Source organism: Megalobrama amblycephala, linkage group LG6 (genome assembly GCF_018812025.1).
Source record: "Megalobrama amblycephala isolate DHTTF-2021 linkage group LG6, ASM1881202v1, whole genome shotgun sequence".
In the NCBI taxonomy this organism is placed as follows: Eukaryota; Metazoa; Chordata; class Actinopteri; order Cypriniformes; family Xenocyprididae; genus Megalobrama; species Megalobrama amblycephala.
The window spans coordinates 5,940,053-6,084,231 of NC_063049.1; the positions used below are offsets into that span (position 1 = coordinate 5,940,053).

Here is a 144,179-nt window from a genome sequence, read left to right on the forward strand (position 1 = left end):
GCAGATATGATGTATAAAGTAGCACCCTTTTCCTTTTGTTTGTTAGGCTATATATATATATCATTTTTTTTTTCGTCCTCTGGCATTGTTTTTTTCACTTTATTTTAGTTGCTGGTTTGTTTTTGTTTTGTTTGTTTTTTTACTTCAATGATATATCTCATTGTATTGTTGTTGGTTTGTGGCATTAATTAAAAAAAAAAAAAAAATCAACGCTAAATTATGGTAAGGCAAAAGGTCTAAGCCAAATCGGAGGCCGATTTAAGTAATGTAAATAAATATAAAGGAAGAGGGGAAAACATGCAAAAGATAAAAAAGCGTGGGCAAAAATGGGCAAAAATAAGCATGGGCAAAAAATACAGAGTTTCATACAATTTAAATTTAAGCTTTGTCAGTATCTTAAATCATTGGACGGTGTAAGGAACACCAAGGCAAAAAAGACTAGACTGCTGTAAAGCCTTGAAATGTTATCCTTTTTAAGGATCTTTGTATTTATTTCGTAATTAGAGGTATGGACTTGAAAAGCCCTGTGTATACAGTTATTCATCCTTGTGTTATATTTTATCTTTAATTTTATTTATTCTGTATTATTATTAATTTTTTGTATATATATATATATATATATATATATATATATATATATATATATATATATATATATATATATATATATATATATGTATGAGCAATATCACAGCGTGCTGATATACAGCCATATCGCATGGCTACTCGTGTGTTATTGCTTTTATTCAACAGTTCGACGGCACGAGTGTGTAAATAAATAAGAAATAACAACGGAGTGTCTTTAAAACCCTCTTATGTGAAGCACTACTTCCTTCCGCCACGGATTCAAATCTCAAGTTGACAGTTGGACCAAGCCTCCGTTACTAACTCTAAAACGTCACTTTAGAACTAGTAACGAAGGAACGTTGAGTCGCTTCATTGAAAAACATTGAATTTTGTACAGTATGAGAGAGAGAGAGAGAGAGAGAGAGAGAGAGAGAGAGATCGCCTGAGAGAGTACCTGTCTGATATATATTGCATTACATTCATTCAGTCTATGTTCATAATATTATATCCATTGTAAAAGTCTGTTTGAATGTCCGCTGAGGAAAGTGATCTTGTATTTATCCCATAACACCACAGCGCTAAAACAACTTCCTTTGCAAAAGTTCCTTTCAATTTAAAAGTCTTTTGTGACTGACTGACTCATTCACCTGTAAAGTTTTGCCACCATCTAATGGCGTATTATGTAACTTTCACTCAATCCATATTACGCAATAATGGACTTATATATAAAAAATAACATTTATTTAACAACAAATAAACACAATTGTCAGTCAAACGTAAAGCACTAGTGTGCCCGTGACGGTTGTCAAGTGTGCCGTGGATAATTACCAAATGCCAACAAAATAAATATAAATAAATGCTACACCTTGTATCTTTATATTTCCTAATTTTTGTTTTATTATTTAAAAAAACAAAACAAAAAACAATGATATATGTCACCCTTTACGCGTGTATATGTGGGTTTTTACAAATATTTAACGAATGAAAAGGATTTTAAACAGCTTGTGGGAAAACCTCATAACTCCATTGGATCCTCAAACTGTCAGTCAGACCTCATAAATCCGCCTCACCTCGAGAAGGAAGTGCGCACGCAGTTTGGTCACCTGGTCTATGCAATACAAAGGTAAATAAAGATCTGATGTTTGAAAAAAATTTTTAAAGCGTTTTCTTTACTCAAAAAACACTATGTCTATAAAGGGTATGTATAAAGGGAGCAAGAAGAGGAAGCGGAGAAGAATCTTCGTCTGATATGTCCCGTCTAGTTGTAGCCAATATGCTATGCTATATAAATAAGGTAATTATTATCAAATTAAACATAGCACAATTCGACTTGCTGTGGAACAAATAATAGATTAATAAGATCAAAGATTGCCCTTTTTATGTACTCAAATTGAATTATGTCTCATGTTTAACCACTATAAGAGCCAGCGGCAAATCCCCGAGGCACTGGCCGAGATTAAGCTGTTGTCGGCGGTTACAGAAGCACTGAACGGCCACTAAAGACCTGGAGCTCGCATCTCCGAAAACGTCAAAACAAATTGTAAAATAGGCGCTATAATTAAATATAAGTCACATAATTCAGGTCTAAACAACTACAATCTCACCTAAAAAAACTATTAAAACTACAGTTCGTGGTACAACAAATAGTATTTGTAAAAAATTACGGTTGATTTGATCGGCCGCCATGACGGTCACTTCAAGCGGAGTGATACAAATGGTGAAAAGGTAGTAGGAGTGCTGTTATCACTGAAATATTGCATGGCTATCAGATTCGAGAACCACACAGAACTGATATATATATATATATATATATATATATATATATATATATATATCAGAGGTTGCGTTAGACTTTAACATTGTCCATCATTTTGACGGACAGGGTCGTAAAAAATCCGTCATAATCTATTATTACCCGTCATTTTAATTTTCCTATTTTAATTATAATAACACATTTAATTGCTTTTATTTTTGTTCACATTTGAACAAAAATAAAAGCAATTAAATGTGTTATTATAATTAAAATGTGAAAATAAAAATGACTGGTATAATTCACACATGAAATTTCTCTGTACTGTTGTATAGGCTACGTGTTGGTAGCCATTAAAGAAAACGTAGTTTCATATTTATGTTTAAATAGTTCTATGTTATGTTTGATATTCATTTGATGAAAAGTGAAAAGCATGAGTAAGATGCATCATAAGATGCGCAATATATCAGGATACATGGAGTGTGTCAGACATGATTTTGACCACTTCATTAAGTTTTGTTTTGTAGAAAGCCTCTCTTTAAAGTGAATTTCGTTTTGTAAAAATTGTATTTTAATTTTAATCAAATTTTCATCAACCAATTGCCTGGATTTAATAAATAAGAAGCAAATATAATCATGTATGGAGGCGCCGGCGCGATCACTGGCGCGTGAACTGGAGCGTGTCTTACAGGCTAAATGAACCGAAACTCAGCGGCTGCTTGCCTCACAGACATGAGAAATATATCTATAGAAAGCTTTAAATATCTACTTTAACGAAAATGAAATAATTCAAAACAAAAAGAAATAGGCTAGGCTACTCTGATTATGTAGACTAAACTGAATGAAGTACATTCTCTTTCTAGGCTCGTCCATGAGGAGATGATGGGAGTCATATGTCAATTTCATCTTTGCAGCCGATACTGATTCAGAAAACATTACTTTATTAATAAACAATTAAAATGTCTCCTTGCTGTTTTGGTCACATAAGACCAATATCGATTCGTAAATCCCAGTCGATCTTTTGGTAGGATCTATGCTGTTTTCAGTTGATGAATAAACAGTACATAGTGCGCCTCCCATCCAATAAATCGCAATAGGCTTCAAGATTTGTGTTGCTTTTGATATGGAACAAAGTCTCAGATTTCAAATTCTGTCCATTTCATTAAGAAATTCAAGCAATAAATACTGTTTTGGCGCTCTTTAATGTGGCACTCGCCTGTGCGTTATCAAACGCATAGCAAAAGATTCGTGCCAGTTTAATTTTTGCTCTGGATCCAGAGCTCTGCTGCTACATTGGAGCGCACTCGCCACCAACTGGACAGGGGTGGGAATTACAGTTACAATTTACAATAGATCACCCTCAGTGTAATCTGTCAACGTGACGGACGGCCTTTAGATTTTTCCGTCATTGATAAAAAAAATTCAGTCAATGACGGATAATTTTCGGTTAACGCGACCTCTGATATATATATATATATATATATATATGATTTTCTTGTTGTTATTATTATTATTATTTTGTATTATTGTTATTTTTATTTAATTATTGTGTGTTTTGTTACTGAATAAAGCCTTCAGAAAAAGAAAGGGCCATTTGCAAAATATGCTTTATTTTTGTAATTCCACTAGGTGGCACTACTGTCGCAAAAACTATATGCTTTACCTAAAATCTGGGACAACAAATAAACACCAACCCTGCGTTCAAAACCCTGCCTTCAAAGGGTTTACCCTCCAGAGTGAGAGCTTCGAAGGGATGAAGAGTGTAGGGGACAAAAAAACTTTTCTTTTGGAACGCACTTCAGCGTCATCTTAACGAGACAATCAAGGAGGAGTAGACAGTGCAAGCTGCGCCCTTTGTTTAACGTTAGTTTATTTATTTTAGGTTTTATCACACCATATTGTATATTGTATCTATGTATTTTAAACATTTGAATGGACTGATAAAAGGAGCTGTAAAGTATTTTTATTGAAGTACAATGTCGTTTTGCCCATAATAATGTACCAAATCTAACTCTAAATTTAAATATTACAGTAGTATAGAAAAATATGATACATACTAAATAGGTAAAATCGAACTCCTAACCTCCTGTACCCATTCTGTGACGGCAAACAACTTCCCTGTGCAAAGGATCATGGGGGCCCGAAGTGTCCATCAGTTGTACCCTTCGAAATCCTTCATTCCGAAGGGCCCTTTGAAGTGGCCAGTTTTGAGCACTTCGGTTTGGAACGACCCTTCATATGGCGGCCGTGATTATTTTCACTCTGAAGTGCCCTTCGGAGGGCGATATATCCCGTTTGGAACGCACCGTATGGCAGGTGTCAATTAAAAAAAAAGAAAAAAAAGAAGGTGCAGGTGATGGCTGACTGAGTGCAGATGACAACCAGGTGGGATCCGGACAGAGTGTGAGTTGAGGGTAGGAGGACCGGTGCACTTGTGACAAGAGCAACCTCAATATTATTATTAACAAACAATTTATTGAATTGGTTGAAAGACTGTTTTTATAAGGCATACACTGAATCTATTTTAACATTTTCAATGATCTGTTGGTTTGCCTCTCTAAAGGTTAAACAATAAAATGCACTAGTGAAAAGTTGTATATAATTGTAGAAAAGTGGTCAGAGTAAAATTCCAGGGATGTCACATTTATTTAATATGCAGGTGCTTAGAAAAGCAAACTATATTATATCTGATACTTCCCATCCTTCCCATGATGTGTTCCAGACTTTGCCTTCAGGGTCTTTGTACTGTACAGAGTCTCCTTAGTTACATGTTCTTTTGTACCATGTGCTATTACCCGCTTCATCTAAAAATAGTCTCTTTTTTTTTTTTTTTTTAGGTTTATCATTATTATTTTTATTATTATTAATTTATTATTGATGTTCTATATTTGTTTGTCATGAATGTGATAATTTTAATGCTGCAGAACAAATTGCCGCTAAAGGGGAAAATAAAAGGGTAAGGTCTTATATTCTTAATTAGGGTGTAGACTGTTTTAAAACATTACATTTGCACTCCATGCATGATCTTTTGCAGTACAACATTCTTGCTTAGCTATAGAAAAGCTGTCTGAGGCCGAAATGTCCTTTTATTTGTATTTTAATCAATGTCATATTTGATTGAATATTCAACCTGTACAGCACCGAAGTATTAATATGGCGAAGGAGGGGAGATGACACCTACATGAACTACATTAAAGAAAAAAGGGGAAAAAATGTATAAAGAACAAGCCTACTATAATATACCAAGGCTGCTACAGTTACACTTAGGCTACTACCATAAAACAGTCATTTAAAAAAGAAAAAAGAAAGAGATGAATGACTACGAAAGCTTTTTTTAAACATTTGAAAGAGATCCAGTGATACAGTGGCATAAATAACTAATAAATATCAAATTTTGCTGGAATCTGTATTTACCCTGTCATGATGAAGAGTATTTGATAGTGTATTTCTAGACTAATCACTAGGTGTCAGTAGTGGCACAATTACTGGCAAGCTGTGTAGAACACATGAGAGAGAAGTGTTGCTGTCAACTGTTGCATGTGCAGACATAAGATGTAATAGAAATATATATCTGTTTCAAACAGTTTCTTCATTGCAATGAGAAACAATACAACCTACTTATTAGGGGAGTTATAATTGCTTAAGTGCATATTATTATAAAGAGTGTTCTTGCCATTAGGCTACTTTTATTTTGATAGCATGGCAGTGACCAGTCTGTGTAGTGATAGGCCCTGTCCCAAAAGATCTTACACTCTCATGACAGAGGATGGTCAAATCCTGAGGAGAAATCAGAGGATTATGTTGGAAAAAAGGGACAGTACTAGTAGATACAAACAAACTTTGTTAATAAAACAATTTAAACCACTGTGTCAATTCGACTCTACACCTATAAAACAACCTATATTATTAACAATATTTTATTGTTATTAATATTTTGTTATTCTTCTGATGCACATCTTTACAAGTATAAAAATATAATTTAGGAATGATATATCACTAGTAATTATATATAGATGTGATATTAAAAGAAACAAACATTTTCTTAATTTGTTTATCAAGATATTGAAATTCTTTACCAACACATAGGTTATGTCTAATAAACTGCAGATATATATTTTGTAACTGATGTTAAAAATACAATTTAGTGGAAAACCAAATCCTGGTGGGTAGAGGTCATTTTTATTTACAGGTTGTAAACTTAAAGCAGAACATAAAGTTAATATGGTCCCTTGTGTTAAAGCTGCAGTCCGTAACATTTTTGGTTAAAAATGATCCAAAATCAATATTTGAGCAAGTACATATCCAGCCAGTGTTCAAAACTATCTCATTATCTTAGCTCGATTCACAACGGTAAGCTTGTAATAATGTTTTATAATAAGAGCGACATGGTGGATTTCCGCGGGTAATTCGAGCATGCAGCAGTTCATCTGTGCGTCATTACGTCACATCCGTAAACAGAAAGGAAGGAGTCCCGTCCAGGCTAGTCAGTTTTATCACGTGAGGACGCTGCTGGTAGCGGATCATTTATAGCCTTTTCTCCCACCACGCATGTAAATGTCCTACTGTTTCTTACCTATTGTTTTTGACAAACACTAAGGGCATGTGGTAATTTAATTGCCATCTGAATCCATGTCACAGTTTATAAAAGGTGATTGATCTAAAAGTCATTCTGTAAACCCGTTTGACATCTGATACATAAAATGCCCAGTGTCTCTACATAAGAGACTGGCCCTTACCCTCTACAGACTTGCCAGCAGTGTCGAATTTCATGATTTGGCCAACCTCTTTGGCATTGGCATGAGCACAGCACACAACATGGCTTTGTGCCATCTCAAAATGAAAATGGTAAAAAGACCAAGATCTTTACAAGACCTGCAATCCATCATTGATGGGTTTGAAAGAAAATCTGGGATTCCTATGTGTGGTGGGGCTCTGGATGGTATTCAAATCCCCATTATCGCTCCTTCAGGGTACTGCACTGATTATTACAACAGAAAGGGATGATACAGTGTGCAGCTTCAGGGCTTTGTAGACCATAAGTACAGGTTCATGGACTTTGATGTTGGGTGGCCAGGGAAGTGCCATGAGTCGTTTGTCTTTGGAAATTCAAAGCTTTGTCACAAGTTTGAAAATGGCACTTTCTTTCCACTACTTACAAGGTCTATTAAAGGAGTGGAAATCCAGCCTCTTTCCCTGATGGCACATTGAGGAGACCACAGAAGGAGTTTAACGAATGCTTGAGCAGGGCTCGCATTCATGTTGAGCATGCTTTTGGCTGCCTGAAGGGTAGATGGCGCTGCATCGTGAAGAGAAATGACAGTGCAACAAACAACATCAAGTATGTTGTGGTGGCCTGCATTGTGTTACATGACTTATGTGAAGAATGGAACCTGAAGTATGTTGACACACCCCACCAGCCTCCAGAAAACACAGATTTACCACAGGACATTCCATCCTTTCCTGGTGAGCCTGAGTTGAACCTGTCCTGAACAGCCTGACTCATCAACCTGTACTGCAGAAAAAATTTGACAGGCAATAATGCTTCATGTATCAACACAATAGGAGTGCAAGCACCTTTTTGAAAATGTACAATGGTGTAGTAAAATTAACCAGTATACTTGCATGTTTTGTACAAAAAAACATTTTATTTAAAATATCAATAGTATAATTTTACTCTGTTCTTAACTTTGAATAAAGATGAAATGAATGCACTGTAGAAGTACAGAACTGGAATTTTTCTTTAAGAGGTAGTCTATTTCAATTTAAGTACAAAAAGTTGTGCAAACTGGACATCGTGAACAGTATTTACTTTTGAAATAATTAACAGAAATGCAAAGGCCGCTTGTACAGAACATGTAGTGTGCCAAAAGTTCTAAAATGTTTCAAAATAATAAAAAAATATATAAAGTAACAATTTTTACTCTGAGCTTTGTTTCAGTGGGAGTAATTACTGCAGGTTTTGCGGGTTAAACCAGTCAGCCTGGCTGTGTTGGTGCACAACCGATGGATCTGGGCATGTGGGTGCTCCAGGTGGAAATAGCAGGTCACCTGGATGACCTGGGGCAACTGCACCTTGGTAAGAAAGATAGGGTGGTACTGAGCCATGATGTGAAAGAGGAGGTTTTAGGATATGCAAAAATGGCATCATTATTTGCTGGTTCTACTGTGCACGTCTCTCTTCTGCTTCCATGTGTTTCATCTCAAACTCTAGACGTGCTTTATCTAGCTCCAACCGAGCCTGGAGCTGCCTCTCCCATGAGAATCGCTTCCCCTTGTGACGCATCTCTGCCTCAACCCTGTTGTGTTGTATCAGCTGAACTCTCTCTCCATTGCCTCCATAAATTTAGTTTAACTTCCTCTGCGTTTCTGCACGTGATATGACACACAAAAATCAGGTTGACATCCATTGCAACTATTTTATTTTTAATGGCAATTTATTTTCCATTACAATAAACATAACATACCTAGAGTAGATTTACATGGTTGTGGTGTCTCACTGGAGCTGAAGACTGTTGAAGCTGTTGAAGTCTCTGGAATCCGTAGGATTACAAAATCACACATCCACTGCAAATTTATCTTTACCCAAATGCACAAGTTTTATCACCGAGGTGCCATGCAAATTAATTTTTTACAGACATCCACATGAGAAACAATTACCATCCAAATAGGGCTCATGTCTGTTTTGATAGCATTTTGGGTGCTGGGTCATATCACTGTATACACTATACAACTATACAATTTGCAGAAAGAAAACTATCAGATATATCACACAGCTAGAAGACATTTCCAAGCAATAGCTCATCCAAAATAGTGCACAATCAAGCGAGGGGGTTCATATCATAATTCAAGGTTAATGTGTTACAAATAAATCAACCCTTAATGTTTGTTTATTTTTTATTGCTGTCCGTATCTAATACATGGTACAGTTTAATGATAATTTACAATAATTATTTTTTTTAAAATAATCTCAGTCTTACTAGCTCATGTGTAAGCTGTAAAGATACAGTGAAGAATACAGACTACAGTAAAGATATGCAGTAAAAATGTGCTACACAAATGCAAGCAGTATTGGCAGGTGTGTTTTCTCATGGACTTCTTTTAAAATTATGCAGTGCAGTCAGTCAGGGCTGTTTTTAGTTTTTAACTTTAGATAACCTTCAAATCAAAATGTCATCCTTAAATTTCTTAAAACTGTTGACACCACTGTTCTCATGCAACAGTATGAGAACAGTTTTCTGTAGATTAGGTACTTAAATTCGTAATAAAATGTAGGCCCTCCCCTGATTTTAATTAATTTAACTTCTGTGTTGAACATAAACACTCAGGGCTTGTGTGCTGCCAAATGCACTGAAAAGCATTCATGGTAAACTAAAATAATTTTAAATTCTTCTAAAGTCATTTCTGTTGAAACTTGTGTTTAAAGGGGTCATGACATGAGAAAATCAAATTTTCATTGGTCTTTTGACATATAAGAGGTCTTTGTATCATTATTACATCTGCAAGTTCCCTAAATTAAAACGTCCTTGTCATCAATAAAAAAAAATTATGTAATCAAGCTACATTTGGTGTCAGCGACGAATCAAAAACACTTTCCGCATGCCAAGAATGCTGTTGATCAAGCTTCACTTACCTGGAAGCATTCTTTAAGACTTCCTTAAGATTGTATCTTCAGTATGAATATCTTTCTCTCTTGTATTTATTTTTCTGACAGCCATTTTTTCTTGCAGTGTAGATATGTGGCTTTTACCCCGCTAGAAATTTTACATTCCCAGAACATTCTCAGAATGTCCGCACTGGTGTTAAGGATGTTGTCTAGTAACGTTCCCGGTACATTCAGAGACGGTCACGATGTCTAGTTCTTTTAAGGGTTGGGGGACCTTATTTGGCGGACCTTCACAGCATTCAGGACGTTCTCTGAACGTTTAGGGAACCATATTTTATTTGGAAATGTTCTCAGAACGTCCCTGCTGCCCTTGTCAAAAAATGTAATTGAAAATTAGAGCTGAACTAACTAATAAAGAGTTAGGAGACAATGGGCCTACATATCCAGTTCTGGCTGCATCTATAATTTAGATTTTTAATCCCCGTATCCGCTTACATATATTTATATATAATCTATTTTTAATCTCTATAATAAAAATGTATAATTCAGATTTTGATCTCCATATCCATTTACATATATTATATTATATTTCCCTCCTAGGACTTTTTTCCCACGCTGGGTTTTCTCCTAGGGGGTTTTTTCCACCCCTGGGAGTCAGCCGACATTGGCTTAATGTAGCACCATCTTGTATATGTTACATATTACCACGCTTGTTTGTACAGCTTATTTTTAACCACTTCCCTTTTTTCTGTGCTTCTAATATGTAAAGCTGCTTTGAAACAATTACCAATTGTAAAAGCGCTATATAAATAAATTTGACTTGACTTGACTTGACTTGAAGCACAGAATCTACTCTCCAGCACAATGGTAACCTCACAAAACTCAGATAACACAAACGACATTAAACACTAACAGATCTCTCTAGATTTCTGCATCTTCACTTATTACAAACCAGTATTGATTATTCCTTTCATTCAAATCTTCTTAATGAGGTGTTGATGTTTTATCAAAATTTATAGATGTCACCGTTACGGAGGTAAGCTAAACTCATATCAGGAACGTTATTAAATGACCAACGGAGGACCGGGTGGGAACGTTCTGTTAATGTCCCAAATGTCCTCTTTGTAACGTTCTTTTTTTGACCATAAAATAACCAAAATGGAACATCCTCCTAAAGTCATATAAGAAACCTTGAACTGCAGCACTTTCATTACCAAAAGAGGACGTTTTAGGAACGTCCTGAATGTTCTGTAAAGGTTCTGAATTTTCGTCACCTTTAGAGAACTTTTAGGGAACGTTGCGCAAGGTCCTGAGAACATCGCCTTCTATGTGGGTACTACATGAAAACACCTCCATCTTCTCACTCTCTCCTTAGTGCTGTTTTCACATGGACTAATCTACTGGTGGTGGTCGTGGAGCTTGAGGGGTCAGAACAGGAAGCGCTGGATCTTGTTGCCCTGGTGACCAACGTGGTTCTGGAAGATCACTATCTCATAGTAGGGGTTGTTGTTGTAGTGGACCCTGGAGTCATTCCTATCAACTCCAGAGGGGAGAAGCAGCGGATGCACTCATGCTTTCTCTCCAACTAGCTGTTTTATTCAATCACACTTGTTCTGCACATACGACACGTGTGTTGAATGTTCCCTATGTGTGAGGAGGACCGGCCCAAATGGGCAGATGAGTGCCTGATGTCAAAAACAGGATCCAGATTCCAGGACAATTGTATTTTCAAGGGCATGTGGAAATGTGTAATACATTTAATTTCACAGCATTACCTTAAATATTTTCATATGCCTATGGATTGTATGTTATTTGTATTTAATCCCCCCAACCCCATTCTTTATTAAATGGATTCATTCATGTGTGAGCTTTTAGACTGTGCAGGATAGAAATGAGGGTAATAACAGTGAATAGATGAAGAGTCTTAAGCCCTATTCGGACGGGATTAGTTTTACATGGGGAGGTGGGGTAAAGTAATCATTACCAGAGCTTCTCAGTGATTTTAGTCCCGTCCGAATGTGCCATCTCAGTAATCATTACGGACAATGTCAGTAAAGATGACGGCGACTTTTACCTTCTGTAAAAAGGTCCGGAAAAATTACCTCAGGTAATACTAATCCCGTTCGAATAGACCTGCTGTAAATATGTACGGTAAAATTCCATCATTTCCTGTTTAAAAGTAGTTTTCTGCGCATTTTTCAAGCATGGAAGCACTTGAAGAAACATTAATTTGTGTTGTAGGTGGTGGGAAACCTCAAGTATTTTCCATACCATTCAGAGCAAAAAGAAGATCGAAGCAATTGTCAGAGGCACAAAACTAATGTGCATATTACCATCATAATACAATCAGAATTTAATTAATAAATCGTTTGACCAGACCTAACTGTTATATATAGTTTATATATTTAGATTATATGTGTTTGCGCACATGGTATCAGGAAGCAACGTATACCCACATGACGACAGGGAGGTGACGGCGATGCGTAAATCGGGCTTTATTCAGGTAACCAAGTCCCAATCTGAAAAATATTTCTGCTCAAATTTACCTTTACAGCATTCATCATTTCAGGGTTTTTTTTGTTTTTTTTTGATGTATGACCATCACCACTAGTTTATCTTGTATTCCTGCACAAGGTGACATTTTTAGTCTCCTACATATTACTGACTGAAAAGAAAGTATTTATTCATTAAAACTTACCAAACAGAACCAGTATTTCAGGAAAAACTGACCACTGCAGGTGAGGGCTTTTATTTCATTACTGTGTTAAAGAGTGATAATTGCTTGTAATTTCATACACACCGCCAGCACTGTATAGACCACTTCTAACAATGCTTGCTTTCTTTTATTGTGTTCATTACATAAAGGACAGGCACTGTGCCTGCTGTAATTATGTACAGAATTTGTGTAATAAGATATTACTGGGACACCAGAAACATATGATTACTTTTGGCATGGTTTTTGCAGTGGCATGGAGGAAACCAGATGCTGCTCAAATCGAAGTTTCAATTGTAAAGCACATACAGCATCAGTATCGCAGAATGATTGTGGGTCTGTTAATGTTCAAATTTATTTTTATTTTTTTGCGGTTTTGTCATTTAGTGAGTATTTGGTTGACACAGCTTTTGAGTTCTGTTAATATTTCGTAATAAAAACCATACTTTTAAATTACTGACAATAAAATTTTGATTCTAATGTCATTTTAATGCACATTTTACAGACACGCTAATCCAAAGCAACTTACATTGCATTCAAGACATATTTATTTAATTTCCCTGGGAATCGAACACATGACATTGACATTGCTCTACTGTTTGCTACAGAATTGTCCAATATACAATAATATAAATGTTGCAAATAATTGTAAGCAAGAGGAGAACCAGACTCAGAACCAGAATTAACAAAACATGATTACAAAGAATTAAGAATTTCCAGTATGTATAGTAGCAGTACTAAATGGATAATAAAAAGATCAGCATTGTTACTTGAAAAGATCCTCATGATCATCTCAATAGAACATATTAAGTAGTTTTAAGCTATTTCAAGAAATGTATACTTCTATTTTTTCTAAAAGCTTTGTTGCAATATCCACTGCCTGTCTGGCATTATTAAGGCTGAACTGCTTGTTTGGAATGTGAGGAAATTGGTGATGGTTTGGATACTGGGTTTTTTTGCCATCAACACCAAGTTCAGTCAGTTGTCTCACAGTGTTGGGTAAAGAAGTCAGCTGTGAGCTGTAATGGGACACCTGCTGAGCAAGGCTAGTTATTGAGCAGTTGTTGGGATGCTGTCCACTTTTGTTGTACATTGCTGCTATCAGGGCCTTTTCCACAGCCTGATGCACCTTGAACAGACACCACTCTGAGCAATCTCCTCCAGTGTCGTTGTGAGCTGCTCTGATGTCACATTGAGCCTGTTCAAACCAGCGTTTTGCCTCTCCTCTGTTTGGCCTTGGTGTTTCTCTGTGGTATGACCAAAAGTTATAATGCCTTCTAGAGTAGTTTTTATAGAACCTCTCGCGTCCCTTCCGGTGGCTTCGTGCCTCTGTGTTCCACGTGTCATAGAAATCTCGAAAGTCTCTCCAGGTTGAGGATGTGTTATGTGCAGTTTTCCCTTGTTGTAGTTCCTCAATTCTGTTTTGCAGGTATTTAAATGCCTCATTGGCAAGTTCTTCGTTGCCTGGGTTTTTGTCTGGATGCCACCGGAGGTAAAGACGTTTAAGGGCTTTTTGTTTGTCCTCACTTGACATATTCCAGATTTCATTTAAGCTTTGGTCAATTTCTCTTTTGATCTCTTCAAATGTCTCTGGAAAGACTGTTTTGGGTGGAGGTCTGGATGTCAAAAGACGTTCTATATCTGTGCAGGTGGACCCTGTTGACACAGTTGCCTTTTTTTCTCGTTTAAATTGGTAAAGGTCAAGTGAACTTACTTCAGTGAAGTCATCACTGCCAACTTGTATTTTATATCTGACTGGAAATTGTCTAATTTGTCCAAGTGGATCATCCAGTCGGTTTATAACAATGGCATAGAAATATTCACCAGATTCGTCCTTGCTGAAGCCAACATACTCTCCACTTTCAAAGTTGTTGAGGAAGTTCATATCAAGGCAGTCATGCCATTCTTCAGGAATGCGACATCCAGGTTTCGGTAAGGCACTGTGTCCTTCCTCCTTGTGACCACTGTTATGAATGCCATGATTTTCCAATGTTTTCTCAACATCCTCCATGTTATCACACACCAGAAGTTGCCCAAGGACTAGAAGGCTTGAGATGGTCAGGCAGTTCTTTAGAAGAGCATTGATTTCTCTAGTAAGACACATATTAACTTCATTTACTACTTTGTGGGCCATGTCATCATTGTGTTTCAAGTAGAAACTGCATTCGTCTTTCTGTTTTTTCACATAAACACCTGTTTCAGCCTTACTATCTTCAAGTGGCTCATGGTTTAACAGAAGTTCAGTTTGAAGTGTTTTGCAACAGATAATTTGAATCTTAGAAAAGATTTCTTCACACTTTCCTGCAGCTTCAGACTGTGAAACATCACCTTTGCTGTCTTCTCTGATGAGACAGACTAGTCCATGAAGAAAAGCAGCAGAAGACAAGTGTTTGTCAAACCAGCCACTGAATTCACATTCCCCTTCATCACAATATTGGACACTTGCTCCCTCCAGGTTTTCAGAAATTACATCTGAGAGAAATTTGGGGCGAACTTGCTGGGGAAAGAGTTGCAACAATGTTTGATGTTCATAGTGATCATCTCCAAGATAACAGCAGTTTAATTTTTCCAGCAGTTTCAGCTTGGTTTCCAAAGGACCCTCAAGTCTTGCAGGCTGGAAGACTGTGTCATTGAAAAACAAAGTGCTGGATTCATAGAGTCTTCCATCTGTTGATGGAAGATAAAGTGGGTCATTTTGGAAAGAGGTTTTGTCCTGTTCCTCTTTCAGCAGGCAAAACAGCTGTTGTACAACACGCTTCACAGCTTTCTGCTGATTTGCCTGAAGGCTGTCTTTGTCAAAACTATCAGAATGGATTTCTTGAAGAACAGTGATATATTGATCGATGGTGGGGCTCTCCTTTACACCAATCTTTTTGAAGAATTCTTCAAATTTCATGTAATTTGGGGGAATGCGGTACAAATAAGGCCTAAACTCAAGATCATGATGTAGCACAAGTGCTGTCTGTTTGGCCTTCACAAGTTCTGTCCCATTTTCCACTAAGATAATGGGGAGGTCTGAGAACAGAGAGGCATCAAAATTTATTGACTGTAGGTGTGCGTATGATTTGCTAAATACTGTGTTTCTTGTTTCCAGCAATGTGTCAGTGAGACACTGAGACCTACAGATGTTTTTCAGATTAGCAGATATTTGTTCAGGAGGTGGAGTCTCCAAGGCTCCGGCATCCTTCATTTTCTTTATGAGATGTGGAGAGCAGCGTTCTGAAGGTAGAATTGGCATAGAAGTCCATATCAGATAATGGTGATCACTGTCAATAAGTGATCCACTGATTGCAACAACCTCCCTCTCTTGAGCAAAGGCCTTATGATAATCACAAAGTGTTTGCTGAATTTGCATTGGGAAAATGAATTTAATGTTAGCAACACTGTTCAGTAAATTTGATTTATCATTACTTTTTGACAAAACCGTCTTGAACAAAAGTTTTGATCTTTCCTTAAGAACATCTAGAGGAGTATTGCCTTTTGTTTCAGGTTCAATTTGTTTTGCAAACTGAATGATTTCCTCATGAGACACTTCATGTTTCAATCCAAGGCCCTTTAGAAGCCAATTAGCTTCAGTACATTTATCTCTGAAAATCTCCCAAAATGTTTTTGGCACAAATCTTTCTTTTGGAAGCATTACCTTGTAAAGGGGTACATTGACATCATAGAAGTATGAAGCCACCTGAAGAGAGCCATGGATGTCTCGAATAAATCTGACATCTCTCAATGCAGAGACAACCCTGGGGTCCACTGGTCCAAGTTCCACTAAAAACCGCATTAAATCAAGAAGCTTGGCCTCTTTCATCATGTGCACAGAAGGAAGAATAAACTTTACACAGAACTCTAAATCATTTAGAGTCTGTATTTTTAGATGTTCTGCCAATTCTAGGTTCACCCAGGTGTTCTTGAGGAAAATACTGTCACATCCTTCAACCTGGTACAAGTTTGGAAAGTCATCCTGATGCTTAGAATTCAGAATGTATATCGTGTGTAAATCAATCCTTTCTCGTTTTCCGGTTATTGACTCAAACAGGGGCAATGACTTGAGCATCCACACATCTTGACTCTTGTTATTGGAATCTCTGATCCCACGTTGTAAAAAGCATTGAAGATCTACATATTCATCTTTAGACAGCTCCTCAAACTGTGAATGAGGTACATGATAAACCTGCTTCAAAACAGCACTGCTGTTTCCTGTTTGCAGAAGTTCTGGATACATATACTTGAGACGGAACTCAATTCTGACATCAAAGAAAAAGCTGAGGTCTAATTTCATGAACCCCAGTTTTATGAGAATGGATGCTATTTTTTCATCTTGATGCTGAATCACTTTTGATATGTTCCCCATTGTTTGTAAGAAATGTGCGTTATTTTGACTGGGGCAGATTACTGGTAAGATAGGGCTGTTGTCAAAGTGCTTCTTTATCTCACTGAAGACATTCAGATTTTCATTTTGGTTGCTTTTCTCTTGATCATCAAAGAAACTCCATAATGTTTTCAGCCATTTGATCATCTCTGCCTCCGCTTTGTAAAGCTGGCACCTTTGATCAGGTAATGACTGACTAAGCAGTTGAGCAAGTTCTGGTTTCAGATATGTTGCTGCTATGTCAATTGTTAAGTCCTTAATAAAATTTCCCTCACACAGAATTTGGACATGTTTTTTATTGACATCATTGTCTGCAAACATTTCTTGATGTCCCTGGAAAAGACTGCTAAATCTTGATATCAGCTTTGGGGATTTAGAGTCAAAGACTCTTAACATCTGATCTTCTGTGAGGAGAAGAGGGAGCTCATTGAGGTCATGGACATTTTTCTCATTGGCATTTGTCAAGCAGAAGCTCAGAAGTTTTGAACATCTTGTTTTGTCTTTGATCCATGTCTGGTTGATGGGCAAAGGCAAATCACTAGTTGTCTGGGAAGGGTCATTCAGTGATCTTTGCTTTAAGAAATGCATCACTGTTGAAGCACTGACTTCTGTCACATTCACACCAGCTCCTATGAAATTCTTTTTTATTTCATTAATTTTCCAAGAGTTTGGTACTAATTTCATCCCGATGTCATCAAAAATTTGGAAAATTCCTTCATAGTCATCAGTTGTAAAATATGGACAATTTTCTGAATGTGGTTTAGACAGACTGCACCAGGTAACTGTGTATTTTAGTGAAAGATGTGATGACTCAGAAACAGCGTGTACAGTGGGTATCACAGGAAGGTCACGTTGGCTGATTGATTTATAGACCTCTTGGATCATCTCATGCCAGACTTTGTCAACTCCTGGAGAAATGCATGGAAAGTAATTAAGGCAAGAAGACTCTAGCTCTGACTTGAGGAATACAAGAGCTGTAGGTGTATCTTTCTTCGTGACTGAACACAGACGTAACAGGAGGTCAGCATAGAGTGGTGAAATGATGTTTACTTTCAGTGACTGGTTCCACTCTGTTTTCAGACTATCACCATCTTCTTTCCACAAGTCACGTCTAGAAGAATCTACTTCAAAATTTGCATTCACGTGGACTGGTAAACCAGTTTGTCCAGGTAAGGGCAAAGAACAAAATGCCCTGCCAGTAAATGTTTGGTTAAATGAGCTTTTCCAACATGCAGCCAGAGCAGCTTGAGGAATTTTAAAATGATCTTGCTTGTTTTTTTGCTCATGGTTTTGTTTTGAGAAGCCAAAGCTCTCTGCAATGACCCACTGACTTTGTTTATTTCCAGATGAGATTTGCATTCCATAGATGGTTTTGCAGGGTTCTGCTGTTCCTGACATGAGGGATTCTCGAACATGTCTGTGAAAGTTTTCCTTGCTTACCATGCTCTTCTCTGTGTATTTCTTTTCAATAAGGAAATAACTTTTTTTCCCCTTTCCATCTTCACTGATCTCCAAGAACTGTATTTTTGTGATGTGCTTCAAGAAGACTATTAGTCCTTCAGGGTCTTCAGTCAAGGCACAGTAAAGTTCCTTGATGTCATGATCTGTGACTGTATGTCTAGATATTTCAGATTTTTCTGCCATTTCCTCTGTCCTGAGAGGGAGCCTGAACATTGTTCCAGAATTGAGTGCAAACATTTCTGGAAGAAAGGTATGATAAACATCCTCAAAAGATTTTTTTAATTCATCATCAATTGAAAACTTGCAGCCTGGGGACTGTTTTGTTATACCTTCCACATATTTTAGATTTGGATCAGAAATGCAGAGCCATTTGTCACCGGTCAGGATAGATGGACAATCTGTCAGATGATACACAGAATTGAAGCCAAGTCCATATTTTCCAGTTCTCCCTAAAGTGCCATGTTTTCCTCCTTCCCCCAGCTGCTGAATACCTTGCAGATCAGCATCAGAAAATGTTCTGTTGTTGTACACACAAAGAGCCGGGCCTTGAACCAGTTCCCATTTCTTGCCGAATATCTTTTTTGTCTTATGTTTTCTTTTGTCCCACACAAAGTGAATTTCTGTTGCCTGTGCATCATCAGCATTTTGAATAAGCTCTTTCAGAATATCCTTTTTAGATGGATATGCATCAATTATATTTTTTATTCGGACAGTTAGTTTCTCAGTTTGTCCAAATTCTTCGGCATGAAAGGGAAACCCACTGACTAAATGACTCTTCAGAGTGTGGTGTCTTGTTGTCATTACACCAAAATGACAGGCCACAGACCGAGGTATCAGATCATGGGCGAGCTTGACACCAGCTGCAACAGGCATCCATGGGCTGTCATTAAATCTCAGATCTTTAGAAAATGTCAACACACCTCTCTTATCAGGTATGAGACAGTTTGTAAGCTTTTCATCTTTGATTTTGTATAGACCTTTCATGAGTATTGTGACACACTTATGGAGGTCTGACATGGATAGAGGTTGAGATCCATATAAAGCCTTAATTTCATTAAGTGCAGCAACAAATTGCTCTTTTGTGAAATGTTTGTTGACACAAAGGCAGTCCCAGAGCCTCTCAAATTTGGAGAAGATGACTGGAAGCACATAGAGATATGGTTTCTCTTCAAATTCTTCACTTCTGGCCACTGACCTCACATTTACAAAGTGATCCTCAATGAAAATGAATGGAAATGATTTTGCATGGCTAATAATGGGATTTGGATCTTTCTGTTCCAACAAGTAATTGTTTAGATATTCATAGCAAGACTGAACAATGCTGAAAAGAGCTGTCTTTTCGAATGCATTGCAGTATTGGTGTGCTTTTAACAGCTGCTGAAGCACAGTCTCAACTGTTGGATTTGTCAGTACTCTTAATTTTTGCAGAACTGGGTCATAATTGTGTATTTGAAGGTTTGAATGATCAACTGTGAATCCAGTCAAGCTTACTAAATTGTGACAAATGTCACTGTAAACTTCAGAGGGTTTTTTGAGAACAGTGGCCTTCTTGTTTTGCTGAACTAAAGGAACTACGGCAGGAAGGAATGGTATTTGAGACAGTGTTTTCCAGTGCAGAGAATTCACATCTTCTGTGGAGTCTTTCATTGACTCCAACAGGCACTGAAGACGTTTATGGCATTTAGATTTATCCTGTTGCCAAACACTGGATATCTTCCCTGCCCTTTCTATGATGTCCTCTAAAGGGAGGCGGTCACTCAGCATTCCCAAATCTGAAAGTCGTTGAATTCTTTTTGGTGAGAGAAAGTCATTTGCTGTTCCTTCAAGAAAGCGTCCTTCCTTAAGTTCATACAAACAAGCCACTTTGCCAGAAGGATTCACAAGTCGCTTGATAAATTGAAGCTTCTTACAACTCTGTGTTGGAATGCAAGGGTAACTTTTCAGTAAGTCATCAACAGCAGGATCATTCAAGTCAATGGCATTTAGCACAAGAGTATTTCTGCTGTGTGTGTTCACAACACTCAAGTTCTTAAAAACAATGTTGTAAAACTCAGGCCAGTTGATTGTTCTCTGTTTGATCTCTGTCTTGAAGCCGCAGTCGATGAAACTCTGTCTTACCCATGATGGAAGAGAAACAACACTGGAATATGAAGCTCCCAAGCTCAATAACACTTTCAATGCAATGTCTCGAATTACTCGGTTCCCCTCGATTTTTTGATTCAGAAATCTCACATTGTCCATTGAACACCAATTTTGTCCATTGCTGAAAAGCTCCAGAGATTTGCCATTGGCATTTTGCACAACTGCTGAGTAGAATGACTCAACCATGGGTAAAAATGCTTTGCTTACTGTCTGTGTGTTAGGCCAGAATGTATGGAAGGAATAGTTATGGATATGTCCATTTTGGGTCATTTTTTTCAGCTCAAGCAGTGTAGTAATGTAGGCAGAGGTTACGGCATCTTTCAGTAAAGCTTTGTTCCACTCAGACTTCACTCCTTTTTCCCATAGACTTTTCCTATTAGATGTAACAGCAAAAGTTCCATTGATATGGACTGGAAGACCTGTCCCAATTGAAAGAGGAAGAAAGCAAAAAGCCTGGCCAAAGAGGTTTTCATCAGGGGACCATGCGTTAGTTTTTGCCTCTCTATGCAAAGGTACAGCTATGCCTCCAATTGGAAAAGAAAAGGCATGTTCTTGTTCATTTCTTCTCTGAAACATTTGCATAGAATCCTGCGACCCAAAACATGAGTACAAAAGCCAGTACTGGGTGAGGGATTTCTCTGAGTCATCTTGAACTATTTTAACAATGTGTGCATTGTTGACATCACCACTTCTGAAGGTGTTCTCGATCTCTTGGAAACGTGTGTCATTCGAGACAGGAAATGAATTCATGACTTCTCTGGATATTTTGAGAGGAGTCTGAATCTGATCATTCCACAGAGGAGTCGAAGCATTTTCAGGGACAATTTGAAGGGACAGTGATGTAATGCTTTTCAGAAATAGTAGGTGTGTGTGTGAGTTGTCAGTCAAATGATTTTTAAAACTCCTAATTCGCTCTTCATCATATACCTTTGAACTGATCTCTGACTTGTTGGCTTCCTCCAGAGTGCGAAATGGTAATTTAATCAAGGTGCCATTGTAAGCTTTCTTGCTGTTTTGCACCGACAGATCACAATCAAAAATTCCTTCATAAGATTTAAACTGTCCAGGAAACCTTTTGTACAGTCGTTCCTGGAATGGGTCAAGTTTAATTCCTGGGTTTCCTTTGCTGACTATGTGCTTTTCCAAATGGGTGACATTTGGATCAAGTATGAGAAGGGTTTTTCCACTTAAAATCGAGGGAATATCACTCACATGGTAAACAGCATTAAATCCAAGCCCAAACTTTCCAATCATCTCAACTTTGTTTTCCTTTGATGCTGACCCCACTTTGACAATGTTTCTCCAATCTTCTTCTGAAAAAAGCTCATTGTTGAAGATCCAAAGGCATGGTCCATTGCAGAGGGCCATTCCATCATCAAAGAGTGTTTCAGGGGGATCTCTATGTTTTCTGAAGTCAAGGAGGAATTTACATGTGGTTGCCCTAGCATCCTCAGCATTTTGAAGGAGTTCTTTGAAAATGTCACTTTCTTCATCATACTCTTTAAGAATGTTTTTAATTCGTTGAGTAATTGGTTCAGATTGTCCACACTGTTCTATACCAAAGGACTCTTGCTCTGCTTGTATGAACTGTGGTTTTAAGATGCGAGTACTTAAGAATGGGACTTTCAACCATCTTGCAGTGATGGGTAGAACTTCTTCATGAATGACATAGAACTCCTCATTGTCTTGTTTCAGGTCATCAAGTCCTTCAGCACTGATGTCACAGAAGACTGTTTTGGACAAAGACTGCAGAGTAAAGTTTTGATTTTGTGCCATAACAGGCACAGGGGTACTGTCTTTTAAAAGCTTCTCATTCTTTCTCATCCAGTCAAGAATGGCAATTGATACTTTAAGTTCTGTCTTTTTTCCATAAGGAGGACACCTGCAGTCAATTCTTTGTTTTATGTCACAGAGTATGTCTTCAATCTCCTCATTGGACAGTGTTTTCTTCACACCAAACTTTGTTAGCAGGTTTTCATATTGCAAAAATTCTTCAGGCACTTTCTTGATGTAGGGGCTTAGATCCAATTCAGGTGGATAGGCTAAAACTATATCTCCTGGACAAACAAACTCACTTTTATTCCAAATCCAGGGGATGCTTTTTGTGTCCAATAAATTTGTGAAATTTCTCATGTTGTCTTGCATGAATGTGTAAATATTGTGCAGCTTGGTTTTGAACTGAAAATCTGAATTTGGGTTGACTATTGATCTCAGTGCAGATAGGTTCTCCAAGACTTTTTCAGCAGGAGGGGGATCATAAAGTCCGAGATTTTTGCAGACATGTCCTGTTAGCTCAGATGTAAGTGGCATTGCATATCCAACAACTGAAGAGTACTTTGAATCCCTTACTTCAGCTGGCTTAAAGAGACCTCTCTTAGGATTTTTACAAATGATTCCATTCAAGAACTTTGGATTTTCACAGGGAACCCACTGCCTTTGCTTCAGCTCTTCTATCTGCGCCTTGGTGAATTTTGAAAGGAAATCATTCTCATTCAGGACTCGAACAAGAGTATGTGCTTTTTTGAATGCCTTATCTGGTGAGTGGTCACAAAGATTTTCAATATGATTTATAACTTGGAGTATGTTTTCTGTTGATATTTCTTTTTGCTCTGTCTTCAGGCCAAGACGTTGCAAACTCTGAAGCATTTCATTGGTCTTTGTGTAAATAGGTGGGGGAAAGAAATCTGCCTCAAAAAGATCCTGAAATGTCCTGTTTCTTGGATCAAAAACGTTTGAGGTTCGTTTGTGTTCTCCATGAGTTGTCTCAATAAATTTGAGACTTTTAGTTTTCATGAGCAGCTGCTCACTTTGTGAGAGTAGAATGCTACCATTATTCAATATCCAGGTCATTACTGTCTGTTCCTCATTTTTTTTGATAGAGGCTGTCTCAATGCAGTCAACCAAGCGAACAGCCACCTTAGCTGCATCTAAGAGTTCAATATTCAGAAGAGTCAAAAGTCTGCGATCAGCTTCATTTGCACACTGTACAATGGTCTCAGGCATTGGCAGATCATTTGGAATGGCTGGATTGGTGGTTGAAACAACTGCTTGCTTTGATTGAACTGCAACATATTTCCCAGACATCATTCTAAAGATTGGCAACATGGAAAGCAAGTTCTTTTCAGCATTTGAGAGAGAATCCAAAGAAGAGAGGTACATTTTCAACTCCTCTATTTCCTGTGATGAAGCAGAGGCAATGCCTTTGATGACCTGATCTCTGTGTGAGTTCACAAAGACTTGTAGGACACTTCTTGGTGAAGCTGGAAGAACATACCTCTCAATGTCATGATGTCTAAGACACCCATCTCTTTTTATGACTGTACACCCCACCATCCTTAACACTTTCTGAACATGATCTGACAAGCTAGACGCTGTGCTACTCTGAAAAATCAAAGTTGTGCTACTCTGCAACCTTGCTAACAATACAGAATTGCCTGAACTCTGTAGTGGCTCCAGTGGTATTAAAGGTATGTCAATAAAGCTGTTTAATTCTACCAATTCAGTGCTAAGAAACTTCCAGAATTCAGCTAGCCAGCTCTTTGGTGGATGATGATCTTCTGATGTTTTCCATGTCACATGACCATGGGATATCTTCCAGTCGATGGGTAAATGCTTCTTGGTGAGTGCAACAACATGATTAGCATCCAAATTGATTATGTTGTATGTGCCTGAAAAAAAGTGAAATGAATGAGACCAAATTTCACAAACGTGTAATATTAATGTCATATTATTATAAGCATTCACTATTAAGTATATTAAACAATTTTCTTACTCTTTGTTGCTAGTTTTTTTAGTTGCATAGTGCAAAATTGGCTCAGATCATTGGGTAAAAATCTTTCTTTACAAAATGGCAGCAATGTTCTAAACAAAGAAAAAAAGATTATTGATTAGTACTTTGACAACACAATATAAACACACTCAAGAATTCAAGAAGAAAAGAGACAATTATATCACACCTTACCTTGGAAACTTCTCATTGTCGATCAAAACAGTGTCCTGCACTCCATTGCTAAATGAAGTGAAGGTTCCATCACTGAGAGGCAGAAGCTTAAGGCCTTGTAGTTCTGTGTACTTCTCATCACTGAGAACAAATTCAAGAAGAGAGTATTTGTCATCTTTACTGTGGTTTTCAGCCTTACTTCTGTGAAGGACATCTCTAACATAAGACGGAGTCACCCATGTCAAGGTATCACTTTCAAGGAAGATTTCTTGAACATCTTTCAAAACATGTTCTGGGAGTGTGACCAGGTTCTCTTCTTCAGCAATCAGTAATCTTGATATTGCAGACATTGTGTCACTACATATATTGTTGACTGGAAAAACTGCATCTGAGGGAGACACCCAGATTTTTTCATCTTCGGCAAGGTGAAAGATCTTGTATTCAATTAGACCCTTCAGAGTGTCTGTTGCAACTTCATGCCATCTGTCTTTATGTACAGTCTTGGATAGGTCAGGCCAAAGATTGTACACAGTGGCAGCAGGCAGGGTTGATTTTCTGGATAACTGAATGGCATCCAGGATCATCAAAAGATACACATGAGGAAGAATATCTTTTATAAGTAGTTCATTCCACTTTGCAGACTCATCATTCTTCTGATCCTCCTCTTGCCACTTAATGAACCTCCGATTATCTGTCAGGCCAAAGCAAGCATTGATGTGAATGGGTAGCCCAGTTTTGTTTGATTCATTGTTTGGAAGTGGCAGAAAGCAACTTAGTCGCCCATTGCAAAGTGATCTGTCTTCATCTATTCGAAAAGCTGCATCAACTTGAGGGTAGAAGCTCAGCTTACTGGCTAGAGAGTCAATCTCTGGTTTATATCCTTGTTTCAGAAGGCAAGTTGTCACAAGCCACTGGGACCTTGTTTCTTCCATTTGATGGGAAATATGTGATGCCGTTTTGAAACAAATTTTTCTGTCAAATGATTCCTGCTTGACATGAGAAAGGTCAGTGTCAAATTGATTCGACACTGAAACTTTTAGCCTATTGTTGCAGAAGCCATTGGTGTCAATATGCTGCAAAGTAATGGATGACACATTTCTCAGGAAAAGAAGACTGATGTCTGCATCAGCTATGAAACTGTCAAAAAGCTGTGTAACTTTTTTGGAGTCATACAAGTTATCGGAGATCTCAGAAGGCTCATTACGCAGAGGGAAACGGAAAAGCGTTCCTTTGAAGTATTGCTCCTCACTGATGACCTTCTCCCAGGAACAACTGTTGACTTGACTGACAACATTTTGAAAGGGCTGAAACTGATCTCTCAAGTTCAAAAGGCTCTCTCTGTCCTCATCGTCATTCAAAGACCATCGGTAGCCTTCTTCATCATCTCCAAACATCTTCTTTTGTGGGTCAAAAATGGCAAGGTGTTCAGAACTGAATACACATGGCAAGTCTGTAAATAAATAATAATAATATTAATTTTATATAGTGTTAACGTTGCCAGTGTTGTGCCAATTCCCATGTCAAAATCTGACTCTGTACCCTGAGGGTCAGTTATTAGGGCCCAAGCCACTCAGGCACAGAGTCCTTTTGTTTTTCTAAGGAGAATTTTTTTTTTCCGTTATCCAGGGCTTTTTGGGGGCCTTAATGTGCTCAAAAACTCTTGAAAATTGGCACACACATTAGAATCTTGAAGAAATCTTGACTCATTTGTCAGGATTGTAATCCAGTAATGGGCAGGAAGGAGGGCCTCTATAGCGCCACCTTCTGAAAAAAGTGGGGGGTTAATTTAACCTACAGACACCAAACTTTCTAATTTACAGTCATAAGCTCTGACCAACAGTCCGATATTTTGGTCCCCTATTCTCTTAATTAGTAATGGGTGTGTTTTGGGCGGCATGGCGCATTTGCACGCGGCAGAATTTGCAAGTGGAAAAACTCAATGGAAAAACTTCTCTAGTGAGGAAACGGATCTGTGCGAGGTTAAAACGCGTGAACAGACCACCTACGGGATTACACCAAAACATTTTTATCTTTATGCACACAATAATAATCTTTTACATTGTAATCCTTTTCTTTTTAATAATTGGCATGTTTGTGTACTGCTGCGCATCGTTGTGTGTGTAACAATCAGAGTGTATGCATGTTGTGCACCCGCATATAGGCGCATATTACTAACGCGGTCTTTAATTAACAAAACAAATATTGCACCATTGACTTTAGACCAGGTTTCAGTTGGTCAATGGCACAGTCTATTTAAGTTGCCTCAAAATAGTAACGTGCCAACAATGTACCTGAACACACCTCATTTTCAGACCAGCACACCCATGGCAAACAAATGGGCGTTAATGCATTGCTATTTAAACAACGTGGCACAGGACGTGAAAATGATAACTGTGTCAGGCTAAAACTAGCAAAAAACACTTGCGTTGCACCTGGTGTCGCATTGTGCCAGGTGTATGATAGGGCCCACTGAAACCTGGTCTAAAGTCAATGGCGCAATATTTGTTTTGTTAATTAAAGTTTGGTTAGTAATATGCACTTATATGCGGGTGCACAACGCACGTATACTCTGCTTGTTACTAGGGCTGAAACGACATTATCGACAACGTCAACAATAAAAAATTGTGAACAAATATTTTTGCTGTCGAATAGTCTTTTGATCTCATATGACCTATTTGAAGGGCCTGCAATAACGCGGTTTGACCAGTGGAATACTGTAATGCAGCCCTCCTGGATCAAATCCAGTAGAAGAAGACACAGCGCTTCGGAGTGCATAGTGCAAACGAAGTTGAACCCATACAATGTGGGAGTTTAACAGCTTACAACATAACAAACATAGAGTTTAGCATAACAAAAAAAAATGTTGTCATGCAGGGTCACCATCTCTCATTCAAACTCAGTGTTCACCACAGGTCCATTTTCTCACACAGTAAAAGATGCATCGCAGAGCATAGAGGGACACAGACTGCGCGCCGTCAGATAAGATAAATCAGGTTACCTTTGATATGAAAGAAAGTCTTAACTTTTAAATTCTGTCAATTTTACTACAGGATTCAAACAATACATGTGGTTTTGACGCTCTTTAATGTGGCGTGACAGATCGCTGTAGCGCCTCAGGTCAAGCAGCACGTGAACCTATTATCTCTTCCTCTTTTTTGCTATTACAGCACAAAATAAACATGAATGAACATCAAAAGTATGCTGAAAGATACAGAACAATTAACTGAAATGAATCCACCTCTGATGTACTCACTTAATCAGAGTTTCAAACGCAGAAAGACTGCAATAAAACAGCTTGCAAACAAATGTTACATTTACCTCAGAAAAGCCATTCAATGTCCATAAACTTGATAGTTAGTAAAAAGAAAAAAATGAAAAAATCTAGAGAGGAGCATTTTTCCAAACTTTTTGCACAATATTACATATTCATATTTTTACTCTTATTAAAAAGTTATTATCACAATTCACAGACTTGTACAGTCTCAGTACCAGTCATTTTAACAGTATGTTTTAACAAATTCAATAAAAATACACTTTCAAAAGATGAAGTGATTTTCTTGTTTTAATTATTAAAGTATAATTCAGTACTTCTCAGTAACTAATTGCTAGTGGAATAATCGAACAGAGAATACTGATTAATCAGTGCAATAATCGATGATTAGTCGATTAATCGTTCCAATAATTGGTAGATTAATCAATTATCAAAATAATCGTTTGTTGCAGCCCTACTTTTTACACACAAAGGGATGTGCAGCAGCACACAAACATGCCAAATATTAAAAATAAAAGGATTACAGTGTAAAAGATTATTATTTTGTGCATAAAGATAAAAATGCTTTGGTGGAATCCTGCTTTTCCCGGAGATGGTCTGTTCACACGCTTTAACCTCGTGCACGAGCAGTGTCTTTCCTCACTACAGAAGCTTTCAGTTCCCTTTCAAGGGAACTCGCGCTGCGTAAAAACGCTATGGGAACGCCTCTGCGTGATGTCGTCTGAAGCACGAATGCAATCTGTCCAATCAGGAGACGGAACGTCATATGCGGGTGACGTCACTGACCAGGAACCATAAAGCCAGCCCGAAAACACTGTCATTCAGCTTCTGTGTCTTCAGCAAGCGCTAACGTGTGATTTGTCCTGTCTATTTATTGTTGTCTGTTCTATCTATTGTGATTATGGCGAGCAAACAAAATTTCAGGAAGTTTGTTCACCCCTGCCCGCATTTATCCCAGGAAATGATACACATGGAATGCCCAGGCAGCTCTCGAGGGGGCTGCCTGTGTGCACTGCCTGTGTGCACAGCGTCGTGCTCCCGCCGAGCTCTCTTTGAGGAGGGTGGCTCGGCTCGCGTTTCTCAGGGCTTGGGTCCCGTTTCTGCCGAGGCAGTTCGGCGCCTTAGGTCTTGAGATTCGCATATGGATATAGCAGAGAGGTTTGAGACGGGCCATGCCCTATCTTTGCCTTCACCTGCTGCATCTAAAAAAAAAAAAAGTATTTATTTCGGGGCAGGAAGCACGCATTGCGGTTTCTTCCTCTCCGGTGGATACAGTCATGTTAATGGCGTCTAGTTCTGAGGAGCTGAATGTTGTTAGCGTGGCTATGGGAGTTTCTGAAGACTCGCCACTTCAATCTCCCGCGAGAGGTTTACAGTTTTTTCCGACCTCCACACTGAGGTGTTGGGGTTGTGGAATAAACTTTTTCTCATACTATATATTTTACATCAAAATGTGTGGGTATGAGAAAGCACGGTTATATGGCTGCTGGCGGGAGCAGCCGAGGCCAGGTATGAACTTCTCGCGCAGACAACACCAGACAGAGCGTTGCTATCCATATTTCCCCTACCGAGGAGTTGGAAAGAGGGCCTAGCATTGTCACTCCGAACCTTTACCAAGCGTGTAGATGCGGTACTGACGCCCTTGCGTATGCAGGGCATCCGCATTCTCAACTACATAGACGATTGGTTGATTCTCGCTCAATCAGAGCAGATGGCGGTTCAACATCGAGGTGTTGTTCTCGCTCATATGGAAAAGTTGGGGTTGAGACTAAACGCAAAGAAAAGTGTGCTTTCTCCTGCATCAGAGAACCACTTATCTGGGCGTGGTATGGGATTCGGTGATTATGAAAGCCCGTTTATCTCCGGCTCGAATAACATCAATCCTCAATACTGTCTTGGACATAAGGCAAGGCCAGTCACTCACTGTAAAACAGTTTCAGAGACTGTTAGGTCTGATGGCAGCAGCGTCCAACGTTATACCTTGCGGCCTGCTGTACATGAGACCGCTGCAGTGGTGGCTCAAAACCAAGGGGTTCTCGCCGAGGGGGAATCCATTTCGTATGATCAGAGTCACGTGGCGATGCTTACGTGCTCTAGACATATGGAAGCAACCTTGGTTTCTATCCCAGGGACCTGTGCTGGGGGCTTTCAGTCGTCGCGTCACGATAACGACAGATGCATCCCTCACGGGCTGGGGGGCGATCATGAGTGGTCGCTCGACACGGGGTCTGTGGCAGGACCATCATCTCACATGGCACATAAATTGTCTAGAAATGATGGCGGTATTTCTAGCTTTGAGATACTTCCTCCCAGACCTCAGAGATAAACATGTGTTAGTCAGAACAGACAACACATCAGTAGTCTCGTATATAAATCACCAGGGGGGTCTGAGATCACGCCCGCTTTACAAACTGGCGAATCAGATTCTTCTGTGGTCCCAAGGGAAACTGCTATCCCTTAGAGCAGTTTTCATCCCGGGATACCTGAATGTGGGAGCAGACATCCTGTCGAGGCAGGGGCCGAGGCCCGGGGAATGGAGACTTCATCCAGATGTGGTGAAGCTCCTTTGGGAGAATTACGGCGAAGCCCAAGTGGATCTGTTTGCGTCTCGAGGGACGACTCACTGTCCACTGTGGTTCTCCATGTCAAACCCAGCACCTCTTGGGCTGGATGCTATGGTACAGCCGTTGCCGAGGCTATCGCTGTACGCATTTCCCCCGATCGCTCTGCTCCCGGGAGTTCTGGAGAGAGTTCGCCGGGACGGGGTCCGTCTATTATTGGTAGCCCCGTACTGGCCGGCCCGAGTATGGTTCTCGGACCTGGTTTCTCTCCTGGACAGGTCTCCGATGGAGATTCCGGTCAGGGAGGACCTTCTCTCTCAGGCGGGCGGTCTAATACTGCATCCCCGCCCGGAGTTATGGAAGTTGTGGGTGTGGCCTCTGAGGGGGCACGTCTCATAGATTCCGGTCTCTAAACTGAGGTTGTTGAGACCATACTCCAATCCAGAGCTCCCTCCACGAGGAAACTTTACGCTCTGAAGTGGAGATTTTTCACTTCTTGGTGTGAAAATCATCAGTGGGATCCAGTTAACTGCCCGGTTAGCGCGGTGCTGGACTTCCTGCAGGATAGATTTTCTACAGGGCTATCCCCCTCCACACTAAAGGTTTACGTGGCGGCCTTAGCTGCTTACCACGCTCCTTTCAGTGGAGTCTCTTTGGGGAGACACCCGGATGTGACTCGTTTCCTTCGTGGCACTATGAGGATGAGACCTGCAGTACGCACGAGAGTTCCGACATGGGATTTGGCCATTGTATTTAGGGATGGGTACCGAAACCTGGTATTAAATTGACCCCGGGGCTAAATTTTGAAAGACCGGTGTATCGATAAGCTCTGACGTTAACGGTTCTGCTATCGGTACTGAAGAAATTATGAAGAAAATACACGTACATTTATTATTGCTATATAGACATTATCTTGCAGATTCTATCTCGCCAGAGTCGCCAGCTGTTTCTATATGCAATAATATTAGGACATTTGTCTATGATGCATTTTTGCTTTCGCAAGAAGAGAGATCGCGCTCACGCAGAGGAGCTACAGCGCGCGCAGCCGCTCACATGAAAGCCCTGTTTAATGGTGACGATTGAGGAGAGAACTGAAAAACTAAACGTCTGCATACACTTTAGGCCTATGCTTTGATATTAAGCTAATTTCATTTTTGATTTTGATGTTGGCTTTCAAGGATCATCAGAAAGAAGATATCTAAGGTAAAACTATTAAAAACTAGACGCGTTTCGTCTAGCACACATTCATTCTCTTCACCGCTGCGTGTGTTCGTTCCTCCCTAAACTCAAACTTAACGTAAGAATCAGCACAGTCGGTGATTGTTGTAAAATGCAGTCTTTACTGTTGCTAAATTGCAGTAAATGTTTGAAAATTATCATTAACGTTTAAAACGTTGAAAGCACAATAATCCGCGCAAGAGACGTTGTTCCTCAGGCTGAATTCGCAAAGGCTACACGTTGGGCTTCAGGTGCACGTCCAAAAGATCAAATACACACAATAGTATGTTAAAATGACCGGACTGGAGTGTGTTTAGCTACTTAAATGCAGTTTATATCGGAAGTGTACATGAAAATCCGATGTGTGTTAATATCTATTGTCTTAAAGTGACAGCAGTCATCTTCTGACAATTATGCCATCAGTGTTAATCAAACAACAAAATGCAAAGAGAAAATCACTCACAGCACTTCTTCTGAATATAGTTAGCTTTAATAAGAGTTAAATCTATTAATTTATACTGTGAAAACCATGCAGTGTTATTTTACATTTGGTTACTTAGATTTCTTTTATAGGCTAGGTCTATATTACTTACATGAACACAAGAACAAATAAAAGCACTTTATTTCATTTGTGTCTTTGTTTTATTGTATTTGGCAGTTTGTTTCTTTGTTCATGTTCTTACTGTATCTTATATGAAACACCAAAAATGCCAGACACTATATAATATAAAGCAAAGTTAATTCTGATTATAATAAATATATATATATATATATATCAATCAAAAAGTACCGATAAGAATACCGTTAAAGTACCGGATCGATAAGCAGTATCGGTAAGAGTAGTAATACCGTTAAATCCTTAATGATACCCATCCCTAATTGTATTACAGGGCCTGTCTATGGCCCCCTTCGAGCCCAACGAAGAGGTGGCAGAAAAGTTTCTAACACTTAAAACAGTGTTTCTCATCACTATTTCGTCTCTCAAGAGAATTGGAGACATTCAAGCCCTGTCGGTTGCTCCATCGTGTCTAGAATTTGCGCCTGGCAATGTGAAGGCATTTCTACATCCCAGACCGGGATACATTCCAAAGGTTCTCACTAATACTGCGAGACCTATCATGCTGCAGGCCTTCTGTCCTCCTCCGTTTACGTCATCGGACCAGGAAAAGTTCAATCTGCTATGTCCAGTACGGGCATTGGATGCATACGTTCATAGAGCTGCCAACTGGAGAAAAGATGACCAGCTGTTCATATGTTTTGGTGCACCAAGAAAAGGTCTACCAGCATCTAAGCAGAGAATGAGCAAGTGGGTGGTCGAGGCTATCTCACTTGCTTATGAGGCGGTCGGGCAGCCTTCACCATTGGCTGTCCGAGCGCACTCTACGAGGAGTATGGCTGCCTCCAAGGCTTTTATTTCGGGGGTTTCCCTATCTGACATTTGTGATGCGGCAGGCTGGTCCTCACCGCACACATTTGTAAAATTGTACGAGCTAGATCTCGGCTCCGCTCCAGGGGCACAGGTGTTACTGTGAGTTGTGCGCTTCAGCTTCAAACGATCGGTCGTGGCGACGTTGGTATGGCGTTCCCATAGCGTTTTTACACAGCGCGAGTTCCCTTGAAAGGGAACGTCTCGGTTATGTATATAACCTTAGTTCCCTGATAGGGAACGAGACGCTGCGTAACTTTGCCATACTCCCTGCATGCCCGAGAGCGACTTGCTTCAGACTTTGAGAAGCTGAATGACAGTGTTTTCGGGCTGGCTTTATGGTTCCTGGTCAGTGACGTCACCCGCATATGACGTTCCGTCTCCTGATTGGACAGATTGCATACGTGCTTCAGACGACATCACGCAGAGGCGTTCCCATAGCGTTTTTACGCAGCGTCTCATTCCCTATCCGGGAACTAAGGTTATATACATAACCGAGACGTTTTTCTGCTTGCAAATTCCGCTTTGTAAATAGTGATTACGCCATGGTGCGAGCGCAACTGGCTTTTAAAGGGAATGGAAAATGAGACTCTGGTTGGTTTTTTGCGTGTTACGCCCAAAACACACCCATTACCCATTAAGACAATAGGGACAACCTTTTTAGACCATGCACCTAGTGCACTGACCATTTTCCCTGACCTTAAACTAGAAAAAGTGGATTCAGACACACTGTCTAAGTGAATCTGCGGCATGCGCTTTAGACCATGCGCTTAGATCATTAAAATAGGGCCCATTATCTTTCCTTTGTGATGCCTACAATAATAATACTTTAAACATATAACCTACCCTCTGGCAATTTAACATCATAATAAAATTCTAAAAGAATTATTATGATATTACTGTGAGCACATCATTCTATGGAGGTTTGCTTTGGTAGTAACTTGTGTAAGCTGGGCTAATTTAGCAAGCAAATCTGTTAGCATGCTAACCATTAGGAATCTAAGAATTCAAATACAACACAAAGATCACATGTGATCATTAGTACCTTTGGTTACATATGTGGAATATAGGACTGAGCGATAAAACGCTACTGATATTTATCAACGGTACATCTTAATTGATAACGATAGAAAAAATGTTCGATATAACTCTCGATATAGTTTCACTTAAATGCATAAAAATGTAAACAGACATGAAGTTCGGTTGCATGAACAACTCTCAAGCACACACAGTATCTTTATTTCTGTGCTACAAATATTCAAATCATCACAGAAGTACTGAGATACAAGTTTATAGTTTAGATAAAACACTAATGTCTATGTTATCGATCAAAATAGAGCAAATCAGCTTTAGAAAGAAACTTGAACGTGCTGAAAATGACGCATTTTTCGATTACATTGTTGCACCACCAGGTGGCGACAAGTGACTGTTAAAAAAATGTATTTGAGGTTGAATCTTCATTCAACAGATTCTTTCAAATACACTGATTCATCCAGTAATGAAACAAGAGTATTTATGGGCATGTCATTGAATCATACATCCAAACAGAATTTTTAAAAATATAACTAATTTTAATATATTTAAAATTTTAAAATATACTGCAGCAATTATTATTTTGTAAGAACTTCTAGTAAATTACATGTTATTTTGTTTGGTTGACATTTAGAATTGTGATCTCGGTTTGAAACAAACAAAAAAAAGTTTCTCAATTTATCCAGAACTGTGCAGCTCTAAGTTTCTTTAACACTTATTTATTTAATCCTGATATAAAATATAAGAAAGATTAGTTTACATTTTATTTTGCTTTGTTTTAAAAATTATTTGTTGTTTGCCTTAATTAAAAATGCATTGGTTAAATTCTAACATTTTTTTTCTACTCAATTTTATTTTAATAATTATCAATACCGATCAATATGAAACATTATATTGTGATAATTTTTTTAGCTGTATCACCCAGCCCTAGTGGAATATAATTTAAAAAGAAATTAACTGACCAATTGTGATGTTAACGCATTGCTACATAAATCAACAAGCGATACTGTAGGATTTCTAATCAGCAGGCACTTAGAAGAATACCCAAAAAGGTAAATTATTATAATGTACTTCACCTGTAATGTGATAAACAGAGTTGAAACCGATCCCAAATCGCCCAACTTTTGTTGGGTCATCCTGCTTGATGCTTCTGCCAACTCTCTGAATTCCCTCCCAGTCTTCCTCTGTGAAGGCTGCATCATTGAAGGCATAGAGAGCAGGTCCTGCCAGATCAAAGATACAAACAGCTGATCAAACAAAAATGAAAATGAAAACAACACACTTTGCCTTTAGCACATTAAAGACTTTCAGTATCTGGTCAAAGACTGGTCATGACAGAAATAATGAGTTATGTCTCCCATACTGTATGCTCTTATTTTCAGCTCATTCTATTTTATTTTGGAATCAAACTGGTACTAACGTACCAGTGATTTTGACCTAGTTTTGAGAAACAAAGTTTTGAGATGCAGTAGTGGTGACTGGGTCTTTTTTGTTTAAAAAAGAGGAGAAGCATAGAGGGCAAAGTTAGTCTAATTTATTATTTTGGTTGCTTCAAGCTGCCAGCTATCATTAATGTCCAATCAACAATCACATCATTTTTTCCCATGCAAAATCATACTCACAACATTTACAGAGCTTCAGTTGAGCCTTAACCCACTTCTACTGATATGTTCACATACACTGTAAAGCTGAATAAGTTGGGAAAACTTAAAATATTTGAGGTCAGCTACATCAATTTTTTTAAGTTAAGAAATTCAAAGTTTATGTAAGCAAAACTGGCAGATTTCAATTATGTACTCATACATTTTACTTGCTTTTAAAATTATCATGTAATCTTAACTTATTTAAGCTTGTTTCAAACTTAGCTCAGAAAATGCTAATTGGTAAATAATAAACACTACTAAATCCTCCACTTAACATTAATCTTACACACACACACACACACACAAAATGTATATAATGCTTAATTTTAGTATTTATTCTCCCTTTTTTTAGTGTCATGGCAAAGCTTGCTGGGAAATTTAACTTAAATTTAAGTTTGTCTAAATTAAAAGAAACAAGTTCATAAAACTCAAAACAATGAAACAATTCAGATTACATAAAATGTGTCAGTTCCATGATCTCAAAAGAAAAATCTCAGAACTCAAAAAAAAAGAAAAAAGGCAGAAGGTATAGTTGCAAAACTCTTCATGGTTGTGAATGAGGACAAATGCAAAGTCCTATAGTATAGTATCTTTGTTGCAGGCTGTAAAGTAATATTGAAAGCTTACATTACATGACCACCTCTTAAATCTGCTCCCAGTGTTTACAACACAAATACCTTGATACTTTCCGAGCTCTTCAGTCCACAGGCTCTGAGTCCCATAATGCCTCTCATCATGAATAAACACCACACGTGAAGCTCCTGCATCATCTGCATTCTGTATCAGCTCCTGATATGATACAGCATAAATATTATCAACAGATACGATGAGATATAAGATGCATACCGTTTGACAATGATGCGATATTTAATGCTTTTTTTGCTTACCTTCAATATTTGTCCTCCATCTGGGTACCTTCTCAAAATTTCTTTCAAGTAATCAATGAACGGTGGAGATGTTGCACCAAATTTATTTCTGCATTGAACAATGGAAAGTTTATCACAACACATACAGAGCAACTTAAAAGTTCACTGTGTAATAGACTAAATACAAAATCATCTTAATTTAATTGTTAGTATGCTTGAGATAATTTGTAAAACACATAAATTGTAAAACATAATAGCCTACTCTTTTTTTCATAAACATGCTTTATCTGATGACTCAGTGTACTTTAACTCTCCACTCCACCATATTAGTTCTGGGCACAAGCATAAAACTGTCACAATGTGGCTGTAATGAGCGCATTATCTCTGAGGAGATAATAAACAATAAACAGTCTGTAATAAATCCAAACAAGGAACACTTAGGAGTATCTATAAGAAATATAACACAACCACAATATAACAATGATGATAACAGACAATTGAACTAGGGGGAAAAAAGGGCTTAAATACATACAGGTATAATTAACGTAACCAGGAACATGTGAACTCAATCAAAAACCACAGAGACAAACTAACAAAGGGAACACAGTCAAACAGGAACATAAACTGAACATAATCGTTACAAAAACATGCAGTGAATAAAACCACATACTTCTTTTTCTTCTTTTGCCTCGATGCTGAACTCATCGTGCTTCTTTACATTCTCCTGTGTGGTTAAAAATGAAAACTGTTTAAAAACAATTAACTTCCAAATTCTCAAAAGAAGCCTTTTTTGAACAGTTATTCCGTGGTAATTGTTGTAATAATATTGTAAATGTAATCATCTTTTTTTTTTCATACATGTTCATGAGTCCTTTGATTGTCCTGGGCTGTGTTTCCCAAAAGCATTGTAAGGCTAAGTTTATCTTAGAACCATTGCCACCAATGGTCTCTACGTCAACTTATGCATATGCTTTTGAGAAATGCAGCCCTGAGCAGTTAAACTGCACACTGTTCTGTAGAAAAATCCTACAGCTCCTGCACATTTTTTGATTATCCGCAGCATTTTGTGATTATTTGCCAATTACAGAGCCAATGGGTGGAGCTTGACGTCCAGCTCCCTCTCTCTGGACATAATCAGTGGAGCTAGATTGTCTTTGTCAGGGGTGGGGAACGTTGATCCTGGAGGGCCATTGTCCTGCAGAGTTTAGCTCCAACCCTAATTAAACACACCTGAAGTTGATCAAAATCTTCACGATTACTAAAGTTACAGGCAGGTGAGTGTTTTTTCAGGGCTGGAGTGAAACTCTGTAGGACAATGGCCCTCCGGGATCAACGTTCCCCACCCCTGGTCTATGTACACCCTAAGCTCCACCCCTTAGATCCACAGAGGTCAAGCTCCACCCATTTGGTTCTGTGCCACTTGCAGACACACATTATTCAAATCATATTTTAGTATTTTAGATCTCCTCGTTCTGAACAACTTTGCCTCAAGAACCAGTGTAGTCATTCAAAGTTTTAAATATTTTAAATTATTAAAAAAAAAGTGGGTGGGGGGTGGGGGGGGGATGCAAACTAGTTTTTCTCAGCAAAACCAGTAGTACAAAGTAGTTATATTTCAATGGTAAATTAGCCTACCTGAAATTGCTGAAAAATAGTCATTTTAATCTCTGATTAAGGTGCTTACATGCTTGCAAATGCATAATATTTCTATTAAAATATTAAAATAATGTAACATAAGAACAATTATGGACTACATTTTAAAAAATCGTATGTAAAAAAGCTTATTCATGTGTGCTAAATAATAAAAAAATGCCATTTTTATGATCCCTCTTTTTAAAATAAAAATACATTTATGCTATATTAATATTATATTATATTAATAATCTTCAAAAACTTAGTAGGCCTAGTCTTTTTTTTCTGCAGGCGGTTATCTCCTACCTTCAGTGGTCCTGATGTGGTCCTGGTGCTCCTCTTCTCGAACCCAGAGCAGAGTGAAATCAGCGACCAGAAAGAGACTGATAAATGCTCACTGATTCTCTAGGTTTCTGTTCACTAGAACGATCCTGTTTAGCGAAAACGAAACTTACACTCCGCATTCACTCATAGTTCAATGAATGAGTTGTCAAATAAACCAGTTTTCACACAAAAAAACGTAACTGTTAACTTTAACGTAAACTGTTGCAAACCAAAAACAGGAATAATTGAAACCCGAGGTTAATCTGTGGTTACCATGGTTTAACTACTTTTTTTTTTTTTTTTTGGCTGAATAGTAAAGAGCAGGGGGAAAAAAAACTATGAACAGGCCTATAGTTATTACTCTTTAAAAATGGTTGAAGGAGATCCCTTTTTATGATTTAAATGAATTACTGTAATAAATGTAACATGCTGTAATCCGTATTTACCCTAAGGGATTTATAACTACATAAGTAAACATAATTATAATAGGCTACTTTTATTTTGATAGCATGGAGCCAGGCTTCTTTCTGTATGGCTTCCACCTCGAAAGCGAGAAACTGATTTCCCTTTGTTTACAGGATAATATCGCTGTCGAGTCGTGTGATTTTCGCCCAAAACCTGAAAATGCATCACATAGCGCCATTCTACATCACTGTCCGTTCATCTGTGGTGAATTACATTATCTAACCACACGGACAATCTGATGCGACTCTCATGCTCTGAATAATGTAACGAGCTTGGAGAGATCCCTGAAAGCTTCAGCCTGGGTTGTGTGATGTTCTGGGCGGAACCGCTGCTGAAAGCGCGAGTCTGCATGTTTGCATTCGTTGCTCTGGATGTTGCATATTGACGAACAGGGTGAACGCAAGAAATGAGGAAATCTGTAAGTAGATCAGTCCTAAAGAAAGCTTTTCCCCTTGCGTAAGTCATGTTTGCTTGTCTGAATACACTTCACTTGTGTACAATGTCACTTCACTTATACAACATTGAGTTGCACACAGCTACAGCTCGCCCAGTCAGATAGCGGACATACTCAGCTTGTTTGCTTTTGTTTCATTTTGGATGATGACAGTCGCGGTCCTCGAGGCAGTTTCCTGGAAGGGAATGTGTAAAATGTTGCTCAAACCTGCTGTCCTCAACCATAAACTGTAGGCTAAATATGTTTTTTAGACCTTTAACATGGTCTGGTTTTGCTATAGATGATATATTAAAATATGTATAACGCCTTATAATCTTTCCATTCAGACATATTTCCAAACATTTAAATGGAGATGCTCATCTAGGCTACTATGTGTAGAGGAAATTAATTATCCCCTCTTTTATTAAGTAATTTATTAAAGTATTTTGGATACATATTAAATAAGAAAGTCTATATAGTATAATACATTCTGCTGCCATTGGCAACACACAGACCTTGAGTTGTGACGTCAAAGGAAGCAGAAAAGGAAATATAAGTCACACTTTTAAGAGCCCTTCATAAAATTCAGCCACTGGTTAAAAAAGAAAGAAAGAAAGAAATCTGCTATATGATGAAATATTTGCAGTTTAAATAGGAAAAACCATAATGCAGAGGTACCAAAACTTAACACAAGCTGATTGGTTGGAAAGATTTTGTCATTAATATCCACCAGCTAACAAAAATATGTCCTAAGAAAGTTATTTACTAACATTCCCATTAAGTTATGAAAACGTTATTTCTTAATGTTCTCTGAATGTTCAAAACATCCAGTTTTTTAAATGTTTTATAAACAGTTTTTCTTGGTTATGCGAACATTAAGAGAACATTCTATTTCAGAATTTTGCAAGCAATGTTACTTTTGAATGTTCTCTGAACATTCCGAAACAAATAGTAGCTAACGTTTAAATTTTTTTAACCAAAACCTTTTAGAAGAAACGTTCCATGAATGAAAATGTTTTTGTGCTTACATTTTGAGAACATTATTAAACACCAGATAACTTTGAACAAACATTTTAATAACTTTATTGGAAGAACGTTTGCTCATAACTTTGAGGGAACATTGCCACAACATTAACCAGAGTTCTGAGAACGTTTCCTGTTAAGCCCAAAGTATAGTTCACTTTTTACGCGTACGCGAGGGTCAGCGTACAGTGCGTGTGACGCGAATTTCGTCATCAGAAGAGTACGCACGTACTGTATGCGCACCTCTGGATTTTTGGAGCCGCGCCTACTTGAAGGCGCAGGTTGCAAAGGTGCATTTAATTTTTATTGCAGTAAATAGTTTATCCACAAGGTGGCAACCATGCCCTGGGGGTGTCGATTCACAAGGTAGTCAAAGAAAACCTGCACAAACAGAACAGACAGGAATGCATGCAAGCTACAGCGACAATGGAGACCTACATAGAGGAGAGATTGTGTGAATAAGTTAGAAAGTACCTCAACTCTAGCATGAAAGAATACAAAGATGTTTACATGGGTTGTAACACGTGGAGAGAGATTGCTTAAAACTGCGTATGCGTACGAGTCAAGTAAACTTTGCAAGGCTGTGTGTTGAACTCTAGCGTACGTGTTAAAAACGTATTATACCCAGGGCTTAAGCTGGAATATTCCACTGTGATTGCTTATGCAGGAAAAGGCTGTTTTTCTTTTCAATTACACCTGAAATCATTTTTGAACTCACTGCATAATCAGCCAAATAATATGATTTGATAACTCAGGCAATGTTTTTGTCATTAGGTGTGATGGACATTTGGTCAGCTCTGGGTTTTGAATCATCCAACATGTCCCACTCGTCCAAGCCTCGATCTCACCCTTGCGGCCTGTGTGACAAATCTTTTACCCAGATATCCATGCTCACCAAACACCAGAGAATGCATAAACGCAGCCACGCCGGGGAGAAGCCTCACACCTGCCGGATTTGCTCCAAGACCTTCATCTCTTCGGCCCATCTGGCACTGCACATGCGATCGCACACTGGAGAGAGGAAGTACAAATGCAGCGTATGCTCCAAAATGTTCATGCAGTCGTCCCAACTCATGCGCCACAAGACCATCCACACCGGCGAGAAACCCTTCAAATGCCCAGACTGCAACAAGTGCTTTGGCCGTGCCTCACACCTGAAAACCCATCGCAGGCTCCACACCGGCGAGAAGCCCTTCAAATGCACACTGTGCGATAGGGCTTTTACTCAAAAGGCCGGACTTATCATCCACCTGCGCTTGCACACAGGGGAGCGCCCTTTTAAGTGTGACAAGTGTGGGAAGGCCTTCCGCACATCAGCCCACCTGCTTAACCATCAGGCTTTGGAGTTGGGTGAGGGCAGGTACGTCTGTGCCACATGTCAGAAGGGCTTCAGGTCGGTGTCCATGCTGAAACAGCACGAGAAAAGCCACCAGGGCAGCGGGACGCTCTGTTGCAGCGTGTGCTCGGGGGCCTTCGCTCAGTCCTCTTATCTGCAGCTCAAACTGCACTTACACAACGGAGAGCAGCTCTTCCACTGCAAGGTGTGCAACAAAATATTCGTCAAGATGTCCACCTTTGAGAAACACTGCAAAAAACATCTGATGGAGATGGACGAAGGTGAGGACGACACCGTAAAAGAGGAAGATCCCCCATTTGAGCTGCACACGGCTGCATCCCCGACACCGTCGACATCAGAAGTCAACACACGATCCAAAACAAGAGCCAAAATTAAGAGTACAATGGACAACTCGTAATAATGGACTGACTTGGAAAACTAGTCTTGATGTTGTTTTGGGCTCCACTAGAACAGGTTTTCATGTCATGATTATTTTCCTCATATTCTCCATTGTTGCAGCTCCTCTCTTCCCAGTCTGTCAGTAACGCTCTGTTTAGTTCCTGTCTCTATGAAGCCCCTCCTTCTGAAAAGCACAAAGTGCTCTGATTGGTCGGCTGGAGCAGTGTGTTGTGATTGGTCAAGCACATTGAGCGTGTTTGGGAAATGTCCCACCCCTTACCATAACCGCCAGTTTCAAAACACTACTAACTAACTCAACCAGAGTTTATTTCAGGACGGGAATTATTTAAATGAGAAATATTGTGACGTGTTTGTTCCCGGAAGAAACCTCAAGACTACAGTGGAGGAGTTTCAGGGAGTTCAGAAACACTGACACTGATATAGAGAAGAACTCCTGCTGGAGGGACTTTGCAGAGCTTCTTCATGCTCAAACAGCAGCATTACACACTAAAGAAAGATGAACATGGACATAAAACATAATAGAACCCCTTTAACAATGTCCTACTGTATTTATGATTTATGATATAAATGATGCCTTCATTTGCTTGTATTTATGAACATCTCTGCACACATATAGACCTATGGATCATGTGCAACTGTACCAACACTTGTCTTTGCAGAGCTTTTTACACTTAATCTAATTAGTTTTTTATCTCTTCATACTTATCAGAAAACACTATATCTTCTCAGCTTTGAAGATATTAATATGTGTGCCATGCAGAATCGAACTGAGCTTGTCTTTTAAATTCCTATTCTATTCCCTCATATTTAATTCTTTGAATTTGAAATGGGGTGGCAAACAGATGTACCTAAATATTTGTATTTATTTTAAATATCGTAAGTTTTGTGAACCTTTTTATGTTGAATTTTACTGCATTACAAATCTGTCATCTTGTCACCGTTTTAAATTAATTAAAGGATTAGTTCACTTTCAAATGAAAATTAGCCCAAGTTTTACTCGCCATCAAGCCATCCTAGGTGTATATGACTCTCTTCTTTCTGATGAACACAATATGAGTTATATTAATAAATATCCTGACGCATCCGAGCTTTATAATGGCAGTGAACGGGATTAAAGAGTATGAGCTGAAGAAAGTGCTTCAGTCCACATCCATCCATCATAAACATACTCCACACAGCTCCAGGTGGTTCATAAAGACCTTCTGAAGCAACGCGATACATTTGTGTAAAAAATATCCATATTTAACAAGTTATAATGTAAAATATCTAGCTTCCGCCAGACCGCCTTTTGTAGTCAACTTATAAAGAAAGTGTAATGCCTCTCGCAGTTCAAAACGCTTACGCTACCTATTCAACTTACGGAAAAAGCTAACTGACACAATGCAAGTTAACGCTTTCTTCATAACTTGAATATGGATTTTTTTTTACACAAACGCATCACTTCACTTCAGAAGGCCTTTATTATCCCCCCCGAACCATGAGGAGTACATTTATGATGGATGGAGGCACTTTATTGAGCTTCATTATAAAGCTTGAATGTGTCAGGATATTTATTAATATAACTCTGATTGTGTTCATCAGAAAGAAGAAAGTCATAAACACCTAGGATGACTTGATAGGTGAGTAAAGTTTGGGCTAATTTTCATTTGAAAGTGAACTAATCCTTTAAATGGCCATTTTGATTCAAATTCCAACTCAAACTAAACTGGAACCAATTCTTCAGTTCTGAATTTTGCACAATCCTGATTAATACTAAAACTTACTACTATACATACTACATCTAAAAATGCAGACAAATGTAAAAGAATTGAGACCTGTTTAAAACCTGCACCCACAGAAAGATCTGTAGGCCTTTCAATTCGGTGGAAACCTTTCTTTTGTTACATTTTACATATTGACACTCCTGGAGTGGCTATTTATTTATTTTATTTTCCTTTTTTAATACTAAGATTGTGATAGTCTTGTAAAAGCCTGACTTCATTAAATGCTTAAAACCATTCCTTAGATTTCTGTAGAGAAATCAAAATCAGCACAGAAAATTTGGATAAACATCCCATCTGGGCCTAGTCATATTGCACAATGCACATCTCAGATTTCATAATGCACAAGGTTAAATCTGAAGAGAATATAGCAAAACGGCAATATGATTTGTGTGTAATTTCAAAGAGCCCAAGGTAGGTATTATTGACAATGGGCTGTTGAATTAATATATAATATGCAGTCAGCTGGTTTCATTCCACAGACAAATACAGAGAAACTCGCAATACTTAAATGCTTTGTCAATTTATGCAGTTATCATGTCCTCAAGTCTGACAGTGAACAATGCTGTTGATTGGATCACTTGTGTTAATACTGTACATTTTTATTTATTTATTTTGTTTTAAATGTAAAATATTGCTAAAAAATGAATTTGATTTGCTGTTAAATTTATATTAGATGATCGTGTTGTTATAGAGCAACACAAGACAACATCTGTGATGGACATCAGTCTGGGCTCAGCAGAACCTGAGCTGGGAATGTGTTTGTGCAAACATTTGGCTCCTGTGACCAAATCACAACCAGTGTTCTATTGCTTTAAACAGAGAATTAAAAATGTATGTAAAAGTGTTTACTGTCATTTTTTTATCACAACACATGGAATTTTCGGAAGCTACTTTTTGGAGTAAGTTTAATGACGAGTATTTTTTACTCTCACTCTAATGAGAAAAATGTTAACATGCGCAGTGTATTCTAAGGGCATCATTTAAACATTTGCAAAAATGACATTGCTTATCATTGGGTACAAAAAAAAAAAAGAGTGTTAGTGCACTAATAATGTTATTGCTTTATAGCATCACTAGAGGGCGCTGTTTGGCTAGTAATGAGGAGAGAGGTTATTGGCCCTTGTTTATTTGGGACATGCTCTCTCTGCTGCGCTCAGGTTAAATTGGGTTGTGGTGTTCTTGTGGTTTCTCCAGTGCTCTAGGGTATTGTTTTTGCTTATTAAAGCTGTTGCAAGACTGACCTTTATTTCACCTTGATTGAACCAACCCATGACAAAAGTGTTACCAATTACACTTGTGTTATCTGTTCACTCCAATGTTGTTCCAAATCCAGTTGCTTCTGTCTTTCATTAAAAACAACAGGGTTTTTTGAATAAAATGCAAATAAAGTCATATGGCTTTATATATCAGGGAGGGTCACAGCCCTGCAGAGTTCAGCTTCAACCTTAATTAAACAAACCTGATCCAGCTTATCAAGTCCTTCAGGCTTATATGAAAACTACAGGTACTGTATGTGTGTTGGAGCAGGAGCTGTGACCCTCCAGGAGCTGAGTTTGACACCCCTGGTTTAGAACAACATGGGGATGAGGGAATGATGACAGAATTTGTATTTTGGGGCAAGCTGTTCCCTATATGTTTCATTTAAATTACAGTACATTTTTAACCAAACAAAGAAAGGTTCATGGGAGTATTTTAATTCTGAGAGAGGAACAGTCCATGGCAATGGACTAAAATACTGTAAATATTCCTCTGCACTCACACACAAGTAAACATGCTCTTTTGAATAAACTTACATTTTGAACATGAAGGTAGGTTAGATGTTGAGGGTCTCTTTTTCATGTGCACCTCTAAAAACTTAAATCTCCTCAGAAATCATTCCTGCCTTGGAGTCAGATGTCCTCCATACCAGAGGAAGAGGATTTCAGGTATTTGTTGTACTGTGTCCTTGTATTGTCCATTTTTGTCTTTACCTCAGCCTCTGTGAAAGACAAACAATATATTTTAAATAGTAAATAACTAATTATCTAAATAGCTGGCTAATCGTTAACTTGTCAACATCAGCAGGATGTTCATATAAAATCTGATGACAGGGATGGCATGTGTGGAGCAAGTTCAGAGCAAGCAAGAAACAAAGTTGTAAAGACAGTTTGCGGTTTTATATTCAGATTTCCTTTGGCTATAAATTTGCAGTGTGCTGTCGATTTGTAAATTCAGGTGACATGGTCCTCCGGTCTGAAATTGGCGTTTTTTCATAGTGGCTCTAAATTTTATAAAGCGTATAGCTCCAAAAGTTGGACACTTTGAAGACTGAAACCAGTGTAATCTTGACCTGCTTGATTTGTGAATTTTTTCACAGCAAACACTTGTCCATAAACCCCTTGGAAAGTCTGGCAAAATGGGCATGTTTAATGTCTATTTCCAATAAATATGCAGACCGCGTAAATAAAAATAAAAAATCCCTTGTTTTAGATTAAACCTGAAGTTAAAACTTTCACAATCACATTTTTCTCACTACTTTGTCCTCTTTTTCTTGTGTAATAATAACAAAGAGGCTGTGCCAATGAATAATGATTCAAGCCATTAGATAAATCAGCTTAATAGTTTAAAGATGATCATCTAGTTGGGTCATACTAGGCTCAAAAAGACTTCACTATTCTCATTTCTGAAAACTTTTACTGTACAGTTTTGTTCAGTTAACACTTCCCTGAGTTCTTAACTGTTATCATTTCGTTATGTCCCGTGTTAATGTTCACAGACTGCAATACTGGGCCAGTCCACCAGAGGCTGTGAGACTCAATGTTCTGTTGTTGAGAAGGACTGAGAAAAAGAAGAATAAAGAAGTGTTGATAATGTTGTGAAACTAGTCATCGTCTCTCCTTTTAATTTATTTCATTATTTTCATTACAAAATCTGGCGATGATGTCTGCATCCATACCCATGCCTGCATTTTTTCTTACGATGGCGGGAGAGCCCACTATTCTGTTTTCTACATGGAAGGAGATTTTCCAAAACTATGCTTGTCATCGAAGTGAGGACAAAGTCCAGTTTCAAACGAGGTAAACAAAAAAGTGAAAAAATGTCAGTACAAAATGGAAAGCCACAGACTTCAAATAAAAGACTCTGGATCAAATACTCAATTGGACAACGCACACACTTGTCCTGCTGTATGTAAATATGCAGTTGTCAAAGAAGTGACAGAAGTTATGGTACTTGTAAATCAGTCTTCTGACAAATTTTGCTGCCAAGTAGAGTATGAAGCACCACAAAGAAATAAAATACCAGTTGAACAGGTACCACTGTCTCTGTTGATACAAGATCAAGTGTGTCCATCCTGCCAGAGACACTGTTCATGAAACATTTTGCAAACTGTGAACTGAAGGAACCTCAAGTGAGGTTAGTCACTAACTCACGTGAACACTTGATGTTCGAGAGGAGCACTTTCAAATAATCTATTCAATCATTACGTCATTCCAACCATTCTACCCATCAGAATAAGTGGAGGACATCATAAATACGCAGTCGGCTCACCTATGTTCTTCGACAGTTTTTCAGCATCCCTCCACCACCCCATCTCCTCACACTCACCTGGTTATCTACCAAATACGCATTCAACTAAATTCTGGAGTACAGACCAGGTAACTCATATTTTGTTGCTGATTATTTATCACGCTTACCACTACCTGATTCAGATGCAGGCCAGGGAGAGGAACTGGGCCTTGTCGCGGAGATTTCGAAGGACCATTGAAGAGCCATTCCTATGAAGGAATTTCTTGAGTCATGCAAAACTTGTCCAAGCTTGTCAAGTTGTCAAAGCTGCATGCCAAAATCACATAATGCTGGCCTAAAACAGAGCAACAAATGGATCCAACAATCATGGCATACTTTCAGGTCAGGCATGAACTAGCTGTGGATGATAAGTATATCATGAGAGGACAGAGACTGGTTGTCCCTGTTGCTTTGCACTCTAAATTCATTCACTTAGCACACTAAGGACACCAGGGAGTAGTATGAACTAAGCAACAGCTAAGAGAATTGTACTGGTGGCCTCTAATGGACTATGATGTGCATTCAATTATTGCTTCTTGTTTCACGTGTCAGTCCTGTGACAAAACTGCCCAGATGTGCCTAGCCCCATTACAGCCATTTCAGAAAGTTTCAATAGACATTGCAGGACCTTTTGTGGGAGCCACACATGACTTTGCTATCACGATGGTGGATTATTATAGCAAGTGGCCGGAGGTTGCATTTACCTCAAATGTTAAAGTTTCTTCCAAAATTACAGAGCTTCCTCACACGCAACCACAGGGGCATCTGTTTTTGAACAGTTTGAAATGTTAAGAGGGAGGAAGATGTGCAAAAAGTTAAAAACTCTGTCAGCCACAACACATCAGGGAGAGGAAGTGGCAATGGGCATACGTGACAGTGTGCAGCAAATTCAACAAAAAATGAAGAAATGTTGAGCTAAACCACCACCCTTAAGAAAGAAAGAAAACCAGTGCATCTACTCTACCAAAGGCTGGAAGTAAGTTCACTGTTCCTTTGTCAGTTGATAAGAAACTGGGACCAATCACTTATGTCTTGAGCGATGGAAAGAAATTGAATAGAGCTCACTTGTCTCTGGCTCCAGAAAACACTCAAACTGCATTAGAGAATGCTCAGTTAGGAGTACACGGGCTAGACATCCTCCTGTGTGGTTAAAAGACTATGTAGCAGAATAAGGGGAAAAGAAAAGTAGAGAGGATAAGGAAACACTAGTGTAATGATAGAGAAAGTAATTGAAAACATTTGTTGAATGTGTTCGTGTGTTTAATTTGATATGTTAGACACCAGAAGTACATTTATAGTTTAAATAATCCCCTTATTAAGAGGTTATTTTCTAAAGAAAGAGGGGAATGTTATGTCCTGTGTTAAAGGTGCCCTCGAATGAAAAATTGAATTTATCTTGGCATAGTTAAATAACAAGAGTTCAGTACATGGAAATGACATACAGTGAGTCTCAAACACCATTGTTTCCTCCTTTTTATATAAATCTCATTTGTTTAAAAGACCTCCGAAGAACAGGCGAATCTCAACATAACACCGACTGTTACGTAACAGTCGGGGTGTACGCCCCCAATATTTGCATATGCCAGCCCACGTTTCCAACATTATAAAAGGCATTAGACAAGGGCAGCCAGTATTAACGTCTGGATCTGTGCACAGCTGAATCATCAGACTAGGTAAGCAAGCAAGAACAATAGCGAAAAATGGCAGATGGAGCAATAATAACTGACATGATCCATGATAACATGATATTTTTTGTGATTTTTGTTAAGGCACTGTTCAAGGCAAGCACAAGCTCTGTGGGCGTGGACCACGGGATTTAAAGGGGCCGCAGCATAAAATTGGCGCGTTTATAATGATTCCCCAAAATAGGCAGTTAAAAAAATTTATTAAAAAAAATCTATGGGGTATTTTGATCTGAAACTTCACAGACACATTCAGGGGACACCTTAGACTTATATTACATCTTTTAAAAACATAATCTAGGGCACCTTTAATGTTCAAAGACTGCAATACTGGGCCAGACCACTAGAGGCTGCGAGAGTCAATGTCCTGTTGTTGAGAAGGACTGAGAAAAAGAAGAAGAAAGAAGTGTTGATGTTAGCCTTGTCCAAATACCCACATTTGCGGTCTTTGTACTTGACCACTTGTCTACTTGCATGACGTATTTCCTGTATTTGGCTCAAGTGTTCAAGTGGGCGTGAAGACCGCAAGTGTGTGTAGAACTTTTGATTACCCGATGGGACACACTTATAGTGCAAACGTTTACAGCTTTTTTCAAATTTATTATTTTCATTACTCTGCATTTTAAAATACAGTTCTAAATGTCTGTTCAGTGGTCGCTAACTAACAGAAGAGGCTATTTTAAACTTGTGGTGGTTCTTTAAGTGATAAAAAGCAGTTGCAAATGTTGTACAAAGTACACACAGCCTACCCATCTTTGCATCAATAAAATGTGCAACACTTTATATTTTACTACCAAATTATATGTAATATGTAATTAATTTAACTAGTCAACTAGGCATGTGAGGTCCCAAACATAATGCATGATGGGATACGCTTCGCCTCCTAAGCGGTATTCAAGATAGTGTGGGTTTAGCATGCATTAAGGGCACTGCACTTGGGCATTTTTAAGACATGGGACAGTCGTGCGCACTTACTTCCTGTCGCGTGCACAAGCTCTCAAGTGGCCAAGACCGCAAGTGTGGGTATTTGGACAAGGCAAATGTTGTGAAACTAGTCATCTCTCTCCTTTCTCCTTTTAATTTCTTTATTACGAGTCCCAAACATTAGATTTGTGAAAGGTTTCACAGTACAGTTTTAGTTAGTTAACCCTTTTTCTGAGTACAATGTAAAAATGAATAATCACAGAATAAGGTCTTTCGTTCCTGTCAAAGACACTTGCCTCTTCGTCATGGCAGCGGTTCATGGCCAGGTCAGATACTCTTATAGAAGTAAGAGTTTGTTTAAAAATCATACCACACTGCTCAGACATTCATGTTCAGTTGGATGAAAACTATCACCGATCAACACCAACAGATGCCAATGTCCCCATTCTGGTCAATACCCCATCAATACTGATCCGACAAAACCCAACGAACATGTCTGTTGTTGTTGGTCAGGGTCTGTTGGTGTAGTGTGAATTGGCCTAAAGAGTTTAAAGACAAATCACATAAAACAGTGAAGTTGCTTCAGAAATTCTGTCCTGTCTTGACCTCAAGTCGGGTGACGTGTGTGAGCTCCACTGACACAGTTCCAGCTTATCTTGGTTGTCAATTTACGAAATTTGCATGAAGTCAAACTTTCCTCAACTAATGGACGCACCTCAAAGTCACTATACGGGCATTATACGGTTTAATTAGTTTTAAATACTAAACAGCGGCCTTCAGTTACAGATTAGACTTAATAATATTGTGAAAGATGACATAACTTTGTCTAATTTCACATGACTTGTACTTTCTTGGAACTATTTTGTTATTTAGTTTTTATATGAGTATTGTTCTCGGCACAGTCGCCTCTGACTGCTCATTGTGGCGCAAAGAGATTAAAGCGATTCTAGTGATTTAATTCCTTGTTCATCCGGGCCCAATGGCATTGTGTATCATTGATACAGGCATTTCTGTAAAGCTGATTTAAAGTAATCTGTGTGAATAGTGCTATATTGTGAAAAAAAATATAGAAAATATACAGTTTTCTAAAAAATAATAAATACATGGTATTAATTTTTTATTATGACATTAAAGACCTGCAGCAACATTCTTCTTAGAGAGAGGTTCAACTCAACAAATTAAAGCTAAATTACTCATAATTTGCAGTAGAGTATAGTGCACACGTGATCCTCAGCACAGTATGAAATGATTGGATGTGTGAGGTCACTTTTCACCACTAGAGGTCGAAGTTTATCCACACCTACAATCGATGCATCCCTTTAGTGTGAAACAGGTGAACTGTGAATGTGAATGACTCTCATAAAACTGCATTTTAAACCCAAAAGAAAGCATTTTAACACAAAAATAAAAGTGGGAAGTGGAAAATGCAGTTAACACTCAAAAGTGTTTGTGGGCATGATGTGTGAAAGGCATTGTTTCCTTTTACAACATATGAGTGCATGTGGAAATTGGAACTTTTTTGGGGGGGTTGTGGGTGAAGGTGATACAACATCTATAACATATAAAATTTGACTTTTAAATATTTTATTCTGCAAAAAATATCTTTGGAGATTCATTTGTCTCCTTGGGAAAATATAAGTACGCCCCTACATTTAGTACCTGTTATTGGCCTCTTCATTAGAAATAGCTTCTTACTGAGTTTCTTATAATTGTCTTATTTATTTTATTATTAATTATATTTGAAATTGTCTATAAGTGTGGACTGTTTAATTCATCTTTATAATACAGTATTACGGTTTTAACTGTATATGTGATATAATTAAATACTATATTGGTAAAATTATAAATTTGCAGTGTAGAGAGAGGAGGAGAAAGTATTTTATGTAAAAAAAAAAAAAATGGCAGTCCTAATTATGTTCAATACCTATTAGAAATTCACCTTGATTCTCAAATTCCTCACAAAAAGACCAAACACATGTATAATACACCTTTTCTCCATTCAATACAGAGTTACCGTATAACAGTTTTAGTAGATCTTCTTAAACCAAATGACTTTTGGTGGTTTCTGCCATGCACTGCATTTGCAGATAAAGCATTTCCTCTGTCCCTTCATCGTGAGATCAGTCTAACATACTTAAGCAAAAAAACCACAACCACCACATTGTGATTGTTTAACAGATCTGCTCAGAGCATCTTGACTTCCCGTCTACCATGGACATGTCTAAATAGATATTGTGTGACTCAGTAACCACAGTGCTCTTGCTAGTGAACTTCATGTTCAGAAACTGTAAAGAGAGAAATGGAGAGTAAAAGCCATTGATTTAAATTGTAAATATAGCCTCATCAATATGGTAACAATGAATAAATGTGTTTACAATGCACAATTCCAATGTGAACACTATAATATTGTGCAATTACAACCACAAATTATGCAATTACAACTGGAAAATATGCTGTAGGTCTGTTCATATCACATATTTTGATGTTTACATCAAAGGCTGTGTATCTGAATCTGAAAGGCTGCACAAATTCATATTTTACTCTGCTGAAACTAGCAAGGACAGGCTGCACGACATTTTCATCCTAAAATACTGTGACACCCTAAAGTGTGAAGGCTACACATTTTGGGTATTGTGATTTTGGAAGAAAATGTTTACTCTTTTTCATTTTGCTTATATTATGTTAAATATAACAGGAAGCTGAAAACTGTCAAGTGTAAATAATTGTCTATTGCTGAGGGAGATCAGGACTCTTTTGAGGCAGTGTGCGCCGGCGCCATCGCTGTTGCTGGGGATTATGTGCGACACACACACGTTTGCTTCTGTCTCCTCAATTTTTCCTGTTTTAACAGGTATGACTTTCACAACAACAAAACAATATGCACATTAGTCATTTACTTCCTATGTGTATGTTCATGTTGCAAAGATATGCATAGTTGTTCCGATTTGTGAAGATATTGAAAATGCATGGATCGTCCGCCATTTTGTGGAGGCTGTGAAATGCATTTAATTTGATTCATACAGGCTCCAGTTACCAGCTAGGTCATTATGTTCTTTATTTGGTTATTCATATTATATTTGTGTTTGGTTAATTAGAGTTCATTTGTGTCATAGCCTAAATATCAATGCAATTCTCCAGACAATCTTTCAAACACATTCTAGTGCAAATGAATGTAATGCAGTTCTATTTCCTGCTAAATTAATGTTAATGTGTCATGATTGCACTGATTATAAAATCAGTAAATAGAAGGTAAAATTGTATGGTTTACATATATTTCTCAGGTTCTTAGGCCTTGATTTTATATAAATTGTCTGAGTAGATTTAAAGAAGTGAAAAAACTCAAATGTATGTTTTTCTTTTGTGCGGAAAAAAGGAAAAAATGTAAAGGTGAAATGTGCATTGTTTTGATAATATAGAGAAAGAAAATGACATTGTGCATTAATAAGAAAAAAATATATATACTTTATTGATAAAGCTTCATTGGATTACAATGTGAAAAAGTCATTGAATAAACAAAGGCTGGGGATTATGTGCTACACGTTTGCTCCTGTCCCCTCAATTTTTCCTGTTTTAACACGGACTTTCTAATCTGCCAACACGGCCTTCTGCACGGGGCCTGTAACAATACTATGAACAAAACTAAAGAAGGTCAAATACAATATAACCTAGACTTCAAAAGATATGTGTGCAAAAGAGATTAAACATGGTTTGTGCTGACAACAATGAACTGAAAGCTGTTAAGAGAATGGATCTAAAATCTAAACTCGAGACATTTAGAAATCAAACACTCGAACTGAGACAAGCCTGTCAAGTCCATCATGGCTATATAAACAAATTATCATCAATAAATTATTTTTTATAAGAATACATTTCGATACATTCTTATTTACTTTAGCATGATTTTTATTCAGTAGTAGCTACGGGTCTGAACAACTGGTTTAATATCATGTAGGCTATGTATTGCACGTATAAAATTTTGCCTATTGAATTATTGTAATATTAAATATATAATACAAATGAGACAGTCTGGTTATTATCCTAAAGTAAATAACCTTTGTAGCTGAGTTAAAATAGATAACCCTCAGTAACAATACTTTGTATGTCACAGGCCCGTATGATTAATACTGTAACTGTCGTAGATATGGAAGCTTGTTTCTGCCATGGAATAAAAAAAATAAGGTAATTGTGACTTTTTATCTCACAATTCTGACTCTTTTTCTTGCAATTGTGAATTATAAAGCCAAAACTGCATGAGAAAAAGTCAGAATTGTGAGATAAAAAGTCACAATTACCTTTTTTATTTTTTTTATTCAGTGGCAGAAACGGAAGCTTCCATAGGAAGACAGGTTAGGAAATGATCCTCTGCAGCAGGAGTCACCTCCGGCACAGGGGTGAGAGGGTTGTTTTCAGCCCACAGACAGGCTTTCTTTTTCTTCAGATCAGAATTCCTCTTGTGCTCCCTTCTCAACAAAAATATTATGACCAATACCAGAAAACAAATCAGAGGAATAGTGATTCCCAGTGTTGCTCCTAACGGGTCTGACGATTTTTCAGGATCACCTGAGAAAACAAATCAAATGTTAGATTGTTGTTTTGGATATACATTAGATTTATGGTTTTTTTAATAGGGTTAGGGTTGTCATGATGTTTTTCTTGCAGCTCCAGAGTTCAAATTTTGGTTCAAAATATGTGTGTGCCCATAATGTGTGTACTTCCGGGGGATCTGATTTGATGAATAGGAATGCTAACGAATAGCTTTATAGAATTGAATAGAATAGAATAGAATAGAATAGAATAGAATAGAATAGAATAGTGACTAAAGTCTAGTGGAAATGATCAAAATGGCTAAAATTGCTTACAGTAGGGGTTCCCAAACTTTTTTTTTTTTCAGCCAAACCCCTTAGATGTAAAATATTTACACATAGTAAATGTACATTTATTTGTACTTTAGTTAAAATTTCAATAATCAAATGACACATTCACAGTTCTGTAATGACAGTTAATGGTCATTTGACATGCAGGTAAACTGAATATTTAAAGTCTTTTATTTTTGTTTTATTTTAATGTTATGTATGTCTGGCAGAATGACTTGGTCAAAATAATTGCATTGCAATTATTTTGTGAAATATTACAATTTGAACTGCGATATGACATTTTATCTCATATGCCATGGCGGATTCACTGTATACATGGTGGAATTTGCGAGCGGAAAGACTGAATGCTTCTCCAGAGAGAAAATGGATCTGCTCATGCATGAGGTTAAAGGGTTGTAATTCTTTTATTTTTAATAATTGTCATGTTTGTGAGCTGCAAAATAGCAACACGCCAACAATGCACCTGAACACACCTCGTTTTCAGGTCAGCACACCCATGGGCAAACAGATGGGCGCGAATGCATTTGCTATTTAAACAATCTATGGGCTATTTTGAGCTGAAACTTCACAGACACATTCTGGGGACACCTTAGACTTATATTACATCTTGTGAAATGGTGTTCTAGGGCACCTTTAAATTGCAGCCTTTGATTTCTTAATCACACTATAGCTATATCCCAATTCCAGCTGTAATATGATTAATCGTGCTGCGCCATTTATTTATTTTAATTTTACATTCAATTTAAATATTACCTTTCCATCAACCCACAAACTATCAAAAGTTCCCTTGCAAACTCCCATTTGGGAAACCCAAAGCATCTTTAAAGTACCTTTTGTATAAAAACATGTTAGTTTATATATAGTTACCTTCAGTGTGAACATGGACAGAGAGCTCTCCAGATTTATCCGAAGCAAATTTCCTCCAGTTGTCAGCAGTTGGAAGCCACTCCTCTACCTGACAGTAGTATTGCCCCACATCAGTGGGGTTGATCTGTGGCACAGTCAGTTTGTAGTGTGTGGCAAGTGGTCGTCCAAACACCACATATTTATCATTAATTGCGCTGTGTAGGGTACCGTCACGCTTGGCAGTGAATATAGCGACTGGTCCTTCCTCCTGAACCTTGAACCAGGTGACCTCAAAGGCAGAATTATCACTGGACTGTGAGTCAATGACACAGTCAACGGTGAACCCAGCCTGATGATTGGTAATGTTGAGCATTTTATTCTCCTTCTTAACACTCAGTTTACTTTCTGTTTAAATGAAACACAACATCACAGATCAAAAAAGAATCAAACTGAAAACACACCTTTAAAGAAGGTCAAGTGTTGTAAGTTATTAAGTTATTCATATTTTGTAAGTTGTTAATAAGACTGTACTAATAGAGGAAAATTGAATAAGATGTAAATGGATGTATTACCAATACTGCGAACATTGACGACAGTTAATCCTGATTTGGCTTGTGTCGTTGGTTTCCACTTGCCCTCACAATCGAGCTGGTACTGATCAACTCTGCACTGGTAGCTTCCACTATCATCTGCATCTGAGTTTAACACAACCAGATTGAAAATACTTGAAGTAGGTCTAGAGAAGCGTAACCTGTCCTTGTTCTCTGTAAGGTACTGTAGATGACCATTATAAGAGTACAACAATAAAGATGTCCCGCTAGAAGTTTTCAGGCTATTAAACACCCATCTGAGAGTGTAGTGACGTGTAGGATCCTCTTTTTCTACATTCAAGGAGCATTCAAGTTCAAACTGCTCTCCTTCTTTGATGTCAAGAGACTTGTCAGTCCTGTCCACGGAAAAGGTGTCCTGTTCTAGGCTTTCCTCAGTGTACACATGGACGGATAGCTCTCCAGACTTGTCTTCACCTATCCTTCTCCACTTGTTTGCAGCTGTCTGAATCCATTCAGCAACCTGACAATAGTAAAGGCCAGTATCAGTGGGGTTGATGTTTGGCACAGTCAGCTTGTAGTGCATGGCACTTGGGCGTCTAAACACCAGATCTTTATCCCCAATTGCACTATGTAAGGTTCCGTCACGACTGGCATTGAAGATGATAATCGGTAGTTCGTTTCTCTGACCCTTGGACCAAGTCACCTCAAACACAGACTTGTCACTGGACCGCGAGTCAATAACACAGTCAATGGTGACCCCCTCTTGCAGATTGGTGATGTTGAGGCTTTGGTCCTCCTTGTGCACGCGCAGTTTGTTCTCTGATTTAATACAAAATAATCGGCATAAATGATCTTCTAAATCAATTTTATGATTTCTTAACTCTAAATTGAAACATAGAGTACTCACCTATTAGCTGAACACTAACATTGGTGTAACCTGACTTGTCGCTTGCCTTAGGTGTCCAATGACCTTTACAGTCCAGCTGGTGCTGATGAACTTGACAGTAGTAGCGCCCCCTGTCTTCCTGGATGGCTCTATGGATAGCCAGGTGAAAAACTCCCACTTCTGGGCTGGAGAAGTGGAGTCGTCCCTCAAGCTCTGAGTTATAGCTGTTGAACATCAGACGGCCATCATAACTATAGGTCAGAAGTGTCACACTGGAGGACTGATCTCGGTTGAACATCCAGGTAAGGGAGTAGCGAAGTGTAGAATCAGACCCAATACCATCCACTGAACAACTCAACATCAGCTGCTCTCCCTCTTTAACATTCAGCTGACTGTTAGCTTTATTCATTCTGAAGTTACTGGCTGAAACATAAAAGACGTCAATAAGTGAGTTTTTGTTTTGGTCTGAATTTCTTAATTTATTCAAAAATATATCATTTACATAAATCCGTGCATGCAATGATTTTAATAAATCTATTCTATGATGTCTAAATTCCTGAATTAAGTCATTTTGATGTTTTTGGTGGCATTCAGTTAAAAATGTGATAACTGAATCCAAAACACTTTCATGGCAATTCCTAACTATTTAAAAAAAAAAAAAAAAAATCGAAAAATTGAGTCCGAAATTCGCATATGAAACTTTTGCACGTTAAAAAATAAATTCGACCACACGTTATGTCAATAACGTTTACACACTGCCTCCGAAACTTTCATCCGTCATAAAAATATTTGGGTCAGGTTTGATTTTCTGCATTTTTCGCATTTGTGGCACGCATTTTGAGCGACGTTTTGACAATTCAGAGCCACCGTACGTGAACACAAAAATCCAGAACGCCATCTGACAAGTTGATCCGCGTCGTCTACAGCACAAAACAGCAGCACTTAATGACAAACAAAGTGCGGAATAAAAAGACTTCATTTTGTATTTTTTTTTTTTTTTGCAACAGATTCATTAATACGCATCGGACTCAGTGTGCAAGGTCTCTGTGCGTGATGAATTTTTAGGATCATGAATACGAAAAAACGCATGCGAAAATTTCGGACTCAGTGTGCAAAGGCCATAAGCCATGGGTGAGCAGGAATCTTAAGGGTTGATTAAGAAAAGAACTGCTTTTCAACAAGGGGATCTGCTTGAAGTTATGAATGTACAGAAACTGATTAGACAAGAAATTAAGAGAGCAAAAAGAAGTTATAAGGAAAAAGTGGAGACTAAATTAAGAACAAATTGTATGGGCTCAGTATGAGATAGTCTTAAATTAATGACAGGCCTAAATGATGGATGTAGAAAACGAGTGAAAGTAACCGCTTATGAGTTAGATAGTGCCCTCCTGAGGATTTTAATAAGTTTTATGCTAGATTTGAAGAGCAGAATAAATCGTGGTGTGTGGTGGGCGTTCTGGTGCAATATGGCTGCCGTCGCATCATCCAGGTGGATGCTGCACATTGGTGGTGGTTGAGGAGATTCCCATGTACTATTGTCGATAATTATTTGATTGAATTGGTCGAAAGTTATAAGCACCTAGGCACTATTATCAATAATAAATTCAATTTTGCATCAAATACTGATAGACTGTGTAAGATGAGCCAACAGAGACTCTATTGTCTGTGTAAATTAGCCAAATTTAATATTGGCAGGACATTGATGACTGCTTTTTATAAGGCATATATTGAATCGATTTGAACATTTTCATTGATTTGAATTTTAAAGGTCAAACAAAAGAATGCACTATCAAAGGTCATAAATAACTGCAGTAAAGTATTTGGTGCACCTGGGTTATCAGATTTGTTTGATATTCAGGTGATGAAGAAAGCGCATCACATCATATCTGACACATCTCACCCTCTATATGATGCATTTCAGTCCCTCCCAACAGGATCTTTGTATAGGGTCCCTTTAGCTAAGACACACAAATTTAAACATTCATTGTACCATGTGCTATTAATTTGCTTAATTCAAATAGGAAGAGGCAGTTTTTTTTTCTTTATGTGCTATTAATGTTGTGTATTTGTCTTTCTTGTATGTGGTGTAAAAAATCTATCATGCTGCAGAACAAATTGCCCCTAAGGGCAATGGGGGCCAAGTAGAGTTGTCTTCCTGTGAAGAATATTGCAGTTCAGTGAAAAAGCCATTGCAATGAAGTAAATGTGTGTTTTATTACCTTTCTCTTTGACAACAAGCTCTGTGGAAACAGACTTTTTATCTAGGGAATACCAGTCACCAAGAGGATCCTGAAGCCACTCGTCCACCTCACAACGATACTGTCCACTGTCAGATGTTCTGACCTGACGGACAGTCAACTGGAATGTCTGCTTCTGTCTTACTTCCATGCGGATTCTCTGGTCCTTCTCTGGTCCAGCTGCGGGGCCAAACTTGACAACAGCATCTAGGTCCATAGTTAAGAGCATCTGGGTCCCAATCATCCATGTTATCATGAAACGAGATGTATCTGTGGTTGTCATCAGGACTGAGCATTCAATCAGAGCATCAGTGTTTGCATTGGTTTCCAGACGAGACTTGAGTTTGGACAGGCTCAACTTGCTCTCTGTTGGTAAACATTACAAAGTGAGGAGAAGAGAGAAAAACCAAGATTTTCAACAAACTGTTGAATCTACAGTTATCTGAATGCTTTCTAAAACACAATGGGGTCTGATATTTTGCACCTCTGAGAAAGAACATATACAAATGTTCTGTAATTTAATTTACATGCTTGAAACACACACACACACAATGTTGGAATATGGTCACGTGTGTTTGTTGTTTGCCTGAGCCGTGGTTAAGTTTCCAGTTCTCCTTTCTCAGTTGATATCTCTTATGTTTAGCTTGTCTTTTTCACTGTAAAAGCTTTATGTCCTGAAGTGACAACATAAAATATAGTTTAAAAAATATATTAAAGTATATATGTCTTATCCAGTCCCAGGTTCAGAAAGCTGACCTCTGGAAAATGTGTTGTACACAAGCTAACTTTTAGGTTGCACTGCTCAGGAACAGCATTAAACACAAATCTTAACTATTTCCTAATTTCATCCATTTCTGGAAGGCAAAACAAAGGAGTTTAGCGTTCACATGGAAACATACAGCATCTCCAAGACATGGTGACAACACTAAAATTCACTGAAGCTAATATTTCACATTGTGACATAGCAGTGTTTCTCTTTTTGAATAGATTCCTCTGTGGGAGACTGAGCTTTGTAAATTTGCAGATCTTTTTGAAATTTGCAAATTTTACATGCTCATACATGAGTATAAACATAGATATACATGCACAGATACATTACACAAGGAAAAACAAACATTAAAAAGAATCATGACACCTATTTAAAACTATGAAATAACACCAATGGAAGTATGGGAATTATTTATTGACCAAAAATGTTAAACAAATCAGCCCCTCTTTATATTAGGTTTAACTACTATGCACTTACAATATAAAATGTATTGTGTGCATCCAGCTTGTCCTACGCACTCCACAGTGCACTGCTTCATCGCCTTCCTGACCATTAAACCATAGTGGTTTCATTTGCCTGTTCGATGTAGACTTTACATGCATCTAACCCTAAATCTAACCTGTCCCGGAGCAGGTTAGCCGTGGAATGTAAGTTACTATGGTGAAGAACACCACTAAAAGCCAAGTCACTTTCATAGTACCTAAAACCCAGGATTGGTGCAAACTAATCTGAAACTTACCTGTCTAGCCAGCTAATCCGGCTTCATGGTACAGGCCCCAGGTTGGGATATATGTAGAGTTAGAAGAAGGGGTATGTTTAACAGTAGTTTAATGGTTATTGTACGGTCAACGGTGTGATTACTAGTGAATTTATGTGCAGATACTTTGAATATAAGTACAACATAACAACTTGTATGCACACATTTTTATGTATGTACATAGTAGTTAATAACACCTAATGTAATATGAGTAAACTCTTATATTTGAGCTTCTTAAGGCTCGTTTCCACTGGGAGGTACGGTTCAGTACACTACAGTACGATATGCAATTATTTTCGTTTCCATTGTCAGAAATTGTGAATGGTACCAAAATACCAAACTGTGTGCTACAAGGGGAATGACAACACAATACCATTGCAACACAATATGTATTTTTCGGCTGTTGAACTGCTATATGTCTTCCATTGTTGTTTACCATCACTTTAATCTTCACGCAAGAATGATGTCCATCAACTACTTTCCAGCATACACCATGCCTATCAAGTAAAGGTACTGTTTCTGATGGAAATGAAAGCCGGATCAGGGTTTACCGTCCTGTATCGTACTGTACTGAACTGAACCGAACCGTACTGAACCGTACTGCTCAGTGAAAACAAGCCATTAGTTTCCAGCTCTGTTCACTCTGGACATTCATTCATCCAACTTTATGGAATGCATCCTGGGAATCTTTTAAGCTGTGTTGAAGGAGATCACAAGTATGCTGGACACATTGACTAATTCACTATGCAGTCCAACTTATACATAAAAATAGAAAGAAATTCACATGAAGGAACAATTTATATTAGTAAGCATTTGAGAATAGGACTTAGGGTTAGTACAGGGGTAGGCAAGTTCGGTCCTTGAGAGCCGCTGTCCTGCAGAGTTTAACTCCATCCCTGAAAAAAAAAAACCCTCACCTGTCTATAGAGGGTATGCATCGACGTCACTTTCCCGCCGAAAACGCGTTCCCTCAGTTGGACTGAGTGGTAAAAGAACCTGCTGCGTGACTGGATTTAATAGGGGAAACTGCGAAAACGCGAGTAAAACTAACGAATTACACTAAAGGTTGGAATTGAATGTGTTCCTTACAACTTGTCAAATAAACCTAATCCATGGATATTGACATGCAACCAGGAGTCGTGTTTCCTGATATTTATGTGCCTGATTTGACGCCGGGGATATACATAAAGAAAATCTGCCTGTGAACGCTTTTTATAACTACAATATAGGTAGGTTTAAATCCGCGTAATCACTTATATCAATGTTATATCGTCATATTGTCCAGCCCTAAAACATATATCGTTTTATAGTAGTTTTTGTCAGTGTTGTTTATTTAAAAACACCCAATTATGCAGAATATAAGATGGTAAATATTTAATTAATGAGTTGTCAACATAATATATAACAATGCAATATATACGGTATGATTTTACCTCAAAATCCAACAATTTGACATAAAATGATAACTGCAAATCCATGTTTCTCTGCTGGAGTCGAGCTGTTTCTGTGAATTGCAGTTATTTGCTTTTTTTCTGTAGCTTTCGCAAGTTTTTAAATCTATACCTCAGGTTTTGTGTCAAAGCAATTTTTACAGTCAGTCGCAAAGCTCTTTTCCGTTTTGGACGTGTTTTGTGTGTTTTTCGCGACATTCACGCTGAAAACCAATGCATACCCACTATAGCCTTAGTAATCCCGAAGAGCTTGATTAGCTTGTTCAGGTGTGTTTGATTAAGGTTGGAGCTAAAGTCTGCAGGACAGCAGCTCTATAGGACTGAACTTGAAGATGTTTTTGATGACAGAATGCTGTCAGATTTCCTTCCATAGACGGCCTTTGTAACTACCACTTTGATGCTTCAAGAACGTGTACGCAGCACGTTTGAGCTTCCGGAAGAGGTTTGTTCTTGAGCATTACTCAGGTGAGGGTGAGCTTCTGCTTACGTTCGCTAAACAATGTTTACATGCGAGTAAAACCCTAATTTAAATCTGTACATCTAAACTGCACAATTCATATGGATTAGTTTTCTGATCTCTTTATGAACTTTTTGAAGTGTCAAAGTGGTAGTTACAAAGGCCGTCTATGGAAGGAAATGTGACAGCATTCTGTTATTAAAAAGATCTTCATTTGTGTTCTGAAGATGAACAAAAGTCATACAGGTTTGGAACGACATGAGGGTGAGTAATTCATGACAGAATTTTCATTTTGGGATGAATTAGCCCTTTAAGATCAAAAGATATGAGAGTATAAAGATTAATGTATATTCAAAAGTTTGACGTAGAATGTACCTTCTTAATGAAATTATTTTTAATAAACAGCTGTATTTACCAGGTTTTCGTACAGTCACAGCCAATGGGTTGGAGTTCTTCATGGCTTTCTGTACATCCTTTTGATAGGCATCAGCTTGGCACTGGTACTGTCCTTCTTGTTGCTTGCTGGCTCGTGGCACTATGAGCAAAAAAACTGTTGCTGATGGCTGTGTCTGAATGGATAGCTGATAGTTTCTCTGATCTGCTTCCCAGGAGATTTCTCCAGTGTGGCGTATGGATAAAATATTCCTTTGTACAGTTGAATTGATGGGCCGAAACATCCAGCGTACACCCAAAGACACTTTAGGCCCTTTGACTGTACATAGTAATTCTACTGAAGAATTTATAGGCACATTTGTTGTCCGACTTTTCAAGGTCACCGTCATTTGAGATTCTGAAAAGAAACATCTACAGTGATTATTCATACTCTGGTATCAGTATCATGCAGTAGAAATATAAGTAATGACAAAGAATTGATGTCAGCATATCTAGACAGTTTCCTTGATCCTGAGAATAATGTGTGAATATATAGCAGTCTTACCAACAGAATTAACTGAAATGGCTTTTTGCTGAGACTGGGTGTTGGCTTTTGTCATCTCGCCATTGCTCTGTACGGCCCATTCAGACACAATGCACCTGTATTCGCCACTGTCAGATGTCGCAGATGCACCAATCTCCAGGGTCAAGTTTCCAGCTGGAGAATGGAGTGTTTGAACATGTCTGCTCTGATACCTTGTCCCAATATCTTTCATCACTCCCTCATGGGTCAGACTAATGACATCACTGAAGGAATCCCCTGAGTCTTTCTTGTGTTGCCATGACACTGATAAAGGACCTTTGAATCCCGACACCGAGCAGGTGACCTGTAGTGTATCTCCCTCAGTCACCGCATCCTTCATCACCATGACCACCGTCAGATCACTCTCTGACCAGACAGGCAAATAAACAGGCAATGTCAATAACATATTGTTTTTATTTTTACCTGCATATTTTCATATTTGTTATAAATAAAATTAGGGTGAATTCAGGTTGATTGGGACAGTTTTCCCCAGTCATCTCAATGGCAAAAAGTGTCCCAGTCACCCTGAATTCACCATATATTTCTCATTATATGGTAGATGTTCTTGAGATATATATATATATATATATATCCCCTTTACAAAATGAAAATGTACAAATTTTTTATCTTGGCAATGACCAGAACACCTCAGCAACTGCATAGCAACACAATAAAGTCCACTTGACTGTAGAGGAGAAATAGCATTATTTACCTTTGGCCGTGATGCTCACAGTCTCTGGACTGGACAGTTGTTTTTGTATTTTTCTGAAGGTGCCATCATCATTCATGTGTTCCTGCCACACTTCACACTGGTATTGGCCCTGGTCTTCAGTCGTAGCCGAACGGATGGTCAGCAGGTAGTCCGTGTGACTGATTTTCACTGCTCTCATCTCCGCTGCATTCTCTCTCTCTTTGTAACTGTCAAACACAGTGAGCATCCCAGAAGATCCGATCTGAGCCACGTTCTTCTGGTTCTTCAGCCAAGTCACCGAAAATAAATGACCAGGAAGATTCTGTGCCTTCACACTGCAGTGGATATCCAGTGCATCTCCCACCAGTAGTGGCCCCTTCAAGGCCTTCATATAGACAGTGAACGAACCTACATCAGGAGCCACATCTGAAACACAAGAAATAGCATGAGATGTACAATATTCTCTTACACAATTTACTGTTTTATGACTGCAGTCGTACCAACACAGTCATTACACCAGATCTAACATAAATAGTTTATATCAGTGGTCCTGAACTGACAGTAGGTCACAGGTCTGTTCTATCTTCTGCTGTTCATGTCAAAAATTCTGCATCCAAACAAATTCTACAGTATAATGGCACAAATCCATCTGTCATTTGGTAGAAGCTAGACCTGCTGTGTGACATGCCATTATCCTCAAAAACTATGGACAAACTACTCCAGTTAACAGAAAATTATCACCAGCAGAGAGCATAAAATTATTTAAAATTCATGAGATGTTTAGAAAAATGTGTAGATAAATGTGAATAAAAATTTATTTTAATCAAAATTTTAAGGGCATTTTTTGTTACTTTTGTACTCTAAACTCTGTTGAATCTCTAGGTATAACATCTGGGTCCTGAAGCAAAACCATTTGTGAACCTCTTGTTTTACAAAATATAAATCTCACCAATTCGTTTGACCTCCACGTTACATGCTGAGCTGGTTTTGTGGGCGATCTGTGTCCAGGAACGGTCTGGGTCTTGGATCCACTCAATGGCTTTGCAGTAGAACTTCCCCTGGTCTGACTCCTGCAGTTGAGACATCTTCAGTCTGTAGGTTGTGTCCTCCACCTTATCCATGCTGATAACACCTGCATGGTAGCGATCCTCAAATCCAGCTCCTGTCTTTACAGTCAGATCTCTGTTCAGAGTGATGATTGGTCGGGGGTTCTCATCCGCTTCACTGTGGACAAACCAGGTGACCGACAGATGGGTGTGCTGATAAGTTTGGCTGGAGACCTGACACTCAAGCTGAAGAGGATCACCTTCAGACAAGCTCTGGGAGGGAGAGCCAGAGTATGATGCCACCAGGGTGTCCTTAATCACTGTGGATTTTTGCATTGAGAACATTAGTTGCAATGAGTGGTTGACCAATATGTGTTTTTTAATGCCAATACCAATATCTGGAGCGTAAATGATGGCTGATATGAAAGTGATTTAAATAAATATTTGTACAACTTCAGCTTATAGCTGATCATCTTCTGTTGGAACGAATAGAAATGTCAATGATTGCTAACAGATAGATTACTGTAGTTATTGATCTGCCAATGAAATGTCAACCTCAAAACGGACAAATCATCTGATTAATCACCAAAACAATCAAGATAAATATCTTACCGTTAAGTGTTGTTCCCGCTTCATAACTTCCTAAATATGCACCATCTGTGTTTGGGGTGTGACAGAATAATTCACCCGCATCTTCTTCCAGCAATTTTTTGATCCTCAAGAGAACGGAAGATCCTGACAACCTCTCAATCTCAACATCTTTATCCCTTACCCTACTGGAGAACATTGCGTAGGCAAAGTTTTGCTCTCTAGTACTGATCATATTTATTTCCACGTTTGATTTCTTGACCATAAATTCAAAATCCTGTGAAGACGGGCCTTTAAACCCACTAACATTACAGGATATGGAGATGGGATATCCTTGCACTCGATACAGAGGACCTTCTTGGATCTGGACCAGACGCTGACCGTAGCACAGATCTGTGTGAAGAGTGACATTAGACAGGCAAATCTTAAATATTTCACCCAAATATTAGCATTTTGCATTATGCATCATTTACTCTCCCCTGTGTTTCAAACATGTATGATTCTCTTTAAATGGGATTTTTTTTTCTTCATTCACACTGCTTTTTTTCCATACAACAAAGTGAACAGGGATGTCAAGCTCCAAAAATGGCAAAAAAAGCAACAAAAAATGATCCTAAATGTGATCAATATGACTTTTGCACTATATGTTCTATGTTCCAAGTCTACTGAATCCATATGATAGATTTGTTTGACAGCATTAATTATCTCTCTTGTCTAGTCACACAGCAAGAGTGTATGTGTAAGTGCAAAATAAGATTTAAGAGTTTCAGCAGAGTGATTTTATTTCAGTAAATAACACTTAAATAGCACAAAGCTATTGTTTAGATTCAGAAGAGTTTGAATGTATATCGTATCAACCACTTCTGTGTAAAAACATCTACACAATAAGTGCATAGTATCAAATGATTCATTTAAATGTTAATATGAAGTAGTCAAAGACACGGAGTCCAAGTGGGACAAAATTATAAATTCAGTCTTACCCCCCTGCAGGAGTCCTGTGAGACACAGCAACAGCAGCAGGTGCCACAGTCTGCACCAAAAGTCCTCCATCCTTAATCTGATCGATCCTTTCACTTTCTCTCTCATCTCCTTCTCAGGACAAGTTAATCCAGGTTTCAGCAAGAGCACTTATGTTCTCTGACGAAAGTGACTGTGACACATCAGACAAAAAGGAGGAAACAAATGTACTGAATATTGGTTTCCTGTTGTCTCGCGCCGCTCTTCACACTTGCTTCATTTCCCTTGCGTTTTCGTCATCACATCTGTGAACAGCGCATTACAACAGACCAGCAGTCTTTATGGAGCATTGATATTATACACTGACTGAAAATCCATGGTTTTGTGATATTTCATTTTTTCAAAGTGGTGCATATAGAGGAGTAAACAAGTTTGAAAGGCCAAAATTGTCTGTGAAAATGACTTACTGTAATTGCAATCTTACTATTATGAAAGTCACATTTTAAAAGAAGAGCTATGCCACCAAAGTTTAAATATGCTGAAAAAAATCCTCAATGTTAAAATGAAACAATTTTGTAACTTGCAGAGATGGCAACCAACACTGTTTATCTGCACAATGTGGTGACACACTTAAAGATGTGACAGAATTCACATTGCTTGTCATGTTTGACCTTTAAGAATGCTAGTTGCCTGCCGTGTGTTTACCCCTAATAACCATGTATATTCTGATGCCTGTATGCATATAATCATCATATGTGTATAGACCTTAAATTGAATTTGACATGCATGTAAAATGCGGTAGTGTCGGGGTTATGTTTTGTTTTCATTTTGTTTTAGTTTTTATTATTCCCTGTCACTGTTTTCCTGAGTTTCTGTTGCTAGTGTGTCTCCATGGTTTCTGATTGAGTTACGCACCTGTTTCTTGTTCCGTTAATTATCTCTGTGGGTATTTAAACCCTCAGTTCTTTCTGTTCATTGTTCATGTCGACTATAGTTTATGAGGTTTGCTACACTGCCCTCCAAAAGTTTGGAGACGCCCTAGAAAAGTAGGGTTTTGGACAATATTGGCATGAATCCTTTTTAATTTGTGATAATTTTGCACTGATAAGGGACAACACAAACTACGAAAACATATTTTATTACATAAACAGTTTATACGTAGAAAAAAACTTAAATTTTTGATTCATCTAAATATCCAGCATTAGCGGCTATCTGACCTAAACTGGGTTCTGATTGGTTCATTGTAATCTAAACTTAATTGGCAATCAATTGTTGAAGCTATTAAGGTGTGCTGACCCAAACATCTTTTACAAACCTGGGCCAATTTTAAACCAGTAACCAGCATCACAGCTGGCAAAGGGGCATGTCTGACTTTGACATGTATATATTGCCATTATTATGTAATCAAAATGAAAATTATTATTGCTGGTCTTCAATGATAATGTCAAGTTACTGTAATGTATTTGCACCAAAAAATGATAAGGATGTATGCTGATATCGTCCAAAACCACACTTTGCCAGGGGTGTTTCCAAACTTTTGGAGGGCAGTGTATTTCTCCTGTGTTTCCTTAGATATCTCCTGAATGTTAAGAATTATGAATAAAGACTCTTCATTGTGCTACTCTGTTCATTGTGTATGTTGCAGACCACTTATGACAGAACACTGAACCCAAAGAAATAGAAAAACAGAAAAAAAGAGAGGCCATTTTCATCCTGGAGACTGAGCATTGCAGAAAGCCTAACCAGGTGCGTGAGCCAGCAACAACGTCTGTCAAAGTGGATGTATTAGTGGAGTATGAAGGCATGGAGTGGAGCTCTACCCATACTCCTGCTGCTGAGTGTGAGGTGCCAGGTTATTAGACAGGTTATTAGTTTTGTTCATAGCTAAAGGCCCCACCCAGCCTCCCTCTCCGCCTCCCCTGTCAAAGCCATCCAGTTCCTCCGCTCTGCTGCACGGATCTGCCTCGGGCCTTCCGGTCTTCCACCAAGCCTGTTACTCCATCTCGGCCGGTCAACCAGTTGGCTCCACCTTGGCTGTTGTCCTTACAGCTCCACCGGGCTCCCTTGTCACTCTGCCTACACCACGGACTTCCGGGTCTTTGACAGCACCTTGTCCCTCCACCCCTTTGGCTCCATTGAGTTCCTTCATTTCAGCTCCACCTTGGTCCTCAGTCCCACCGCCTCAGTCCTCCGGCACCCTGGCTCCACCTCAGCAGCTTGACACTGTGTCTCTGCCTTAGCCTCCTGGTCCTAAGGTGTTGCCTGGTCTCTTTGTGTCCTCTGTTCTGCCATATGCCTTCGTCAGAATGGCTTGTATCTGGGTCTCTCTCAGCTTCCTCCATCACCTCTTCCCTGGCTTATCCATCCATCATTGTCACCATGGTGTTTTCCTTTGCCAGCTCCTCCCAATGCTCTTCTCCAGCTGTTGGACTGTTTTAAGGTTTGAGGATGGACCTTCCAGTGGTTTTATATTCCTCCTGAGTGTTAACTCTTTCCCTGCCATTGATGGAAATTTCCATTATTTAAAGGTCCCGTTCTTCGTGATCCCATGTTTCAAACTTTAGTTAGTGTGTAATGTTGTTGTTAGAGTATAAATAAAATCTGTACAATTTTAAAGCTCAAAGTTCAATGCCAAGCGAGATATTTTATTTAACAGAAGTCGCCTACATCGAACGGCCAGTTTGGACTACATCCCTCTACTTCCTTCTTTAATGACGTCACTAAAACAGTTTTTTGACTAACCTCCGCCCACAGGAATACACAAGAGTTGCGTTTGTAGAGTGTGTTTGTCGTCGAAACGCTGTTATTTTCATCCCGCAGTCCAATCACCGGGTCTGATTCCGGCTCAAATTGATAGGGTAAAATTAAAGACATGTTTACAATAACACTGAGCGCGTGCATCTCCACGTTATGGTAAGAGGCGTGACCTTTCCGGGCACGGTGCGCTCAGAGCTGTCGAATCACAACACAGGAACCGCTGGCACAATCAGAACTCGTTACGTATTTCTGAAGGAGGGACTTCATAGAACAAGGAAGTCATCAGCCCGTTTTTATGACAGTGGAAACAGCGGTATACAGATAAGTAAATTATGTGAAAAATACTGTTTCTTTACACGCGAAACATGAACACATGTTATATTGCACACTATAAACACAATCAAAGCTTCAAAAAACTACAAAAAACGGGACCTTTAAGAGACAATGCTTAGTTTTTTTCTGGCTTTCCATGTTTTCACTGTTATACGGTGCATGCTGTTAACTAATTTCTTATTTCTTGGGCTTCACTTTTTGACTTTCTCTGTGTCTTGGGATTTTTCCATTGTGCACATCATGTACCTACCTAGACAAAACAAGAAGTAGTAGTCCTGACACTCTCACACGTAACCAGAAGTTGAAGACACACACACATTTACACATACATTTCTTATTTGTTATTATATTTCTTGAAATGCATACATGGTAAGGTTTGATTCTTAAGTCATATGATTGGATGCTCAAGCCATCCTGGAGATTGTTGTTTGACCTGTCTATAAATATGACCCTTCTTCCTGAATAAATCTGAGAATGCTTTGTACCACACTTGATCTGTGTCTGCTTGGTCATTCTCCCGAGATCTCGCGCTGCTGCTGCCACACATCACAGGGGTTGAGGCGCCTGTTTCTTAACTGATGATTGGGATTACAAATATTGAGATTTTGATCTAACACACGGTTATATAGGGTGCACTATTACACATCTTCTGTAAAAGTACAGACTCTCCGTAAACAAGCAACAGTATTTGTAAGTAGATGAATCTGTAAAATAACATGATCATCAACAGTAAACATCATATAAATCAAAACTGCGTTTAGTCTTTTTTAGTCTTTATTTGTAAAGGGACCATGTACAATTGTTAACATAAATGTTTCCATTCCATGCATTGTACGGGGGTTTAGCCAAAGGCTAATTTTCTCTCACAGTCCCCTGGAAGGTCAACATAAATTAATAAAATAACACACACAATACCTACGTACAATAAAACACACACACACACACACACACACACACACACACACACACACACACACACACACACACACACACACACACACACACACACTATCAAGAAATCAATTAAACTGCAACCATGTCAATGTTTACAGAGTTTGTTCGATTTTTTTAAAAAGACTTTAACTTCAATTTAAAAAGACCAATAGATTTACACCCTTTTATATCCTCTGGTAAAGCATTCCAGTAAGTAGTAGCTTTCACAGCAAAAGACGTAGTTTTGTTATTTTTGGACCAAAATGTATTTTCAATGCTTCAAAAACTTCTGACTAACCCACTGATCTCACATGGACTACTTTGATGATGTTTTTATTACCTTTCTGGACATGGACAGTGCACCGTACATACATTTTCAATGGAGGGACAGAATGGTCTCGGACTAAATCTAAAATATCTTAAACTGTGTTCTGAAGATGAAAGGAGGTCTTACGGGTTTGGAACGACATGAGGGTGAGTCATTAATGACACAATTTTCATTTTTGGGTGAACTAACCCTTTAACATAATAAGTTTACAAAGTAGACAACACAAAGAGCCTGAGATTAAATACGCAATTTGTGATCTGTAAAGAGTAAAAAAAATATTTATTATACTTTTTTTCTTTTTTGCATAATTTCCTATCAATGGAAAATATTATAATTCTAGAGCAAGCTAAACATTTAAAGAAAGTCAAGAATATGTCAGAATGTGTCAAAGACCAATCTAAGAGCCGGTAGAAAAGTTCCCAGGTACAGATAGCAAAAAAAGTGGTAGTGAAACGAGTTTGAGACACATTTGGTTACTTGTGCCAAAATAGACACCAGGCACAAGGCAAAGCTGATGTTTAATTCACAAAAATAAAAGAGTTAGAGACACTGGCGTCTGCTTGTCTGTGGTTATTTTATCCAATTGTTAACTGACCAGTGTCTTACATAGCAGCAAAAACATGCTGCCTCAACCATTTGAAGCAGAGAGGCACAGGGCTGAACGGCTCTCCACAGTGAAGTGAATGTCTGAAACACTGTCAAAACCTCACCAGTAATGTTCTCTGTCATTTCAACTCCACAGGAAAAGAACTTAAACCAAATTTGTTGTTCAACCTTGTTAAATGTTAGTGTGTTTTTCAAATATTCAAACTACTCTAAATGATATGGTTACACTTTGATGTATTAGAGACACGTGGAAAAAGATCAGTCATATCTTTACTTAAAACATGCTTACTGTGTGAAATCCTCACATTTCTGCCTGCGTGTCGTGATAGAAACAGAAACCGCTGTGGGTTGAGCTACAGAGGAAGAACATACATCAGTGCTGCTGAGTCCTGAGCTTGACCACAATCTGAATGTGTATATAAATATAACATGAAAAGGAAATGCTGATAAGAAAACCTGCAGCAGAGTAACTGCATACTGTGCTCACCTCAGCCATTAAACTAACGTTATTTTCCATATTAAGTCTACTATTATTAGTGTTATAACACCTGAGATGGGTTGAAGCATTGAACCACTCTCTCCAATGTTAGGACGCCCTCTTGTGGCTCAAACACTACTAAACTGATTTAAGATTAAAAAAAAATAAAAAAAAAATATTCAGAATGAATCAAATCTGTGAATGTGAATCTGTGTGACAGTGTTTTTCTGTGTCTCTGATAGAGAAAAAGCTTCCAGCGATCTGATATTCTTTGCTGCCACTGCTTTATTCAATTCTTTCAAAACCTGTTCAGGGGGATTTAAATCTAGAGACTGAGCAGGCATTACCCGCTTGGGTAGATTTGGATGTATAGGGATCATTGTCTGCTGGGAAGTCCAATGATCATCAAGCTTCAGTTTACACACTTAAGGCATCACAATGTTTGCCAAAATGGCCTGATACTTCAAAGAATCCATCACGCTGGTCACATGGTCAAGAATAATTCAACATAAAGCGAAAATAAAGTTTGAGAATTTCTTTTTTAAAAAATAGATATTTGAAAAGCCTTGCCAGACATACTGCTGATGCTGATCTATCGTTTTATCACATTTTTATATAATACATCATATATTGACACTTTCAGTAGTATGTCACTAAATTGATATGTATTAAAAAGAAATATATTTATTGATATATTAATTGATATATTAATATATTGATATATTTTTTAAATCCTCTGAGTATTGAAAACAGCGCCATCTGCTGGCTCATTAAATGTATTTTTTTTTTTTTTTGGCCAAATGTCATTTTTAAGTAAATAAGCCTTAGTAAAAAATGGTCACCAAACACCAAGCCACAAAAAAAAGTCCAAAAAGTTGTCAAAAGTTGAAAAACTCTATACTGATAACTTATAGCATAAACTTATATAGACATATAGCATAAACTTTAGAAGTATTCTTCACTCCTCACAATTCAACCAATCAGAAAGTGCAAATTTACTTGAAGCAAAGATACAACCCGAATTCCAGAAATGTTTGGACGTTTTTTAAATATGAATAAAACGAAAACTGAAAGACTTTCAAATCACATGAGCCAATATTTTATTCACAATAGAACATAGACAACACAAATGTTTAAACTGAGAAATTATACAATTTTATGCACAAAATGAGCTCGTTTCAAATTTGATGCCTACTACAGCTCTCAAAATAGTTGGGACGGGGGCATGTTTACCATGGCGTAGCATCTCCTCTTCTTTTCAAAACAGTTTGAAGACATCTGGGCATCAAGGTTATGAGTTTCTGGAGTTTTGGTGTTTTGGTGTGTGAATTTGGTCCCATTCTTGCCCAATATAGATTTACAGCTGCTGAAGAGTTTGTGGTCGTCTTTGAACTGCACCAACAAACATTTGATCGTAATACAGAGAGCGACACATTGTAACGTGTGTCGCCCGGAGTCCCGTCTCCTGCTCCCACAAACACACCACAATGTCATAGGTTGAACCAGAGAGGAAATGTTTATTCCTTAAATTAAGGTTAAGTTCTCTTTGGTGTAGGAAAATAAAGATGGCTTGGAGTCAGTAGGTTTTGGTCGGCCAAAACAATAAACAAAAGAAGGTTGTTCTGCCTAATTTTAGAGGTCTTCCCTGGAAAAAGATAACAAAACACATAAGTCTTACCTCCCTGCTTAACAGTAAACAGGAGAAAATGGTCATTAAAAAAAAGGGGCCTCCCACCTTGCAAACGGTCCACAAGGAAGCAGGAGAGGGAACTCATCAAGCCGACTTCCCTCAAAGCTTATATCCACAGCAGATGAACTTCAGCTCCGCCCACGTAAACAGCTGCACCTGCTTTCACACAAATGAGCACAGAGCGACAGGGGGAGAGCGAGAGAGAGAACACTGCACACATACACAGTTTTGCTCCACACAATATATGATACACAATATGAGTAAAACTCAGCGACGTTCAGACACATAACAATAGGTGAAAGATCTGGACTGCAGGCAGGCCAATTCAGCACCCGGACTCTTCTACGACAATGCCATGCTGTTGTAATAGCTGCAGTATGTGTTTTTGCATTGGCCTACTGAAATACACAAGGCCTTCCCTGAAATAGACGTCTTCTGGAGGGGAGCATATGTTGCTCTAAAACCTTTATATACCTTTCAGCATTCATAGTGCCTTCCAAATGCACTTATGCACCCCCATACCATCAGAGATGCTGGCTTTTGAACTGAACACTGATGACACGCTGGAAGGTCTCCCTCCTCTTTAGCCTGGAGGACATGGCGTCCGTGATTTCCAACAAGAATGTCAAATTTGGACACTTTTCCACTTTGAAACAGTCAATTTTTAATGAGCCTTGGCCCACAGGACACGACAGTATTTCTGGACCATGTTCACATATGGCTTCCTTTTTGCATGATAGAGCTTTAGTTGGCATCTGCAGATGGCACGGCGGATTGTGTTTACCGACAGTGGTTTCTGGAAGTATTCCTGGGCCCATTTAGTAATGTCATTGACACAATCATGCCGATGAGTGATGCAGTGTCGTCTGAGGGCCCCAATAAAGGTCTTCGGTGCTTTTTCAGCCATTTGTTTCCCCCGTGCCAACTTTTTTGAGACCTGTAGCAGGCATCAAATTTGAAATGAGCTCATTTAGTGGATAAAAGTGTAAAATTTCTCCATTTAAACATTTGTTATGTTATCCATGTTCTGTTGTGAATGCATTGTTGGCTCATGTGATTTGAAAGTCTTTTAGTTTTCATTTTATTCAAATTTAAAAAATGTCCCAACATTTCAGGAATTCGGGCTATACAACACCTACTGTAAATTGAAAATGCTTCATGGTGAATTCAAGTCATGATGGAAAGGTCATATTTATGAGCTGAATGCACATGAACGGCATCACAAAATCATAATTACAAGTGGGAAACTTGAAACTTTCTTTAAGCCTAAAGTGTCTGAGTTGGGGTGTGTGAGTGAGGAAAATGTGAATGCGATTTATGATTATGAATAATTAAAGATGATATTAAACCATTAGAAAATGTTCAGTAGGATGAAATGATCTAGTAAGGAGTTAGTTTGTTTCTTTAAAAATAAAACCTAAAAAATAACCATCAGAAAACATTCTGTACAGGTTCTTATTTGGTTGTCACAAAAACATTGAGTTTACAGTTACAAAAACAAATAACTTAAAGAAAATGTTCCTAGAATTTTAAAGAATTGGTTCTGAAAACATAACCAAATGTGAATGATACACTAATGTCAAGGGAATGCTGTGTTTGCTGGAAAAGGTACCAACCATGGTTGGCATTCACTCTCATTGTATTTGTCTTCAAACATGCACTTTAAGCATATGAACACACTGACATAAAAATTAAAAGTATACAATGTTCTTCAGTTTCAAATTCGCTATTACTGTTATCTAGAGCAGAGACGAGAATATGGCAGCTAAGTCTGACACTTGGTAAACACACAGTTAATGTCACAATGATTTGTGATTTTACAGTACAGCACTATTCAGGTTGAAGTAACAGTTGCCATGGTGAGCATGGAGCATTATCAACAAATAAACCCCACGCCCCATCTGCCCTCTCTCTGGTTTGCCTGAGCTGTTCTTACCTAGCCATCAGTACTTAGTATACAGTATGTAGAGTCTGGGTTGAAATCAAAGAAAATTGCACAAAGATGTACAGCACAAGAAATAAGCCTTCTCAGATTGTCCAGTGTGTGTTAAAGACAACCCATTTGGTCAAATGAAGGATAGCAATGAATGCCTATAGACTAGCCCATCAGGAAAATGAAGCACATGACTGTCGAAGGTCAAGCCCCCTCAAGGCAAGACTGTTTATCTGCTTTTTGAGCGCTTAAAATTCATTAAACGAGTTCAGATGCTCTAAAAAAATAAACTGCTTGACATATCAAAATGACCTGTGTGACTGAAAACCTTCTTAAGCATTTGTAAAAGGAGACAAGAAATTCCCATGTTGAGACTTGTTGAGGGAGAGATACAAAAGTAATACAAAAGAATTTGTGGAACTGAAAATGACAAATACTTGATTACTAAATGGTTACATGAATGAACTTAAAAATGTGCAACTTGTTCAAAATTGTACGTATATAAATGGGTGAAAGGCTCTTTCACATTTTAATACTCTTCAGAAGATGAAACGCATAACCAATAGTGCTTATGAGATACATTCCCTGCAAAGACCTGATCAAAGAGGAAGATGATCTGTGAATAACAGACTTACAGACAAAATGTCATCTTGAATAGTTTTAAGAGGCTTTTATAGTGGACTTATGAAATTTATCCTTCATCCTGCATGAGTTTCTTCAAAAAGTTTCCTTATGTGTTTGACAGAGGAAAGTCATATAGGTTTGAAATCAAGAAGTAAACTCAAACCTCTTTCAATAAAACTATAGTTTTACTGTAGAACATACAGTTCTTGAAAAATCTTGAGTCAGAAAAAGCATTGAGGTTAATTCATTTAATGAAATAAATACTAACAGAGAACAAATAACCAGACAGAAGAGTAAATCTAGGAAAGTACAAGTGAAATGAAATGACAAAGCATCAGTCATCAGGAAAGGAAAGAGATATGACTGCATTTTTATGCATATGAAACAAATCTTCATTAATAATTGAAAAAGGAGACCGAGGCATTTCCCAGGGGATTCTCGTCAGATTTGGGATAAACAGAAAGCTCAAGTCAACGCAGTGTTGTACATTTTTTATTGAGAAATAACATTTTTGCCGGTTTGCCATTGAGAACTGGAGTGAGTCAGTCACTGAACAACAAAGAAAATACATATTTCCTCTTAGCCAAAAAAACAAAAAAGGTTAAAGCGCATAAAATTTCACAATAAAAAGAAAACAAAACATTTTAATAATACCCATAAAGGAACTACTGTATATAAAAGTAAAACATTTGTCTATAAATGTGGCTCTGAACAGCTCTCTCACTCTGAGATGCAGCGAAAACAGCTTCTCTTCTCCGAAAATACTCTGCCGACCACATCCACCCATAATCATGTCAGTGAAGGTCAGCTGTGTGAGAATCAGCATAATGAGTGGATTCTGATGGGAGGAAGAGATGCAAGTTTGGGAAACTGAGATTGGATACTGATATTTTTCAATGTTTGTGGGCAGAAAAGAGAAAGTGAGGGAAGAGTTAACGCCAACAGTGTGGATATCAGTTATCAGAGCTTTTGAAATGCCAGACAAGCGTTCTTTAAGGCAGGCCGCTCGAAGCCAAGCCACGGATTGACGGCCTGTTGGGACAGTTCCCTCGAGTGCTCGCTTCTGGATCCCAGCAGGTCCAGTGCAGTCTTGAAGCACCCATCCATCACCCATCCTTTTCCTTTAGCCTGTGGATCAACGCTACGGATTTCTGCAGAGAGGAAAGGTCAGGGATTTTAGGTTCATAACTCTGACAGGCGGGCAGGGCGAGGGTCACAGCGGACGTGACAAACAAAGCCTCTGGGACTGCAGCGGTTTAAAAGGTCAGGCTAAAACTGGAGTCTCTGCCACAATCATAACTGACAGGCTCTTGGCTCATTCATTAGAGTCCTTCCTATTAATTGTTATAATAAAATAACCGTCATCAACTGTACAAACTCTAATATTGCTGGTTTGGTCATAGTGCAGTCACAAGTTTGTACTCTCATGCTTTCATCCAATCAGCAGTCAGGGATGCATTACAAATTTCAAGGGGAAAAAAAAAAAAAACATTGGATGGGGCCGTCAGTGCTCTATTCCTGAGAATAATAAGTGTATTGCTCCCGAGTGGGAATATGGAGCTGTCAGTCGGAGTGGCCCAGTCCTCGGAGTGCATAGAAACAGGTTCTCCATCTCGTGTTAAGCAATGTGCATATCCACATCCAGTCCCAAAGTTGGTTGAAGTGGTTTTGGGCAGGGTCGGGTCACAGCGCTAGGAAGGTGGACAGCTTTAATCCATCTCCAGGTCCATAAGCTTGTTTCGGGGGCGAGGCGTGTGCATGGGGTTCCTGGAGAAACAGCAGTGGGCGACAGCAAGCCCCAGCAGCACTGAGAGGAGAGCAGCGATCACAGCAGCGATCACACCGTATCCCAACGGCATCTTCAACGATTCCCACACTGCAGAACAACAATCATCAGAGTCAATCACAAACACACCAGATATACGGGAAAATGTGGTGTTCAAGATTCTCACATTAAAGGTGCCGTAGAACGTGTTTTCACAAGATGTAATAGAAGTCTAAGGTGTCCCCTGAATGTGTCTGTGAAGTTTCAGCTCAAAATACCCCATAGATTTTTTTTTATTCATTTTTTTAACTGCCTATTTTGGGGCATCATTAAATATGCGCCGATTCAGGCTGCGGCCCCTTTAAATTCTCGTGCTCCCCGCCCCCGGAGCTCGCGCTTGCCTTAAACAGCATAAACAAAGCTCAGCGTATGCAGTTACGTTGAATGGGTTTATAGCACGTTCTCTCTAGACAGTGTTAGTTTACTCATTTGCTTGCTCATCGCAAATAGCAACACAGCGAAAAGTGTTTCTAATATGTTGGACCTTTTATTGAGAGTAGCCTACATTTACCTGAGACGTGCCTTCACAAGCAACCGTAAGGGCTTTTGTGATGTTTGAGTCGATGGAGGCGCGACATGCGAAAGGTGCGTTTGCAAAATATGCTGTATTATTGTAAGTCCGCTAGGTGCCGCTAGTGTCACACAAACAATATACTTTACCTTTAAACATATCAGTTTAGGACACAGATCTAAAATCACACATGACAAATAAAAAACACCATAGCATCAATTTAATTGAATGTCTGAAGTACTTTTTAAATTAATAAAAACTATTATTAAGTATAACATAATTAGTATTAGCAGCCTATTATACATAAAAAAATCAAATGTAATTATAATAAATATAAGTAGGCTATAATAAAAATATCAGTATTCTTAAAAAAATAGGTTGAAATTATGCAAACTGATGACTTTAACATCCTCTGATGATGTTCAAAATGATATCACATCAGTTCATTATTTAACTTGAAGTATATCGGGGCCTCATGTTTATTCACCACCACCTCTATGTTTTTTTTTACCCTTTCCAGCGATCGCCTCCAAAAAATTTTGCATAGCATGTATAAAGTTAGATATGCTGTCAAAGTTAAATGCTTTTGAACACATTTAACTCAGAATGATGGACCGATCTACTACGAAAAAGAGGCTTTAAGAGGGAGGGACACAGGAATATTTCCTGATCAAAAATGTAGAGGTGTGGTTCAAATCAGACTCAGCCAATGGACTAAAACAGGGGTTCCCAAACACATTTCTGGAGCCTCCCCAATGCTGCATGTATCAAACACACCTGATTCAGATCAGCAGCTCATTAGTCGAGACTCGAAGACCTGAAATATGTGTCAGACAAAGGAAACATGCAAAATGTGCAGTGCTGAGGAGGCTCCAGGAATGTGTTTACATAAAGTTTCATGATTTATAAAATAAATATATATTTTTAACTTCACTTAAAAAAAAAAAAAAAAATAAAGTTGAAATTCAGGAAATAGGGTTCAGGACAGCCACCTCCCAATTGAAAGTACCCAATAAATTATTATTTTATATATATTAAGATTACTGATATTTTAAATATTATTGTGGGAATCAAAAGATAATATAAGAATCTTAGTAAACATCTAAAATTTGAATACTTCAATGCATTTTAAATGTATTTTTGGTTGCGGGACATCAGTTTGCACCAATTCTGTAGAATGGCCCATACAAGAGGTTAGTCTATAACAAAACATACTGCAAGTTTTTTACCTCAAAGCTCACTACCTAGTTTAAAATATGAGTTTTTGTTTTCCACCCCTCTGAAACGCCAGGATCTGAAATCACCCCATTCATGACATTACAGTTTTCCTTCACATGCCCTTTAACATGCCAGTAAAGCAGGTGTGTTCTTAATAACTCATGTCTGTCCATCATCACAGGAGTAATAGTGCTGTGAGGGTGAGATGTGGAGTAAGATTAGACCGTCTGAAGCTGTTCTGTCCGTGATGTAGACAAAATGCACCTCCAAAAACTGTGCCTGCCCTTCCAAAATATCAGATTATAAGAAATGCACGACTGAAGTTTATTTTTTAACGACGTGCCTGAGCAATTGAATGAGAATGTTTTTGTCTCATTTCATGACTCTTTTCATAATTATTACCAACATGCTGCCATTTTTTCCTAAATATCTTGTATTGAAAGTTACAACAGTGTCAAGTACTTTGAACAATCGTTGCATTGGTCCATTTTAGTTTGGCTCAAACATATATAGCTCTATTACAGCGCTGGCCAATTCGAATATCAAAACATGGATGACGTGCTGAGAGGGAGCACAGCAGTGGGCGTTTACTGTCATTTCTGAAAGCGGTAACCGTGATGAAGTGTTTGTGGCAGAGAGAAAACAAGGATGTTTTTGATGCAAAAACTTCATAAGCTAACCTCCAGAATCTGAAAATCATTTTATGACCCCTTTAACAATGCCCATCCCCAGACACAACCATCAGGATCCTTACATTGCATTTGGACAGAGAGGAATGATGAAGCAGAGGTGAGATCCTTCTCCCTGCCCCAGGCTCCAGTAGCAGGGGACAGGAGCCAGGGTGTGGCGCTACAGTAGTATTCTCCCACATCGCTATCCTGAACGCTGTGCAAGCTGAGGACAAACGTGTGCCTGTCGGTGCGCTCGAGGCAGCTGTCATTGGAGCCGCTCTTCTTCACCACGCCCCAGCGGTCCATGCTGATGAGAGGCGGGACTCCTCCGTTATCCACAGCCCATGCTGCACTCCGGAACCAGCGAACGTCAAACGCCATGTCGCCTGTGGGACAGACAGGGTAAAACCATTTATGTCAACATGGAAAAAATAACATTTAAACACCTGCCATCACGCCATTCTGATCTGTAACACTGTTGCTCTACAAGACTTGTCATTTAATATCCTATTTTACTCAGAAGTATGTCTCAATCAAATCATCATATTAGGATTATGTGACACTGAAGACTGGAGTAATTATTTTGCGTTCACAGGAATAAATTACAGTTTACTATATATTCACATGGAAAACAGTTTTAAATAATAATCATATTTCATAATATTAATGTTTTAGAGTATCTTTGATCAAATAAATGCAGCCTTTGTGAGCAGAAGAGACTTCATTCAAAAGCAACAACAAAAAATAAAAAAAATACATTTCATGATTACTCCTAACTTGAGCGGTAGTGTAACGCTGTGTGAATGCGTTCAAAAGCGTTGTGCTTCAGCACTCCAAACAGCCGTGGCGGTGGCAGATTATACATGTATATGCACCACAACCACAAGTGTATTCAAGTAGTGTATGGAAAGGAAACAAAGTTAAATGGTGTCTTTCAAATGGTTCAATAGCATTACAGCTCAATTGAGGAAGCAGAAACACTCCCTGATGATCCGGAGTGAGGCAGGAGACACAGACAGGCCTCTACACGCCGTCCCGCTGCTATGTGTGGAATCTCAATGAAGGCCATTGGGTAATCAGAAACTGACAACCACAAGCGCGGCTCAAGCTCACCACAGCATTCTGATACTTGAGTCAAAACCAAGCTAATAACTAGAAGAATCCCATGTGAACTGCAGACAACTTATGATTCTGACATTTTAGTATGGATCAGATCTTCACATTTATTTCTGAGTTTGTGACATTTTTTTCAATATCTTGATATTGAATGTGTATGAAACTGGCTTCAGTGTTTTCAAAGGAACCATAATTTCAATCAATTGTGTATATATTTATTTATAAAGCAGTTCTTTCTGGTTATTGAATCTGATTGGCTGAGAGTCATGCGATATTCTAGTGATAACGGCACTCTTTTACCTTTTCACTGTTTGTATCACTCCGCTTTAAGCAACTGTCATGGCGGTCGAGCAAATCCACAGTTTTTTTTTTTTTTTACAAGTACTACACTTGTTTACCATGAACTGTAGTTTTAAGAGTTTTTTTTTTTTTATGCGAGAATGAAATATGGGACTCATATTTAATCATAGCATCTATTTTACAATTTGTTTAGCCGTTTTCGGAGATGTGAGCTCCAGGCCGTCAGCGGCCGTTCAGTGCTCGAGTACCCGCCGAGAACAGCTTCATCTCGGCCAGTGCTTCGGGGATTTGCCGCTGTGTATTATAGTGGTTAAACATGGGATATAATTCATTTTGGGTACATAAAACAGACAATCTTTGGTCTTATTAATCTATTACTTGTTCCTGAGCAAATCGAATTTAATAGTTTAATATTAAGGCTATATTTAACTCTCATCCTGTAGAGCACTGCTTTTGTACGTTTGATTGAATTGTACAATTGGGTTTATTTCCATTATTTTATATAAATAATATGTTGTATTTGTTATTGAGAAAGGGTCCATTAGTGGTTAATATGGATTGAGTGAAAGTTACATGAATACGCCATTAGATGGCAGCAAACATTACGAGTGATTGAGTCAGTGAGTCGCAGGATACTTTTGTAAGCGCTGTTATGAAAAGTGTAATATTGTGTTATACATGACTATATATATATATATATATATATATATATATATATATATATATATATATATATATATATATATATATATATATATATATATATATATATATATATATATATATATATATATATATATATATATATATATATATATATATACACACACACACACACACATATATATACACACTTAATAAACTTAAATTTATTAGACCACACAAATATTTTAGGAATCTGTGAAAAACGTGTTTAAAACTACAAAAAATAATGAAATTTATTAGCCAAATTTATTAGGTAAACTGAAACAACTAAATAGTCTTTATTCACACATAATAACCAAAACATTATAGATTTTATTTTTATTTATTATGGCCTCCTTTGGCCATGATAACAGCTTGTATTCTTGCTGGCATTGTTTGTATGTACTTTTCCAGACACTGTGGAAAACTACCCAAAAACAATGCCAGCAAGAATGCAAGCCGTTATTGTTATTGACTTCCAAATAGTTTCCAGTTGTTCCCAAAGACTTGCTTTGGATAAAACTTTTGTGCGATCCATCTTTGAATCCAATAAATCCCAACAATAATTATATTTTAGCTTTAGAAACTCTACTGTGACTGAAGAGCTTGCACATACTGCTGTGGACTAACCATTACAGAAAGATAAATGATTTTGGTAATCACCAATACTGTTAGTTTATGGCAGCTGTGGCACAGACCTTACTTTGGGTAGTGCTCTAATAAATTTGTTAAACACTGCACACACACACGTAAACATACACACACTACTGTTTAAAACACTACTAAATAAAAGTATTAATTGTTTTCAAAAATGTATACGCACACACACAAGCATGTTAAGATAATTTTTTGCTGCTATATTGCCAAGTCCTGCTCTCGTTAATACAGTAATCGATTACTTCACAAATCAATCTCCATATTAGAGTTATGATTCATTCCAACCATGACGACGCTAGTTGGGAAATTAAGGAAAGCCTTTGGCACTGCATCATCATTACTATATATATATGTTATGATCATCAGTGGATGAGGAGCCCGCTTCCGGAGCCCGAGGGTGGACAAATGGCACTCATAAAGGCCGAGTTGACTGTTCCCTACATTCACTGGATAACTGTGCCTTTTCTACATTCATGCCATCTGTAGTGATTAATGACTGAACTTTATTGCCTCAAGGCAGCATCTAATGCGGATTGCAGTGACGGGTCAGACGTGGGTCGCATTTTAAGCATCACTGCTTTATTAGTCTACACAGATTACACAAAATGACTATTAGGGGGTATTTGCCACACCTCAAACACTTCCGCTGTGAAAAGAGATTTTCACAGCCACGAAACATAAAAAAAAAAAAAAAAAACTATTTTCAAACTAAAACTGTTTGCTTCATTGCCTCCATAGTTTGTGTAGGACTGATGCTGTTCTTCTGCACAGGCTTTTTTCTCTGAACCTCAAGGTCATAAGGAGCCTGAGGGAGCAACACTGTCCTTATTCTCAACCACTGTGAACAATAACTAGGCCAAAATTAGCCTTAAAACGATGTTCTTTCTGCTCTAATCGAGCCTGGAATAAAAGAAGAAGCCCTCTCAGAACTCATGAGCAGCTCTTGACTTGCAGTTTTGGGTTGAGATTGTACTCACGGGTCCTTTCATCTCCCGGCCCTCCGCTTCCCTTCAGCTGAAGCACATGTTCTTGGATACATTACTTGAGTACGTTACTCAGCCTGTGCGCAAGAACAAGCAGGGCAGGCATTAAGATTTATGAGTTTAATTAAAAATTAAACACTGCTATGTGATTTCACACTACAATGCTGTAGAGGAATAGTTCACCCAGACTTAGCTGAACATGTCGTTCCTAACTTTTATTATTTTGTACTTTTTGGGTGGAAGACAAAAGTAATCATCATGCAGCTCTGGAGGGATAGTTCACACAAAAATGAAATTTGTCATCATTTAATGTAACAAAATTAAGGCCCGTTCACACCAAGAATAATAACTATAAAGATGACGATAAAGATATAGTTCTGAAAATCGTTCTAAATATAAAACAGCGGAGTCCACGCCACAGCTATAATGATAATGACTGCACTTTATTTTACAGTATGTACAGTTACATGTACTTACCTAAGAAAATATTGGGTAATGTAAGGTAAATACAGGGGTTAAGGTTAGGTTTAGGGGTAGGTTCAGCATTATTACATAAGCACTAGAGCTGGGACTATACAGCAATTCTCGATTCTCGAGTCGCGATACAATGAATCTGGATCGATCCTGATATTTTCTCTCTTGAATCTACTCTGAGCTTAGTTTTAACAGCAGATGGCACTCTAGGCTAGTTTTTAACTGCGCACTCAAATGCTCACGAAGAAGAGTGCTGGAGAGCGCTCATGCGTTCAGTCATGCAAGTCATGTAACTGGTTAAAGGGACAGTTCATATACACCTAGGATGAATTGAGGGTGAGTAAATCATGGAATAATTTTCATTTTTGGGTGCACTATCCCTTTAAATATACTTGTACCTCGGCTCAGAATGCTTTTATGACGCGAGTAATGTAAACAGCCCACTGCGAACACCCTTGTAATTCGCTTCAACCTTTTCAAACTTTATGAATGATTATTTTAGTTTAAGTGGTGTGTGTAAAGGAACTGGAAGCAAGCAGTTTAAAAACTAAGCTCAGAATCGATACGAGAGAGGATCGCGATACGTCGGAAAATATCAGAATCGCTCCAGATTATTTGTCTTTTAAAGGTGTCCTAGAATTAAAAATTGAATTTACCTCGACATAGTTGAATAACAAGAGTTCAGTACATGGAAATTACATACAGTGAGTCTCAAACACCATTGTTTCCTCCTTCTTGTGTAAATCTCATTTGTTTAAAAGACCTCCGAAGAACAGGCGAATCTCAACATAACACCGACTGTTACGTAACAGTCGGGATCATTAATATGTACGCCCCCAATATTTGCATATGCCAGCCCATGTTCAAGGCATTAGACAAGGGCAGCCAGTATTAACGTCTGGATCTGTGCACAGCTGAATCATCAGACTAGGTAAGCAAGCAAGGACAACAGCGAAAAATGGCAGATGGAGCAATAATAACTGACATGATCCATGATTACATGATATTTTTAGTGATATTTGTAAATTGTCTTTCTAAATGTTTCGTTAGCATGTTGCTAATGTACTGTTAAATGTGGTTAAAGTTACCATCGTTTATTACTGTATTCATGGAGACAAGAGCTGGCGCTATTTTCATTATTAAACACTTGCAGTCTGTATAATTCATAAACACAACTTCATTCTTTGTAAATCTCTCCAACAGTGTGTAATGTTAGCTTTAGCCACGGAGCACTATCAAACTCATTCAGAATCAAATGTAAACATCCAAATAAATACCATACTTACACGATTAGACATGCTGCATGATGAACACTTTGTAAAGATCCATTTTGAGGCTTATATTAGCTGTGCGCGAACTCGGGGGGCAGGGAGTGCAAGATTTAAAGGAGCCGCAGCCTGAATCGGCGCATATTTAATGATGCCCCAAAATAGGCAGTTAAAAAAATGAATAAAAAAAAAAAATCTATGGGGTATTTTGAGCTGAAACTTCACAGACACATTCAGGGGACACCTTAGACTTATATTACATCTTTTAAAAAGACGTTCTACGGCACCTTTAAAGAGCTTGAGCATTTAAAGCAGCAGATGACAAAACCTCAGCACTTGCTTATAATCAACAGAGCGATATCATCCACTAGTGTGGACGCAAATATTGGTATCATTATAGTTATCGTTCTTGGTATGAACGGGACTTTTACGTTTCTTTTGTGGAACATGAAGATATTTCGAGAAAAGTTTTTTGTCCACACAATGGAAGTCACTGGGTTTCAATGCTGTTCAATGATAACAGAATTTTTATTTTTGGGTGTACTATCCCTTTAATTTGCTTTACGTATTGTGTTGCTTCACAAGTCTTGGAATATAGTGCATAAGTTGAGTAGACTATTTCTACAGAAAATAAGACCGGATTGGGATGACATACAGGTGAGTAAAAGATGACTGAGCTACGCTTTAAAAACAGAAATCCTGAGAGACGCACTGTAGAGTCTCCGTGGGGATTACACTTAAAGAAACACAATAGAAACAGAAACCTTTTCCTTCAGGGCGGCAATCTTTTCAGAATCCCAACAATAAAAGCAGCACAAAAACACCTCTCGTTTCTCTATACTGTACAGTGAAAAGAGAAGTGTGAACATTGTGCTGACATGTATCTATGACTGTAGCATGTGTGTGCCTGCCTGTGGCTACAGACTGATGAGGGAGGAACATGAGTATTACCCAACATTCAGCCACAAGAGTGCAACATTTCTGACTGATTCAATCACAGCAGACAATGCCACAGACAGCAGCCCGCAGGTCTGTATGTTCCCCGACACGTTTAGGATCACTAAACACGTAAACATCCAACCACTGACATCCAACAGGAAACAGCAGTGCTTGAAAGTTCTAACCATGTGAGCCGTGACAAATTTCCACCGAAAAGCAATTTGTCGGTCCACAATAAATGAGGCACGACGTGGCATAAATCAATCACAAAACACAATCACTTCCTCACACTCACAACTAAACTCTGCATTGGGTGTGGATGTATTAGGTTTCATGTTATCTTTATTTGCAGGCCCTTTTTGTGTTTTCTGCACTGATTATAGGAAAATACTTATTACACTGTAAAATAGTACTATTTTAAACAAAACTAGAGCTGCACGATTAATAGTTAAAAGGAATGACACAATCTCATTCCTAAATGACAACGATTAAACCTTTGACAAAATCACAGCCAAACATTCAGATCTGTGCCGGTGCTGCCGCTGATCCAGAGAGAGCAGTTGTCAAGTATAGATATGAAAGAGCTTCACAAACAGTGTTTTTAACCACACAGTATCATTATTTCTGTGTTACAAATATTCATATTCTCACAGCACTGGGAGAAAAGTTTATAGTTGGGATATAAACACTGATGCCTATGGTAGTGATCAAAATAGAGCAAATCACCTTTTGAAAGTAACTTGATGCTTCTAATAATGATTGTATTGATTACACCGTTATGCCAGTAGGTGGCTACAAGTGACTGTTAAAAATGTTTGTTCATTCAAGAGATTCGTTCAAAAAAAAAAAACGCTGATTCATCCAATAAAAAAAGTGAAGAATTTATGAGTTGAATCCTTAAAGGGTTAGTTCACCCAAAAATGAAAATGATGTCATTAATGGCTCACCCTCATGTCGTTCCAAACCCGTAAGGCCTCCGTTCATCTTCAGAACACAGTTTAAGATATTTTAGATTTAGTCCGAGAGCTTTCTGTCCCTCCATTGAAAATGTATGTGCGGTATACTGTCCATGTCCAGAAACGTAATAAAAACGTCATCAAAGTAGTCCATGTGACATCAGAGGGTTAGTTGGAAGTTTTTGAAGCATCGAAAATACATTTTGGTCCAAAAATAACAAAAACTACGACTTTATTCAGCATTGTCTTCTTTTCCGGAATCCTTTCCATTGAATTGATTCCATTGAATTGATTCCATTGAATCCTTTCATCTGTCGGCGTTGGTAATGCACTTTTACGTCGCCGTGGTTGTTTTTGGCGATTAGGACATCCGCGACATGCACACTTACGCACCATTTTAAAAAATATAGCAATACCAAAATACAAACAATGTAGAATAGCTTGAATACAGGGTGCGTCTCCCTCAGACTGTAAACGAAGCTCTGGCGCACCGGATAACACGTCAGCAGCATCACTGCGGAGTCGTGAACCACACTCCGGAGCAGAAGGGGGCGGTAATGCACCAATAAGCTGGATGCCAACCGCCGTAAAACAGGATAGAAGAAGTAGAAGAAGAAGCGGAGTCGTGAACGCGGATTGACAACAGACACGGAAGAGAAGACAATGCTGAATAATGTCGTAGTTTTTGTTATTTTTGGACCAAAATGTCTTTTCGATGCTTCAAAATGTCACGGATGTCCTAATCGCCAAAAACAACCACGGCGATGTAAAAGTGCATTACCAACGGTGACAGATGAAAGGATTCAATGGAATCAGTTCAATGGAATCAATTCAATGGAAAGGATTCCGGAAGAGAAGACAATGCTGAATAAAGTCGTAGTTTTTGTTATTTTTGGACCAAAATTTATTTTCGATGCTTCAAAAACTTCTAACTGACCCTCTGATGTCACATGGACTGCTTTGATGATGTTTTTATTACCTTTCTGGACATGGACAGTATACCGTACAAAGATTTTCAATGGAGGGACAGAAAGCTCTCGGACTAAATCTAAAATATCTTAAACTGTGTTCTGAAGATGAACGGAGGTCTTACGGGTTTGAACGAGTCATTAATGACATAATTTTCATTTTTGGGTGAACTAACCCTTTAAATCATTCATTCAATCCAATTTTTTATTAAATAATTTGTTCAGAATCATTAAACATTGCAGCAATTAACATTTTGTCTGAACCTCTAGTAAATTATGTAAGTTATTTTGTTTAGTTATCCATTCAGAATTGTGGGAGAATCGTGATTCAGTTTTAAAAACCAAAAAAAAAAAAAATTATGATTCTCAATTTATCCAGAATCGTGCAGCTCTAAACAGAACTAATACTCCTAAACAGTTTTTTTGAAGTTGATATCATAATTAATAAGCTAAAACAATTTACAAACAAGAGGTTGTGTAGAACTTTAAAGTCACCATAAAATCCTAATTTTAAATTTATGGAAATTATTACATTTATTATAAATAATTTATATGTGCATATCATTATTTATTTAAATCCATGTTCCTCATAATCTTGAATCAAAATAACTCTCCTTTTCTCTTGCGTTGACATCTCTTCTCTTTTCTGATGATGAGGGCGGGGCAACCTGTCACTCACACGAGATCCACCAATAGCAAACCACAACCATCCAATCAATTCCCTACGGACTAAATCAAGCCCTGCCCTATATTTGTTCTCGTTCCAGAAGCCATTTCTTTAGGATATATGTCACAATAGGGAGGAAAAGACTAATTGCAACTAGTGTATTATGCCGACTGTAAATGACAGACGTTCCAATTCTGCCAAAATCTGAAGCAAGCACCATTTACCACAAGGCCCAGGATTCATGACATTTTACACTTCATACACCCTATGTGGGTTTGTTTATTATAGATTTTGGCTAATTTGATTATGCTTTCAGCTACTGATAAGAGCAATACTTTTAAAAGAGTTCTATTTTACCACATTTAAATGGATTCCACAGATTTTCACCAAGAATGTGTGCTAAAATGCCTACTTCTCAATAGTACGCTTGCTACGTTGACCAAGACAGTCTCGCGTGTGAAGTTTAAGCACTTTTGAACAGACTGCTAAAAGCTCATTATAAAGAAACACTTCAATTTACTACCTCACATTACTGTGCATACCGTATTTATGAGTAACTATTAAACAACAGGAACAAAAGGAAAAGACGTGATACAGGATGTGACTCAGGGGGCAAAGTTGAGGTATTAGTTTATAATATTGCCTGTGAATAACTGCAAAAACCACACCCACTAAACATGAGCAACAGCATGTGACTTCTGAGGTGCTGATGAATAAACTGAATATGGATGCCTTGATTCAAAAGGTTCAACCTGGATATTGATATTAAAACATGCCAAAACATGCCATCCAGAGAGCTTACAAGGTGAGAGCGGATTAAGGCCAGAAACTGAACAGTGGAGAGATGCTAAAATGACTGGCAAAAAGCTAAAAAGTGTTTTACAAAAAAACTTTAAATAATTAAAATTCTTAAAGCACTTGGTTACTTTTGAGATTCAGTTCGTTCTTACATCAACGCTTTAGGCAGAATGTGACATTGTGAAGTCAATCTCACAAAAGCTGTCAAGAACATGTCAGAAACATTTCCCCAAAAATATGTACAATAAAATCTCATTCTGGTTACTTATAAGAATTTGGACATAAACCAAAATTAAAATGCAATTAGACGAATTATCAAACTAAATCACAATTATTTTTAAAAGACAGAATGTTTGAAATTATAAAAGAGAAAAACTCTAATGGGATTTTCTTGAAGATTCCATTTAGTTTTTTTTACGCAAAGAAATCCGTTCATTTATAACATTCTAAAAAACGTTATATCATATAAATTGTACTATATATTTATTCTCTCTTGCACTGCACAAACAGTACTTGCCAGTGTTAGGAGAAGCGTTCAGGACGGAAATGATGCACTTCATCTGGACCGTGTCTCCTGGTAACACACTGTTTGCTTCTGAATGAATGGATATGTTGAACACTGGACCTGCAGAGGGGGAACACACACACACACACACACACACACACACACACACACACACACACACACACACACACACACATTCAGTTTTTAATGTCTACCAAGATTTCATAGTCTTTAAGTGGCTGTTGAAGACTTCTATATTGATAAACATTTCAAAAATCAGTTTCTTCATAGTTGTGTTTAGTTCTGGTTCATACAAAATGGAGTAAAAGAGAGAGAGAGGCTCTGTTCCAAAATTAAGTGAGCTGCCTCACAGTCTATTGTCTACATAGACAGCATCCTGACTGAATTTGAATATCAAAAGTGATTGAATTGTAAAATTCCACACAGTGAAACTCAAAATAGTGCTTTGCAGGAGAGATTCATTTCTCTACTGATTTCAAAAGTTGCAATGATACAGTACTCTGCATATTAAAGTGAAAAACACACAAATGTTGGGTATTAATGGTCCATTTTAATTAGTCTAAACTATTATAGATACTTTAACAGTGAATGAAAGAGTGCTGCAGGGATGATGTATTTTTATAGGGAAAAACCCCAAAAAAAGAGTTCCCTTCGTCCCAAAGTCAATGGGTTATTTTTTAATGGATTTTTTATTAAAAGCCTGAAATAAGCAGAGCTTGTGTTAACCACAGATGTTTTATCTACAACATAAAATACATCTTTAATACCACTTTTGATTAAAGCGTTTACTTTTCCCAGACAACCTCTGCAGTCACATTTAGACACTTGATGGCAAACGCCTTTTTCAAGACATTAAACTTCATCAGCATCCGCTTTTACAGCCTCACTGTGTTTATAAGCACACTCTTGCAAATTATTCTAATTCAATTTTTTTTTTTTTTTAATGTTAGTGATGTTGTGACCATGGTGTAGTTCCCTTATAGCCTACATTTAGCTTTTTTCCTCTGGCGATTGTATTTAGGCTTCAAAATCTGTCGAATCTTCGAAGATTAGCAGGATGAACAAAACTTTGATGAATCATAAACTTTTGTTTGGTCACAGACCATATTGGTGTTTCTGTTGAAAAAACGAAACAAAACAAAAAAAACCCACAGGGTGACGCCAACTTCCGGGTTGGCCAACAAAAATATGTGATGACGCAGCACTCTGTAATTATATATATAATCAAAATCAATTCTGCCATGTTGGATTTATTTTTTACATGCGGTTTTGCCTTAGAATTTGGCCTTTGGAACAAACTTTCACATCAGGAGTGTGTCTATGATGTTTTAAAAATGCTGCCTGTGAACGAGAGAGTGTGTGAGTGATTAAGAAAGAGAGAGAGAGAGAGAGTGTGGGCAGCAGGAATCTGCCCTGAGGGAGAGACTATAGAGATCTAGTCATCCAGAAGCAGACATGAAGAGGGAAGTACAGAATTAGAGTGAGAGGTAACATGACCCCAGCTGTAAACACACCTACAGGCAGTTCAGCATCAGCCTGTGAGTGTTCAAGCTCACTGTATTCTAGTCTAGTTAGCATGGCAATACCTGTGTGTTCAAAGGCAATCTGAATCTTGTTGGACTCCGCGCTGACGGCTTTGATCCATTCTTGTTTCTGATCCCGTGTCCAGGCCGTGACATCGCAGTAATAGAATCCGCGATCCGTGTCCTGGGCCCCATACAGACGGAAGCGGTACTCCAGCTGCCCGGTCTTCTCCAGAACCACGCTGTCGATCCGGCTCGGCTCACTCCACTCCTCTGACTGCAGGACCGAGTCTTGGCTGAGTGACAGCACTTTCCGGGACTTGCCTCCCAAGACCTCCTCAAAACGGATGAGAACGGTGTAGCCGGGATTCCTCAGGTGCTGACCCGTCACCTGACAGGTCATCTCAAACGTGGATCCAGCAGTTGAAGCTTCTCTCACACGGTGGGCTACTACTTGCAAAACTGGAACTGAACAGACCACACAAAAATACATCATTAAACATTTGTAAAATACAGTCCTCAAACTTCCCTCAAAGAGACAGGGATATATACACATTTTTGTACATAAATCTATCTGAAAGCAAGAATTGTGGGAATAGCCAGAACACAGCAGAACCAAGTTTAGGCCAAGCAGTTGAGAGCAGATATAAATAATTTTACAGCTTTGACCAGTGGGTGAGGGGGGTCACAAAACACATCTGAAGAACATTTTTTTTAAGAGTAGCAGTGGGAAAACTATACAGCAAAATTGGCAAAAATGTAACAAATATAAAAAGCAATATGAAGAGACTTCAAGGCATTAAGATGCACTTTTTTCTTATTCTCACATTTTTACGCTGTCGACAAATTCTCACGACATGGTGGAAATGACGCAAAGTTTGGTTCAAATTGACAGTTTTGAGGTAGAGGTCTGTGTGGGATGGATTTTCCTGATTTTATCCCATTCTCACAAAAACATGTGCTTCCAACTTTCATGCAACTTTCATCCCTTCGGCAAAAGCCCACAGGTAGAGGTCTATGCAGATTTTTCAGGCCCAATCCTGTAAGGTTCTGTCTCTCTGTGGTGTCATAGGCCACTTTGTCTAATTCCCCAACAACGGACCTCACCTTGTTGCATTCGTCACAGCAGGAAACAGGATGCTACTTTGCCTCACTGTATCCAACATTTCTTTCCTCAAAGGGATAACATTTAGTTTTAATACTGAATGTCTCTAACACTTTGGCCAGAATTACTGTTTGTCTGAAAATAACAAAAGGAGAAATAAAACTAGACAGGTGTCCAGTGTATGTCCAACCTCATGATCAAGGTATCCAGATTGGCTTCTCCTAGTAACAAAGAATCCAACTCAAAGCAAGTTGAGCTCCAGTAGATGCAACAGAGATTGTAAGTGTCGATTAAGTTAAACAAAGTGTAGTGTCTCCTAAAGGGTTAGTTCACCCAAAAATGAAATTTCTGTCATTTATTACTCACCCTCATGTCGTTCCACACCCATAAGACCTTCGTTCATCTTCAGAATATAAATTAAGATATTTTTGTTGAAATCCGATGGCTCAGTGAGGCCTGCATAGCCAGCAATGACATTTCCTCTCTCAAGATCCATTAATGTACTAAAAACATGTTTAAATCAGTTCATGTGAGTACAGTGGTTCAATATTAATATTATAAAGCCACGAGAATATTTTTGGTGCTCCAAAAAAACTAAATAAGGACTTATTTAGTGATGGACGATTTCAAAACACTGCTTCAGGAAGCATCAGAGCATAATGAATCTGTGTGTCGAATCTGCTGTTCGGAGCGCCAAAGTCACATGATTTCAGCAGTTTGGCAGTTTGACACGCAATCTGAATCATGATTCGACACACTGATTCATTTGTGCTCCGAATCTTCCTGAAGCAGTGTTTTGAAATCGGCCATCACTATACAAGTCGTTATTTTGGGGTTTTTTGGCACACCAAAAATATTCTCATTGCTTTATAATATTAATACTGAACCACTGTACTCACATGAACTGATTTAAACATGTTTTTAGTACATTAATGGATCTTGAGAGAGGAAATGTCATTGCTCCCTATGCAGGCCTCACTGAGTCATCGGATTTCATGAAAAATATCTTAATTTGTGTTCTGAAGATGAACGAAGGTCTTACAGGTGTGGAACGACATGAGGGTGAGTAATAAGTGACAGAATTTTCATTTTTGGGTGAACTAACCTTTTAATGTTATGAAGTGACAAGAATACTTTTTGTACGAATAAACAAAACAAAAATAACAACTTTATTCCAGCTATTTACATTGCACCGCTTCCAGGATCTACGTCAGAATGCTGGTTCAGTATTGGCCGACGCCTGGTCACGTGAGAAGCACGACACATGCATGCGATGCTGATGCAGGAGCCAGCCAATAATGAACTGGCCTTCAGACGTAAACAAGGAAGTGATGCACTGCGCCAACTGTGTTGGAGACTAACAAGGAAGAGGAAAAGTTGTTGAATATAGTAATTATGTTTGTTTTGTTTTTGCGTACAAAAAGTATTCTCGTCGGCACGTCGACTGTTTTAATGATGTCTTTAGTACCTTTCTGGACCTTGAATGATGCTAATTATGTTGCAGTCTATGGTGGACAAAAAATATCTCTGAAGATGAACGGCTTGCGGCTGTGGAACAGCATGAGGGTGAGTAATTAATGACAGTAGTTTCATTTTTGGGTCGACTAACCCTTTAAGTTAGGTGCGTAGGGGAATTTTTACCACATAAGATTCTGCACCTTAAAAACAAAATAAATTTGAGCATCTTTTAATTTATTTTCAGATATTTATATTCTGCAGAAGTCCCACAAGTCTTTATTTCTTTATCTCAATGACCTCTATTTGGAGGCTCACCAGTAAAATTTGAAAGAGATTGACTGGAAATCCTTCAAAGATTTTTGCAAAAATCAAAAATCGTCATATTTTGGTAAAAATTTGACAAAATTTGTAGGGGCAGCATCAAGATATAATCATAGCAAAGCCTAGATGACACAGTTCATAGGAAATGAGCTGTTGGTGCTGCTAGTGGATTTAAGAGATCGATCCCAAAATTGGTCCAAAAAAAAAAAAAAAAATATGATTAGACACTCCTCAATTAGTGTGCCAAATTTCACAGCTTTTTGCCATATGGTTCTACCCTGCCAGAAATGAACTAACAGATGCCATCACACCTCACTACGGCGCTCGCCACCTAACAAGTATCAGAAATGTACATTTTGTCAGTACCAGATATAGTTTCAGAGCACAGTATCAGTGACATCAAGGCTGCAGTGGAAAGCGTCCAGTCCCAGACAGAGCGGCCATTGTGTGTCTTCACAGAGAAGACGCCATCAGACACAATTAAAGTCATTTACTCTAATCCCTTATTGAGTGCTGAAAATGAGAGACACTGGAGACTCTCAAACTTCAAGCTTTGATGCATGCTTTTTAAAACAGCGCTATAAGTGGTGCAACTCTCTGTCACAGATGCTGGGAGCACTGAGCTCATGGGCTAAAAATGAAATATCAGAAAAGCGACTGCAAATCCTAAAAGGACAGGATGGGGACAGTGAAGTTGCTGCTAAATGCGCTGCCTAAGTGTGTTTCTGGCCAAAGAAATGTTTCATGGCCATCTTTATCAAATTAGATGTAATAGACAATAAAATGAAGGAACTTAGTGCTTACTCTTTGGTGTCCACTGAACAGTAGCCAGAGTTGACTGGACCTCCTTCACTTTTTCCCATCCACCTTGCCGGGTGGGCATCCATGCGGTCACCGAGCAGGAATAAGAGCCCATGTCTGCGTCTTGAGTCTGGAGCATTCGCAGAACGAAGACGTTAGACTCTTTCCTGGTCAACGCTATGTCCCCGCTGTCCAGCCTCTGCTGGTACTCGTTTCCAGTAATCAGAGCTCCTTGCTCATTCAAGGAGGCTATAGTGATCTTCTTCTGAGGTACGTCTCCAGGTGCGTTTGTAGAGTAAGTCCAGGTCACGCCCAGGCGGCCATCTTGAAGGTGGAGGAGGTTGACCACCTGACAGCGCAGTTCGGTGGGTTCGCTGGTGGACTGAGGGTTCAGAGAGGCTGTGAGGTTCACCTTAAACTGCAGCTCTGTGGGACAGGAAAGGAAAATAAAGACAGTCAGTCACACATAATACTTGCGAGATCTACAGCTAATGATTAAGTATGAACTACACTCTAAAAAATCTTGGGTTATGTTTTCTACACAAGTCCTGGGTTGAGCCTTTTGGGTTATTTTTCCAGTGTTTGGGTAGTTTTTGTGTTACCCAGCTCCTGGGTCAGACATAACCCAGGGGTTGAGTTATTAATTGCGGGCTTTTTGCGCCCTCTTCAGGAGAGAACAGTGCAGCTCCGTCAAATTGGTGCATGTCTTCGGTAAAATACAGGTTTGTGTACATTTTATTTTATCTAAAAATTCGTTACTGTTCTGTATATCAGCTAATTTTATGCAAAGCAAACAGGGGCGCGATGTGAGTCACCTAAACGAGTGTCGCGTCGGTCTTTTCACGTGATGGAAACGCTTGATGCCTTTCAAAAAAAATTATGATTTTATTCAAAAAGATACAGAATATAAACACTTAGAATGTTAAAATATGTTCTCAGAATTGTACGTTGATTATTTATGGACAGGTTATGGTTAAACCTCCGGCACGAGATCCAGCGGCGTTACGGTGGAAACAGGACAACAGAGACTGGTCCATTACACTTGAATTAATGCTAAATGTTTAATTTTTACTTATAATATTTGTTAAATGAGCTTAAATGTAGGCAATATGTATTAAAAACTATATAAAATATGCTATACTATAAAATATGATCGAATAGAAAGGAATTATCATGCAAACCAGTGGTTGTGTGGAGTATTTAAAAAAAGTATTTTAGTAAAAATGAATCAGCCCATTATGCTGGGTTAAATAAACAACCCAGTTTGGGTGTTCTGTCCTATATTTACCCAGCTCTTGTTTTTAACCCAGTGTTTTTAGAGTGTGTGTCACCAAATTAATTGCATAAAAATGTCTTTCATGAATTTTCAGATATATTTCCCCCGAACCCGGCATGAAATGAAAGTTGCGATTTCTTCCCTACTGTGATATATTGGGATGTATTCACTTCTGAATAAAATTCTCCTGATAATTTACTCACCCCCCATGTCATCCAAGATGTTTATGTCTTTCTTTCTTCAGTGGAAAAGAAATTAAGGTTTTAGAGTAGGGCTGCACAACGATTAATCACGATTAATCGTTTGCAAAATAAAAGTCTGTTACGTAATATATGTGTGTGTTCTGTGTATAATAATTATGTATATATAAATACATGCACATACATGTATAAATTTAAGAAATATATACATGTATAAATAAATATACATATTTATATACATTTTATATTACATATAAATATAAATATTTTATATATAAATATATTTTTTTTCTTAAATATATACATTTATGTGCATGTATTTATATATACATAATTATTATACACAGAACACACACATATTACGTAACAGACTTTTATTTTGCAAACGATTAATCGCGATTAATCGTTGTGCAGCCCTATTTTAGAGGAAAACATTACAGGATTTTTCTCCTTATAGTGGACTTCACTGGGATTCAACGGGTTGAAGGTCCAAATGTCAGTTTCAGTGCAGCTTCAAAGAGCTCTACATGATCCCAGACGAGGAATAAGAGTCTTATCTAGAGAAACCATCGGTCATTTTATAAAAAATACAAAAATGTATATACTTTTTAACCACAAATGCTCGTCTTGCACTGCTCTGCGATGCGCCATGCATTAAATAATCATGTTGGAAAGGTCACACGTGACGTAGGCGGAAGTACCGATCCAGTGTTTACAAAGCGAACATGCAAAGACTAAGTCAAATGCCCTTTACAAGAAAAGGTAAAACAATGATATTGGACGATTTTGATGTTAGAGGAGAAAATTAGATGACGTTTTTCACCCTACCACGGTACTTTTGCCTACAACACACATGACCTTTCCAACGGAATGTGTGAAGCATCACAGAGCAGTGCAAGATGAGCATTTGTGGTTAAAAAGAATAGAAGTTTTTATATTTTTTTAGAAAATGAGCAATGGTTTCACTAGATAAAGACCCTTATTCCTCGTCTGGGATCATGTAGAGCTCTTTGAAGCTGCACTGAAACTGTAATTTTGACCTTCAACCCGTTGAACCCCAGTGAAGTCCACTATATGGAGAAAAATCCTGGAATGTTTTCCTCAAAAACCTTAATTTCTTTTCCACTGAAGAAAGAAAGACATAAACATCTTGGATGACATGGGGGCGAGTAAATTATCAGGAAATTTTCATTCAGAAGTGAACTAATTCTTTAAACACAGGCAGCTGCTTTGTGAGGCACAAAACAAGCTGTAATAGGACAGTGTGAAATGTGTAAAGGTGTATGACACATCTTGACGGAAATAACTCAGAGTATGCTACCAGCATTACTTTCGTGAGGTGCGATGTGTGAGGCTTTATTAAGCTCTGAACCTACCCTTAAAACCATAACATGGCGTTGATGTATTGTCAGAACGCCAGTAGGGCTTTATGATCGTCCCAAAGCAAACTTTTACCTCGCACGTGCTCATACCGGTGATCCTATGCTTTGTTTACACACTCATCTACTGCTAACTTCTCATGCTGGAAAAGTGCCAGAACTGATATACCAGTATTTTTGGAAAGTCCTGTTCACATATCTCATCTGTACACTATCGCATAGCTTTTTTTTTTGTTTGCTTGAGCATCAAATCATCATATTATTATGATTTCTGAAGGATCATGTGACACTGAAGACTGGAGTAAATTCAGCTTTGATCACAGGAATTAGTTACATTTTAAAATATATTCACATAGAAAACAGCTATTTTACCCCACATGGAAAGAACCTATATGTGGATATATGCGCATATATGAAACTTATATGCAGTGTATATGTACATATATGTTGCATATATGCACATATATGATAATATATATGCTGCATATATGCGCATATATACTGCATATATGCGCATATATACTGCATATATGCTATATATATGCTGCATATATGCGCATATATACTGCATATATGTGTATATATGCCACATATAGGCAAAATTGAGGTGCATATATGTGCATATACAGGAAATATAGGTCTCCTGTATTGCTTCTTCATATCCATATATATGCCCTATACATACAAGATATGTCTTCTATATAGCTAATGGCAGGATCTGGTCATTTTGTAGCTCATATCTCATTTTTGACTGTGATGTACATTCAGATGTTTCGTTGATTATTTTTCTTTACTTAAGTTACTTTTAATATCTCTCTTTCTCAGCGTTGTGCGTTGCTGCCGCATGCTGTTTGTATGCTGCACAAGTCCTCATATATTGCCATTTGTGTTATACAGAATAAAGTGAGGACCTGATGGCAAGATTTTTCGCAGTCTGTCTTTGATTACGACACAACGCAGAAAACACACCGCTACACGAACACGTGAAATTGGTCCCACATGGAAAAAAACCTATATAAACATATATGTTTCAATATAGGTTTGATATAGGTTTTTAATATATGTGACATATATAAAATTGGCCGTTTTCCTATTTTATGTGTACATATATGTACATATATGTGTATATATATATATATATATATATATATGTGTACATATATGTGTGCATATATGTGTACATATATGTGTGCATATATGTACATATATGTACATATAATATAGGAAAACGGCCAATTTTATATATGTCACATATATGTAAAACCTATATCAAAACCTATATTGAAACATATATGTTTATATAGGTTTTTTCCATGTGGGACATTGTAATAATATTTCATTGATTGATGATTGATTTCTCTGACTAAAAATAAATCACCCCTTTACAGCCATTTCACGTCAAACACATCAAAAATGAATCAAAAGAATAAAAAACACTGCGACATACAGTAATTGTTCACCCAGTCTCAGTGTCTGTAGATGTATGCTAGTCGACCTAGTTTTTTAGTTTTTCTCTGGGTATGAAGGGAAGGGCAAGGGTGCACATTCTCTCGATTTTCAGCTGTCATTGTTCAAGCTATGGTGAGCTCACACACACACACACACACACACGTCTGGTGTTGTGTATTTGACACCGGACCAGCTCACTGCAGACACACACTGTACTCAGCTGTTGTGTGCTTTGAGAAGAGACACCTGTTTGTATGTGAAAAACACTTGATTTAGTTCTCTATTGTAAGTCCTGTCCTGTTAAAGACAAAGGGCCTGAAATGATAAAATTAGTCTCTGCAGATGCTGAACCAGTTCCTCTGCTCCTTATCTTACCCTGACCCACATCACACTATAACATTCATGCACTTCCTCTAGCACTGCTGTGTCCTCAGAAACATTACAAACAGACATACTGTATCACAGAAACTATCATAAAAGGAACAAGCTCTGACAAAGAGGGCTACGGCACATTGCGTTTGGCAGCATTATGTGGCAAGCTTTGAATATCCAGCTACGTGGAAATTCCCCAAGCTGAATTCACAACGCAGTTAGAATATGCAAAACACTGATTAACATTTAACGTTGAGGGAGAAGAGACTTCAAAAATAAAGCTGCATGATGCACAGAAATCCTTGACATGATTCCATCACCAGCGGCAAACGGCGAGCTGCTGCTCTGCAAGCACGCAACCGACAGTCTGAGAGCTGAACACAAACACAGCTGTAACGTTTCACAATGAGCCACTAGAATGAGAGATTAATAAGGAATACGAGGCCTCGGGAGAACTCAAAGGAGGAACTTCCTTCTGCCACTTTAGAAGCACATCCTGTCATAATACAGTCGAGAAATATTATGGTCTGTTCATGCAAAATATTACATCAGGGTATATTTCATGTCACGGTATAACATCTGTCTGTAAAATGTGGTAGTGGTCCTGTAGCGTGATTGACATTTTATTATCTAAATATAGTATTTGCGTGATCTAATTAGCTAATTAGAGTATGACTCATTAATTATTACACTAAAAAAATGCTGGGTAATTTTATTGGGGTATTTTTTATATGGGTAGTTTTTCTGTATCTCAGCTGCTGGGTAATTTTTTAATGCCCCCTCACATACCTTCCCAGTGCTGGGTAAATAACCCAATGTTGGGTAGTCTGTGCCAAACCGGTTAAAACTGGAACTTAATGGTCATTTAGGTTTCTGTTCTGAGAGAACACTTCCTGAGGGGAAATTCCTGAACGAAATTAAGGTTTGTATTACATTGTATTCCTATCAAATTATTACTGTACAAAAGAGGAAAATGTCTGTAGTCTCACATTTGATCTTTATTTTTTACATGTACACCGCAGCTTGGAACGCTAGCCTTCTACAAACACAGCTAACACTGGATCTACACTCAAAGCGAACAACGCGCCGGCACAATCATGGAAGTTTCCCGGCCGAAGTTTCATGGAAGTTTCCTATTGACTCTATAATATGAGCACTGTTGATCTAGTGCGCTAGCGTTGCAGCTGTGGTCGCGCTATGCATTTAATGGTTGAAACTTAAATGCTTGACAGATGTGCACATGGCACAAGGTAATGCTGTTTTTTATGTAACTTTTCAAAAATGAATATATAAGATTGCCATTTAAAGGTGCCCTAGATTCAAAAATTGAATTTACCTCGGCATAGTTGAATAACAAGAGTTCAGTACATGGAAATGACATACAGTGAGTCTCAAACTCCATTGTTTCCTCCTTCTTATATAAATCTCATTTGTTTAAAAGACCTCAGAAGAACAGGCGAATCTCAACATAACACCGACTGTTACGTAACAGTCGGGATCATTAATATGTACGACCCCAATATTTGCATATGCCAGCTCATGTTCAAGGCATTAGACAAGGGCAGCCAGTATTAACGTCTGGATCTGTGCACAGCTGAATCATCAGATAAGGTAAGCAAGTACCTAAACAATAGTGAAAAATGGCAGATGGAGCAATAATAACTGACATGATTCATGATAATATGATATTTTTAGTGATATTTGTAAACTGTCTTTCTAAATGTTTCGTTAGCATGTTGCTAATGTACTGTTAAATGTGGTTAAAGTTACCATCGTTTCTTACTGTATTCACGGAGACAAGAGCCGTCGCTATTTTCATTTTTAAACACTTGCAGTATGTATAATTCATAAACAACTTTATTCTTTATAAATCTCTCCAACAGTGTAGCATTAGCCGTTAGCCACGGAACACTATCAAACTCATTCAGAATCAAATGTAAACATCAAAATAAACACTGTACTTGCGCGATTAGACATGCTGCATGACAAACACTTTGTAAAGATCCATTTTGAGGGTTATATTAGCTGTGTGAACTTTGTTTATGTTGTTTAAGGCAAGCACGAGCTCTTGGGGCGTGGAGCACGAGATTTAAAGGGCCACACACCCTGAATCGGCTCATTTCTAATTATGCCCCAAAATAGGCAGTTAAAAAAAATGAATTAAAAAAAATCTATGGGGTATTTTGAGCTGAAACTTCACAGACACATTCAGGGGACACCTTAGACTTATATTACATCGTTTAAAAAAAAGTTCTAGGGCACCTTTAATGAACTGGAACAGCCTACTGATACCAGTTTTCTTCCCACAGACTCCATTGGCTCCATTGGCCAAACATTTACTAAATGTTTTGGAGTATTTATGATTGTAAAAGATTGACTTGTCATTGAACAAAAAATATTGTATATGAACTGTTCCTGTCCTATATGTATAGATAGATTTTAGAGTGAATTTTATTATTTAAAACTAAAAACCAATATCAAATTGACCAACCCAGCACTGATTTAAAAAAAAAAAAAAAAATAAATAAAAAATTATAAAACTAAGGATGCATGATATATCGGCCACCATATCGGTATCGGTCGATATACACTGCCCTCCAAAAGTTTGGAAACACCCCTGGCAAAGTGTGGTTTTGGACGATATCAGCATAAATCTTTCTCATTTTTTGGTGCAAATACATTACAGTTACTTGACATTATCATTGAAGACCAGCAATAATAATTTTCACTTTGATTACATAATAATGGCAATATATACATGTCAAAGTCAGACATGCCCCTTTGCCAGCTGTGATGCTGGTTACTGGTTTAAACTTGGCCCAGGTTTGTAAAAGATTTTTGGGTCAGCACACCTTAATAGCTTCAACAATTGATTGATAATTAAGTTTAGAATACAATGAACCAATCAGAACCCAGTTTAGGTCAGATAGCTGCTAATGCTGGATATTTTGATGAATCGAAATTTTTTTCAATGTATAAACTGTTTATATAATAAAATATGTTTTCGTAGTTTGTGTTGTCCCTTATCAGTGCAAAATTATCACAAATTAAAAAGGATTCATGCCAATATTGTCCAAAACCCCACTTTTCTGGGGCGTTTCCAAACTTTTGGAGGGCAGTGTATGTTCACTTGTAATGTTTATCATTATCAGCTTGATAAGAAAATTTGGCTGATATATATTAAAGCTGATAAATAATGTATTATTTCCTTCAGCTGAGACACTTCAGCCCTCCATGATGGTTTTGAACTGCTTGAAATAGGATTAAAATCACTTCAAAAATACAGTTAAGTGCAACATACAGCGCAAGTCTGTCATTAAGGCTATATTATTATGATTGTGTTTGGGACATGGCTTTTAATGGTGAGACTTTTGTTTCTGTAATCAGGCTCTCAAAAATGATATAAAAAAAATTGGATTAAGATTTATCAGCCAATATATTGGTTATCAGCTTTCAAATAGCGACAACCACCAAGCTACAAGCTACAACCACCAAACTCGGACTAGACCTTCAGACTGTTCTGATTATCGGTATCGGCCAAAATGTTCATATTGGTGCATCCCTATATAAAACCCTGAACGCTGGGTAAAAATAACCCAGCATGTGTTCTATCCAATATTTACCCAGTGCTGGGTTCCCAAATAAACCAAACTGGGTTGTTTTTAACCCAGCATTTTTTTTTTTTTTTTTAGAGTGTAGAGAGAATCGGACCCTAAACTAAAGTGTTACCGAAAATTCACTTGTTATTGGACAATCTATTGGGAATCCATGAAATGTTGTTAATCAGAATCCCAACAGGAGAAATGAAGACATTTTGAAGTTCAGGAAAAACAAAAGAAAGTTTTACCTCCTCCTACTGTTAATTAAAATGTATTCATTCTTGGGGTGCGACACCTCCACAACAGAAAGAAAGATTAATGGCAAATTTATGCTTATTAAAGTTTTACTTATTAGCCTCCCTTTTCCTAAGCTGAAGAATGACACCGCTTTTCTGCACACACTTAACTAAAACACAACCATAAACTGGCAATTACTTCTATCTATTTCTACTGTATCTGCTCTGGCTTGTGTACTAGCTTACACTTTTATGTTCTGCAGATATTTTTTGCTCTTATTCTCTGTGATGTTCCTCATTTTAGGCTGCTTTGGATAAAAGCATATGCTAAATTAATAAATGTAAATGTAACCGTGGGAAACGGTGTCAGAATAGATTAATACCTTGAAAGATCCACCGGTGTGACATACAAAACTACACACAGCATGTCATTTTCATTACCTCATGTTGTACTTTGTACTTTTCATTATTTTGACACAACACAAGGCCACATGAACTAGAAAACAAAGAGTTGATTAAAACTGGTTAAACTTAAGTCAGTGCATCTGTGCATACACATTCCCTTATAAAATATATAAAGTCTTAATGAAAACAAAAGTTTGTGTCCATTTGTCACCTATACTGTCCAGCCCTACTTCACATATGTAAAACAAGAAATGCTTTGTTTCTATTTCTATCATTTGACACTGCAAAGCCTTAGAAAGTGAATCATCGAGTGGAGTTAACAGACAGGTACACCAGGTAAAGACTGGATCAATCATTCATAGACAAACAACAGGTTAGAGATTATTCTCCAGCTCCACTGAGAGTGAACTCTGCTCAGACACACAGTTACATTACTTCAACACTGGACTGAACCAAAAAGACAGTGGACTCAAGAAAGACAAGTGATATGGAGATGCACTACTGGACAAAAGGTTGCAATAATTATGATTTTTTTTTTTTTTATGTTTTTGAAAGAAGTCTCTTCTGCTTACCAAGACTGCATTTATTTGATAAAAATACAGTGAAATATTATAACAATGTAAAATAGCTGTTTTCTATTTGAATATACAGTAAAATGTCATTTATTCCTGTGATCAAAGCTGAATTTCCAGCATCATTTCTCCAGACTTCAGTGTCACATGATCCTTCAGAAATTTGGGCTCGAACAGAAACTGTAAAATGAAATTCTAGGACTTGAGGACTTTTCAAGCACTACTTTTTTGGTTTTCAAGGACTATATCTCACTTATCAAACAATATCTTTATTATCTTTCAAATTCTTTAAAAAAAAAAAGGTAAATAGATCAATAAAAATAAACTAAAACCATTGAAAGGACACTATGACAAAGATATCGTTTTCCTTATTCAAACTAATTTTTTAGCCATGAATATATGATTGACCTGAAGAATGAAAGCTGTATCATATACTTGGATGTTTATTTGAGCAATATCACGTTCATAGCCATGCGAAATGGCTCTATATGTATATCAGACAGGTTGCAGTGTTAATCTTGCATGAAAGGATTGTTTTAGCAATAAAATTAAACAATAACTTCGTATATATTGTCTTTCAATAATCCACGCACTTTTCAAGTACCTTTCCATAAATATGGCTGTTTTCAAGGCTTTTCCAAGACTTACATTTCAAAGTCAAATTCAAGCACTTCAAGCACCTTATACGAACCCTGTCTTCAGCATTCTTTGAATAGAAAGTTGAAAATAACAGCCTTTACAGTCACATCTGATCAATTTAATGCATCTTTGCTGAATAAAAGTATTAATTGTTAAATATTAAGCAGCACAACATTGATAATAATCAGAAATGTTTCTTGAGCATCAAATCATCATATTAGAGTGATTTCTGAAGGATCATGTGACACTGAAGACTGGAGTAATGATGCTGAAAATTCAGCTTTGATCACAGGAATAAATTACAGTTTACAATATAAAACAATACAGCCTTATACCGTGAGTATAAGAGACTTCTTTCAAAAACACTAAAATAATCTTCTGAACTGTAGTGTATAGTGATCTACAAAACAAGTTATTAAACTTGTTTTTGTATTATCAAATACTACTTTCTAAAATACTGTGACCACCAAGATCTGCTTCCCATTCATGAAGGGTGAACTGCAGTGCACTGAGATTGGACAGCCAGCGAGTCGGTTTGCCTGCTAAACTTCAAACATCCCTCACACGTTGCTGCATTGCAGTCTGGAGGCCGGTAAGAGGGTCGAGATTCGAGATAACATCAGGGCCAACTGCAAACAAAACCGACTCCATTACCCACAAACACGCCACTGTTAAAACTGCGTCCAGGCATCTAGTAATACTACATAGTTTAAAGGTGATGTAGGGAAGGGCAAGGTAGAGTTCCCCGAGGGAAAAAGTTTGCGCGTCTGGAAGTGTTTGGGACTTTCTGTTCCCTGAGGGAGTTTCTGGTCCTGTGAGCAAGTCAGAGATAAAAACCGAAAACAAGTGATTACTTAAGCCAGCAACCATCATCTAAAGTTATCGCTCAGTTTTCCATGCATGTTTTGTGGTCAGTGAAGTATATCCAGCCAAATCGAAGATGGTGTGATCGGCACTCCAGAAGAACATGGCCATCTGAATGTTCTCTTGAGAATGAACGGGAGGACAGAGAGGAAATAAATCAGAGAAGAGTGACAGATACAGACCAAAACGATCACATTAATCTTATATCATATGACCGCAGAAGACTCGAGTATGAGTATAGACTGCATTAATGATTCTTTTACAGTACTTTTTGTCCTTTTGGTGCAATATACGGGCATCCTCAGACATTCTGACTTTGAATAGGATCAGTCATTGCCAATATTCGTAAGCCCCGCAGGCCTCTTTATAACTTCAAGGCAAGCTGAGATAAAATGAACCCATTTACTGAAGAGAGAGCCTCATGAAAGAACTTTTAATAACAGATCACAGCTACAGTCTAGAAATCCCTTAGACTTCGGTATCATTGTTCATAATGCTTCATAATAACAGGGACTTAGAAAGCGCCATTGTCTCTTGGCTGATGTCTACAGGCAATAATTTCTCTTACAAATCCCAACGCAAATTAAAAAAAAAGTTCAAGTAACGGTTTCTGTAACCCAGACAACCATGATAATCTCAGTCTCAGACGGCAAACCCACAGTATGTTCACTGACTAGCTAATGCATACTGCACACAAAACACTCATACCCGAGTGCAAAGATCAGTTTAAATTAGAAACAATCGTTTAAAAGGCAGCAGGCTGAGACTGAGCGAGGTTGTGTTGTGTCAGTCAGACCATCTCTTCTTGTAGAATACTCTATTTTAAAGGGAACTTTTTAGTTCTAAGGAACTAAAAAGTTGAGATAATAAAATAAAGGAATATTTTAATTTAGAGAAACTTGTCAATTTAAATTGTGAGAACTTTTTAGTGGTCTAACATTGAGCAGCACAGTTTGATCCCGAACCTTTTGAACAGTTCCACCTTCCTTATAACTCCCACTATAGCCATCACTGCTAGTCTTTACTTGATTTCAGGATTCATATTCTTTTTTTATTTTTAATATAGAATGGATTTATGAAATGTGAATATTGTAAACCTGTGTTTACCTAAAAAGCAAACAAAATAGTAATAGTAATAGACTATTATATAACAGTAATAGATGCAATAATATGAGATTCAAGGAGTTTCTAGCTTTATAAATGCAAACTAAAGCTAGAAACACCTTGAATCTCATATTATTGCATATATTACAGAGGGGGGATACCCATAATGCCTTGCACTGGAATACATAAATTTTGTGTATTTGGTCCAAACATGATGTGTTTACACTCACAGGATTAAAAGGATAAATCATCTATTTAGAGTTTATATGGTGTTTTCTCTTAAAAAGCATGTAAAAGGATTAGTTCACTTTCAAATGAAAATTAGCCCAAGTTTTACTCATCCTCAAGCCATCTAAGGTGTATGACTTTCTTCTTTCTGATGAACACAATCAGAGGAATATAAATATTAATAAATATCCTGATGCATCCGAGTAGAGGAAAACCGGAACCGGGAACCGCGGGACCCGATCAGATTTCTTGCTGCGCGGGATTAAATTTTGAATGAAAGGCGGATTGCGGTCGGTAACTATAGAGTGCATTAGGCGGGAGCGGGCGGTCTGACAATAACCCGGTCGCTCCCGAGATGCATTGACATCAGCGCATCTGTGCTTGAATTTGAAGTGAACAAAACCTTCTGCAGTGGTGGCGTTCAAAAACCTGGCAAGATATGTTCTTTGCATCAGAGGTGCGCGAGTGCACGTTCAGAGAACATTCAACCTTTGTGATCGGATTTTGGAGGAGAGACGTTCTGAAACAGTCATTCTGTTCTTGCGTGGATGGTGTTGACAGCATTATAGACAAATAACAAATCTTGTATATATATGCAACATTTTATATTTGTTATCCTCAATCACTCTCTTTCTTTAGGGGAAGTTTAAACGCGAGATTCTGAAAACGATCTTTAGCGGGACCCGTCGGGGCGGGAAGAAAATAACTATAGCCTATGCGGATAGCGGGTGAACACAGAGTGAATTTTAGGCGGGAGCGGGTTCGTGCGGTATAGAACCATTGCGGGAGCGGGACGAAAAAAACAGTGTTTCACGCTGTGTTTTGTCTAAAAACAGTTGACACCGACAACTCCTGAAGTTGAGAAAACTCGAAACTTCTTTGCAGCTTTAAATTTAGCTCAACTATCCACAGTGTAAAAGCGTTGTTCACTCCCTACTCAATCCAAGAATGACCTCTTTAAACCAGAGAGCATCAGCTGCTCACTAGACCAGGACAGTCAGGATCTGGAAGTACATTTCCTATGGATGGACCCCAGTCACATTTCCAGGTTCTCAAAAGCAGAAGTCGTCATAGTTGGATAAACTGAACGGGAGATGACAGCAAATATAATTTTTGTATTCCCATTTGTTCCGATAGCAAAAGATAGAAAAAAAAACACAATGATAGCATTACCACAACCATCCAAAAGAGGAAAAAAAATATTTGATTACAGCAATCAGAAGAGAGAATGACATGAAATTTGCCATCACTACCTCAGTCGTTGTGTTAGAAACATTTTTTTTTTTTTGTAATTTACTGATTAGGTGATAATACAAAGTACAGTGCCATAAATGCATAGATTAATGCATGCATTAATTTTCTCCTTAGAGAAACTGATTTAACAAATAAAGCTTTCAAGACAGACTTTCCACAAGCTCTGAAGTTCAGAAACAGTATTCTGTAGAAGCCAATAATCAGTGTGATTTGCATTTAATAAATAAAAATAAATACTATCATTTCTGCTGAAGAACTACACTACCCATAATCCCAAAGGGAAATCAACCAGTGGATCTGCCATGGGAATTGAAAGTGTGGCAAAGGAGATCAGCTGTGTCCATCTACTCCCATGAATCACAGCGAATAATGTCATTCAAACTCAAGTGTCAAACTCAGTTCCTGGAGGACCACAGCCATGCAGAGTTTAGCTTCAACCCTAATTAAACACCTGATCCAGCTCATCAAGACCTTCAGGCTTATATGAAAACCACAGGTGTGTGTGTTAAACCTAAACTCTGCTGGACTGTGACACTCCAGGAACTGAGCTTGACACCCCTGCCCTAAACTCTCAAACTACTTATATTTTAAGCTTAATGCTAAGTTTTTTGTAAGTTATGCCATTTGAAGTGCTTCACATCAAAGTTTGTAATGCCATTATATTTAGCTGGTTAATTTGGGTGAGAGCTTATAATATATTTTTGAAGAAAGGATGAAGAAAATGTATGAAAAATTCTTTAAGAACCAAGGCCACTTAAAAAAAAAGAAGCTATTTCTTTCTGCAAATGTTGTCACATCTTCTTCAGTATCGTGAGTCATCAAATATGGAGAAGAATCATATTTTGTAATAGTACCGCACATTATGCAGTGCTAACGCTCAGGAGCTGTATAAAACACCTTAATACCAGCTATATTTTAACACACAACCTCATAATCATGTCTCAGGTAATGGAGTCATCAGTCACCCAAAGTTTAATTGATCTATGCCCATAACTGTAGTCACAATACACAGACTCACATAATGGGGAACTGAGAAGAGAATGAGATGTGACTCACCTGTGGGTGTAACAACAACATTCCCCATATCCTCAGACTTCTCCAGAATCTTCCTCCAAGTTCTTCCTCCTTCTCCCTGCCTTACCCACTCTTGGGCCGTACACACATACACCCCCTGGTCTGACGGCTTTGCTCTCTTCAGGACTAGTCCATAAAATCCACCTCCACGAAGGTCCAAGCGAAGCCCGCCGTCTGTGTAACGCTGAGTGTAGTTACTTCCAACTTTGACCTTATCATCCGGCCCAAACGTCAAGATTTCCTCCAACGTTCCGTTCCCTTTCCCTTTCCTGATGGACCAGGTGACGGAGAGGAAGGTGTGCTCCGTGAAGCCCCGTGTCGTGTTGCACTGAAGCTCCACCGATTCTCCCTCGGACACCGCTGACTTGGGAATGGCTGAAGAAACATTCAGACTGTCCCCGATCACTGGACAGAACAAAGGACACTTTAAAGCAGGCAGGAGAGGGATGTGCGTCAAAGGGTTTAAAGGTGAAGTGTGTGAATTTCACATCACCAAACAGAATTGCAAAAATTTTGTTTTCAAAACACTTGTCTTCCATTGTTAGGACAAACAGATAATCCTGCCCCAAACTTAAAATCATGGTTTAGACCTTGTTTTTATATTCGACCCTGTCTGGCCGCTCAAATAAAGACTGTAATTTCGTTTGTTGCTACTGGTGCTGCAGAAATTTCACACTTCACCTCTAAAAAAGCTGATAAATACAACAAATACAATATTAATGGGATGTCATGAAGGAAAAATATACATCTGAGATTACACTAACACTCAAAAGTTTGGGGTCAGCATGATTTGTTTTTTAAAGAAATTAATGTTTTCATTCAGCAAGGATCGAATATGACAGTAAAATCATTTACAATAATTATTTGTTCTTGTGAACTGTCTGTTCATCAAAGAATCCTGAATATTAAAGCGTTTTCAACATTGATAATAATCATAATCTGATCTGCCATCTTTTTTAAACGAACATTAAAACATGTAAATCACACTTAGTTGCAGGTTTCACGTCACTCTTTATATTGAACTTCATGTACTGTTCTTCTTAACAGTGCGGTTACTACTACTACTACTACATCACAACACCAGCTAAAAGAGCTGCAAAGAGCCAGTTTGTGTTTGACCCTTGACCTCTCTCACGCTCTGTGTCTGTGTCATAGTGAATTAAGCTCTCTTGACTTTTGGCTAAAGTTTTAGGGAAATTCCTGATAGTGTTGGCTTCTTTAATGCTCCTCTCTAGGGCCTGACACCAAACAATCCCAGGGTGAAAACAGCTCTATAAATGATAGGGAAAGTTCGCCCAGACAAGAACATCATGTCATTTACTGACCCAGAAAACCTACAGATAACACGGCATCAGTCAAATGTAGTTTAAGATTTTTAATCAATAACGATTTTGATCCGTTTATCACACAAAACCATCAAATGGCTTCAGAATGTAGACGCTTATAATAACTACATTTATTACCCTGTTTTTTGGAGGTTACCACTAACCATTCAGAAACGTCCAGTTTCATTCTAAAAGTTGTAACTTCTTCCTGAGTCTCTCCATTAGTGTCGACTCCGGTTTGAACAATGTAAGGCTGAACGCCGTTACTGACAATCCTCATTTTGGCTGCGTGAGATTCTCCAGCTTTGTTGTTGTTGAGCTGTTAAAGCTCCGCCCTCTTCTGGAAAGGGGACCGGAAGCAGCAGCTCATTTGCATTTAAAGGGACACACTCAAAAACGGCCAAATAGGGGCAAATTTGTCAAGCTATAATAAATGATCTGTGGGGTATTTTGAGCTGAAACTTCACAGACACATTCTGGAGACACCAGAGACTTACATTACATCTTGTAAAAGGGGCATTATAGGTCCCGTACCTTTAATTATTTTATTTTGGGGTGAACTTTTTCATCTTATATAACTAAACTCCCAGTTAGAATTAACAGATTTGTTTTATGAATTAGCTGAACCTCATATTTTATGTTCCCTGTGTTGTTCTGTGCTCTTATTTCTCTCTGTTGGTGCATCCAGAAATGTGATAAAATCAGCATGCTGTCTGAAAAAAAGCTTCGGAGCTTTAGAGACTTTCACTCTAGTAAGTAGAGCAAAGAATAAGTCTTTGTATTTTTGTCACACAGGCCTTGCAGCACATCACATTCCATTTACACTCCTAGTGCAGCCTTGTTTAAACATGTAAAGCCTCTAAAATGATCAACATGATTAAAACTTTACTGATAATCCTGTCTCACACTATCTACTACAGGCCTTCTCTTGTTTGTTTGACAGTTCATACTTTTTAGCAAGTAAAAGTCTTTTAGTTTAATTGTACAATCGTCATTCAGTTCGTGCTTCGCGCTTCTTTCTGCTGTGAAATCTGCACTGATTTCTTTTTATAAAGTAAATGTAAGAATCACTTTGATATTGTTAGTAATATCTCAAGATGAACACTTACTGGACTGAAGCGACTCTTGATTATCCAGACATCATTTATTAGAAAAATCATGAGTCTCAAATATGATCATCAGATTTTTGAGGAAGGATTATTTGTTCATCTCTAAATCATCATTGTACTGCATTGCATTATGTGCTTTAAAACTACAGAGATTTGATAAAAAAACTACACATTTAAATATCATACTACTATATTTAAAAATCTTACTAAGATATATTATTGGCAGATAATTATTTGATATTTATATGATTTTATCAAAGTAGTTGCTATATTGTTTTAAAGATCTCATTGATTTACATTACAAGCATCAGAATATCATCCATATAAATATCAGCATCTACATCATGTTACATATGTTTGATCAGTTTGAGCCTCTGAATAAAACTGATCCATTTTTCCTTCCATATTTTCACTAAATCAAACTATACGAGCAATAAAAGCCTAAGGTAACAAATATGATTCTGAAAAAACTTATTTTAGATGTTTGTTCAACAGTCCGGAGTCAATTATTCCGCTTATACTACGGTTACCACACTTCAAGACACTGTTCTGATGTTGTATTTCAAGACATTTGTCAGGTTTTTGTCCTTAAAACACTCATGTGTGGGACTAGGCTTAAGCCACTGATAGAAGACTGATACAGTTAATAACGCAGTTGAGAGAGAGAGAGAGAACATGTGAATTAGCCTCCCTGAATTTGCGTCTCTCTCTGCTAATAGTGAAACTATAAGTTTATCTACCTCAAGAACCGCACGGTTATTACCTCGCTGGTGAGAAATGTCATGTAGCTTTTAAGTTGCTAAACTATTTTACTGATTAATTCATCAGAGCAGAGCGGACAACACATTTCTGTGTGAGTGTGTGTTTGAGTGAGAGAGAGCGCGGGAGAAAGAGTACACGCTTTCAGGACATAATAAAACGTATTTGTTGGCAAAAACCTTGAGAATAATTTGTCGTCTTCATCCTATAGTTTACTATATTTATTTGCTTGGTCATTGTCATTGTGGGATTTGTTTCTTTTGCTGTTGTAGGCTGTAAGGACCTATTGAAATAATTGAAATTATTTGCCGTACTGATATGGAACTGTAATGCGGTCAAGATGTGCTAGAACTACTTTAGACGTGCTTTTCCCTGAAAATAATTGCACACCTTAGAACGTTCATCAACCAATCAGATTCGAGCATTCAACAGCCCCGTAGTATAAATTTAAAATAACTTTGTACACAGAATGTAAAGTGACGCATAATATTTACCCTTTTCACAAATGCACAGGTTTTGGAATTGGCACTACGACCACTTATGATAAAATACCAAAATATCGGTCCATATTAAAGTTTATCAATTTTCTCTTTGTATATCCTGAAGTCATTGCCCCATTTTTATTATAAATAAATAAATAACTTCATTTCGGTCTGGCAGATGGAGCGAGACTGTTGAAGTCTTCCTCCCAGACGGAGCATAATATGAATAAATAAACCTGCTTTTGCTCAGTGAAAACAGCACAACGAGCTGGTAAACGCAGTCTTGACTCACCTTTGAGCTCCACATCGGCGTCGTAGTTCCCGCTGATGACTGAGTCGGTGCTGGGCGTGCTGCAGCGATACAAGCCACTGTCCGTCACTCTGACCTTCTTGAATATGAGCTCCACAGCATTATCTGCCAGCTTCTTATAACTGATGTCACCACTGTTGACCCGGTCCTTCACTGTAGTGTCCGTGAAAGTACTGTCAAAGGTGGAGACGAGCGGGAGCAGTTTATCACCGGCGAGGACAATAGACCAATCAAAGTCCTGATCTTTGGGTCCCTGGTATTCAGATACATCGCAGCGGATGGAGACGGCCTGACCCTCGACGCGCACCAGAGGACCGACGGGAACCTTCACCACACGGCTCTCACCGACCACCACTGAGAGAAGAAGACAAGAGGTCTCACATATGGTGTATGGAAAAACGAAATACAGGAATGCTGAGAAACACACTACTGGACAACTGGAACAAGTAACAGTATGATCAAATACACAGTATCAGTCAAAGGTTTGGATTTAAACAATTTTAAAACATTAGTACAGTGATCAAAACTACAATAGTATGAGAATTAGGCAGTGACCAGAAATGTTAATCAAAACTAGATTTTGTCAGCTTATATACAAAGTCGCCACCCATGAAAAGCATCCTGGGATGCTTTTTAAACAATATATATGTATGATGGACACTTTATTCCCTTCACTGCCCCGTTCAGCTCATTTATTAAAAAAAAAAGTATATTTGTATATTAGAAAACTAATTTCAGTCATTCACTTCACACTATTATATACTCAAAATAAAAATAAAGTACATTCATCTTTGGGATGTGCTGGAGCGGACTTTACAGAGTGCTCACCTCTGGCATTGTTAATACAAGATCTTGGCCAAATTTCCATCAAAATTTTGGTCGAGATCTTGTATTGACAAGCACATCCCAAATACTTTCACTGAATGTAAGGTGTGGACTCTGGAAAGTTTTTTTTTTTTTTTTTTGGCAGGGCAGTATATAATCCCTTAGATCAATTATCTTACAACCAAAATTATTTAGGCCTGGTTTCATAGACAGGGTTTAGATTAAGACAGAATTAGACCTTAATTCAGTTATTACACTTAACCCTTAAATGCATACCTCAGGTCTTTAGTGACCCGAGACGTCATTCACTACCCTCCTCCTCGTTCATTTTTTAAAGTTAGACATCAACCTTCTTGGTATTCCTCAATCAATTGATTATAAAGAATATAACAAGAAAAAAAATCATAAATTTCTAAAATAATGCCTATTTTTGTATTCATTTTTTGTCAAAATTGCATAGGGTCGCTAATGACCCGAGGTGTGTATAAGTGTACGTATATTTTTTTCTGCACAACAATAATTGAATCTTAGATGACAGAATAAGTGCAATTCACCTTTATTCCACAAGGTGGCAATGTCTGATACACAATTCTGAAGTGACGACTCATTCAGACAAAAAACAAAAGAATAAGTAAAACATGAAATGGCTCAGCGATTTACTGCAGAGCAAGTACTGAACGCAATCAAATATGACTGTAACTGTTACTGGATGGATCTGGTGAAGCTGTTAGCGATCGAAATATTGATTTTGAAGATGTTGAAAATTATATAGTTTTGAGAATACGTTTGAGATCGCGAATGGGCTCATATTCGCGACCTCAAACATAAAAATAGCATATTATTTGTTGAATTTACTGGGAAATGAGCTCTGACGAGGACAGTGATGATGGCATAAAACATCTGCTCAAACGGAACCCTTTCAAACTCCAAAAGGTAACAAAATATGATTTATTTTATTCTTCTGTAATTGTTACTCTAATATCAGAGGAGTTTTATATTATCGCGACAGGTAGAGATCCTTCCGTGTTAGATATAGGTCCGGGTCGATAAAGACCCGAATATGTAAGAATGATTGGCGAAACAGTCATGCATTTAAGGGTTAAAGGGATAGTTCACTCAAAAATGAAATCTCTGTCTTCATTTGCTCCCCCTCGAGTTGTTCCAAACTTGTATATTTGGAAGATATTTGGAAGAATGTTTGTAACCAAACAGATCCCGCCTCCATTGACTACCATAGTACTTTTTTCCCCACTTACAAACATTCTTCCAAATATCTTTCTTTGTGTTCAGCAGAACAAAGAAATTTATACAGGTTTGGAACAACTTTAGGGGGAGTAAATTACGACAGAATTTTAATTTTTGGAAGAACTATCCCTTTAACTAGCTTTTATAAATGTGCATTTGAAAAAAAAACTTATGTGCATCTTGAGAAAACAATGGCACTGACATATTTTAAGATATGCAAGTTACTTTTAGTCAAAACAGCTCAAACATGCATTTTTGTCTGGGACTAGGCTGTGAAACCAGGGGTAAAAGTCATAAAAACCAAATTCAGTCAAGTTTGTCCAAACCATGTTGTTCAAAGGAACCATGGAGACAGAAAGTGTGGTGATGTCACGGGAAATGATCAGTCTCTAGTGCAGGATGAGTCATCAATATTTGTGCTGTTTTCCCAGAAGAGATTTTAAATGAGTTTATCTGTTAAAAGTACACCTTAAAGATGACCTCAAAGAGACTGTCTATTCATGGAAATGTTAGTTGTAAATAACCATATTAGGTCATGGATGAGTTCAAAGCACTGGAATGAAAACATGCTGTCGCAACTAAAGGTGAATATTAAGACTTTATTGGGTTGGGAATTAAGTGCTCAGAGACAGATTATATCAGCATGGCAGCTGAAGACAGAAAATTCACTAACACAAATTAGAATGAGCTGGAACATTACACTGGGGGGAAAAACAACAACAACAGACAAACCAGCAGAAGAGAAGAGAAAGAGGGACAGAAACCAAAACTGAGAGAAGGTGACATGTAACAACTTGTCTCTTCATGAGGGATTGGTTGCTCTCATATGGTTTGAAGACTCAGAAGACAAACATAGTAGACACTAGAGAAATATATGGTGCAATAAACCTGCTGTCATGTAACTGAGGTCAAAAGCTGCAGTATTAAAACAGGAAACGGTGAGAGTTGATAAGTATGAGCAGATCAGAGCTGATTAGATGAACGATGATGAATGTGAGCCAGAGAACATGCCGGATCAGACAACACAAAAACTTATCAGCACAGAAAATATTTGTAAATGCAAATAATAAACAGCAACTCTATCTTATAAAAGGGAGCGAAAAAAAACAACAACACTTCCCATCTTTTATTGTTAAAGTCAAAGGTCATGCATCCAATCAAGTGCTGAATTTTGAAGCACATACTAGCATACAATTGGGTCATTCTGTGTCAACTCAACCAGAGGTCCCTGGCTCAAATTTTTGACTTTGTTAATATAGTATAATATATAATATATCTGTAGAAAGACAAACATAAATGGTAATCAAAGGCAAAATATTAAATGTCACAGATGTATATTTACTGAGTAATCCACTATTTTGTCGAGGAGGGTCAAAATCAGCATTTTCACCTGAGATTTGGAGCCAAATTAGAGGAGTGTAAAAATGACTTTAGAAACATGGCAGCATCATTATTTTGTTTTTACACAGAGATTTGTAGGTCTATTAGTAAACTGTCAATCTTTGTTTCATTATATGCCAACAGTGACAGTTCAAAAATTGCAACAACAAAAAAAAGCACTTCTTGTGTTTTTTGCCTCAAGTTTGCATTTCTCAAGAAGTCTTAAAGATATATTAATATACTTTTAGATTCTGGTTCTTAACAAACTTTTCTTTTGGCATCTTCATTTTAAAGGCCTTTGATGGTTCAATCGCAGAGATATGGAGATCTTAATGTGGCTCCATGAGTAAAATGGTAACTTGTACACAGTTTCAGTGGTCAAAAACCAAATGTGGGTCACTTTGCATACAGCTGATACTATTTTAATTTTAAAGAGGAATATCTGAAGAACAAATAATGTTGAAACTAGAAATGCATCTCGTGTTTTTCGATCAGCTCAACTGCATAGAACAAACCTGTCTGAGTGATGTAAATATTCATTTTCCAAAGTTGCCATGCCTGTAACTCTACAAATATTCAAGATATCTTAATATCCTTCTAGATTCTCATTCTTAATAAACATTCCCCTTTAAATCTTCATTATCAAGGTCCTATACAGTTCAGTCCCATAGATATGGGGATCTCAAAGCAGCTCCATGTTCAAATTGTTGACTTTTACCCATTTTCAGTGATTGAAAACCAAATGTAATTCACTCAGCATACAGCTGATACTTACTGCATTTAAAGAGGAATGTCTGAAGAACAAATAATGTTTAAACTAGAAATGTATCTTGTTTCCCTCTATCAAAAGAATAGAGTATGGGAGAATCTCCCGTAGAAAGGTATTGTAAACATACTACGAGAAGTATAGGCATATTAGCAAAACTCTATAGTACTTTAGTGCACATTTTGTCACATGGTAGACATTTTCAGGCAGATGCCAATATGGATATGGTGTGTGACATCCCCTCATCCTCAAAAATCAAGCATGTAATCAAATATTCAAGAACAAAGGGAGTCTATTTGTCAATGTAAACTCAAATATTATTCTGAATATTAGAGGTCATATTCATGGTGGTTAGTTACAACCATATGAAAACAAATAAAGAAATCAACATTATTGTCTGTTCAAAGAATAAAAATTGAAATTTAAGTGACACTTTATGATCTTATTGCACCTGTCATATTAAAAAAAAATATAAATTTTGCATATTGTTGGTCTCAACAGTTCATAGTAATATTCATACATTTTAATGTTTTATGTGAAGGCCATTTTTGTATGGTAAACCATTTTGGCCCTTGACACCAAGTCCTGAAGCAAAACCATGTTTAAAAATCAGCAAACATAATGCTTGTAAAACAGGTTTCCATTATCTGCTTGTAGTAAACACATTTTACACCCAAACTAACCACTGGATCACTGCCCTGAATTAGAAACTAAACTCTGGCGGCTGGCATGTACACTGTAAAAAGTTATTTTCATGATTTATCACAACATTTTTTCTTGTGTCAAATCAACTTCAATAATTAATGTGCTTCAGATAACATAATATTTTGAGTTTCTGTTGCCTTCATTGTATTAACTCAATTTTTTAAATTTCAATGTACTCAAAATGTTAAGGCAACCAGGTAACTTACTTTTTTTTTAAGTTAAACCAACAATTCTTTTTTACAGTGTAGGCAATATTAGACAACCGAGATTCACACTTTACACCACACACATATATAATAACTCAGCTCTGGTTTGGGGATTTACCATAAAGCCTAAAAGGAAACAAAAACTCAAGCTCATAACAGACTAATGTCACATTGTTGGGTTAACATAGCCTATACAATGACAGGGAAGCACCTTCTGCTCTCATTTAACAATGATTATATAAATTTTACATCAATCTAAAATACATCTAGCTCATTTTCATCATAAAGGAGCCTAAAGTAAGATAAACAACCATATGACGAGTTTATAATAAAGACACAATGCATTTCTAACTTTTTTTAATCTATACAAACACGCTTTTCAGGCGCGCTTCATGAAGCAAACCTCTTTGTTGCCTTAAAATAATGAGAACAATCTTTTCAGAAACTATCAGAAACTATCAACTTACCAAGAGCAATAAACAAAATCACAGGACGGAGGAGTCCCGTTCCTTTATCCATTTTGTGAAGGCGCGTGATTTTCCCACGGGATCGCCTTTGTCATTCAAAGTGTGAAATCCTCCTGTGAGCGCGCGGTGAAAGAGTCTCTCCCGGCACGAAAGTTGAATTAAGTTTTGCGAGAGTCGCGCGGTTTATTCCTTCAGCGCTGTGACTAGATCTGCGCGTGCTGCATGATAAAACTCAGGACATAGGGCTGGATTGGCACAGTCGTGTCCGGAAGTGAGTGTGTGTGAGTCAGCATGTGTGTGTGTGGATATGTTCTCTGTGTTGGAAGAGGGAGGGGACACGGCCGTGCCGTTCGCCGCAGGTGAAGTTCCGCCGCACCCGGTACTGACTGAGCCGCGCTGAGTCGTGACAGTGCAGGCAAAATACAGGCGCTAATTATCTCCCAGAATAACTCCAAGAGTCCAGAGAGACCCCCGAACCACCCACTTCTCCTCACATGTTCCCAGAACGGTGCAGAATGAATCATTTATGGAGAGAAATAGTCCTCATTAGCCTATCTGTCCTTTCATCTCCGAGAGAAAGTCATTGTAGGAGATCTGCTCTTCTCTTCAAACATAAACCTGCATGAATACATCCATGCATCGATACAGTGTAGGACCACAATCATTCATTTAAACAAATTAATTTTGGGGGGTTATGACATTTTTAGTAAAAAGGTGAGTTATGCTGTGAAATGAAATTATATTCTGCAGTGTTTCTGGGTCACTAATCGAATGTAGCATTGATCATGTGAACTGCAGAGACATCGGATTGTCTTGCTTCTACAGAAAATAGACATTTTCATGAGCGGTCCCAGGATTTTGGACTCCATTGTGAATGCAAATGTATATCTGCATATTACTTTTCTCTTGAAAAGGTAAAGTAAGGGATTACTCTTTTCTGTCATTTAATTACAGTTACTTCTGATGTAATTGCATTAAATACTGTACAAGAATTCTATATAAAACACTAAATTTAACATCAAATGTAATGTTAAAAAGTAATGTAACCTTCTCCCTTTACACAGTTTACTCAGTTCAAGAATAATTTATGCAATTGTATATTGTTTATTTGAAAGAATCAGAAGTGCAGTTTTATGTCTGTCCTTGTGTTGTTCAACTGCTGGAGGTCGGTGTGGGATTTAGAAAGTAACTAGTAATAGGTAATCTAATAATGTTTAAAGACAGTAATTAGTACAGTAATCTAATAACACTTTTGAAGATGTAATTAGTAGCTATAATTAATTTATTGTTTTAGAGTAGCATACCCAACACTGTATGTGTTTATATACAAACACAATCTCATGACAGTTCATTACTATTTTATGTTTTGATGAATTGGCGGCTAATTAATTCATATGAATTCATACAATCTCATTTGTATGTTTTTGTACAATCTGCTTGCGCCCCTGTGACGGCTCTGTTTAGGGGTGGTGTTGGGGGCGGACCTATATGATTACTTTTGTCTAATAATCATACAAATTCATATGAAAAATGTTATCTCGTGACATTTACGTTTTCCTGTTGGATCAGGTTGTATATACTCATACATTTTAAATGCTTGTGTACATACCGACAGAAAAACTTTACTAAAAGATTAAACCGTGTGTTTGTTTGTGTGAATGTGAATGATCTGGGCAGAGGTCAGGTGTCGAGGTGAGTGGGTTCAGGCTCAAAGGTCAGTGTACCTTTTGGTAAAGCCACAGTGATTAACAGTGACACGAGTCGTTGTGTGAGCTACTATTTTTACTTGTTGATGCAGAGCATATGGTTGTTGGCTCAGGACCTCAGTCAGGCTGCAGTGACCTACTGCTGTGACACACACACACACACACACACACACACACACACACACACACAGAGCATGACCATAAAGACAAAATTCGTTAAGCTACAATCAAACTCCCTTTCACAGTTCCATCAGACCATCATTGTGAACGGCTCCTCCCAGTATTAGAGCTTTCAGAACAAACACAACACACCCTTCAGACATGCCTACATAACAAAAGAGCAGCTAGCTGGATTTACTGCACCAGCACAACCCAGATTACCATATGCAAACAAGGACACTACAGTGACTAATGACAGTGAGCTGTCAATCAAACACACAATGTGTCACCGACACTGAATGTGATCTAATTAATGCATTTGGAAAATTGACCACTTTGTACTCATTTCAAACCTAAATAGTGATCAACTTGTCCCTGCATTCAGTTGTGCCATTATTAATGTCCTGTGATAACATAATCCAAACAGATTAGAGTTATGTTCTTCTGCCTCAATCTGATCAAAATGTGTTCCTGGATAAGCTTGCTCACATCTGCAAGCTTGATGCACTCGATACCTTTGTTGAGACCTACTGTGATTTCACAACACGAGCGTCATGCTGATGCAGATGACGTGTGCAAAATAAATATAACACCTTTGTGTTGAGGAAGGAACAGAGAAAGAGAAAGTAGAGAAATATCTGTCAAATGCTAGTCCAACATCCAACATAGATTGATCAAAAGCTCCCTCTAGTGGTGATAACTTGTAAGTACAGAGTTGAGCAGGAGAATCTGTCCAGTGTTGAGGAACTTGTCAGGCTACAAGCTGCTCATAATTTAAATAGTTGAACAACAGTAAATAGCAAAGATAGTTAGCTATATTACAAGTATCTAACAAACATATCTGCTATACATATATGTATATGTAATTAGTAGTATACAGTATATATCAGTAATTTGTTTTAAATGAATAAATTTCAGCAAGGATGCATTCAATTGTTCAAAAGTGAAAGTAAAGTCATTTATGATGTTACAAAAGATTTCCACACACTCACAAATAAACGCCCTCATAAACACTGCTGGGAATAAGTGTAGATAAGCCCAGTACTCTGGCAACTAGCTATTGTTTACAAATCCAACACACTTTTAACATATATATATATATATATATATATATATATATATATATATATATATATATATATATATATATGAAAAGTGCCATTATTACTACCACGTATACTATTTCGCAGCTATTATTCTTAAACTATACACATGTAACTGATTGTAGCATAAATATCAGATAAATATCATGTAATTCATCATGCTTGTAGAGGTATACCTACACAGTTAAACGTTTGGAAAGATTGTAATGTTTTGGAATAGGCCTACAAGGCAAAATGTACGTTAATAAAACACAATTACAATTAAATATTGTTAAACTGTCATTTTATGACTAAAGGGATACTGGGGTGCTCTATTTAGCATGCTTCATGCACAATTCATACACACACATTAGTGTAATACTGTATACATGATAGTTTTTCTATCAGTGAGCACTATGTGTATAGTTGTACACTATTATTTAAAAAAAAAAGTGTGATAAATAGCATGGATTATGGGATGCTGGCAAAGGGGCCCCAACACACTGTCTTTGCATAGGGACATGTGACGCTTGATTGTGAAATCTCCACCGGTTTTCAACATTGCTCAGTAAGGCTGCTGTTACATTTGTACTTTTAAATGAAAATAAAATAATGAAATAAATTACTGGTAATAATAATTATATAATAATAATAATAATAATACATTTAATCTTGGCTGATTATTTATCATAATAAGTGCTTAATGTTCCAGCTATTTGACTACTGTTTGACTACTTTATGTGCCTACATTAAGTCCTGGGACAGTTAAAATGATTAATTATTGCAGGTTTGAATAGAGAGGTCAGTGTTTATGTTCCTTGTGTCTAGGATGTTAAATTAAGAAGATGCAGTGTCAGTAAAGACATTAATAATATGAACACGCTTTGGTCTATAATTCCGAACAAATTAAAAGACATAGTTATTACAGCAAAAAAGTCAATTTGTAGCAACTTTATAGGGTTCTTTATACAGAAAGAGTTTTTGTTTGTTTGTTTGTTTGTTTTAAACATGATTGGAAGGATCCCAGGATCCCTGTGGAATTTAGGCTAATTATTGGGGTTGAAAATGTTGTTCATGGCATCATAATATCTATACACTTTACAAAATATTAGGCTAGAATGGCTATTTAAGTCTGAATTGTTCTTCTTGTTTTTAACCAGCCTCAGACATGGGGTTTAGGAGAGACAGTTCAGTAGCTTCATGGTGAATTTGGTCATTTTTTCATATGGCGCACATCAGTGAGGGAGACCAGAAAGAAAAACTTCTGTTCTTAACTTGTTGCTTGTACTATTTTCATTTGCACTGCTTTAATTGTACACAGCAACTCTGCAATTTATTTGCCAATACAAATGTAAAATGTCAGTAGAACAAGATTCTGTATTCTTCATTTTACAAAAAAATTGCACAGAGAATAAACACCTGTAATAAATAAAAAGGCTACTGCACCGAGATATATTAGAACAAAGAACTCATACAGGTTTGGAACTACTTGAGGGAGAGTAAATGATGATTTAAAAATGAACACAGCCTAATACTAATAAAAATGACAGACAATAAATAAAAATATATTTTTTGAATAAATAATGTACATTTCAAATGAACTATGTTGGCTTCAGAAGGCTAAACCTCAGACCAGGACTCAAACTCAGATCTCCTAAAGCACAGTTGTACCATGTGTTGTAATGCTGTCCACTATGCTATTGTCTCAACACTGTTACTACTATTAGGGAAAACTTCACTATCACTCCTAATACCCCATACAAATGTGTAGTGTAGCCTACATAATTTACATTTTTTTTAAATTTTATTACAAGAATAAAATAACATAATACATAGGCCTATTAAGAAATATTTTTTTAAAATGAAATACAGGGTATTAGTACTGCATTAAAGGACAGTCTATGAAAAAGTAATCACAAGTTTGACATTTACTGTACTGTTTGCATTCATTCTAAACAGCAAATGCTTACACGAATGCTTACATTTTCTACATGTGGTTATGTGATTGTGATTTTTAAAAATCTTATAGATAGTATTTTTTACTATCTCCACATGGCACGGTTTTCTGCTACTGACAAAAACGAGCTGTAATACGTCCACTCCATAAAATGTGAAAATACAGCCTGGAAAAAATTATTTTTTTCCAGAGCTGTATATGGTTATAGCACCACTTAGCGGTCAAGAGCAGAAATTAACTTCCTGCCGCAACGCGACAGTACCCGCGATCACAAAAAACGCATTCTGGTCAGTTCTTCACAGTATGTGACAAAAGAAGTATGCCCAAATTCACAGCTGTCATAAAAGAGTTAGCAAAAAGTATCCGGATGACTTACTACTTCTGAGGAGATTTTGAAATATGCATACAATGGACTCTTCACTATCCCAGGAGGTCACGGGAGAGGATTTGTGAATGGTGGTGAAGCTATGTAACTGATATCTGTAGGTGTCATGGGTAGTGTGTAATAAATCAAACAAAGACAATATGTGACACAGAATGATAGAACAAAGAGATCTTTAATGAACACAGAGTAACACTACAACTTAACCCTTAATGACGTAGAAAAATGAACAGAGAAAATGGAGGACTTTAATACACTGAATTGCCAGTCAACAAAACAAGGAACAGGTGAGAAACTATTAAGAAACCATGGTAACAAAACAAATGAGAACTCGGGCTGGCAGATATGTAATGGGTATTCATATTATTCATCATAGACATTAATACTGAGAGTTGGTGCAGTTATAGATCTGTTCAATAGAGTGGTTTTGGTTTGACATTGTTGATTGTTTTAAAGTAATTTTAGTTAGGCATTATTATTTTTTTTATTGTTTTATTTTGTAATTTTATAATAGAGCCGTTTGTCTGAAATCGATTATTTGTTATAGTGGGGTTTGGAGTAGATCCGTTTATCTGAGATCGGTTGCTCGTGTCGAGCTTTCTCTCGCGGTATCGCGAGAGCTCCCCCATGCGGGCGAGCGCTATCAGGTGAGATCGCGAGAGCTGGCTCATACGAGTAAACGTCATCATATGGAAAACATCACCCATTACGTGTCGTGATCTTTCTCCGTCTATTACCAGGCGTAACAGAAACAGGGAAACGATGACAACAAAATTAACCTGAACATGACTATGAACTTAGGCAGTACATGACAATGAGATGGGGAGGTGGAGTAAAGACATTTTACCACAGGACATCTGTAATATTAATGGCCAATTCGCATGGGACAAGACATCTCAGTAAAACTTGCAGAAGTAGGAGGGGTAACTCGATTTACGCACCGCCGTCACCTCCCTGTCGTCATGTGGGAATACGTTGCTTTCTGATACCATGTGCGCAAACACATATAATCTAAATATATAAACTATATATAACAGTTATGCTGCGTTCCAGGCAGGTTTTTGAGCCCGTAAGTCACGATTTCAAATCACGACTCACGACTTTGTAGCGTTCCAGGAAAGTCACGCCAAACTGCGTAAAAGTGTAAACAAACCAACATGGCGGACCGTACGGGGCTTATGCTCATTAATTATTTCTATCGCCAAAGGTGCTTACTCCTTGCTTGGGAAACAGAGAAGGAAAACGGCGCATAAGGTAAGAGAAGCTGTTATACCATATTTTTTTTTTTTTTTTTTTTTTTTTTTTTGCCGTGCACTTGCATAAACACGGAATCCGTAGGGGCTGCTATTGTTGTTTCACGGGCTATGTGACGTCAGAACCCGTAACTGGGAGTACATTGATCTGGTTCACGGGTGGGAAGTCACGGCTTTGACTGCTGTTCCAGTGCACTTTCACGGGTAGAAGGTTGGAAAAACACGGGTTACGGGTTGCCTGGAACGCGGCATTAGGTCCGATTTATTAATTAAATTCTGATTGGATTATGATGGTAATAGGCACTTAGCTAAAGATAAAATTAGTTTTGTGCCTCTGACCAGGGCTTTCAATCTTCTTTTTGCTCTGAATGATATGTGGAAAATACTTGAGGTTTGTCACAGACTTGTCCCACCACCTACAACACAAATTAATGTTTCTTCAAGTGCTTCCATGCTTGAAAAATGCGCAGAAAACTACTTTTAAACAGGAAATGACGGAATTTTACCACACATATTTACAGCAGGTCTATTCGAACGGGATTAGTATTACCTGAGGTAATTTTTCCGGACCTTTTTACAGAAGGTAAAAGTCGCCGTAATCTTTACTGACATTGTCCGTAATGATTACTGAGATGGCACATTCGGACGGGACTAAAATCACTGAGAAGCTCTGGTAATGATTACTTTACCCCACCTTCCCATGTAAAACTAATCCCATCCAAATAGGGTTAAAGACAACTTGGAGCTGGGCTGAACCAGCAGAGATGAAGATAACTTGTTGTGACTGGACCAGCAAAGACAAAGACGACTTGGGCCTGATCTGAACCAGCAGAGATGATGACGCCCCCGTATACCATCACTAAGGTCCTGATACCATGTGTTAACTGAACCTCTGTATCATGATTTCTTTGTTTCTTTCTTATTGTTCTAAATTGATCATGAACTGTCATCTATATGACTGAGATGTCCAGGGTGCTCTTCTTCTACATTTTGTAAAATATACAGGCCACTCTTGACGGCTTATCCTCAGTCATCTCTTCACGTTCTCTCTTTGTCAAACAGGTATGTGGAAACCTGCCACAAACTGCAGCAATGACATCTTAACTGCCATACTGTGATCTCAGAGTGCAGAACTGTTCATTACTTAATTTATCTAGTTAATAAGTTTACTCTTTATTAGTTTGTGCCTAGAGATGAAAATACCTCATTTATGTTTTTGTTTTTGAACACAACTAGACTGTATGAGTGTGAGAGAGTTTCACTTCAGACATCAAGAGCACGCAAATCCAAATGAAATGGGTCAATGCACCTGTGCATCAAGCAATACTTTCACTGTTTAGAATGTTTGTAACTCAGAATCACATGCAAGTCATGCTTCAAACTCTCCAGCTTATTCTTATTAGCTCTACTATTAGCTACATAGATGAGAAAACAAAGTTTTAAAGAATAAAGAAACATGCAGAAACACTTAGAAAGATGAATATTCATGAGATCATTTTACTCATTTAGATAGTTGTGGAAATATGATACCAGCATGTTCCATTTACCTCTTACATAACCAGGTTAACCTTGTGACTGCTAAAAAGCCGCATCCCACTCACTTTTCAGTTGGATTCCAGACTTATGCAATAATGTGTTTATTCATCTGACTGTTCTCTTGTCATGTTGAGTTCACAATGGAAAATTCAAATACATTTTCACGAGAGATCAATACGGTAGACAGATGAAAGCACAAATACCCACATATTCACACGTTCAAACCAAATGTCAGAATCGCATTGACACTTACCACATGTGGGAAACCTCAGTGTAACTCAGGCTTTGGTTTAACGTTAAACTTTAACTTATTTAAACTGTGAGATAAAGGAATCAAGGTCACAATTTTCATAAAGTGAGACCCCTTTCTGAATATAAAATATACATTTTAAGAAACTTTGCTAACTTGTGATTTGTTTTTGTTCAGTTGTGTTGCTTGAGGCTACTGAACAGTGAGTAAGATTTCATGAACAGTAAGTGTACTGAACTGAGTGAGAGATCTGTGTAATGCTGTTTTCTGAAGCAGATCTTGCGACCACAATTCAGTGACATCAGTTAAAACAGGAAAAGTGCAAAAAGTCTGTTGTGCTTGCATGTACAAAGGTGGTCTCGGTGAGCACAATCAGAAAATGTCACACAGATCCTCATATAATCAACGGAAATGACCTAGATTCAATGAGTTGCATATATTTACAAAGCATTTAGGTAACTAGAAATGCTGTTTGTTCAGAATTAAATTTGAGATATGTAAAACAAAGTCATATAAACTCAAACACACATACAGACTGATCACACAGGGCCAATAGCCAAGCAAATTGGCACTAATCAATCATACTTTTTAAAAGCATCACATCTTGACAAAGAAGCTTCAGGCTCAGTGTAACTCAGACGTACACTGAGTTACACAGGCTTCCATCTGTGCTACTTCATTGTTTTGATGAAGTTACAGTTATTATAAATTGTTTAAAGTTGTAATAACAAAGAATGAGTTGATGTGTCCAAACTTTTGACTGGTGCATTATCATCAATTCTAAAACATATAAACTATATTTCATTCAGCATTGGTTTTGGTGATCTCAGAGTCTGGAGAAGGTCATGTTTTTCTCTCATTGGGGTTCAACAGCAGGTGGACCTCGAGGGCTGGGCAGGGGCGGAAGAGGACGCTGGCTTTTGGAAGGCCTTTGAGATTCGCTTCTCTGCATGTACGGCTCATCAGGCTGATTTGCATTATCTGGCATTAGAGAGACGAGTCGAAACTCTGCTTCCTCTGCGGAACAGACAGATACAGCAGAAATTGAAACAATTGGTTTGAGAATGTTCAGAAACACACCCACACTGAAAGACATTATTACCTCAATCAGACCTATGTCTGCTTTCTGAAAACAGTTCACTGGGAACTTATACCTTTTGCCTTCCTCTTGCTTCGGCTGCAGCAGCGGCATACACAGACTAGGCAGATGATGAAGAGTATAAGAAGGAAACTTGCTCCTCCAGACAGGATCACCAGCATCCACCAGAAATCGAAGCCAAATAGTAATTTCTTTTCAGTCACATCTAATTAAGGATCAAATACAAACAAACAAAAAACATTATAATTACCACCATTTATCATTTCAGCAACTGCAAAAAGATTCAAAAACACAATTTCTCTTTCTGCACAAACTTAAACAAACAGACAATAAGCAGGTCTGAATCACGACAGAAAAACCTGAAAGAGTTTACTGTAATGATCGTCTGTCTGTACATCGACCCACTTATTACACAGCTGCTTACCAACTAAATGGACATGAAATATTGATCTGAGCTGAAATGATTTTAATATGTGAGAAGATTATAATTTGAGAGAGATAAAACTATGACAGCGACATAGAAAACCAATTGTCTGTGACAACATTCAATTATACAATTTAGCATCATTATACAAAAATATTCACAGAATTTTGTGATTGACCAAACAGAATAAATTATTCCAAATTACTGAAATATGTTTTATGTAAATGCAATATATGATCTCTTTTTTTTTCTTTTTACAAAATAACATTTTAACAATAATGATATAATTTAAATTGACAAATATTCAAGTTTAATAAAAGCAGCTTCATGACTGAAATTCCTCAAAGGCCGCTCTGTGGCAGGAAACATGATCATGAGGAACTTTGTGACAGAAATAGACATTTACCGTCATCTTTATTTTCGTTGTTGCTGTTCTCTTCTTTTTCTTTGTCTTTGTTTGCATTTGTTGTATGTACACCTTTAAATGGATTATAAAAATATTCTTAGAGTCAACTAATTAAACCAATGTTGTCATACATGAGAATATAACATGTAGAATGATTTCTTCAGATATATGAACCTGTGTCAGAGCACACCGGCTGAACATCTTTTGCTGTCTTTTTGCTGATCATGTTGCTGAGTGTGCATGAGAACTTATCTCCAGATTTGAGCTCAGACGAGCTGACATGTAAAACAGCATGTGTCGTCTTTGACTCCTCTCCATTTTTCGTCCAGGACACAAAAACCTCATTGCTATTCAAAGGAATACAAGTCAGATTGACTCCTTCTTCCACACACTGGACTATGACTGAAGGTTCAGGCACCGGCTCTGAAACACACACACAACAGCAAGTCTTAATGCTAAAAGACACTCTTGGTCCTGCTTTGAAAAGGCAAAAACAGAGGAAAGAAAAGAGATATATCTATAATGCAGGTTTAAATCGCAGCAGACCACAAGCTTGTACGTACCTAGAACACAGAGCTTCTCTACGGTTTTCTTTATTGATTTTCCATCTTTGTCATAGACTTCGCCTGTGTACTCCCCAGATTTGCTCTTCTGTATGTTGTCCAGTATAATAGATCCATAGCGGTTAACGGTGAGCCCTTCGTTCTTAACATTTGAGCCTCTTTTTACATACACCCTCATTTTATCATGTGTCCAGGTCAAGTGGCTGTCCTGTGGTAATTCTTCATCACCCAGTTGAATCACAACATTTTCACCCACTGCTTTGTAGTTACATGAAGATACAGATTTACCTAAAAAAATAAAGTGGTATTAAAAGTTTGAGCAAAAGGATCAATAACAGAGTGAGAAATGCTGCTGTTGCGTATCGAGCAGTCATGACTTTTCACTATTGCTGACATGATTTAACACAGACACACGTGAGAGAAAAGACTGATATCTTAAAACACTTTTGCTCAAAGGAATAGGTCTTACATGGGAAACACAAGACTGAGTGAATAAACATTCATATGAAACCTTATAGATTGCTATGAAATGTGAATGGTTTTAATTGTAAGTAATAAAAACTATCTGTAGAAAGCAGAAAAGTTTAGGTTTTTGTTCCACAACTTTGAGGACTAAAAAATTAAACTAAAATTCAATCCAAAACCAAAAACCACACAAATAATTTCTTAATTGGTGTAGAAATAATTCACGGTGAAGAACATTTGTGTATAATGAGACATGTAGCATTAGAGAAAATATATATAACTGATGAATAACTTACCAGAGGAGAAGATGAAGATTAAACTGAAGAGGAGAATGAATGTCAAGTTTTGCAGCATTTTCACACAGGTCTCTGAGTGAGCTGCTGTGTTTTAAGATGTCAGGCTCTCAGTGGTCTAGTTTCCTGTGTGCGCGTCTCTGGGAGTGTGAGCGGGTAACGCTGAGCTCCAGCGCTGACGGTAATTCAGAGGAGATTATAATGAGATCTGAATTTCATTTTTATTGTGTATGTTGAGACAAAACAGTATAGAAAATGAAATCTGTTCATATTTTGGTCCATATAAGGAAAACAGTTTCTAAACCATACTAAATGAAGTGTTTTGAAAAAGTAAAAATGCAGAAAGTTGTCTTTGATGGGTAGGTTTAGAAGTAGGGTTAGTGTAGGGGGAGAAAATATACAATCTGTACAGTATAAAAATCATTATGTTGATGAAAAGTCTATGTGTGTGTGTAAGAGAGAGAGAAAGAGAGAGAGAGTGCTAAAAGTTCACCCAAAAATGAAAATTATCCCATGAGTTATTCACCCTCGAGCCATCTTTTTGGCATGAACTAATAATTTTTGAGTGAACTAACCCTTTAAAATGTATTTCTAAACATTTTACGAAACACTTGATATGAACACCAATGTCCCCTCTAATTTTTTTTTAAACTTCTCTATTAAGCGCACATTTTGGCCACCTGAGCAAAAACTTTCTTTAAATCAGACCTGTACAAAAAAAATGGTTTTATCATGCAACTGTAACATTTAACTTTAATGTACCATTTCTATTTTATTTAACCCTTGATGTAACTTAGTGATGTTAAATCTTATTTTTGAAAACAAGCAGTTCAGTCACTAAATTAAGCACATTTTACTTTATATTTTTTCACATTGCTGTATTAACTGTACCAGTCTTTACCAAGAAATTCTATTAAAAATAATTTAAAAATCTCATGCAGGACAGTCCAGTTCTTTATAATAATAATATGAGCAGTTACACTGATGGTTTGGGACAACCATGTGTTTTTGTACAGTCAATTCTTAGCAACAGACAGTGTTAAACCATCAAAATTAAATGTTTATTGCTTATCAATTTCCCAGATTTCTATACCACGAGGTTTCAAGATTTTTAGTGGCAATGAGCCCTAAATGATCCCCTTGTGAGATCAATTCTTTATTAGGCTTACATTATATTATGTTTTATTATATTATAATCTTGAAGTATTTAAACTGATACACAGTATTATATCAGCTTAAATGCTTCAATTTATTTTAATATATTATAATATGAAAACAAACTGAAGCATTCAAACAGATCTTATAGCTGAATATTTTTAAGAAAAGTGAACATGTTAACTCTTTTATAGTTATCTAAACATCCCAGAAACCCACAGCACCACCTCACACAATAATCTATTTAAACTGAGGTATAAAACTGAGGTATTTTGAGTGGTGGGTGTGTGAATGTAAATGTCTCAGAGTTTTGTTAGCATTCTGTGTCCATCATCCGTTATTTCCGAAACCCCTTCAATAAAACATGTTTTATGTAACACTTCTTTTTGTTTCCTGTTGTCTCTCGTATTGAGCTATTTAGTCAGCAAACATGACAATATTCTTACCGCGACAGACTTGGCTCAGGCCCGCCAAAGAGTATAGAACCCAAGAGACGACACTCTGATACTTTTTGGGCAACAGTCACTAGATGGCGCTATGGGGTGAAACCTGCGCGAAGCTGAGAGGGCACATTGATGAACACAATTAATGTCCAATAAAGGTTGGTTTAAAGCACTTAATTTATGCATGGCTAATCTGTTTTTTTTTTGTTTTGTTTTTTTTCTTGTAATAGATCACAATCATTTCAATCTCTTTCTCAAAATTATTTTTACTTTGCATTTTCTTGCCAGGTTTTTTTTATCAAATGAATTTGTCACTCAGAATGAGGTTCATAATACCAGATGAACATGACACTGTCATTCCTTCAGTGCAATGCTGCCATCTGGAGGAGATGTGAAGATTGTGACAGAGAGGCAACATGCCAAACCAATATGCAATCCCTACATACAGTATATCGTACGTAATATGGGTTATGCAGAGTAAACCGTGCACATGAGTCCATGACCAGCGGCCCTAAGAGAAAATTCATGGGAAAAAATAAGGGAAAATTAAAGAAATTAAAGTTGCGTGTTTTGTTTGTATTTTTGTTTACAAATTGTGAAATATTTTATAATAATTATTATTATTATTTTATTATTATTACGTAACATAATTATAATTTTTAAAATGAGCTTCCTCTCGAATCACTGCCAGCAAACAGCAACTTCTCATTCTGATAAATCGCCCATATGATGATTTGACAAAATGCTCCGTATACTGCAACAATTAGTTGAACAAATAGATTAGAGATTTCCGATCTCCAAAGTTTTTGAAGCGTCAAAGTTTCATTTGCAAAGGCAGTCTATGGAATAAAATCTGACAGCATTCTGTCATCAAAAAGATTTCCATTTGTCTTCCGAAGATGAACGAAAGTCTTACGGGTGTGTAACGACATGAATTCCAGAATTCTTTAATCAACTCCTTATTAAAGAAACATTTCCGTGAATGTTGTCATTTTTACCCTGACCAGAAGTATCTATTTTAGTTTATAAGGATTGCTAATGTGTCGTCATCATGACGTATTCCCTGGTGAACGCAAAGCATTTGGGAATCCGCGGCACAAACATACATAAGGCACCAGACTTCTTTGCATGGAGGGAAGAACGCAGTGTTCAAGATGCCGTCTACCTGCTGTGTTATACAGTAACTTCAAGTTGCTGCAGCAGGCCCAGGTCTTTTTTACAGATGGATGGGTCCAGGACCTGGAGATTGTAAAAGTGGGGCAGAAAACCGTCGTCCGTTCAAAGGTATGCTAATGTTTTAAGCACCACACTCCTCGCTCTCTCTCATCTATCTGCGTGCAGTCAGAATTCAACAAACCAGCGTGTGTGTGATATTTTGGTTGGGTGACAGTTGTAGGTTACAGTTTGACAAGTTTACAGTTTGACAAAAGCACATTGTGTCTTATTGTGAGTATACACAAATATAAGTAAACACTTTGCAGTTTGAAAGATGTCCTGTATGAACAAAATGACGGAGTATGTTTTTATGTTTCCATGGTTCGATCGTGCCCGCGCCTCTCTCTCTCACACACACGCACGCACACGCACGCACTGGTTTGTTGAATTCTGAATGCACGCAGATAGATGAGAGAGAGCGAGGAGTGTGGTGCTTAAAACATTTGAACGGACGACAGTTTTCTGCCCCACTTTTACAATTTCCAGGTCCTGGTCCCATCCATCTGTAAAAAAGACCTGGGCCTGCTGCAGCGACTTGAAGTTACTGAAAACTTCGTGTGTGTATGCATTAAAGGATTAGTTCACTTTTAAATAAACTTTTGGTAACACTTTACTTGAAGGGGTGTGCATAAGACATGACACCTTCATAATCATGACATGACACATGTCATGAATATGAAGGAGGTTTTATGAATGTTTATGACAACTGTCATTAAGTGTCATTCACTCAATTATGTCATTTTTAATGCAAAGATGACACTGTTTGAGATGTCCGAGTTATGACAACTTGACATAAACCAACACATCATAACCTGTCAGTGTCTTTGTCATGACAACTTGACATCATTTAGCTTTATGGGTTAACATTACATTAAACTGTCATGTGGTTGGTTTTGACATGAGGCCATTATAATAGTGTCATGAATATGTATCTTGAGCTCAAGTACAGTGGTACAAATTGAACTTGTCATTAAAATGTCATTAAGTGACAATACTCTGACAAATAATTTTATAACAGCGTCATGACTATTTTTCATTTCATGTTTTTTTTTTTTTTTTTTTTTTTTTTTTTTTAATTTCCTCCAACAGAAGGTCAGATAATAGACAATTTCAAATTTCTTAAAAAAGATGACACTGTTATAAAATAATGGTAACACTTTATTTTAGGGTCTTTTAACTAGTTGCTTATTACTATTAGCATTCATATGGCTAAAATATTGGCTATTTATTAGTACTTATAAAGCACATATTAATGCCTTATTCTGCATGATCTTATTCTACATTCTTAATCCTACCCAATACCTAAACCTAACAATTAGCTATAATAAGCAGTAAATTAAGAGTTTATTGAGGGAAAAGTCATAGTTAATCATTTGTATATGTGTTCCCTATACTGAAATGTTACCAAAATAATGTAATGTAATGTTAACCCATAAAGCTAATTAGTTTTTTTTAAGTTTGATAATCAATCTGCTATGTCATGTTTATGACAGGTTATGATGTTTTGCTAATGTCAAGTTGTCATGACAAAGACACTGACAGGTTATGATGTGTTGGTTTATGTCAAGTTGGTGTAACAAAGACATCTCAAACAATGTCATCTTTGCATTAAAAATGACATAATTGAGCGAATGACATTTAACGACAGTTGTCATAAACATGCATAAAACCTCCTTCATATTCATGACACGTGTCATGTCAAGATTATGAAGGTGTCATGTCAGTCTTATGCACACCCCTTCAAGTAAAGTGTTACCAAACTTTTGCTTATAATTTACTCACCCCCATGTCATCCAAGATGTCCATGTCCTTCTTTTTTCAGTCGAAAAGAAATTAAGGTTTTTGATGAAAACATTCCAGGATTTTTCTCCATACAATGGGCTTGAATGGGCACCAGACGGTTCAAGGTCCTAAAGACAGTTTCAGTGCAGCTTCAAAGGGCTTTAAACAATACCAGACGATGAATAAGGTTCTTATCTAGCGAAACGATCAGTCATTTAAAAAAAAAAAAATAAAAAAAAAAAATTAAGTTTTATAAGCACAAATGTTCTCCTTGCTCTGTTCTCGGATGCACGTTCGTGACGTCATGTAATACGCAATTACGTTGAAAAGGTCACGCTTGACATAGGCGGAAGTACAGATTCTGTGTTTACAACTTAAACGTGCAAATACTAAGTCAAACGCCGTTTACAAAAAAAGGTAAAACAACAATGTCGGACGAGGAGAAGATGAGTTTTTCGCCTGCCCTACCTTTTGAACCAGAATACACAGAGGAAGAATTTAGGCAGATGGAAGATACTGCTGCGTCGACACACACCTCTCAAGCATCGGGCAGACGAAGATCTAACGAGACGTGGTGGTGCACATGTGGCAAATGCCAACCATCGCCAACAGAGGAAGAATCTAGATGCTGCCATGACTGGACCATTTCAATCCCGGCATTAGAATCAGTCGGTGAGTCCCTGTTTCCATCTCGCTGCATTACCGGACAAAATTTCCACCGTTACTGAGCAACAGTGTTTTAAGGGGGTCGCACACCGGACGCGAAGCTCAGCGCAGAGCCACGTCTTTAAAATTCGAACGCATTGTTTTCTATGAGTGTCCGCACACCGGCGGCGACATTCGGTGCCTGTCCGCGGCGCCCAGGAAGTTGTTCTAAATCCTGCTGCGCCACAGAGCGCCATGTACATTGTTTACATTAAATGTATATTATATTTCTCTCAAATTGTCGTTAATGTACATACTGACTTCACCCTGTGCTGCAAGATACATCAGTTTTACGTTCTTAGTTTAACAGCTTGAATAAAGTCTGAAAATGTATAATAAACGTAGCCTTTTCTTTCCTTTTGCTTTGTTGTGCCATTTTTCCATGTACACTAACCTAAATATTAAAGCATATGTAACGTTTCCCTGTTGACGTAAAACACTCCCATTGTGCAGCTCTTCTATCAGGAGTCGATTCAAAATTGAGCTCGCGCGTATATAATGTGTGCGACCCCCTTTAGAGGTGTTTTTGTTCTGATGGAGAAGGGTATGACTGTCTGGTGGTACTGACACAGGAAGAACCATTAGTTGTTTTACCTTTTTTTTGTAAACGGCGTGTGTCTCAATCAGCTCCCTAGTTCAGTAGTCAGGGCACTGATCAGGGAATCAGCCACATTCACTTTCATACTGATTCACGACCTAGGGAACTAGGGAGCTGATCGAGACTCAGGGTTAGTATTTGCACGTTCAAGTTGTAAACACCGAATCTGTACTTCCGCCTATGTCAAGCGTGACCTTTTCAACGTAATTGCGTATTACGTGACGTCACGAACGCTCATCCGAGAACAGAGCAAGGAGAACATTTGTGCTTATAAAACTTAAACTTTTTTTAATTTTTTTAAAATGACTGATCGTTTCGCTAGATAAGACCCTTATTCATCGTCTGGTATCGTCTGGTATCATTTAAAGCCCTTTGAAGCTGCACTGAAACTGTCTTTAGGACGTTGAACCGTCTGGTGCCCATTCAAGCCCATTGTATGGAGAAAAATCCTGAAATGTTTTCATCAAAAACCTTAATTTCTTTTCGACATGGACATCTTGGATGACATGGGGGTGAGTAAATTATAAGCAAAAGTTTATTTAAAAGTGAACTAATCCTTTAACACTTAATATCATGTAGTTGTGTTTTTATATATATATATATATATATATATATATATATATATATATATATATATATATATATATATATATGTAGCAAGTGGCTGGTTTGTAATGACTACGCCACCCCGAAATAATGGGGAAATTACCAAAAGAACACGCAAATAAGTTCCACTTAGACAAGGGCAAGAGGCGTGAGTTTCCGTTTAAACAGCTTTTTATTAAGGTTAAAAGAATTTACAAAATTTAAAACCCCAAACACAGCATTCAAATTGTCTCAGTCAAACGAGGGAAAAAAAAAGAAAACAACAAAAAAATTACTCGATGCAGGGGCTGAGGCTTCCTTTATGAGAAGCGGGCTAGTATGGTGCACTCAGTGCAAAGAAAAAAAATCCCGCCAATCAGAATCACATCCACAAAAATCACTGCAAATAATGACCAAAAATAGTGACACAGCAATAAATGACAACCCGTATTGAAGTGAAGCCTGTGCAACTCAGCACCAGCCCGCTCCCCAGGAACACTCAGCTCCTGCAAAACACACACACAAAAAGAAGGGAAAAATCACTTTTAGAAAACAAACCAAACCAACATAAACAAAAACAGTCAAAATCAATATACTAAACCAATATAAACAAAGCCAAAAGAACTTACAATACTCAAACAAACAATATAAAATGTACAAAAGAAAATACAACTATTAAAGACAAAAAAAACAAAAAAACAAGGTATACTGTCACAACAAAGATCACAAACTCAGAACTGATCACGGCTCAAGATTGCAATATAACCGAGATTCATGAATACCGCATAGCGGTAAATCACTCCAATTAATAATGACTGTTATCACACAGTCAAAATCACAAACTGAGAGTTGGTGACAGTAATACAAAATAAGTCAATACAACAAAAAAAAAAACAAATTAAGCCGAACCGAAAATAACCACCAAAGAAAAACAAAGAAAATAAATATCCAGCCCACTTAGCCGCTGGACCAGAGGTGTCGACAACCCCCAAAGCAGCAGCGCGGCCCAGAGTGCGAGTTGGAGAGAGAGAGCGAGCGCGAGAGAGAGAGCGCGATGCAATGCCTCAACGAGGACCCTAAACATAAATGTTTATCACACTCAAATAAAAACATACAATAATTTACAAGAGAGAAACAAGTTACTCACCTTATAATTAGACGACGTGACACTCAACCACACATACACACACACACTCAAAGTCATATTGTAGCTCCTTTAGTTAGGTAGGTTACCAGCTGGTGCTCCGATCTGGCGCTGACGCACAGGTGGGCACCCTGTAAACACACCGCGCTAAGACGCATAACTGTAGGTAACTCAAACAAAACTTCCCACAAGACCGCAAATGTACCACATTAAAACTTACCTGGGGGTAAGCAGTACACCACACACACAGCCTTGGCGGATCAACGTCACACTAAAGTAAAGATCGCATGATATCACTGCATAACATTCAAATCCAACAATGAAGCTACATTGCTAAAAACACGTACCTCTACGATCCACAACAGTGAAAGGAAAAAGGGGCGGGCTTTCGACCAAGACACACCCAAGGGGCATGAGCAACGAACTTATATACAAAAACGGAGCGGTACCTAATTGGCCACGTATTTAATGATGGTGACGTTTCAGACACGTCACAAACATCACTACATTTTACCCCCGATTTTTGTGTCGTCGCCCCGACGATAAATCATAAGCTCACCTGGCATTAGTCCCATGGCCTAAACAACCCAGAAGTGATGCTAGATATAGACCCCGGAACACATACCACATCCCTTACATTCTCCACTGCTCGAGGAAGATGATGGACATTAGAATGTTGCCCCGCTGTGGCTCGCCTCGTCCTTCGCACCACTCCAACACCATCCCTAGGCTGATCCAAGGAAAAAAAAGCAGACGCACCCATAAGGCCCGGATCAACATCACATACAAACTCACCACTTACAGAAGGCACAGGCACTACGGAGGGTCCTGCCACCTCCAAAGAAGATTGTACTGGTTCTTGCGTTACAGCAGACGCTGGTGACTGGTACCTAGCTGACACTACAGGCGGTGATGTCATGACTTGACCTAACCCGACCTGAAAAGCATCTGGAACAGCCACCCAAAGGTCCAGCTCCTCTGAATCACCTGATGAGGACAGCGTTCCAACTGGGGGGCTGTCCGGACGAACAACAATTGAAGAATCTCGTTGGATTCGAGTCTTCATCAACGAGCGGTGCACATGCCGGATCTTACCCAGATCATCCACGGGTGCAACAGCATACACAGACCCACCATCTTTTGGTGCCCGCACAACCTGATACACCACTGAGCTCCACAGGTCCTGGATTTTATGATGGCCTCTCACGCTATGATCCTGGAGATAAACCAGTTGACCCTCCCTCAGTGGTGCATCACGAACATGCTGGTCATGCCGTTGCTTACGGCGCTCAGCAGCAGCCTTCAAACGCTCCCGTGCCCCCTCAAAGGCCACATGCATCCTGGCTCGATGCTCTACAATCCACTCATGAATGCCACCCTCACCAGGTTCCTGGACCCTACCCAAAAGGAAATCAACAGGGAGTCTAGCTTCCTGGCCAAACATCAGGAAGTACGGAGACTCACCTGTGGCCTGGTGAGGAGTGGTGTTATAGCAGAACAAGACCTGCGGGAGGCAAACAGCCCAATACCTTTTTCTGGAAACAGGCAATGTGCGCAGAAGATTATGAAGTGTTCGATTGAACCGCTCGCACTGGCCGTTGCCCGCTGGATGATAGGGTGTGGTACGAGATTTCTCAATCCCATAAAACCTACAGAGTTGTTTCATAAGGGCCGACTCAAAGTTCCGCCCCTGGTCAGAGTGGATACGACCTGGGACCCCGAACCTGAAAAACCACTCTGTAACCAAAACATGTACTACCGTCTCAGCCCGCTGATCTCTAGTCGGGACAGCCAGTGTATACTTACTAAACACATCTGTTAAAACTAAAACATTCTCATGTCCAGAACAAGAAGGCTCAAGCATTGTAAAATCCACAGCCAAGATCTCATTTGGCTTGGAAGCTAAAACATGACCCATAAAACCCTGAGCAAGTGGTTGGGTATCTTTAGCCAGTTGACATCTCTCGCATTCCCTACACCACTGTGCCACCTCTGCTGACATCCCTGGCCAATAACACCGCTGACGTATCAACTCAGTAGTGCGCTCAACGCCCTGATGCCCATGGTGTTGATGCAACTGAGTCAATACGTCATGCTTCAATGACACAGGCAAAATCAACTGAAACATTTCCTCACCTCCATCAGGGCGTGACACACGGCGATAAAGGACACCATCCTTTTTCAGAAGACGGTCCCATTGCCGAAGCAATGTCAGAACAGACTTGGGAAGCTGCTGGCGCGCTGCAAAACTGGGAAATAACCCCTGATCCCAAAATGCCAAAACCCTCCCAATATCAGGATCTGCCTCCTGTAGTGAACTCAGATCCTCAGAAGAGAAACCGGGGAATGCCGTAACAACTGCTTGGTTCACCTGTACTACCGGTTCTACCTCCACTGCCTGCCTCACCACTGCTGGAATAACAGTCCCCGGTAAGAAACTCTCCCGCATCTCCTGACAAAACTGATTCTGTCTGGAGAGGGCATCAGCGTTCCGGTTGCACCTTCCAGAATGATAACGGATCTCAAAATCGAAGCTGGCCAACTGGGCAGCCCAACGTTGTTCGGTAGCTCCCAGTTTAGCAGATGTCAGGTGGCTAAGGGGATTGTTATCCGTATAGACAATGCACTTCTGACCCAGCAGGTACTCCCTAAATTTCTCGGTCATGGCCCACTTGAGCGCAACAAATTCCAATTTCATGGAACTATAGTTGGTCATGTTGCGCTCAGTGGGCCTAAGACCACGGCTAGCATAAGCAATAGGGCGCACCTTACCGCCTTGCTCTTGCGAGAGTACTGCGCCCAACCCGCTATGGCTAGCATCCACCTCTAATATAAAGGGCCTGGAGAAATCTGCATATGCTAACACTGGGGCAGAAGAGAGCCTATCCTTCAATCCCTCAAAGCTCACCTGACACTGCTCTGTCCAAGCCTCAGAAAACCCCTGATCGGCTCGCTTTCTGGGTCCCGAACCAGCACACAACGCCACCAACTTATGCAGGGGGCCCGCCAACTTGGCAAACCCCTCCACAAAGCGGTGATAATAACTGGCGAAACCCAGAAATGAACGTAACTCTGCCACATTAGATGGCCGCCGCCAGTCAGCCACAGCCTCAATCTTTGCAGGGTCGGTCGATACCCCTCCAGCAGATATGATGTGGCCCAAATACTTTACCTCTCTTTGGAAAAACGCGGACTTGCTTAATTTAACCTTAAGTCCTTCACGTTCTAATCGACTCAGGACTACCTCCAAGCGCTCCAAATGTTGATCTACAGAGTTAGAAAATACTACCACATCATCCAGGTACAGAAGCAAGGATTGACACTGTTGATCCCCGAACAGCCGCTCCATTAACCTCTGAAAGGTCCCTGGGGCATTGCATAGGCCAAAGGGCATACGGTTCCACTCAAAGAGTCCGAAAGGTGTGCAAAAAGCAGTCTTAAACCGATCTTTCTCCGTGACTGGAACCTGGTTATACCCACTGGCCAAGTCAAGGGTCGAAAACCAACAGGCACCACCAAGGGAATCAAGGGACTCATCAATTCGGGGCAGAGGAAACGCATCTTTCCTAGTTTTGGCATTAAGTTGACGGTAGTCAACGCACATGCGCAGACTACCGTCTTTCTTTTTAACCAACACGATTGGTGAAGCATACGGACTACAGCTTTCTCGAATGATTTCAGCCTCAAGTAACTGATTTATATGGGCCTTTACTACCTCATACTCTGAAGGGGGTATCCGCCGGAAACGCTGCCGAATAGGAGTCTCATCTACCAAAGGAATGTCATGAGAAATTAAATTTGTGCAACCCAAGTCACCCTCCTGGGCAGAGAATACTGACTGAAACTTATAGAGTAAAGCCCTTACCTGCCTCTGTTCTCCTTCTAACAGACTCGACAGATCCACTGCTTCAACTTGCTCCTGTACAGTAAGTCCCACTTCTGCATTCTGGGCACCCACAACAGCCACGACTGGCTGGACCTCGGTCACACCTGTGGGCAAACTCACCACATAAACACTACTCAATGTGCCAATCGGGGAACGAGGATAAAGCATGACATCAGTCACACCAACATTAATCACAGGTATATAAGCCGTCCCCTGGTTAACCTGAACTACTGCCGGT

General features: G+C 38.1%; 5 protein-coding genes across 5 annotated transcripts; 1 reads left to right on the forward strand and 4 right to left on the reverse strand.

Moving 5' to 3' along the window:
* Positions 1 to 13,101: 13,101 nt before the first annotated feature.
* Positions 13,102 to 38,636, reverse strand: LOC125269752 (sacsin-like). Its single transcript, XM_048192714.1, has 8 exons — positions 38,498 to 38,636; positions 37,230 to 37,283; positions 36,581 to 36,668; positions 36,371 to 36,482; positions 35,127 to 35,273; positions 24,564 to 25,992; positions 24,375 to 24,463; positions 13,102 to 24,270 (listed from the first exon to the last, which is right to left on the reverse strand). Exons 2-8 carry the CDS (start codon positions 37,262 to 37,264, stop codon positions 13,460 to 13,462), a joined length of 12,711 nt encoding a protein of 4,236 aa, XP_048048671.1. The 5' UTR covers positions 37,265 to 37,283; positions 38,498 to 38,636; the 3' UTR covers positions 13,102 to 13,459.
* A 165-nt stretch (positions 38,637 to 38,801) lies between these two features.
* Positions 38,802 to 42,337, forward strand: LOC125269756 (gastrula zinc finger protein XlCGF8.2DB). Its single transcript, XM_048192718.1, has 2 exons — positions 38,802 to 39,398; positions 41,211 to 42,337. Exon 2 carries the CDS (start codon positions 41,216 to 41,218, stop codon positions 42,188 to 42,190), a length of 975 nt encoding a protein of 324 aa, XP_048048675.1. The 5' UTR covers positions 38,802 to 39,398; positions 41,211 to 41,215; the 3' UTR covers positions 42,191 to 42,337.
* Positions 42,338 to 53,549: 11,212 nt separating this feature from the next.
* LOC125269753 (immunoglobulin superfamily member 2) lies at positions 53,550 to 67,387 on the reverse strand. The gene is made up of 11 exons (XM_048192715.1): positions 67,196 to 67,387; positions 66,240 to 66,608; positions 65,531 to 65,947; positions 64,603 to 65,007; positions 63,873 to 64,256; positions 63,351 to 63,725; positions 59,484 to 59,867; positions 57,286 to 57,687; positions 56,400 to 57,197; positions 55,849 to 56,232; positions 53,550 to 54,667 (listed from the first exon to the last, which is right to left on the reverse strand). Exons 1-11 carry the CDS (start codon positions 67,299 to 67,301, stop codon positions 54,414 to 54,416), a joined length of 4,278 nt encoding a protein of 1,425 aa, XP_048048672.1. The 5' UTR covers positions 67,302 to 67,387; the 3' UTR covers positions 53,550 to 54,413.
* Positions 67,388 to 77,330: 9,943 nt separating this feature from the next.
* On the reverse strand, positions 77,331 to 121,303 carry LOC125269754 (prostaglandin F2 receptor negative regulator-like). The gene is made up of 8 exons (XM_048192716.1): positions 120,854 to 121,303; positions 115,242 to 115,613; positions 111,257 to 111,679; positions 96,627 to 97,049; positions 93,002 to 93,406; positions 91,407 to 91,514; positions 81,163 to 81,465; positions 77,331 to 78,730 (listed from the first exon to the last, which is right to left on the reverse strand). Exons 1-8 carry the CDS (start codon positions 120,903 to 120,905, stop codon positions 78,564 to 78,566), a joined length of 2,253 nt encoding a protein of 750 aa, XP_048048673.1. The 5' UTR covers positions 120,906 to 121,303; the 3' UTR covers positions 77,331 to 78,563.
* A 7,697-nt stretch (positions 121,304 to 129,000) lies between these two features.
* si:dkey-11f4.20 lies at positions 129,001 to 132,584 on the reverse strand. Its single transcript, XM_048192717.1, has 6 exons — positions 132,432 to 132,584; positions 131,671 to 131,958; positions 131,282 to 131,530; positions 131,108 to 131,179; positions 130,333 to 130,482; positions 129,001 to 130,195 (listed from the first exon to the last, which is right to left on the reverse strand). The coding sequence occupies exons 1-6, from the start codon at positions 132,487 to 132,489 to the stop codon at positions 130,035 to 130,037; spliced, it is 978 nt and encodes a 325-aa protein (XP_048048674.1). The 5' UTR covers positions 132,490 to 132,584; the 3' UTR covers positions 129,001 to 130,034.
* Positions 132,585 to 144,179: the final 11,595 nt, after the last annotated feature.

What these genes read in the sequence shown, in the direction of transcription:
- si:dkey-11f4.20 (XM_048192717.1), bottom strand. Translation starts at nt 132,489, where the DNA reads ATGCTGCAAAACTTGACATTCATTCTCCTCTTCAGTTTAATCTTCATC. An exon ending in AATCTTCATCTTCTCCTCTG is followed by an intron (nt 131,959 to 132,431) that starts GTAAGTTATTCA and finishes TTATTTTTTTAG; the next exon opens with GTAAATCTGTATCTTCATGT. An exon ending in AAGCAAGAGGAAGGCAAAAG is followed by an intron (nt 130,196 to 130,332) that starts GTATAAGTTCCC and finishes TCTGTTCCGCAG; the next exon opens with AGGAAGCAGAGTTTCGACTC.
- LOC125269754 (XM_048192716.1), bottom strand. Translation starts at nt 120,905, where the DNA reads ATGGATAAAGGAACGGGACTCCTCCGTCCTGTGATTTTGTTTATTGCT. An exon ending in TGTTGTTGTTACACCCACAG is followed by an intron (nt 97,050 to 111,256) that starts GTGAGTCACATC and finishes CCTGTCCCACAG; the next exon opens with AGCTGCAGTTTAAGGTGAAC. An exon ending in TGTTCAGTGGACACCAAAGA is followed by an intron (nt 93,407 to 96,626) that starts GTAAGCACTAAG and finishes TGGTCTGTTCAG; the next exon opens with TTCCAGTTTTGCAAGTAGTA.
- LOC125269756 (XM_048192718.1), top strand. Translation starts at nt 41,216, where the DNA reads ATGGACATTTGGTCAGCTCTGGGTTTTGAATCATCCAACATGTCCCAC.
- LOC125269753 (XM_048192715.1), bottom strand. Translation starts at nt 67,301, where the DNA reads ATGAGAGAGAAAGTGAAAGGATCGATCAGATTAAGGATGGAGGACTTT. An exon ending in CATTTCAGTTAATTCTGTTG is followed by an intron (nt 63,726 to 63,872) that starts GTAAGACTGCTA and finishes GTTTCTTTTCAG; the next exon opens with AATCTCAAATGACGGTGACC. An exon ending in CGTCAATGTTCGCAGTATTG is followed by an intron (nt 56,233 to 56,399) that starts GTAATACATCCA and finishes TCATTTAAACAG; the next exon opens with AAAGTAAACTGAGTGTTAAG.
- LOC125269752 (XM_048192714.1), bottom strand. Translation starts at nt 37,264, where the DNA reads ATGAGTTCAGCATCGAGGCAAAAGAAGAAAAAGAA. An exon ending in ATGGAGGACAAATATTGAAG is followed by an intron (nt 36,483 to 36,580) that starts GTAAGCAAAAAA and finishes GTATCATATCAG; the next exon opens with GAGCTGATACAGAATGCAGA. An exon ending in AGAGCTCGGAAAGTATCAAG is followed by an intron (nt 35,274 to 36,370) that starts GTATTTGTGTTG and finishes TTGATCTGGCAG; the next exon opens with GACCTGCTCTCTATGCCTTC.